The sequence below is a fragment of the Hippichthys cyanospilos genome, chromosome 5 (assembly GCF_059441005.1).
Source record: "Hippichthys cyanospilos isolate Australia breed blue-spotted pipefish chromosome 5, RoL_Hcya_1.0, whole genome shotgun sequence".
Taxonomy (NCBI): Eukaryota; Metazoa; Chordata; class Actinopteri; order Syngnathiformes; family Syngnathidae; genus Hippichthys; species Hippichthys cyanospilos.
The window spans coordinates 22,105,352-22,249,530 of record NC_142373.1 but is presented as its reverse complement, the minus strand read 5'-3'; the positions used below and the strand labels follow the sequence as shown (position 1 = coordinate 22,249,530).

General features: G+C 38.7%; 4 protein-coding genes across 6 annotated transcripts; 2 read left to right on the top strand and 2 right to left on the bottom strand.

Annotated features, from left to right (window-relative positions):
- Positions 1–28,072: 28,072 nt before the first annotated feature.
- Positions 28,073–68,398, bottom strand: tbc1d4 (TBC1 domain family, member 4). Of its 2 annotated transcripts, XM_088415730.1 has the most exons (23): positions 67,603–68,398; positions 60,317–60,445; positions 60,014–60,236; positions 59,060–59,304; positions 57,313–57,402; positions 55,828–55,932; positions 55,608–55,740; positions 55,430–55,521; positions 55,224–55,334; positions 54,263–54,379; positions 52,268–52,327; positions 47,872–48,089; positions 46,820–46,975; positions 45,119–45,267; positions 42,954–43,139; positions 39,874–40,035; positions 39,186–39,344; positions 39,008–39,108; positions 38,363–38,506; positions 36,260–36,419; positions 33,917–34,086; positions 33,156–33,332; positions 28,073–31,864 (listed from the first exon to the last, which is right to left on the bottom strand). In XM_088415730.1, the coding sequence occupies exons 1-23, from the start codon at positions 68,041–68,043 to the stop codon at positions 31,634–31,636; spliced, it is 3,759 nt and encodes a 1,252-aa protein (XP_088271856.1). In that variant the 5' UTR covers positions 68,044–68,398; the 3' UTR covers positions 28,073–31,633. The 2 variants fall into 2 exon arrangements, with proteins under 2 accessions (XP_088271856.1, XP_088271857.1); XM_088415731.1 differs by lacking the exon at positions 46,820–46,975.
- Positions 68,399–71,098: 2,700 nt separating this feature from the next.
- On the bottom strand, positions 71,099–74,264 carry commd6 (COMM domain containing 6). 2 transcript variants are annotated; one of them, XM_088415371.1, is made up of 8 exons: positions 73,995–74,264; positions 73,727–73,779; positions 73,558–73,623; positions 73,405–73,481; positions 73,239–73,326; positions 72,610–72,690; positions 72,372–72,524; positions 71,099–72,288 (listed from the first exon to the last, which is right to left on the bottom strand). In XM_088415371.1, exons 1-8 carry the CDS (start codon positions 74,020–74,022, stop codon positions 72,238–72,240), a joined length of 597 nt encoding a protein of 198 aa, XP_088271497.1. In that variant the 5' UTR covers positions 74,023–74,264; the 3' UTR covers positions 71,099–72,237. The 2 variants fall into 2 exon arrangements, with proteins under 2 accessions (XP_088271497.1, XP_088271496.1); XM_088415370.1 differs by having other exon boundaries at positions 73,727–73,785; positions 73,995–74,260.
- A 500-nt stretch (positions 74,265–74,764) lies between these two features.
- uchl3 (ubiquitin carboxyl-terminal esterase L3 (ubiquitin thiolesterase)) lies at positions 74,765–77,657 on the top strand. Its single transcript, XM_088415410.1, has 8 exons — positions 74,765–74,893; positions 75,267–75,395; positions 75,489–75,645; positions 75,842–75,927; positions 76,007–76,054; positions 76,150–76,225; positions 77,022–77,080; positions 77,165–77,657. The coding sequence occupies exons 1-8, from the start codon at positions 74,852–74,854 to the stop codon at positions 77,252–77,254; spliced, it is 687 nt and encodes a 228-aa protein (XP_088271536.1). The 5' UTR covers positions 74,765–74,851; the 3' UTR covers positions 77,255–77,657.
- A 2,272-nt stretch (positions 77,658–79,929) lies between these two features.
- Positions 79,930–143,809, top strand: lmo7a (LIM domain 7a). Its single transcript, XM_088415041.1, has 34 exons — positions 79,930–80,028; positions 80,191–80,403; positions 91,879–91,949; positions 95,053–95,122; positions 103,480–103,586; positions 114,577–114,607; positions 115,017–115,130; positions 116,621–116,828; positions 118,898–119,150; positions 120,214–120,468; positions 120,812–121,105; positions 122,493–122,612; positions 123,462–124,205; positions 126,659–126,688; positions 127,373–127,490; positions 128,328–128,470; positions 129,525–130,122; positions 130,191–130,445; positions 131,327–131,441; positions 131,750–131,911; positions 133,373–133,542; positions 133,613–133,670; positions 133,762–133,818; positions 135,424–135,449; positions 136,213–136,320; positions 136,429–136,515; positions 136,855–137,525; positions 138,161–138,201; positions 138,321–138,479; positions 139,907–140,084; positions 140,225–140,539; positions 141,199–141,307; positions 142,657–142,759; positions 143,205–143,809. Exons 2-34 carry the CDS (start codon positions 80,335–80,337, stop codon positions 143,228–143,230), a joined length of 5,865 nt encoding a protein of 1,954 aa, XP_088271167.1. The 5' UTR covers positions 79,930–80,028; positions 80,191–80,334; the 3' UTR covers positions 143,231–143,809.
- Positions 143,810–144,179: the final 370 nt, after the last annotated feature.

The window sequence follows — 144,179 nt, the reverse complement described above, 5'->3', positions numbered from 1 at the left end:
TCAAATATGGGTCGATGTAACACTGCATTACACTTGCTGTGTTGCCAAAAATCCCAGCGAGTTCTACAAATAACTTTAGCATACTGTAAGCTAATGATAGTTTCACCACAAAGCTAAATTTAGCCTGATGCAGGCCAGCAGCCTATACGAAGTACTTCAGGTGTAGGGTTGTCTTGTTTAACTAATTTTAAAATCAATTATCCTGTTGAATATTCCATCAAGTAACCGACATCCGCTGGACCTCCTCCAATATATATATATATATATATATATATATATATATATATATATATATATATATATATATATATATATATATATATATATGAATACGTATATGTAGTTTACATATTTGATTTGTATTTGTTCATAATTTACCAAGGTTGAACGTGAGTCGAAGTCAGCTGCCTATAAACTACAATGGGTCAACAACTTCCTGTTTCTCTTTTATTGCTGCTGCTTGCTTCTTCTTCTTGACAAGCAAACTGGGCACTTTTTGTGCAGAACACTCTAATTTGAACACTTAAAACAGAGCCACTTTACATCGTATGTAGTGCTATGTTATATTATTAAATATAGTCGTCAGGCTTTTTTGGAAAGTTCATAACTTTCTTCCTTACTTTTCTGAAGCGTCATGTACGAATATTCTTTTTAATCATAGCTTGCTAACAACTAATAGACATTCAGCCATTAAGTGGTGTATCAAGACAACAAATGGATCTGTGTGTCAAGCGGGGATTCGCATATGGATGTTTTGTTTTTTTTTTTAGGTGCGGCAACATTCAAAGTGCTGCTGTGGTATGCCAGATGCACATGGCAATAATTGAATCTTACCTTTTATCCTTTTTTTTTTTAATTGGAAAGGATCTCAAACTTGCTGAAGTTCCCCAAAACCCGTTTTTGTGAGCAACCTTTGAGCCATATTTTCCTCTAAAAAAGTTGCTCTACAACTTCTGGGCTGTGTTTGCTTCTGTAGATTTCAAGATAAAGAATGTCCAACCCATGAGGAAATACAGTCATGCTACCTCGAACATGCAGACAACTCATACACAACACTTTTAAACAATTTCCAGGGTTTGGCGGTTTGGCATTTCTTTCGGGCTAACTAGCAGAACTTCTCTGCGGCACTCTTTAGATCGATCGTTGTATGCCCACAAGCGCAGTACAAGTCAATTGAATTTTTATTAGCTGGACAGCTTATTGCAAGGGGAAGAATGAAGAAAAAAAAGCAAGGTGTAGGCAGAGGTAATACATTGATTTACCCTTCATAGTTGGTTGCACTACATTTACTCAGCAGAGTGCTCAAATGAGTGCCCTGCAGCTCTCTCCCAATTAGTTTCCACCAAGATGAGGTGTAAAGCCAGTCACTGGCCTCATTACCTCCCCGTCCTTCCCTACACTCTCTCCAACTGTTTTTTACTTCCACTTCATCCACTCTCCAAATCTCTTTTTCCATTTCACTCCTGCGAAAAAACCTTTTTGGGCGCACGGTTTCTCTCCATTTACACTTAGGAGTAAAAAAAAAAAAAAAAAGTAAGAGGGAGACAGAGAGAGAGCGGGCGGGAGTACATTCATCAAAGACAACATGTTCTGTCTCGTGGCTACGGACATTTGGCTGGCTTGAGGAAGTGCTGCAACTCATCATCACTGGTGCGGGGACCCAGACACACGCCCGAGGCTCACTATTAATGCAAGGCCATGCAAGGGTCCAACATCTCCTTTCCCACTGGATGGTATCTACTCGGCCCTGCTGATGAAAGCCAGGGTGACCAGATATCCAAATTTGGGACTAGTGACAAATCCAGGGTGCTTTAGGAAAATACCTCAAGTTCACCTACACCCCAAACGAGGGCAAGTAATGATAATGGATGGGCAGAGGACTTCTCCCCTCCCTAATAGATTGTGATTTTTTATTTTTTTTTGACAGGCATGACAAAACATGGCATGACAAAATTTTCACAAAATATGAAACTTGAAATGGTTGAGACAATTTTTTTTTTAAATGTATTTACAAACCCAATTCAAAATTGACGACCCTGTATTTACGACCCCAATTCAAAATTGAAATAAAAACAGAGTACAATCATTTGCAAATTACCGATGAGGTAATATATACCGTCAAGGATCAACACTTTGTGAGCAATTGCATGAAAAAATAGTCCAACCGTTTAACAACAATATTCCTCAATGTTTAAATGCAAGAAAGTTAGGGATTCCATCATTAACATTTGAATAATCTCATCAAAAGATTTTGAGAATGTAGAGAACTTTCTCACATTGAACATTGAATGCCCTTGACTTTCGATCCTTCAGTTGGAACTGCATTAAAAACTGACACTACTGTTAAATATATTACTGTGTGGGCGCAGGAAACTGTTGTCAGTTAATACAGTTTGTTGCTACATTTAGAAGAGTAAATTGAGACTCGACCAAGAATCATCAAGAAATGCCAGCAGCTTTTCTGGGCCAGAACTGCAATGGTCTGATGAGTCCAAATTTCAATATGTTTAGAGAAATTATGTCCATTGCGTACTCCAGGCCAAAGAGGAAAAGGACAATTAAGATCAAAATCACATCAAATCACAATCAAATCACATACATATACAGGCGTATATGTGATGATTATGGGTGTGTGTTAGTGCTGATGGTTTTATGATGCTGCTGACACATGTTGAATTTACCCCTCCGAGTCTATTACAAAGGTGGAAAAATGACTCAAACATACGTGACCATGGAAGCTGGCAAAAGCTGTTTCAAGTATATTTGGACTATAAGTAGCACATTTTTCATAGTTGGGCTAGGCCAGCAACGTAGTTTCAGGTGCAAATTGTATGTATCAAAATAGGGGTTCAGACCTAGATTCTAGTTTCTAAACGAATATGAAAAGCTAATGCACAGTTGAAGGCAAAAGATCCAACCAGAACTCGTTTGCTGCTCCAAGACTGAGTGCTGCTGTTCTTAGTTTTTGTAAAAAAAAAAAATTATCCCAAAAATGTCACATACTTGTTTTTTTTTTCTTCATAATACATTTTGCTACTGATAAAACGTATATTCCAGGGGGAATTATGAGTGCAAAAAATACAGTAATAATGTGACACATCTCTACTACACTAATAACCGTTGTTAGCCCATTTTTACCCAACCATGAAGCAATATGCTGTTCCTCCTTGTTTTTTTTTTCTCTCTCTCTGCCTTCATCACACAAACAACCATTATGGAAAGTGCAAAATTTCGGCTCTCTGTCACCATGACAACAACCTAACATAGTTAATAATTTGCATTCTGTTAAGAATTTGCAATCTGCATGTTCAGGTAGGGTAATGGTCTGCTTGATTATTCACACCTAACTATAAAAATATGAATTAACTTTTAAACCCTAAATGGTAAAACACTGACTGAAAATGAAAGTCAGCATTTCGCACACTTCCTGATATACTCAATGCTTTGTGAAACAAATCCTTTATTAGGACTTTATTGTCCTAAAACATCCAGCCAGTCTATTTGATCAAAATTCCAAACTATCCCTGTGAGGAAATGCAGTTAAGAAAGTGGATGGATGTGCTCTTAATATCAAGATCAGTAATTATTTTAGCATGAAAACATAAGATTTATCAAACACTGAAAAAGCTCCAACAATTAAGCAGGTACCGCTTCATGTTACTGCCCTTATTTGAAAGGTACTGAATTCACACCACCTTCGGTGCATTACATAGCTGGACAACAAACAAATACACATATTTGTTGTTCTGCTGACCAAGAGTGCTAATTATCTCGGTGGTGCTGAGAGCCCATCAAGCAGAGCCCATGTGTGCGTGTTCATTCATAAATTGAAGCTGCTGAATGACATTACTAAACCTGTGCTATTTAACTGCTCCCTGTCCAACACGGCATTAAGTAGTGAAAGTAGTTGTTAAGTAGTGAAATACATGTGGAACATACAGAAATGAATAACTTTCCTGCTGACCGAACTGAAATGTATTTGTCATTTGTGATCCTTTGTGTTACCCAAGATAATTGACCATAGTGAAGATTAGGTATTGTTGTATGTGTATGATTATAGGCAAGGTTGATTGTGAAAAAAATATTTCAGGTTTGTGCATACAGGGCGTGCGGTGCTGTATTTAAGTGCATCCGCATCCAGCTATGAACTATCAATTGTTTGAATGCTAGAACAGGGATGTTTGATGGATAATGACCTAACACTGATACAGTACTATTTAGTCTTACGTTACTATCAAGTCTAACTAGTCATGAGCCCTTAGGGCCAGCATGACTTTCTCTGCTGGTCTAACATGACCAAACATCATTTTCATCATTATAATAAAAGCCAATTTCATTTTTAATGTATTTTTCATATATATATATATATATATATATATATATATATATATATATATATATATATATATTTACATACACACATAGTAAAACAACTGCCCCCCAGTGTCAAAAAATCAACATTCATTGAAGCCTTTCATTCTTTCAACTTCCTCCTTTAATGAAACATCCCCCGTTGCATAAAACATGGTGTTTTTTTCTGCATTTGCGTTGCATTCAAATTCACTACAGAGATAACAAGCTTGGAGCAAAAGTCTAGCTTGGTTTATACTTGACACGGCGGCATGCGTTTTACAGCACTTTACACTCGCTGCGCCTTTTGCCTGCAGTTGGATGATATTCTTCCATACTATAGGTGGCAGTAAATGGAGTCTACAGCATACAAACCACACTATGACAGAGGTAGAGAATCCTAGTAGATTAAAACGATCTAAATTCTTCCAAGCGTTTTTAACAGACTCCTCATTTCTCCCCAAAGCAGTGCTCGCCAGGAGTTGTTTACGGTATTTAGGTCACGGTAGTCCTTTTCAGCCGAATCATAAAGGTGTTTGTGCCGGCAAATTTCTACGTGCAATAGCTCGTCCGCCAAGTTTTCCGCTCGTAAAGAAATTCCGGAAGGTACGTGTTACGGAAAATCTGGCCCGTGTGGAGGGGCGTGGTTGTGTCAAGCTTAAACCACTTAACACTTAAAACAGAATAAAAGTAATAACAATGAGTGAAGCAAAGTGAATGACATTACTCAAGAAATTGATGTAAGTAGGAATATGAATATTGTAGATTTGTCCATTTCTTTATTTCTTTTGTGGGCTAGTTGTTTGGTTTTGTTTTTAACTTCAGTCAGATTATAGATTGCACACCATGTTTTTTTATGTTCATGTCCAAGACATAGATTTGCTATAGTGAAAAGCCCCCTGTTGTGAATAATTTCTGGCTGCAATATGATTTTGTTGTAGAAGAGTTCTATTGCAGATATAGGAAAATTATCTTTAAAATGACATGGACTTTTATTATAATTATGATAATGATGTCCGGTTATGATCGACCACCAGAGACGGCCTTGCTGGCCCTGAGGGCCCACCACTGCCAAGTAGACGTGGCTAGAGCTCTAGGTCATGACACTTTCTGCAGCTTACCTGAAATATTCCAAGCTGAAAAACCTAAAAACATGCCCTGCTATGCCCCAAGCGAATTGTCACCTACCAAGTTTCTCCTGTCCATTTTCTGACAAATGAGGATCTCCGTAGGTGGTAGATGATCTGCCTTGGTTAGAAATACAAACACCTCCACCACCCCCACCCCACCCCCCTTGAGCCATTCCTCCTTCCTCCTTTGCATGAAGAGAATGTGGGTGAGGTGTCAGGCCAGCAAACAAAAGCTGCCCTGTCCACCCCAAGCCCAGATGTTCCTTATTGATCCCCCTGTGGGATCTGGCTGAATGTAACCGCTGCGCAAGCTTTCCTTTGCCGCCTGCAAGTCGAACATGTACTGACAACGCTGGTTGTTTTGTTTTGGACCCCGCCTCCCCCCTTCCACTTCTCCCCTTTCACGATCATCTCCTCGAAAGCCTCTTTTGGCTGTGTGTACTTGAACATGTAGCCAGCCTGGCCCCTGTGATGCTGCAAAGGGTTTTTCACCACACAGAGGCTTTCTACCTTTCCGGGAGACCCGTTGCCAAGGCGTGGGGAGGGAGGAAGGAGGAGGCGGAAATGGGTTTGTGTAAAGTGGAGGTCTGGCAGCAAGAAAATGGTAAAGACAAAGCAAATGAGAAGAAACAGGCCGGGAAAGGGAGATCTCATTTGAGGTGCCGGTGAAAAGGGGGGGCTGGTGGAGGGGTTGTTTCATAGGGAGAGTAAAAAGTGCAAGCGAGCCAGCGCAGGCCAAGCTCATCATTGCCCCCTTTTTCCCTGATAAAAAACAGATGACAGAGTGGCGCTTGAATTCCCACGGGCACTTATTTACAAGTACAGTTTTGCATATAATTCTCACTTGTGTAGTTGAAAATGTTGAACATTTTATTAAAATCTTAACAAAAGCAGAAATAATACAATGGAACTCTTTTATTTGTGGATAGGGACCTGGCTAGACCACAAACAACAAAAATATGTATATACCATTATATTGTGGAATATAAAGTATATCTAAGGCTCAATGAACTGTCTCAACAAACTGGTCTGTTTTTGAATATGTTCATATAGGCCTACTGTATAAGGGCACACTAGTTTATAAGGAAAGAAACAACTAGGTACCAGTACCAATAAGTTAAACAATCAATCCGACATCCATACATAAGGCGTACCCAATTATAAGGCACGCTGTCAATTTTTGAGAAAATTAAATGATTTTAAATGTGCCTTATAGTCCAAAAAATAAGATCATTCAAACCCATTATAACCGCATTGGATTTGTTTCAATCTCATTATTCTTGAATAAGCATTGATGTGCTGCACATATTACACAAACCTCAGAAAAGGCCGAGTCTCTAGCCGTGCGCAGGGCACCTATACAGTCGGCATACAACCTGTTAAACTGACTTTCGCACCAAATGTGTTTCAATCTGATGCATGTTATTAGAATGTGAGAGGAAGCCAAAATCCACACAAGCACAGGTGGGACGTGCAAACTTCATGCAGGAGAGCCGAGATTTTACCCCAAAATCTAATGCCTGTGTGGCAGACACAATCAGATGCTAGGTAGCATGCTGCCCAATTTGTTTATTTCTCAATCTATACAGCAAATGTCAGAAGCCACATCCAATAGGAAAGGGGTTGGCTGAGTGATTTCAGAGCCCGAATTGGAATTTGGACCGATCAGCAGGAAATACCTCCTTCACTCCCTGGTTGGCTGCTACGCAGGGCCTGCTAAATATGGGCAAGGTTGCATCATGGAGCTGTCATGTGGCGACCATCAAAAAAAAACGCGTGCAGAGTGAAAAGGTTTTCATCATGTTCAGGATTTAGGGCTGTTGGAACCTGTCCCAGCTGACTTTGCGTGAAGGTGGACAACACCCTGGATTGGTTGCAATCAACCTGCATTTATATAGTCCTTATTTAATGGGCCCTAGCGGTAATCTGTGACCTTTACTTCAAACTAACATGAATAATACAAATAAGACTGGCTCATTGACAGTGGCAAATGGTAGTTTTGCATACCTAGTAACAAGTAAAGTAACAAACATATAAACGGTGATGAAATTAACTTCCTTTGTTGGCGTATAATATATTGTGTGTCTTTCAAAGAGGTCATCCTAATCATACACATGCCTCCCGGAGTGTTTTTGCTTAAAGCCTACATTCCAAATACCAACAGGTGTCACGGCCGCGCACACTTGTATCTTCACATTTGCATGTAATATCTGACGCTTCGAATTCATATTGGTTAATCTGATTTGTCAGAGATGCTTCCTTTTCCAAACAGCGAGCTTCTGCGACATCAATGAGATGAGTCTTTATCTGCATGCTTGCAGCTTGGGCCCTCTCTATATATTTATATACATGGGCGCCGGATGGTGGGAGGCGTGTGGGCGAAGGTGCATGGCATCCGGCCTAATGCGCAGCCCGGGGAGGAATGCTTGAGCTTCGTATTCACCGGGAGGAAAAAAAGAAGGAAAAAAACCTCGCCACAGTTGCGGCTCTCACATTTGGGCTGTCAGCGAATGAGTCACAGGCTTTGCGAGATGTTCCTCGGGACATGCTCTTCTAATTAGGGTGTGAATAGAAACACAACCGTGTTCTGTCATCTGTAGACGTCGATCAGAGTTTTTACATGCATTGCACTGGTCACAAAAGATTCAAATCAAAGGTTCACAAAAAGATGGTCAATACAAATATGAAGATACATAGAAACCATATTTACGTGTCACTAGCATGTGGCAGATAGCCAGCCAGCAAATGCGAGTGGCCCGCTCAAAATGCCAAGTCGTCTACATCTTTACTCATCAATTGTTGCTGTCTGTCACAAAAGCCCCAAATAAAAGTCCTCCGTGAGAAAAAAAAATCTGCTCGATACCGCGTCAGGCTGAGATTCCCATCAAGTCAACGGGATCAAAAACAGAAAGCAGAAACCTGCTCCACAAATGTCAAACACAAGACAACTAACCAGTCGCAGCTAACAAAAGAAGCTTACTCAGCAGTCTTGACATTTACTCTGGTTTTCTTGTTCACAGAAGGTTGGCCGATACTGACTGTCGTGGCACTGATGCACTGGACTTGGAAACCATGGGTGACCTTGAATCTCCTGATGCTGCATGAAATGAGGTCCAGTGAGGTACACCGACAGCTCGCGTATTGATGGTTCGAACCGAAGAAAAATTTGTTTGAAGGTCAGAGTATACTTTTTACAATCTGACAGAGATTACCACTGCTGCAGTACATCTCACCGTTATTCTATTATTCACTAGGACAGGACCATTCCTCCACATGCCAAACGGCACCATAAACACAACTCTTCCCTCTGCTGGGGGGCATTCCACAAGTGTTATTTTTTAAAGCAACACCCCCCATACACACCCCCACGCACACATTCACATACACACACATACTGTATACAGTCCCCCTCCCCCTGGCTTCTAGAAAAGAAAGCCATATAGCAAGAATATTCTTGAGTCACTTGATCTGGAACGACTTTGTTTTTCCGGTGCTTATTACAAACAGTGGTAACAAAAATTGTCACGCTGTTTATGTGAAAATAGATTACATTAAATATCTGGTATGATAATGACAAATCTATTATATTATTTTTTTAGAAGTTGTGAGACAAATAGTGAGAAGAAATTTACTCATTTAAATCACTCGTTTTTCCTTAACCAAGCTAGAATATTGTCTGAACTGTTGTCCGCAGACAGGACACAAAAGACAAAACCACAATGAGCACTGGAAACCAGACATGGAACATTAGACTTGGAATATATATATATATATATATATATATATATATATATATATATATATATATATATATATATATATATATATATATATATATATATATATAAGTGTGTGTGTCTGTGTGGTGTGTGTAAGTCTAATGCTGGTTTACCGATGATAGTAACTGCTGGTGCTATTGTATTCTATCAATAACACCGAAGCTACAGTATGTTTGTCAATAGTGTTTTGCAGCTGTAGTGTCCCGTCTCACTGGGCCTCATTAAAAAGGCCAGCTTTCTCAAATCAGCTTTACGATGAAGGACTTTTTTTTTTTTAGAGAAACCTTAGGAGGTAATGCTTTTTCCCCTATAATATTAAGAAATAAAACATTTTTCTTTGTCCCTGATTTTCTTGCAGATTCACGACAGTTCAACTCACTGAAAGATAACAAGCCAGTGTTGCACTTGTTTGTTTCATCAGAGAGATTTCACTTACAATTTGAATTCTTGTGTAGGGTTTTGTATTTGATTACTAGTCTTTTTTAGGAGTGGACAACACCTTAAGTTTTATATGAGGTATGAAACAGGGTTGATGTAACTAGTTGGAACAGTGATAAAAGACCAAGGCTGGATCAGCACCAACGGCACACCTTCATAAATGTAGTAGAAGTTGTCATTGATTGTCAAGTCAATCAAATTGAAAGTCAATCAAATTTAAAGTCTGGCTGGTGTGCCCTGTTTGACTTCATAATCAGGGTCCCATCTGGTGAAATTTTACAGTCCAGCGATGGTATTAAATTGTAATGATGTGAGAAATTGATGATAGTTTGGGGAAATGTTTAGTTTTCGGGTTTTATTTTTTGTTATGTATAAGTAGTTTCACATTAGTCAGATTGAACTGTTGTTTGCCATCTTAAATATTAATTAACATAAGGGTTCTCTGTCCTGGTGAAATGTCATTTACTAGAGAAGTATTTGAAGAGCATATTAAGCTGAGAGGGTGTGAGAAATTTCGACAGCAAGCACTGGGGACTTGGGAAAAATTCACATTTTTTAGCCGCATAACACAGTCTTGGCATATTTCTCCTTACACTCAGTGCAAAAAAAAGGGGGTGCACAGCAATGTGTGTGCGTGTGTGCGTGCGTGCACGCCAACAAACTCTAAGGGTGTTCCTGAGTGAACTGGTCACATCAATTATTCATTGCGATCACCTTCCTTGCTCAGTGTCTCCATCGCAGCCCGCCTTCATTCATGCCGCAGCTGGACCTGCAGTCTAGGTGGAGAGGGTGAGGAGGAGGAGGAAGAGGGCGGCTATGGCGGTTGAGCCCTGTAGATATCCTGACTGGAGCCGGAGGAGCTTCTGCAACGGGAGGATTCATTAGCGTGGCCCCAAGAGCTCAGACATTGGGGAGGATAACAAGACCCCAGGGTGGTTAGTGTGAGCCCTTGCTGCTCAAAAAAAAAAAAAAAACACACATGCACAAATGTATTCCCTTTCATCCACACAAATTCACAAATATCACTGTGTCAGCAAAAAATGGCACACGTCTCTTTTACCAACTTCTTTGTTTACAGGTCAGACAGTGCAAAAATGTCAGCAAATTGACTTGTTGAGTATGATGAGAATGTGGATAGGGAAAGAAATATCTTTATGCGTGTTTGTTGTAAGTGTAACATTTTCAATTTAGACATAGACTATAGACATCTACAACCGTATGTGTGAAATTTCAAATCATTTGGATTGGGGTGACCTACTACACACATTTTGTACATTCGCTTTTTGTAAAAGGCGTTGAGGGAAAACGTTCAAACCAATCAGACTCATGGGATTAGATTCTCGTAGTTTATTCTGGTTTCAGCCACACGGCTCAGGGGCCCAATTTGGCCCGTCACATCATTTTATATGGCCCGCTAAAGCAAAGCACTGTCAACTTCCATGATCCTTGCCCAAGACTGTATCGAAAATTTCAACTTGTTAAGTGTAATAAAGATAAGGGTTTGCATTCATTTTTGTACACTTTTTACAGTAAGATGAACCAGCAACCATCCTTGATCTTTGATTATAAAACTAGTAATCCATCAATTTGTTATATGCACTACAGTTTATGTAATAACACTATCGGATGATTGAACAATTTTGCTTGGTTTCAAACATAAAATATATAAAGACAATAGTCTGTAATGAAATGGACTAATGTGAAGAAATATCAAGTCGATTTTACTGTAGGAGGGATGAGTCCAGATCCCACAGAACACTACAATGTTCTCATCTTACAACATTCAAGGGATTTTGTTGCGTTAACTTGAGTGGTATGAGAAATTCCCACTTAATTGGATTTATGTGGTAACTGTTCAACTCTCCACATCTGGGACTTAACAAGAATGCCACCATCTGTCAAAAAACAATGGTCCATATGACATGTGTATGTGTGAGAATTTTGACGATGAAACTCTTTTGTCGTGTTTTTCCTTGGACAAATTTAGTCCAGAAGACTTTTACTGAGTGTTACGACCAGTGCAAGGTAATAGCTTGAGATTTTATATATATATATATATATATATATATATACATATATATATATAACTTCGTCCCCAAATCACTTTTGAAATCCCGCAAAAAAAGCATTCTAAAGTAAACTACTGACAGATTTTAAAAAATCAGCCAATATGCTCACTACTCTTGGATGATTTGCGTTAAATCCTCTCCAGTACCATTTTTCATCTGTTGTCTGTCCAATAAGTCACACCTCTACGTATGCCGAGAAGCATTTGTAACCGCCATATTGAACTCGAACGACTCCTGCGGGGCAGTTGCCTGCCCTGACGTATGTGTCTTTTGGGGGCCTTGGATGTCGGAATGGCCCCTCTCTCCTCTCATACCGCGGTTTCCCAGAAAGACCCCCAAGTGGTGCCGCATGAATTCTGGCGGGCCAAGGCGGAGCAGTGAAGTTAAAGCTGCGGTCGGTGAAATAGTTGGCTGCTGAGAGAATGGGGTGGCCCTGAGTCAAGGTTGAGGCTGTCTGGGCTACAGAGTGGAAATCTTGGCAGAGGCTGGGAAGGGGCTGAAGGGAGAAAACATGCAGAAGAAGGGGAAAAATGGGAGGGGGGCCTGAAAGAAAGAAACTAACAAAAAAGTGTCTTGCTTCGAAGGTGTCAAGAATTCTGATGAGGGAATGCCATGGCTGCAGCTCCTCAACTTTACTGAAGTGTTTGACAAGTCGAGAGGAGTAAAACCGAAGCTCGAATGCCACAAAATAGGGATACAATTCCTCTATCCATGAAACACAGTAATCAAAGACTTTCCAAATTAAGAACAGGAAACGTTTGTGTCTTCAAAAAACGTTCATATGCACGAAGATATTTTTTGTGAAAATAATCCACCTGAAAATGGCTGAAACCTGTGTAATGTGCATGCCAGGCCACTAGCTGGCAATGTTGCGCAAATTGTTCATTCTCAGTTTTTGCCTGTCAAATGCTTTGCCCAAGGCCTGGGCAATAAATCTAATTTATCACAATCAGAGGGCGGACCCAGGAGCACACAGAGACAGGTAAGAATGGTGAACAACACTTTTAAAAGTGGGAAGCGGGAAAAAGACAAAATGTATCGTGACTCCAAGGCATGTGTCGAGTAATGGGGGTGAAGACCCGGAAATGATGACGTGAAATGTTGGACCACATGACTGATTCAGGACTGATTCAAGGGTCTAGGATAATCAATATAAGACAGCCACAAATGCAGTGGCAGTCGCCGATTTGCCTGTATCTCACATTTTTTCATTTCGGGCTGATGTTTAACCTGTGTGCAACTGCAATAGTTTTTCAAGTCTTGTCATTCATTGCTCCAAAAAGCTTCAGTTGGCCATCACTAGAATCTGGGCAGGCGGATATGGGCAGCGTGCATTCATGTAATGGGGGGCAGGCAGGGTCAGACTCTGGGCAGGCAGAAGAAGAATGTGTGTGAAAAAGCTTGGCATTAGGGCAAGACTATCTTGTGGGGACTGGAAGGAAGATGCAGGCTTATATGCTGGATAGGTAATTGGTTGCACCTGGTAGTGATTAGGCTGATTGACTGGTATGTGGTTAGACAGGATGGAGAATTAACTGGCTGGTCAGATAGGATGATGGTTGACAAGATGTGTGTGCAATCGTTAGTAACTACTTTGTGGCATCCAAGCAAGTTATGGACAAGCTATTAATAGCAATTTCTTTTAAACAAGCCATGAATATTGTTTACATAAAAGGGCTTTGATATCTGATTAGAATCTTATTGTTGATTTAGCATTTTACACATGATCGAGCCTTTGAATAAAGGTTTGTTGTGTTTGTTATTTCAATTAAAATAGTAATAGTCCAGAATTACTAAAAAAGCTAATTCTAGATTCTATGTTTTTGCCTTATTGTCCAGTCCTAGATTACCTTGGCCAGTTTTACAACAGTTTTCTTAGCAAATAGTGTTTTATGGACATAATTTGTATTTGTACATCTGTGTGAACGCCACTGAGTCCGTACATAGACATTGTGCCTCTCCTGCGCACAAAATAATTAGCCACTCACATTGATCAGAAGGGAAGCTGACTGTGTTGACTCCCACAACAGCCATTTCATAAAATGCAAAAATAGGGCCTTCCAAATATAAAATACAATTTTGTCTAAGGAACGTCCATCCATCCATTATCTTATTCTTTTGTTTTCACCAGGGTCACGGGCAAGCTAAAGCCTATCCTAGATGTTTTTGGACAGTAGGTATGGCACGCGCTGAATTGGTTGCTGGCCAAACACAGGGCACAACAAGATGCACGACTAATCACACTCACAAACACAAGCCTAAGAATATTTTAGAGTTTCCAATAAAACCACCATACATGAATTTGGAATATGGGAGGAAACTGGAGTATCCGAAGAAAACCTACACAGGTAGACAGGGAACATGGAAATGAACCCATGACCAAGGGTACAACTATTTTTTATTTTTTTTTGGTGAGTTATTCACATCTGTACCAGGACATAGTGTTCAGTATTTGGTGTCCTCAAAAGTCCATCAGTTAGTTATTGTTTGTGCTGTTATTGTTTGGGACCCGGTTTAATTCGTGCGAGGAAAATCATAGGTAAATTCAACATCACTGTGGAGTGACAACATAAATCATTCACACCGGCACAAGAATGAAATTCAGCCCGACAGCCAGTCCAAGCTGCTTCAGTAAACAAACAAATATCCTTAGAAATGGAAGACATGCTTAGTTTTATGAAAGGCTGGGGAAAAAACTATACCCGTGGATTCAACATTCTGCTGCATGTTAATGAATGAGACTGGTTCCACATCTGCGTAGCCGCCGAGCTGTGCTGCATGGCTGCGTCGTTGCACCACGGTCCACAAACTTTACGCAGGACTTGTAAGATCTGTTCTGCAGCTGGCGTGCCATGGTCAATTCCACAATTCAGAAAGCACCAAACAGGAAAAACAATGTGATCTACATACAAATTTACAAGGAAAAAAAACACTCTACATGGACACAATTGTCTTTTACTTTGCTGATTGAATGAACCCAAAAGCAAATGATTTGCCTTATTTGTGTGAGTTGTTATCAAGACAAAAAGACCAACCATTTTTATCCTGTTAATAGTTCTTGTAAAATGTACAAATGTACAGTATATTATTGTTTGAGTCACAATTCTATCAATTTACATAAAAGTTAAAATGAATAGTTAATGTACTCACCCATTGTAAATGAAGCATGCACCTAAGTGTTATCCACACAAAACCTTCATCTATGGGGCTTGTTTTGTTGATGGAAGTTAAAGATTTTTTTTTTTTTTTTTTTTTGAATGAGGAGCGTTGGCAGCACCCGGTTATGCGCAGTTTGACCCTCCGGGTCACTGTTGCGCAAGCGCAGTTTGACCCACCAGGGACGGTGTCCACGAGTGTCAATCTGCGCTTACAGCGCGCAACGAAACAGAGATTCATGCAGTGGCCGGGGGTGTGCGGCCTTTTTTACGGTGGCTCGGTCACACAGAGCCTGCGTTGTTCCTGCATTTTGTGTCGCCACCCAGCAAGTGGGCAATTAGTTATTGTTTCTCTGTTAGCTTGTTTGTTAGCCACAAGTTGCGCTATATTCATGTGCCTCTTTTCATGTGCTCTTTTCATACTCGTCAAATAAAGAATGATTGAAAATGTTAGACCAAAGGCACATGACCCTGAACTCAAATTCACCTTCATACTGTCAAATCAGTTTAAAAACCTTTTAAAAAACTGCTAAAAATCTGTTTAAACAAAGATGACCTGCGATACAGCATGAATTCACTGTTATCGATATTTCTGATTCTTGAATTCATCCACCAGATGCTATTGAAAGGTCACCTACAGTTGAACATATCCTACAAAGAAATATCCGTGCATCAATCAAGTTTTCAGCAAGATGTTTTTATAGTAGCAGTGTTTTTGATTGGCTGATCCTGTGGCTTTCTGGCCAGCGACACACTTGGAACTGTTCTCTGTATTATTTTATAATGGTCTGGCATCACTCTGCCTCCACGGGGTCCTTCTAGCCTAAGCCAGCCTCTGGTCGCTGCCTTTTTGGAGGCGAGATCTGAACCGCCGACCGAATTCTCAGCTCAAAACGCATCAAAGTTGATGGCCGCTAGTTTCCTGACAAACGATTTAATTCTTGTTCTTTGCTGCCTCATCCAGAGCATGCGCCGACCCACTGTCACGCACCACCATAGTCATAATATTGCCTTTTGCTTTAGATTCGTATTCATTTTGGACATGCTACAAAAGAAACACATTTCCCCCTCTGTGTTTTCCAGCCACACATAATGGCTGGAATGGGAGAGGAGTACATGGCCAAGCCGAGTTCCTTTAAATCCAAAGGGGTTTGGTGCAGTGTATGGATTAGTCCTCTAAAAGACAAACAGCAGCCAAGACATCTGTGTGACTATCACAGGCTTGATCCCCTCAAGGACACCACTGGCAATCAAGGTTCACATAGCATATACAGTCCCTAGGCCTCCGCTATGCAGGGCATTATCTGTGTCACTTACAATGCATTAAAAAAAGTCAACTGTTTCATCTCGCGAAAGGTATTCGCTGTAAAACAATGAAGTTGTGATGTTAAAAGAAAAATGTATTGAGGAAACTAATATGGCCAATTTTTGATAAATTATGATATGATAAAGTCAAAACTTAAAATAATTACTAATAATTTAAAAAGGAATATTCATGAAATGTTATGGAGTCCAAATTACAAAACACAGTTTAATATAAGAAGAACATCATTTTATTTCTTTACTATTAATTGAATATGAACAAAATGAAATAACACAAACATGTTAAAAATGAAACAATAAATAAAGAAAACGCTTGCACTCACCAAAACAAACAGTGGTCACAAGCGAGCTATTTCCCAATTTTTCTTCACCTTTTCATAATGGAGGTCTCTTTCTTTTCACACTGAGATGTCCAATGTATCCACTCGGGTGTCCCCATAAGTTTATAACAGCAGCGTAGCGCGTGTCCAGCCGTGCTTTTGTGTCTCATTGCTTTTTTTTTGGGGGGGGGCAAATATGGTCCCTGAGAGCCACACTCCAATCTGTTTTTGATGTTTCCCCTCAACCAACACACCTGATTTAAATATTGGGCATCTGAAAATCTTGCTGATCACCTGATCATTTGAATAGGGTGTGTCTGTTGAGGAAAAAATAAATAAAAAACTGTCTGAAATGTGGCTTTCAGGGACCATACTTGGCCACCCCTGCTCTAAAACAAAAAGCAAAAACATTGAAAAAAATGTTTTTTTTTTTAAATGAAAACCAACTAATATATTTTTAAGATTTAATGTGTTGTTTTTAGAAGTAAGGTAAACAGAGAATAAATTTGAAAGTTCTCAGAATAAATGTAACTTTTTTAATAATACAATAATTATTTTTCAAAATATTTTTTCATCAGGATAGAGTTGCATTTTTTAAAATAATAAAGCTATACCTTTTGAGAATAAAGTGGAAATGTGTTTCTTCTTAAAGTTGGTCACCCAGCAACAGTATCTGAAGGGGGTGGGTCTTAATGAAAGCTAAATTAGCATGTGAGCAACCTAACTCATCTGTGAGACTGACAAGCATTGCCAATCTTTGTGGAAAAACGCAAGACAGGATGTAACTTCTCATTATGCGTTCACTTAACAATGGCTTTCCCTCGTTCCGGGTGCTGCTCTAGCCAGAGGCTATGATGAGGCGGGTGAGGGGGATTCAGGGAGAGCCAGCCTGCATTATATTTCCCGCTCGCAACAATGCCGTAAAAGGGAAGCGGTATTTCATCACCATATGACCATGGTGATATTACATACACGGTGCTTGATAAATGAAAGCATCTTGTTTGATGAATGGGAAAGCCTTATTGTTCACTTCAGTGTTGTTCAAAAAGACATTATGTTATTATAAATAAATGTCAATATTGTTACTAGTATTAATCCCATACTATACCAATACCTATACAATAGAATACCTCATCAGGGACAATACTCACCCGCAACACAACCAGTTTGAACTGCTGCCATCAGGCAGACACTACAGGAGTCTGAGGGCCAGGGCTGTCAGGCCGGGAAACAGCTTCTACCCACAGGCCAACCGCATTCTGAACAGATCCCTCACGCACTGATCTGCCTCACTTTACCGCATGCACACATGCGCTTTACAAACACTGCACAGTGCTGGAAAGCTGATAAATACATAATTTGCACTACATTATATTTTGCACTATCATCCCCATATATATATATATATATATATATATATATATATATATATATATATATATATATATACAGTTTCTTCAACTCAATCTGCTCCATAATATGCTCAGACTTTGTCTATTCATTTATTAGACATTCATTATTAATGCCCTTATTGCTCTATTACGGTTTTTTGTTTTGTTTTGTTTTGTTTTATTGCCTACTTTATTACTTGCTCAATTATGGAATGTAGTCTGCTCGGGGAAGTGAACAGAATACGAATTTCACTGTGTAGAGTTACTACTGTAGAATTGTGCTCATAAGTTTACTTATTGGTACTTTGTTGAAAGTTTGTACAAGAAAGTAATGAAATTGTGCTTGTATAAATTTGATTGCAGTTCTAGCGTTGTCAAAATTGTAAATACTGTACTCCGAATAGACACAAGATACTTTGCAGTCGAAAAAAATAAAACATTCTTCAATATTTGAGGAAACTATTAGACACATTTTTTGATAAATTATGATCTTCATGATGTATATAAACGTGTGAAAATAACCACTTCCTGCATGTGCCTTCATTTGTCATCAAGAGGAATTCATTATTCACTGAGCAAATAAAGTTGCGTATTCACACCTTTTTGGTTCGTATACGCATGTATATGACCTCCTATGTCCATCCTACTGCACCTGGTGTACTCACTAACACACACATATTCCAGCCTAGACAGGCCAGGTTGCCAGAGCGACACAAACTCCCACCCATTAGCGGCAGGATTCCAGAATAACCATGGCAACCGCCCCCCACCCCTCCCCCGGGGAGACGAGCAGCCCAAGTGAAAGGCTCCATTCAATTTCCACATCCCAGTACAGCACACACAAAAGGACACGTATTGCACACACACTCTTCACACACTCACTGACAAGCACACACACACACACACAGAAATGGACACATCCAACCCACTTGCTCTAACAGCCTCGCTCACAGTCACTCCACTCCCACTCCCACATCCCTCCCGCCTGCCTCCAGTGGGCTGAGTGGGAGCTTGTTAGAGAGGCCGTACACTACATCCTCTCACCGGTGCAACATTAATTACAACTCACAGCTTGTCTATTTGATGCACAAACGTCACACTGCTCAACTCAGACTCACTGTACCTAAAGTATAATGTCCACTCAAGACTGTAGCTTCCATGTATTTATTTAATTTGTATGTTGTGGTGTTTTCCTCCCAAATCCTTCGTGTTCTTCTCAGCTGTGCTCACGCGCAGATTCCGTCGGTTCAGCCTGTTCCTGAAACCTGTTACTGTTTGATTTTTTCCCGGTTCGCGTTGAATGCCTTCAAAAGAATCACACGATGAGCTCTGACACTACCTGGGAAGGCAGAAAATTGCCAAATGAATTTCTTCCCGTAACTGTGTGTTGGTGTTGTTTAAAACGACCTCAAGGTGGAAAATTATGCCATTGAAAGGCATTGTGAAAGGGGCTTCCGTCGCGAATCAAGCTGAAAAATTGCCTGGTCAACACTGCCTTTTATTGTTGCCTCTGAAGAAAAATACCATGGACTCCATGTGGGGAAATGACATCTTTTATAGATAGCATGAAAGGGACTTCCATTAGGGTTATGATAATACCCCAGACGCTAAAATATTGCTGAGTCAACTTTGTCCCTCCATTCTTTGTTGTGAAATTTTTGCCGAACTGCATCTTTAGAAAAGATGGAAAAATGACAGCTTTTACACAATGTCTGTAAGACCTGAAAAATTGGCAATTTAACCACCTTCTTCAAACCAAGAACAACAAACAGAAACTCCTGTGCATGAGGTGACCAGAGTGTTGCTGAAGTGAACCAAAGGCGGGAGAGAAATTCAAGAAAAGTCTTGCTTTATAAAATACTTTGAATATTTCGGATCAACTTCCACAGTATGCAAAATTCTTGGCACTGAGTAGGATTTATATTGTTTTATTTATCGTTGCTTACATGTTCACCAGTCAGGGTGCTTCCAGTCACAGTTCAGGCAGTCAAATAAGTCCAGATTAGCTTTCCTTACACACATTAAAAAAAAATAGTCAGAAATAATAAACACGTTTAATAATTGACATTGCCAACTGAGGCAATTCGATCCAAGTTATGATAAATTCACTTGTAGCCGGGGATATAGCCGGGGATAATGTCATTAACGAAAGTAGCAAATAACCAAAACTAAAGTTGAAAAAAAAAATTGCGAACATAATGAAATGCTTTTGAAAAATGGAATCTCCTGGAAATATCTAACATTTAAAGAAATTGTTCTTCTGTTGTGTCTGTGTTATTTAATATCATACATGAGATTTGGAGGTTTTTTTTAAAGTATTTTGGTATTGATGCATGCCCGCTTAGAAGGAAGGATGGTCAAGCGACCGAATTTAGCTACAAAATACTTAGTGATTTTTGCTGTTCACATTCGGCAAATATACTGTATGTATTTTGTATGTAAATATATATAAAATATAAACATAAATCAAAAATCCACAAAAATCCAACATTCATACTAACACATATAAAAACTAAATTAAAACAAAGCATTAAAAAAAAACTAAGAAACCTGAACTAAATTAAAACCAACTGAATTTAAAATACCCAAATCAAAATAAAATATAAACAAACAAGGCCTGAAATAAGAGTTTTTGCATCGCTGTTGGTGACATAAATTATAGACTTAACGCCTCATGAAAACATGGTACTTCCAAAAAATAATCATGCCTCCACTGATGGTCCCAAAAAATTTTTGGACAGTTCATTTGTTTTTCAAGAGTGCCGAGTCTTAATATGTAATTAGTATGGAACAATCGCCATGGTTCAGGCTGGATGTGGTTCGGGGAGTTTTCTGTGAAGAAAAAAAATAAAGTGTGCGTTCTTATGAAGGCTGCATGTTCAACTGATATTGCAAATTCCCTGTTGGAGGAAGAGAAAGAGGAGGAAGCTTGTAAATCGATCATTTAAGTCACAGGTATGGGAGAATTTCCACAACTAAGGGTGAAACAATTTTAATATGTATAATCAAAATTGTTTTGTTTTTTTTTGCATTTGTACTTTTATGTTTATTGATGTGCATCATAACAACATAATGTAACACACCACCAAGAGGGTACATATGCCAACTTGACAAAATAAACACACCAAATAATACATGGACATCAATGCAATATTCTAATAAGGCTTTTATTTTGAAGTTTTTCCTCTGAGTGATGGTTGGCTTGCAATTGCTTTACTCGCCCTTGGAACTACTTTCTCCAAAATGATTGCTATTTCATTACATAGCGGCCAACATCAACACAACGCCATTAAAGAATCATGTTCAATGGCTTATTGAGGATGCTAAGAAACTGCTTGTCAGTTACACTCATTTAATGATTTGGCAAAGGTCTCCGCTTGCTGCTAAGGATAGGACGTCATGTATGGTGCATTCAAATGCAGTGGAACCTTTCAAACAGACAGAAAAAAGGCCACTTATGCAGTCAAATATGAATAATTAATAATGTACAGTATGTATGCTAATAATGTCATATTAGTAATGTTCAATAAGAAAAATATTGTTTCAGGTGCCTGGGATTAACATGCAAAAACAAAAACGCTCCACAAAATTACAAACTTGCTCCTCAAATTTAGTCGAGAGTTTACAAAACTGCTCTGCAGAAAAAAATGTTTTAACTGTATGCTCTTAACATACAGTTAGAGATCAGATCATCATCAGATCAAAGGACGTAGGAACATCTTTTAAGACACTCGGATGTTTGATGTCCTTGGTCAGTAAGGGGCAAAATGGGGACAAAAACAGCTCCATTGTCTTGACGTGCCGTACCCGGCCTCAGGCACAAGAACAGTGTGAGCTAACATTAGCATGCTTGTCATGTTTAGCCGCGTATCCTCAATTGTTGCAATGATGACGAGCCTTCTCAAGCAATGGTTTTAATCAGTGGTTTTAACCCAGACTGTCCAAGTACTTTTAGGAGAGTGGTCAGGTGGAAGGACAGTCAGAAATCAGGTCAGTGCATGTTCTACAGGGTGTGCAGCTCGGGGACCACGTGGAACAAGGGAGCGATGGCTGGCACTAATGACGGGCCGCCGTGGGCCACACGGATACAGCTGTCTCCCTCCCTACTTGGGCGCTGTCGCATCAGCACAATAACATTCAGTGTGTCCGTCTGCGCTCATTGGAACAGCTGGGTGGCTTGGAAAAGGGAAAAAAAAAGGCCAAAGGCTCTGGAAAAGGAATGCGTATCGCAGAGTTTTTTCTCTGAGTAAATCCAATGGCGAAAGTTCAGGGGGGTTGCGAACATAAAAGACAAATGAAAATGTTGGCGTCCAGGTTCTCAAAGGTTGACGTCACGTCGTGTGTGAGTCACGCGTATGCAGCCTCGCCCAACACATCACCCCCGCGGTCTTGTGAAAAGGAAGTACACGCCGCATGATGTCAGCGCTTCTCGTGAGGCCACGCCTTGCTCACGTGGTCATGTGACCAGGTCACCCAGGGTTTAACCTCGAACTAAAGTCTCTTTCACATGGAGGGCTTGCAAATACTTCCACAACAGCTGCTTCACACACAAGCATCATTCTGCCGCTGTTGTGGCTCAAGTGTTTCCTTCCTCCAAACAGAGATCCCTCAAAATTGCCACGTCAGATCAAGCATTTATCTGCTCATGTGGAAATTTCTTTCACCGCAATATGGCGGAAAAAGTAGGAAGTTTCATATCTCATATTTCTGTCCTGACTTTCCAGCATCCCCTTACACACAAGCATTGTCCTACCTCTAACAACTAACATCTTCAGCCTCAATCACCCAGACAGCACAAAATTGGCAAACGGGGAAGACCCAGTATTGATCAATTCTCACCTTTCAAACAGAACCCAAAAAGCAACTTAGTGTCTCCTGACCCAAAATGACGTTGTAATAAAATCAAGTTCAATCCCCTCCCTACATGGCACGTGTCGCCAGTGTTTAGCTGTTGCTCCAGCTCTGTTATAGCTGCATTTGACATCAATTAGCCGCTAGCTGGCAACGCTTCCATGCTCCATGCAGCCTGGCGATGATAGACAGAAATAACTCTGCGCACTTTGATGCTTAAAACTTGATACAGTTGCTGTTCTTACTGATCACCTTTTAACAAATGATGCTGCCTCAAATGTGCTTTTTTTGTCAAAAAAATGCTCCTCATAAATCAAAATTTATGGAGAGGGATTTGGAGGAGGAGGGTGGTAGTGCTGGCAAATGTAAAAAAAAAAAAGATTGACCATCAAATATTGATAAAAGTTGGTCATTCATAATTAATTGAAAACATGTTATTTGGTCTTGTCTGGTTATAATTATTTTTCATCAAGCATAAATATATATATTTTTTATTTATATTCAACACTCCATATTTTATTACATTTTCTGCATGTTTTATAGCTGAAATTTTTTAAAGCCCCAGTTTGTAATATTCAGACAGTTATTCATTTAAAAAAAAAAAAAAAATCAATGAGCTATAAATAAATGGTTTCTATCACATCAACATGTTTTATCAGATCATCTTTTGGATGTCGGGTTGCGTCTTTTGTGCAGCAAAGAGAGTTTCTAGTTTGTATGTAAATCGCAAATAAATAAAAAGAGTTGGAGATCATGGCCTGAAGAAGCCAACGGCACCACATCAGCTGTAAAAAGCAGAAATGCAATGCTGAGATCACTAAACTAGACCCTCTTAATGCTTCTGCTGCACCTAGAAATTCTGTCCATGAAGATAATGAACACAATCGGTGAACATGCTGTAAGGGCAGACGAGGCGGAGTCCAACCCTCACAGGAGACAAATTTGACTTACAGCCCGCAATGCGGACCAAAATCTGGCATCGGTAGTACAGAGCCGGAAGAGCCCGTACCAGGAGCACTCCCCACAGAACTCTTCGAGGGACACGGTGGAAGGCCTTCTCCAAGTCCACAAAACAAATTTAGACTGATTGGGCGAACTCCCACTGCTGCTCCTGCATTCGAGGTTGAACTTCCTGATGAAAACCAACCCCCCCATTTTGTGATGGTGACAGTTATACAGAACAACATCATGGGAAAGCAGCAGAAAAATGCAGTCTGTGCTACCGGAGTGATACTATCTTTTGTCGATTTCGATTATTCATTGAAGTGTCTGTGCTGTAAATGTGAAACATTACCGATAGAAAAATACCGGCTCTTACAGTGAAAAGCTACAGATAAAGCAACCTAGATCTTGTGTTTATGCTTTGATTGAATCGAGCGACATGTAGGAGGACGTCTGACTCATTCCTGGTCTGTCTGACCACCCCCTCCTTGGAGGCCGCCAGCATCTTCGGCGTCTCTCGCTCGTCTTCCTTTGCCTTTGCCTTTCTCGTGTCTGAGTCATAGCGGAGGTGATGTGAGGCCAGGTGATGAGGCGCAAAGGGCTCAGTGGCTCAGTCTGAAGCTCTGGTCACTCTGATCGCTTGAGCCTTCATATATGTCAAGGGATTTCCAATAGTGTCTTCTCATTTATGCTGACTGTGTCCCATCTTGTTACCCAAGTGTTTGCAATACACTCACTTATATGAGATGTACTGTATATACATGACAAAAATGGGAAAATTGTCTTCACAATATGTTCTACCCGACTCCACTACTTTAGATCCTGCATTCTGATAAATTTTGCATTTAAGGATTGTAAATTAAGAAGAAAAACCACCCGTTTTTCACCATCTCACTGGGCAGCCATTTTGCCACCTGCTTTTGACTCAAAATGTCTTCAGCATTACTCAGGACTCAGGTAAGGACTCATCGGAGCTCACCAGTTTTCTGACTTTGTTCATGTAATATTCATAAGATGATCTGTGATTGGCCATGACCCCAGCAACTGTGACATCACTTGCACCTAAGATGGACAAAACCCATTGGCATACAGGCTTTAAACAGAGTGGATAACAGCTTAGCCAGTTAATAGCCAGCCAGCTGAGTTTACACTCCCATTGACTCCAACATCTCGGAACGGAGTGTAAAAAAAATAAAAGGTATAACATGAACTTTTAAAGATACTATATGAATATATCACAGGCATGGTTTGGAAATTAACTCGCTAACTTAACTAACTTGCATGACGAATTCATTTTTTCAATGAGTGCAGCATGAATTCTCCTGTTCAGTCTATTTGATGGTTTATTATGTGATGTTCTATCACAAAATAAATATTGCATTTATTTGCCAGTACAATTGTGGGTTGTTAGTAAACATTACCTCTCAATAGCATAAACAGATATTTTGGGTGGGAGTGTACAATTTTGCAAGCTCATTATAGTGTAAATAAATATATTATGAATAAAAATACATTTCAAATGTTACCAATGAACCTCTGGACCCAGTTTCAAATACGGACGAGTGTTGATTATTCCGCTCCACAATGTCAGAGTTGAAGAGCTTCTTTCCCCAGATTGTCACAGCGCCATCCAGTGGTAACAGGATCGCCCCGACACCCCCCACTATCATAAGGGTCATACTACCGAACATATGTACGTGTGTGTTTATGAGGTCTCAAGGGAGCCATAGTCTCTCTTCGAACCGGACGGGGCCCACCTGGGTGTCCCACCCCTCCTAGCTGTTTTGCCTCCCATTCCCAGACTTGTCGTCTCTTCCCTGTGTAAATAAAGAATCTCCTTTTGTATCTATCACCCTGCTGCACATTTGACATACACTTATTGAAGCCGGGAAGCAAACGATGAGCCTGTTCAACTCATAACAGTGATTGTGGTCCACTAGAACAATGTTTTGGGAGTGCACAAGGAGCGGAGCAGATAAAATTCCCATATAAGGCACGAGGACACTTCAAGCTGCTCGGCTCTCTCGCAGCTGGCTTACATCATCAACTTTCCCCCCGTCTGTGGCTACCGACCTCCAAAGCCCCTTGTGACATACACACGACTGTAATACGTTATGCACTTGGTACCTGAACATCTACAGAGAGAAAGTAGAAGCTGATAGAGGGTGAGGGTCTGGCCCGTGAGCCGTGGTTGACACCAGCTTTTGTGCTAGTGTTTTTTTTTTTTTTTTTTTTTTTTATGAATGTGTTTTATTACCAAATGGCTGAAAAGCGCATCCATAAATGTGGCTCTCCTTTCCCACGTGAGGTGGTTGCTGTCAGGAAGTAAACAGTGAAGCCCACAGTCAAGTTGCAGAATTTGCAAATGTGTCTTTAGAAAAAATTAAAATTAAAAAAATTCAGGGACGTCGTAGCTATTTGGCGTCAAAGCTCTATATTGGAGTCAATCAAACATTAGTTTTGATATTTTGTCAAAAAAATTATGTTGCCAACTAATTATTTTGAATTATTTTGATAATTAACGTGTTGATTTTTTTTGTTAATGTTCATGTTAAACATGCTTTAATTTCAGTACCTTTGTTTAAAACGTACTAACTTATTTATGATTCCGTTACAAGTTTGATCTGTAACATGTAGGGACAATAAACAAAATAAATCGTTATTCAAAATAAAAGCTATTTTTTTAATGGTTCTTTTTGATTTAATACAATGATAAGCAGTCAATTTAATGAACGACTAAAAAAATACAGTAATGTTAATTCTCAAGAGGCTGAAATTCTGAAGATTTGGATCATTTTAGATTATCAAGACTAATCAATGAATTTTATCATCAATTAGTTGTCAATTCATTGATTCCTTGTTGCACCTCTAACTTGAAGAGTTTTGGATTGACAAAAAAAAATGATTCGACACCACTATTATAATCATTTATGAGGAAAGACTGTTAAAAAAACAACAACAAAAAAAACTTGTTTCAGTTTAGTCTCGTTTCCCTAAGTGAGCCTCCTAACATTGTAAGAATTTTAGATCAAACAGGAGTAGGATTGAAAGACTGAGAATGGAGGGGCACGAACGGGGTTGATAAGACGCTCGGCAGAGGAAGTGTCGTTCCCAGTCAATCCCCTTCGGACCCCCGCCGGCCCCCGCTCCTCCACCCCGGTGTCCCGCTCTTCCCCTGCTCCAGGATGTGCGCTCGTGTGGGAATACGAGAGGAATGTGGCCTCCTTTGTTTTTAGTGTGCGATAGGCTGCCGGTTGGCGGTCATCTGGATGTGTGACGAGTTCCAGGCTTGGCAGAGGATGACGGTCGGCCACGCTTTACCGGTCAGACCCTCCTTTAGGGGAGGGGTGTAATCTGACAGAGACCCTCATTGGCGGGGGAGCTCAAGCTCGTCAACATGCTTTAAATCCAGCCATGAGAGGAAGCTAAAGATGAATGCAGTCATTTCCACTTTATTCTCAAAAGATATAGCTTCCATCCATCCATTTTATATAGCCGCTTATCCTGACAAAGGTCGCAGGCTTCCTGGTGCCTATCCCAGCTGGCTTCGGCAAGAGGCCGGGGACACCCTCAACTGGTTGCCAGCCAATTACAGGGCACACAAAGGTGAACAACCATTGATGTACCCAAGCACATCTAAAGACAATTTAGTATGTCCATTTCACCTCTCATGCATGTTTTTGGAGAGTGGGAGGAAGCCGGAGTGCCCGGGGACAACCCATGTGGGCACGGGGAGAATATGCAAACTCTAAACAGGAAGGCCGGACCGAGGTGGATTTGAACTCGGGTTCCTGAACTATGAGGTGGACGTGCTAACAACTGTTCCACCAAGCGATAAGAGCTGTTAAATTTTTCCAATAAAAAGTTAAACTCTCATGAGAATAAAGTTACAAATTTGTGAATGTCAGATTTTCATAGAAAATTCTCATAAAATGAGAATACGTGTGCTTCTAGTCTCTTTTGGCAGCACCTCCCCCCTGAAAAAATTAAGATTTTTATTTTTAAATGTGCTGGTTTAAAAAATATATCCACATGCCCTTAATTTTTACAAGTACAGTATTTTCTATCAAATGCAAATAATGTTACGATTTATTTTATCAAATCGGGAATCATTCACAGAAAGAACCACAGTGAACATAGAGCTTGATGTTTTGCCTTTTAAGAAAAGTACACATCTAAGTCTTTAAATAGACTTGCAAGGTGAAGCAATCGTTCCACTCTTGCGCGCTCATACAGAGAGGCTTTTAGTGTGGCGCTACCATGGTAAAGTGCTGAATTATAGAAGAGTAAAGTGAGAATGTTACTATAGAGTAGAATAAGGGCATCGGGACCAAGCCAGGTGTGGTTTATTACATTTGTGAGTTTCTGCTTTGAAGTAGCCTTCATGTTGACGCAACCATTAAAATGGCAAGGGAAAAAAAACCACAAAGGTTAAAAATGTTAGATGGACAGCACCTTGTGTAAAGACAGCCGGCTGTCATTCCCATTTGATAGAATGGAGAGCCATTGCAAAGTATGTCTGAAATAACTTTTTCAAGGTCAATCCTCATAATGATCAGAAAACTGGGGTCAACACACTTGGAAAATGTAGGCCAAAAAAGCTTTGCATTTGGACCTCATTTGGTTATATTCCCCAGCAGTTCACCGAAATGTTTGCTTCAAAACCAAAATGTCTGACTTTCTGTTCCATTCTGAGCATGGGTCCTTGACACTTTTTTCGAATCAATTTAGTGTGGATGAGTATGAATTTATGTGAGTATGTGAATATGAGTATGGGGTTATTCATTTGAGTTTCCATGGAGGCGCCATTGAGTGAATTTGGGGAATCGAACCACATATCCAGGGTACATGCTTACAAAAATAGATAAGTTTTAAAGCACGTTAAAAGCCCTAAAAATGACATCTCAAGTTAGAATCCCACAGAACATACAAAGTCTTTTTTTTTTTTATTTTCCCAAAAAAACAAAAAACAAACAAAACACTTTGGTTTTCATTTACAATTTTTGTGAACACGTAGCACAAAGTGACGCTAAACGTGTTGCACCGCTGCTCAGTACACCGTCGCTGAGCAAAACAAAAACAAGGCAAAGTGCGATTGATTATATGCAAATACCAAAATGACACATTTGCAGCTTTTAAGATTCAGAATACAAACAAATCTGTACAGAGACGAGGATGCTGAGAGACGGAATCAAATGTGCTTTTTTTTTTTTTTTCATTCTGTCAGGGCCGGAACAGGTGAGTCAAATGTGGTGTCGCAATTGAAACAAAAGTGCCAGGCAAGAAGGAGCACCTTCTACTGCAACAACGCCACTTGTGTAAAAATGAAACTCAAAAAGCACATCAACACACCGCAACATGACGTCAATACACCTGCACCAAAATCAAAACATGTATATACAGGATGACCACGAGAAAAATATTTTTTGAGAGAGCTGGTAAAAACCTCACTCCAAATGTTCTGAATTCTCATTTTGTGCTTGGATCAGAAAGTAGAAGAATGATTGGATCGCCAAAGGGATTGGATTTAGGCTGTAGATGATGTCACATGGGGCATCTTTAGACAGCACAGCAAGCTTGCATGACTCAGTCAATATTTTTTTTTTTTGAGAAAACAGTCATTTTGTTGCTAAATTTGAGGTCCCAAAAAAGCAGCATAGTTAGATCCATGTTTTTTCAAGAAAAATGGAACATTTGTTCAACACTCTTGAGAGTCATTTTTGTTTCCTCAAGTTAATGTTTTTAGAAAAAAATTAAGGTACTAAAGTTGTATCTAAAGTTAAAAAGTCATGTTAGAAAGATATTTTGAGAAAAAGTTGTAAGGATAAAGCTCATGGCAAGCATGACAGCAAATTAAAATGTCTACTGAGTTCCCAGTTACTGTATGTTCACCTTTATTTTTTGAGAACACTGAATAATAGTGATTTTTTTTTATCCTTTTCTGTGTAAAAAAAAAAAAAAAAAAGCAATTTTTCATGAAAAGGTTGCCTTGACAATGATGGCGTTATGTGACGACCATCATTGTTATTGTTCCGTCGTATTTAAGTCTCATTGTTATTGTTCCGTCGTATTTAAGTCTCTTGAGAAAAATGTATTTTGAGAAAGACAATCCTACAAAAGTCATGTCAAGTAAATTTAAGAAAAATGTTAGTTTTAAATCAGTAATCAAGACAAAAATCTCCTTCAAAATAATTGTGATTAATATTGAGTTTGTGGAATATGTAAGCAGCAAAAACGGACTGTTTTTAAATCATCTTCAGTTTGCCAATTATCTTTTTACTACCACTTGTTGGTGACTGAAAATGGAATCTGTGCTGACGGGCTCAACTTGCAGACATTCACATGACCAAACTCAGAAAAAAGAGGAGCCGTGATTATCGTGGTTATAATCCCAGTCCTGAGCAACTGTCATTTTCAGGGGACAACAAAGTGGGAAAATGGCCACTCCCTGAGATTGATTTATTGAAGCAGCGATAGTGAATCAGTATAACCTAATTCCAACATGACAAGTTTGGTTCCCATACTGGAGGAAAAAAATCGTTAAAACCTTGTAATTTTTTACACAAAAAGTCAGACTTTTGTAAGCCACAGCCGGCATCATTTTGGACTTCTTTAGACAGCAAGATGAGTGAGAGTGACTCAAAGCATCTCTGCTTATCATAGCCGAGTATTGCAGTGGTGGTTGGGAGGGGGGGGTGAAATAATTTTGGTTATTAATACAAATATATGTTTGTGTTAATTTCATTTTAATTTATTCCAAACTCTTCAACAAAGCAATCAATTCAATCAGTTAAATATATATATTTTTTTTTAAATGTCATCATTTTGAAATGCTTTTTGTGTCTACAGTTGCGTGCTAATACTGCAACGAAGCCAGCAAAGCTAAAGCGGAATTGTATTTGATAATGCTGATTTTGACTAAATAATTGGCAAATTGACCGAGCAAGCAATTTTTGTTTTGGAAACTTCAGTATAGCTGAGAGGCAACAGATGTACTTGTTGTCAAATTGAATCTGTTTATGAATAAGAAGGACACTTATGTTTGTGTTAAATTATTATCATTTTTTGTTTCCGCAAACATTTGCAATGAGTGTCCTTGGTAAATTTAATTTTAAAAGGAGTCATTGAGTCCAAAACGTTTGAGACATGAAAAATCAACTCCACACAATTCAACAAGTTCTTAATTGTTATTACAATCAGCCCTTTCCAGGGTGGAGTGAGAAACGTTTAGGAGCAAAAAAAAAACAAAAAACAAAAAAAACAGCGGACCTTAAGCTTTAAGCACTCAGCTAAGTTTGATTGAATTCTGTCGCGGAGGCGACACTGCGGTCAATCACACAGGAAACCAACAAGGCAGACAACCTCGCATCCTGTCTGAGCTTTTGAAAGAAACACTTCCTCCTAAAGAGGTGAAGAAGACGCGCTGAAAAGTTCAAGTCACTTTTCTGGAAACGCAAAAGAAAAAAATCTCTTAGGACAAAAAATACATTCAAAAACATCTGCAGAAGCTTCAAGAGCAAAGCTATCTATAAGAAATGGGTGTTACTTCAACAAAATCCACTCTAGGATGTGCTTCCTGATTTTACGCAACAGTCAATGCTACATACAGGTTCATGATTGGACCTGAAGAGTTAAAATGGCGGGTTTAGATGTGGTTTAGTCTTCTTTTTTACCCTTTAGTTGCACCTTTTTGGAGACGTGAAAAAGGTCTAACTAGTGGAACCTCTAAAGACAAATGAAGACAATTAAAATGAAAATGAATTGTGACTTAAAGCACTTGCCTTGGATATTTCATAATTGTTTAGTTCCACCCGAGGTTATTTCTATTTCCAAAACATCCTGTTGGGACGAATCTCAGAGGTTCCACTGTACTGTCCCTTCGTCATCAAGGCTTCTTGGCGCCGGCTTTGGCGTCTGGTGCCGCCGCCGTCTTGATGTGGGTCATCTCCACGTCGCCGAGTGCATCAGGCGGGAGGCAAGAGCGCATGCGCTCGATGGTCTTCTGGTGGGCCGACCTCTCCTGCTCCAGCGTGCGGATCACGTGCTTCATTTTGCTCTCGCGGGATAGGAAGTTCTCCACGTTGGTTTCCAGGGTTTGGATTTTCTGACGAGCCGCCTGGTGGAAACATCATAGTAGGATAGTGTTTTTTAATATTTTCCTCCATTATTAGTAACCATTATGACTATTATCACTCATGTTTTTTAATCTCATTGGGCAAATGTCAGGTAACATGGGTCCAGACACAAATTCCAGGAGATTGAATCCACGAGACAGGATTTTTGCTAAATTTATAAGGTGTTGTAAAATAATGGCCAATGTAAATTCAGCAATTAACTTTTTTTTTTTATTTTTTTTTTTTTTTTTTTTTTAAACGGTCTATTGACGAAACGTCGATCCGTCTATGATGGACCGGCGGCCAGTCCGTCAGTTCTGACAAACTGCCCAACTCTGTATAAAACTTTTTGTCAGTTATTTCACCCTTTTTTTGTTAAGTATATACCTTCACATATGCTAATTCATAGTTTGATGCCCTCAGTGAGAATCTACGGTGCAAATGGTCAAGAAAATGAATGAATGAGAAGATGTGTCCAAACTTTTAGCCTGTACTGTATATTGTGAAATTAAATGTCCAAACACAAACAAAAAACAAGTACTGTATTCCTTACTTTATTATAATGAGCCTAATCTTACCAATTACTGTACTTATCTATCTATCTATCTATCTATCTATCTATCTATCTATCTATCTATCTATCTATCTATCTATCTCTTACTACATGTAATCCTCGTTCAGTTATGATTCAGAGTGTGTAATATTATGTATACATAATGAATTTCAAAACTGTATGTATCCAAGCTGTGTATTATATATCATTATATTATTACATATTACTGACAGTAATGTAGCATATTCAGACTGTAGAAACCATTTCTTACTTACCATTCATCTATATATTATATCAACCAGTATGTCTAAACTGACAGAAAGATGGATTTTGTAAGGTTTTGATGAAAAAATAAATAAAATAAAATAATGAAACATTCTGGAAACCTTTCATTTTGAGGAGAATCAAGCGTGGGGGTTATTGAATGTGTAACGGATGTGAAACCACGATAGCACTGTAAAGTGAATATCATGAAAATACAAAAGTCTTAAAGTTGAACCCAGAATCTCTCAAGCGCGGGATAGGCATGCAAACCACATAAACAGTATGCTGCTGTATTACTGCTTAGTATAATGGTGATTATAAAACAGCTCCATTTTCTTGGCAACCACTAATTTCACAGAACATGCAGCCAGTCTTCTTTGTTCCTTTTAAAGTTCTATAACACTGCCATCTACAGGAAAATTGCAACATTACATAATGCTAGTCACAGCTCTAAACTCAAGACTTGGGCTGTTTACCTGAAGTTTCTCCAGCAGCTCCATGTTCTGCTTCTTAAGCTGCGCGTTGGTCTTCTCCAATTTGTCCAGGCGCTCCGAATCATCGGGAGTGGCGCCGCCGTCAGCCACCTCGTCCTGCAGCACGTGGTACTCCACCTCGTACGCGTGCAGCTGCTTGGAGATGTCCATCTCCGTCACCTGTGAGTGAATACCTTTGTTTACGAAAGCAAATCAAAAAGCAAAAGAAGTATCTGTAACAGGACATTATTTTGTATATGACAGCGTTTTAAGTTGATCTTAACAGCGCATGACTTCTGTTTACATCCGTGACAGAAAATGATGGATGAGATATTAGTCATCATAAATCTTTGTTATGGATTATTTAAGAAATTATAAATATTTTCCTTTCCTGTTTGCTGAAATATGTATATTAAAAACTAGGTCAACTAAGAGCAAAACTTCTTTTCTGATTTTCTGCATCACTTTCACTTAAAAAAAAAAACTGGAGGGGGGGAAACAAATCAGAAAACAGCCCTATTTCATATTGTAGGATTTGTACTTTTTTAAAGTTTCACAGTGCTTAATTTCTTTTTACACATGGATGTGCTTTAAAAAAAAGTGACTTAAATTACCTGTACGTTTTTTATTTTTTATACACAATAATACTGTTTTCAGCTAACGATAAAAATTGGAATACATGTTAAAAACACTTCAACCTATTCTAAATTTTGCGAGAAAACTCAAATGAAACACACAAGAGACGACACCAAAGAATTTGTCACCTTGGCGATGGTCTCCTCCATCTGAGCCTGAGTGAGGTTGGGAAGAGTAGTCTTCAGGTAGTCCACAATGTTTTCGAAGCTATCACACTCCACTATCTCCCCCTGGTGGCTGCTCAACAGGCACAGGGCCACTTTGAAGATGACCTCTGACCCCTGAACAAATAGAAAGTCTGGGAAAAAAAAAATTATAAGCATTTTCAGAGGCACTATAACGCGCATAATTGAAAGCTGAGCATAATGGGGGTGAAAGTCTGTCGAAAATAGAATACATGATTTATTACTAAAGAAAAAAAAGGTACAACTGGTGTTTATCATTCATTACACATGACCATCCTTTTTGATAATTTAGTATAACAACAAGCCTATTGACATAAAACTTATTTTATTCACTCAAATGGCAAAAATACTACAAGAAAAACTATCATGACACATCTTCAAGGTCCCCTATCATGGAAATTTAGTTCCTTTTACCTTTCAACCATGCCGCAATATTAATTACTCACCCTTAACAACCTCAAAGTATTATTTTACTTTCTTGACAATTTGTTAAGCATTTTTGCTTATGCACTGGATGGCCAAGTGAAAAACAACGTTTCATTTATTAGTTACAAAGCTTTACTGTAAAATAAATGTCGAACGTGTGTGTTTGGGAGCACACGGCCGGACATCCAACTAGCGTTTGTCATCATCAACAATTCACGGAGGACTGCTTTGTGAACCTTCGACAATACAAGAGTGGATTAGGGTTACACCTGCAGCTGATGGAGAAGCCATAGCTGTATGCACAGTACTCATTAGCTTTGTTCTATAGAAATTAACCATCTTGTTTGAATTTATACTGCACATTCATGCTTTATATAGACTACTTTGATGGAATATTTTTCTTGTGTGACTAACTTCTTGAGTTTCTCAATGTGAAGTACTATTTACATCTACTCTTGGGTATCTTGATGTCAAACAGTTGCGCACATAAGATTACATCCTCCAAGGTCATGATAGCTTTTTTCTTTGTTATTGTTCCATGGCCGGCCAGCTTTAGAACAATTTCATGAAGGGGGCGCAGCAGCCACACAGAGAGAAGCACCGAGAGACGTTTCCCTTTCCAGTTAGAAATGACGCAAGCAAAAACTTTGTATTTTATAAGAAATTAAATCACCAATTTGCCTATTCAAAGATTTGTCGGTGAACCTGTCCACTGTTTTTCTGTTTAACTTCAAAACCATGTCAAATACACCAAAGGTAGGGCTTTGGTGCCATCTTGTGGTATTTTGTAGCCAAATAAATTGAGATCATGGAAGGGGCTTCGTTTAATGCAGCTGGTGTCTTGGTTTCGTTTAATGCAGCTGGTGTCTTGTCTAATAGGAAAAAAATAACAATTTCCCAAATATATGATGCACCCTTAATCTTGGGGTCAAATTCTGGTATTTTAAATTTTACCATGCATAAGTCACACCAACAATATGGCAACAATCTCAAGGCTATAGCAGATACATAACAGAATAAATCTCATCTTTTGTATACGCTTCGTATTTTCTTGTGTTCATATCCATAAGTTATATATTTGTTGCATGTTAAGTGTGTTTTAGATTTCCCACACTGTGAGCGGTAAGTGAATGTCTCACCAGTGCAACAAATGCGTTTGAAGTAACTGCTTTTCCTTTTCCTTGCGACGGGGTTCAAGTTATTTTTGCAATAAATACCTGAATCTGCGCATCATCCGTGTTCCACCAATTTTGTGATTGTGTGTGTGTATATGCCAAAAGACCACAATAAATAAATAAATAAGAGTCAAATTGAATACCTTTCCGTGTTCTCTAACCGGTGCACTCTTAATTGAATCACTTGGCAATATCATAACTTTTACATGATCCTCTCAGTTTTAGTAATATTCCTGTGTGTGTGAAAAAGGATGAACTTGGACGTTGGTTTCAGCCTGATTGCTTTCTTTGCAGAAAATAATGCTGTGACAACCTCAGCTAACATGAGCTGCTGTTATCTGAAACAAGCTCTTGCTGCTAACAGGCAAATGACATCCCACTCTAGCTCGTCCCATTACGTCAATTATTCTAAGTAAGAATAGGGCCATTATAAAAATGCACATACGTCAAAACCCGGCTTATATGGCTGACAAATCAATTTTCTTCAAATGGTGAAAAAAAAAAAAAAAAAAAATCACATTTTTAAGTTTATGGACGCACCCATACTTTGGCATTCATTTTGGGAGAAAAAGTGTGTCTTTTATTTGGGGATTTATGGTACTTTTCCCCCTGTACTATATTAAACATAGCATAGTGAAGCTATAGTTAAGATTAGGAAAAAAAACAAAAAAAATAACAAACATACCAAAAACGCGCGAGACGAAGCCAAGGGGGAACTGCGAGGCAAAAAGTGTGAGAAACCACGGCGCAGCGTAGAGGCTTGGGCAGATTTCGTACTCCTCCAAGTGATTGTACAGGTCGCGGTGGTAGTCGTGCAGCAGTCTGGAGAGCTGGTACATCTGGATCTAAAACACACACACACACGCATTACAAAACATGCTGCAACACAGAAAAATAAACGATATTTGGATTTGTAAAGGGCAGATTAAAGTGAACAATGCATGCTATTGTAGCAGCTGAACGATTCCAAGCAAGAGGGACTTGCTGAGGCACGCACCGTGCTCGCTCTCACTGCATTGCAATGGAAATAGTCAGGCTGACGGTAAAACATACAAGAAAGCTATGAAAATGCCCTTTAGCGTCCTGCACAGGTGGCTTGTGTCCTCACGGACGTCAAACAGGAAGTTGTGGTGGTGTTAAACATTAGCGTACCAGCTGATGTTTTCGCAGCCCCCACATGCAGTATATCAGCTGATGTTTAAACGAGCCAGCCAAGCAGCCAGTTTGAAGGTGCGGTTGCACTTATAAAGGTGAACAAATGTTTGCACCCTAATAGGATAGGGCAACACACACATGTAATGTATTGTACTACAGGGCGACTACTGCCAAAAAATAAGGCGCACTTCTTGTAAAAAGGAATTTTAAAACATTCATTCTTTGCAAACAAATCTCATTATGCGGAAAAACTACAATTTCATCATTATTTTCTCATGTTATTATGATTACTGAATCTTTGATGATTACAGATTACATTGTACAGTATGTTAATTTATTTTTCAACAACTCATCCACTGCAAGCTATTTTCGAGCAACACTTTCAAGACCAACAGGGTATCGTGTTCAATTTATTTTCTATTTTCTATTTTTTTTTTATTTGTTTCGTATAATGAATATGACATGACTCAACAATAAGGTGTCTTGTGTTTTAGCTACAAGGCCTTAGTGAGAATAACATAGAATCAATGATCTGTATATGTATCCTTAAAGAGGAAGCAAACCCAAATATTTTCTTTCCATTAATATGTTAAAAGCAGGAAGACTTTTCTAAACTAATCATTTTGTTTACTATTGGATTTGTGAAATATGAATTATGCAAGAGAATCTCCCTGTTTTCACATATCTCAGAGGATGGACATTTGCCACTTGCAACCAACTGAAAATGATGTCACAGTCGCTCAAGGCCCAGCCTGTGAAAGTCAAATGCTCAAACTTGGAAAACAAAAAGAGCAATGGAAAAGCCATGTTATCGGGAGCTTGCAGTGTTCGGACTCATGTGGGCACACAAAAAATATTGTAAAAAAAATAAAATAAAAGAGCAGACTTGCTGATTAAAATTTTGTTTGCAAAAATTACTGGAATAATAATAGCAGCAACAATAATAATAAAAGTAAACAAAATCTTGATATGTTTTTGTGAAAAATAATAAAGACTGCAGTAAATTATGTCTGACTCTATTACATAAAACCCAGTTCTAATTTTGTTCAATGCTGTGCACTGTTGTGCTTAGTTTAAGTGGCTGTGTAATAATAACATTATTAACATTTATGCCATGAGCAATCATTTCAATGATACAGTAGATATTTTTTCTGGTTTTGAGCTTTTTTGATGGAAATAATTAAAAAACAATAAGATACATTTTTTATGTATGTTTGCTGTTTATTATCTGCTTTATTACTTTCTCAAAAACATTTCTTGATTTATTATAAAACCATCAACCATGTTTTTGCCTTACTGTTTTTATTTAAGTGAATTAGTTAATGTATTCTGAATTACATGTTTATTGATCGATTGGAACACGTTAATATGTTTTTCCTTGCTCTATCTGATGGTTTATGTCTTAAAAAAAGTGATGTAAACTTAGATTGAAATATCTGAGCGATCTCCCAAAAAATTCGCTTTTAATATCAGTAATAAAATGAGAGTGAAACACCTCTGCATCATGTGAAATGACTCAAACGCACATCCGTTTCCTTGAACTTATTACATGTAGGTTTCCATGGTTACAGATAAGCTTGCAAAGCAACCTGTGGCGACCCGGTAATAAACGAGAAATTTGTGCTGCGCTGACCTGCAAGGACACCATGTCGGGCTTGTACTGGCGTCTGATGCCAAGGTCGTACATGAGGAACTTGAGCATGTCGAAGGCCTGCTCCTCGCTCATGTGCAGCAGCAGCACCCCGGCAACGAAGCTGACGCCCTGACAGTAGCCTACCTACACACACAGAAATCATCAAAAACATTCATTACTTATTAAAATATGTTATATTGGTGATGAATTAATTCAGAAAACCAGTTTAATCTGTTCAATGATCTCACTTGTAAGTAAAATACTCTTCTAAAATAAATATATTCGCCCCATTAAAGCGTTTTGTGTGTGTGTGTGTTTTTAAGCAAGAAAATAAAGTCCTCTTTCATGATGTACTTTATAAAACCAGAGAAACAGCATGTAAAAAAACAATGAAATTCAATAGTTCGTACATAATAATTTAATGCTGCAATCCATTTCACTGTGCTGCTCCTTCGGGTGTGCCTGTCTTGTCCTTTATGTAGCCGTGCAAATACCCCCCCCCCCCCCCCCCCCCCACACACAATAAAAAATGCTTGTTCTTTAACAGATCTACTCTGTGACTCAATTAAGATCCAAATACAAGTGATTTTTCATAAGGGATAAAGAATATATGCCTGTTCTATTATCTATCGACATATACAGTACCTCAGTGTCCAGCAGTGAGTAGGCTTTGAGCAGGTTGTAAAGGGAAAGTTGTCCTGCACCCAGCTGGGCTGAGAAGTACTCAAGGTTGGGGAAGGTCCGACCTGAGGCAAAAAACACGATCCTGCATCAGACTCGCACGTTTCATCTGCCGTGTATGACGTTACTGGCCATTGCGGACCTAAATCTACCAGAATGGCGTGCTGTTGTGCGGTGAGCTGCTTCAACAGATCCCTGTAGGGCGTGTCGGCGGCTGGCTGACGCTGAGGATGTGTGCGACACAAGCGGTGCTGGTGGGAGAGCAGCAGCCACACCTCCCCGCGACGACTTTTGGGAACACCTGTGCACAATGACATTTAATGCATAAACTGCAGCAAGATTGGTGATCCCAACAGGAGATATGGCAATAAAAATGTCATGCCCATCTGGTGTCTTATGTACGTTATTTTGCTAAAAATATCAAAAATGAGCAGTACCTAAGCAAAATCTTAAAAATGGATGTGAGTTAAGTAGAAGGGGAGTAATGGCAATACTAGAATAGTTCCATTTTTTTTCTCCCCAAAGGTTAAACATTGAGTATTTCCTTCTAGATTTTTTAAGCGGTTTTGTTCTGACAATTATTTGAAAATAAATATTAGAAAGGACATGTGTGGACCCAAGATGTTGGTACATGGTTTAATAAACTACAAAGTGTTCAAGAATAAAAAGAAATAATTGTATAATAGGCAAATATCTGTCCCCTTAATGTTTGGACATGAGCATTTCCTCTCTTAAAAGAAATCTAAAACTGGCTCATTACTACAATGTGAATAGTGCTCCTGTAAAAAAATAATTCAGCAGAGATTTTGTCACATCTTTTGATGCCCCACCTTGGCAGAGCGCACGATACAGATCCTCCTGGTCCTGCCGCACCGTGGTTCTGCCTGGTGCCGTCAATTTTTTCTCCCACAAGGTCTGCACCTCCGGGGATTCGAGGCCCACTTCCTGATAACTCAGCTTCATCTTGCGGATGTGCAGCTCGTCCCGACTCGCTGGGCATAAAGAATTACCATGCGTTCAGTCATATTTGTTTGACCTGTCGCTTAGCATTGATGATGCATGTCCCCGTACTCCAGCACACCAGATAATGAAAGCACACAGACCCAACCCAAATGCCCAACAGCCGCAAACAGTGGAACCTCTAAAGTCTGAATTGAACCCACATTTCTGGAAAATGTGCAAAACTGAAATGAAAAAGTATTCAAATATCACATTTGAACCCTATTATGTAGTAACAATCACACAATGTTTTTTCATAAAACTACAATTTTTCATGATATTGGAAATACTGTATATTTCAATAATATTAATTACCAATACTAAGGCTTGACCGACATGGATTCTTGGCAAAAAAAAAAAAAAAAAAGATTCTTGCTTGTACAGCTGTTCTAATTTAAAAATTAAAATCGATAAAATAGTACTTGTCTCATCCCAGGGGTAAAAAATATTGTTTAAAAAAAAAACTCATTTCATAAGGATATTAATTTTTATCATATGTTTGCACTACTAGTAGTTGAAGGGTGTCATATAACACATTAAAAATTAATTTATGTTGTGCTAATTCATCATTTTTTTTCATTTTCTTTTTTTTTTTTTTAATTAACCACTGATGAGGTTGTGGCATCACACAACTTCCTTGCATTGCTCATCTAAACATTGCTTGTAAAATTAAAGGTTTCTTTTGTTTTGAGAAACAGGTCCGCAGAGTGACCCTATCAACAAATTTAATTATATATTTTTAAGGATACAAGGTAATGGCATGGATTTTTGTGACATAAGTTATGACACCAGTTCTACTTGTGTACAACTGCTGCAAATGGTTAGAGTAGCTAAATGTTAAAAGTTCAAATTGGTGGTTTGGCCAATTTGTTTTTAATGGCCGAAATAATCTCAGAACCAATTAATCTGTCGAGGCCCTAACAGATAAATGAATTTGACCATATTCTTCTAAAATGAAAACAATTTCTTAATAATGTGTGCTTTTAACATTCCAACCTTATCCTCATTAAACATTTTTTCATACTCTCACAACTTTGCACTCGTAAAATTCTAGCCATTAGCCACAATAGTCCAGCATAATATCAAAACAATTTCTTCTACTTTGTTCATTGCAAAGAATGTCAAAAAAGAATTTATGTCTAAAGTTTCTTCTGCTGAAAGTATGGTTTTTGATCAGAAGTTTTACACTGAAATGGATTATTTCTATAGTTATTATTTCTTACAAGGAAATTTGAAATCCCAACATTTTTTTCATCCCTGAACCATAGAGTTTCCACTGTATAAACAAGGATGTCATCCCTGACAGATTTAAACATGAATCACCACTGGAAGCACCTTTGGACAAGAAAGGCAACCATAAAGTTAAATAGCCACACAAACACCTTCAGCTGTATGCTTGTAGCCTTGAGATGACCGGTAAAAACACCAGCGTACAGGATGACAAAAAGTTATGCGAAAAAAAACAAAAAGGCATTTGCAGTACAGTAATTTACAGTAGTTTATATTCGTCCCTTGATGCTGCTTACCTTCTATTGAAACATTATTCACAGCATTGGTGTCAAGAAAAAAACAAAGAAAGATGTGTAAATTCTTTTGAACGTTTGTAAGGCTGAGTCAAACGTGTGAACATGTCACACATATGCAAAAACACACTATAAATACATACATACATACATACACGCTAGTGTTATCACAAATTGTGCTATTTACACACTATCGATTGGTTGAGGAAGAAAGTTCCAGTTTTTCGCCTGTTAACCTGTCTCTGAAATGTAACTTGACTGCTCGCGGAGGCACTCAAGCGTTGCTGGCTAGTGGCTTATTTATGCTCTAGGTCAGTGGTGTCAAACACATTTTTATTTTGGGCCGCATTGTAGTGATAGTTTCTGTCAGAGGGCCGGAATGACTGTGAATTCAAATACATTTTAAGTGTGTTGATCACACATTTACCAAGATTTGATATCAGAAGCCGGCATAAACAGTTCAAAAGAGATTTGGAGAATAAGAAAAAGTTTGTTTTTCTTCCTCCAAATTTTTAAAAATTAAAGACAACTTGCAATTTTGGTATTTTAGTCAGAAACCTGAAGTCACATCAGCATTTCGAGGGCCACAAAAAGTGAGGTGGCGGGCCGGATCTGGCCCCCGGGCCTTGACTTTGACACGTGTGCTCTAGGTGCTGCATGAAATGCAGACAACAGATGCCGTACAATAAAATAACAGCATAATTTAGTCATTTGTTGAGCCCTGAATTGGCGAGTTAACGTGATTTCAGGACAGCGATTTGTGTGGTATAAAGTCAAGTCACCGTTATTGCGACATGCCTCCGGGACTTCAAAATAAAAGTGCTTCCTGGCGTTCATGTCCATGCATTATTTGGTATGGTGAAGTTTATTTTGAAGTGTTGACTGGCTTTTCTTTTTTGGCGTCGTGTTTAACTGTCATGCAACGCACAACACAACAGTCACCAGTTACCCTGTATTTTCCACTGCACAGGAAAAAGAAAAAGAATATCTCATGCTATTCAAGGATGAGAACAACAATGGCGTTGTAATCTCGCAAAATCTCGTTGTACATACACAATCTCATCCCATCCCTGATTCCCAAGTGCCCTCCCTTCCAACAACTGTTGAGAATGAACAAATTAAACCTGGAACACACCTGCCACAATACAGTAGAGTACTTATGAATAACTGCAAATGAAGCGATGTGCAAGTAGGTCCTCATTGTCTTTATATTGCAAAAATCTGGCCTTTGAACATGGTCAAAAGGACTTTTTATATCTAATGTATGTTCAACAATGAGCCCAGTGTGAAGAAGGACTGTCACATGACTTGTACATATGATCATCAGTGTTCTCAAGATCAAATGATACTGAAAAGAAGACAAGGGACATTGGTTCATAAATACTAACCCTCTAGCCTTTGATTCTCTTTCTCCATACGCAGTAGCAGGATCTGCTGGCGGATGGCGGTTTTCCATAGCGTCCGGTAGTCCGCCGCCGTCCTCTTGGGCCGACCCCCCGCTCCACTCAGAGGGTCCACACTTGAGTGCAGGCTGCGAGGGGAGAGCGGCAACAGCTCCCTGGCATCTGACTGGTCTAAAAATTGCAAAGAAAAAACAAACCGCAACTTTAATATTGGAATATCAGGTCCTTGTAAAGTTTTAACTGTAGATTTAGAAAAATCTGATTTTTTTTTCCACATACTGTGATTTTTTTCATGGGAAATCGAGACTTTGTAATAGCATAGCTTCATTGGGACGCTCAACCTTTTGTCATTACTAAAATTTGAAAATATAAAATGATATCAGCACAAAGTTTTGACTTTAATTGCATATTGTCCCCTTAAGACACAAGAGACTTCATTTGTGAATTTTCCCTTCATACACAACAAAAGACAACTTTCTTATGAAGAACCACCTGCCTTTCACAAGGGTTACAAGAAAGCTGGAGCCAACCCCATAGTTCTGGGGCAGCAGATGAGGCACTCCACAAACTGGTTGCCAGTCACTTGCAGGGCACGCAGAGACGCAAACACCACAAAATCAAACCCAAAACCTCCGCATGTGAGGCGGATGTGCTAACCATATATCTTTGTTAAAACCTAATGTGTATTTAATTGTAATAAAATGTTGGCTTCACTTTAGCAACATTTGAATATAGAAACCAATATTATAATCAAAATGCTGTTGCAAAAAATAATAACAATTATATTTCAGTTTTGTTTTATTCAAATTATAATCGCAAAAAAAAATCCACAATCTTTCAACTTCATTCTCATTAACTTTCAAATTTATTCTAAAAGTAAAAAAAAAAAAAAAAATAAATAAATAAATAAAAAAAAAATCACAATCTCTCACAACATTACAAATATTTTTTGTCATATTATAATACAGTGAACTCCTGGGTTACAACGACCCTGCCTTACGTTTTCTTTGAAGTGGAATAAAAAGTTTTTCGTCCCCTAATTACGGCATTTTTCCCGCTTTACGGCATCAACAACAATGACAAAATTCAAACTTGGCGGTCAGTGTGCTTGCGTATGATTCTGCAAGTCGCACCACTCGCACACGTCACTACATGCACCACTGCATACGTCACTAAATGCTGGTCTGCTACTGGTCGCCGTCACTAAGACGCTGGTCTGCTCTTGGTCGGTGTCACAGCGTCCCGAAGACGGTGGTCAGCTATTAATCAGTGTCATGGTCTCACTAAGATGCTGGTCTGCCATTGATCGGCGTCACGGTGTCACTAAGATGTCGATATGCTAAAGACTAGCTATCGTGTAAGTGCTTAAAATATCATATTTATAGTGCATTTTAGAGCTTAATTCAAACTTTAACTTTAATGTTTTATTTATTGTTATTTAATTATATACATGTATATTTTATATATAAGGAGAACTTTCTATACTATTTTGTTACTAGTTTATAATATGTATATAAAATTTTGATGTTGTGACCTGTTTTTTTTTTTTTTATTTTTAACATAGGTTTCTATTGCATACTGCACAACGATTTTGCCTTACGATCCCAACACCGGAATAGCTTGATTTCATATGACGGGGGTACACTGTAGTGGTATATAATTGTACAACCTCATAGAGAAATTATAGCCTCTCCACTTATTGATTTATTTTTTTTGGCAATAACACCACTTAGAAATGCTGAGTTCACAATAGCATGAGATTTTACTCATCATCATGGAAGATTATTCTGGATCATGTTTGCAGAAGAAAATGAAGTACCGTATTTTCCGCACTATAAGGCGCATCGGATTATAAGGCGCACCCTCAATTAACGACATATTTTAAAAATTTTTCCATATATAAGGCAAAACACACAAAAGAAACAGGTGAAGCTTACTTTATCACTTCATTCCTCATCTACGAATCCCAATCTCAATATTGATCCATACATAAGGCGCACCTGATTATAAGGCGCACCATCAGCTTTAAAAAATAAATAAATAAAATAAGGCTTTTAGGTGCGCCTTATAGTGCGGAAAATACGGTAATCAAGTGAATTTCACATCTTTTCTCGCAGTTTTATCGTGTGTGTAAGAGTGATCGGGAAGACCTGAGTGGTGCATGGAGTTCTTTCCCATGGGCGAAGCAACCCTCATGAAGATCTTCTGTCTCCACGATATCCTACGCGGACTCGGCTGCGGTCCGCTCACTGAGTCACTGCTGCAGCCTGACAGTGTCCTTTTCCTGCCTTCGCCATTACTGCCAAACGTATTACATACACACGCAAACACAATTAGTGTCATGTTACAAGGGCAGCCGTGAATGGACATGCATACAAAAAGTGAAACCTTATATAAACTGCAAAAGTTAATATGATAAAGCTGAAGGATGGCCTTAGAAAGAACATATAGCTACCATTACTTATGTTAATGAAGCAAACAGCCAAGGCTAAAAAAAACCCTCTCTCAATCAGTAAAAGGGTTTGTAGAAAGAAAGCATTCATTAAATCAATGAATCCTTTCAAGTTATTATATGCGTTAATAATACAGGATAAGCATGTATCCATGTATTATTTTGTCTGTAGAAAGTCACTGTATTTAGAGCAAAATAAATAAGACTAATGTTGCACAAATACGGTTGCAAAAGTTTCAGATTTTCCACAAAATTAAGTCTGATCATTATAATTTGATTATGAGTATAATTACAAATACACAAAAAAAACAGTCTCATTTCTGCGTGGAAAAAGCCTAAATATATGAGACTTAAGCAGCACAAAATTAGGCCAAAATAAAATTGCATTTTTTGTGCAATATATGGATAGTTGTAGTACAATAATATTACCAATTTTAGAGAATAAAGTACATTACATTATTATATTCGAGTTGAGGGTCTGGATGAGTTGCCCAGTGGTTTGTTCTAAAAATAGCTTAGCTTAGTAATGTGACATTGTGATTTCCTAGGAATGCTGTAGAAGTGATCATTTGACAAACACCTGTAGATACGCAATTTTATACATTTTTGGATATTGCACATCTAGTATTAAAATAACCTTAAAAAATCAGATACATGTTTACGATACAGTATTATGTAAAAAAATATTTTTCCTTGTAAAATATTTTATAAATATATTGAAAACAACTGATAAAATGGTATACATATGTAACATATTACTATTATTGTCTTGTAAAATAACAGGTGGTGATGTACACTTTTATTTCTAAAACTGCATTTCCAAATACATTTCGACTTTATTCTTGTAAAATGTTGACTTGATTTTATGAGTCTTGATTCAACATTAACAAACCATTTGTCAGAGCTATTTGAAATGTGATATAAGGGGAGGGTAAAAATCATGATCTATTCACTAAAATAAGGATGATCTTCAGTGTGCAAGTGACATTTCAGAAGGGTGTGCTCTAACGCATCAAATTAATAATGTAACCATTAACCTTTACTTTCTGCCAAAGCGGGCAAGTGCGCTTCATTTGAGTGCAGTCACACTCAATGGCGCGCCTGTTCCTCAGCTTGAATTGTAAATGCCATACAATTACTAAAAGCTCCAAATCGGGTTACGCGTTTAGTTTGGCCATGCAAGGGAAGAGCTCCGAGTCCACATGCGCGCATGACAGCGACCCCTTCTACTTCGCAATAAAACAGGAAGTGGGTGTGAGGGTTCTCACTGCTGATAGGCAGGAAAAGAAGGACAAAAATAAAAGCTGGGTGTTAAAAGGTTTGGACAGCCAACACATAAAGATTTACTGTCATCCCAGCATAAAAAAATAAAAAATAAAAAAAAAGATCATCCCGTCACCTCTTGATGCTCCCACTGTCCGTCAGCGAGCTCAGGGAGCCCAGTGAGCCCTGGTAAATGCTCTTCAGGAAAGTGGGAGCGGAGAAGGAGGAGGAGGAGGGGGGACTGAAGGACTGGCTCTCCGATAAACTGCGCGTTCTCGACACGGCCACGGGACTGCGCGAGCCACATGGAAAACAAACACGTTATGCACTTTCGGAAGGGAAGGGGAGGGTTTGGTTGATCCGGCTGAGCGTGTCATGCCATTGTTTTGAGTGAGGGGAATCAAAAGTGTTGTAAAAACAGGGACGTGTGTGTTTAATGTTTAGTTAAAAAAGGCTTGATCAAAGGTCAATTATTACCACTGTCCCATGTACACAAAACTGGGCAAAATATTATTCCTTTAGTTAGCTTTAGCATATGATTATGTTTTTATGAAACTATGCACAAGGTACATAAAACCACTGCTTCGGGCAGTAGACGGGGGGGACACCCTGAACTGATTGCCAACTAATCAGAGACGAACAACCATTCATACACCCAATCACACCAAAGGACAATTTAGTATGTCCAATTCACCTGCCATGCATGTTTTTGGAGTGTGGGAGGAAGCCGGAGTGCTTGGAGAGAACCCACGTGGGCTCGGGGAGAACATGCAAACTCCATACAGGAAGGCCAGAGCCAGCTGGATTTGAACTTTAACTCTACTTTAATTTAAATAAACACACACACACAATATACACATCTTTTTTTTTGTGTGTGGATGTTTAAGACCAAAGCTGGCTGTGTATAGCCGGGGTACACAGTAGGTAAGGCGGGGCAAGCGAAGGCAGCTCTACTCACGTATACTATAGCGCGTTTCATACACAAGCTAACTCAATGTGCCTCACAAAGTACATTTGAAGACATCAGACATTTCTATACTTTAATCCATCTTTTGTCTGTGTGACTAAATAGTGTAACAATTCAAAAAGACTTGGCTAATATTTCATAGGATTTCCTGCTAAATTACAATGAAGTCATGTTTATGCGTTTACACCTGTGGTTAACAATCAGCGTTGATGTTAAGCTACCTGCTTTGCAGCGCTTCCAAGGTGGCCGACTGTTGCCTGCGCAGGGGTGCCTGCTTGGCCAGGCTGCCTGTTTGGCCCTCGAAAGAGATACGCTTCTTCACGGGTGGGTGGCTGAAGGTGTGAGCGCGCCGGCGAAACTGCTGACGTTCTTCCGGGTCATCGTCTGCGAAAGGGGGTGGAGAAGCCGGTGGAGAGACACCGGTGTGTTCTTCATCCTGCTGGAGAAGAAAAGATCCCACAGAATTTAATGCTTGTTTGAGCGTTTGAGTGTCATGTTTTGTCTTAAATAATATATTGTGTCTAGTGCTGTCAATAAATTAAAAAAAGAGAGAAACCATCAACCAGAGTTTTTTTGGTTTTAATTTAGATACATAGTGTTATTGTGGCTTATCAAAAGATTGATATACAACAACAAAAAAGTGGCTTCAGTCATTCATTTTCATTCATTTACCAATAAATTTGAAACTAGTCTCAAGTGCTGGCTGCAAACTTCAGTTTTCACCATGAGAAGGAATGGTGCTTTTTTCTTTTGTTAATGGCCAAATAGTAAAAAAATAAGTAAAGTAAAACATTGTCCATCCTGTAGCATGCTTGCACAAATGTGGGGTGTTCTCAAACTTGCAAAGAGCTTTGTACTAGCTCACTAAATTAGCATCTTTGTTGTTGTTATTAGATGTGGCTGCACTCACATCTGGGTGCTTTGCATTTATGAGGTAGACTGAACTTGAGCTGCTTTTGCAGGACGCAAGCTTCTTCTTATCAAGAATGCATACCACTCTAGTTTTATCAAAGGTGCACTTTTAAAATTAAATTTAACATTCATCGGACAAGCAACTGTAACATGCTCTTCCATTTTCACGCCTTCCTTATGCTGAACCTTATGCAATACCCAAGTTATGCTGGACAGCCAATCAGTGACCACTTCATAAGGTCATTGACCTTGTTTTTACAAAAGATGACTGATGCATAAAAATAGATCAAATCAGGATATAGAAAGCATAGTTAGAGATTAAAAATTAAAGTGATTAAGAAAATAATGCTTCAACTATGACTGAAACTAATTGAGTTTCACCGCTAATTTTTTCATTTGTGCTATTTTTTTTTACAAACAAACGTTGCAAAGTTGAGCCTACTACATCCAGTGGCTAACCATAATAGTAGCAACTACTGTAACACACGCAGTCTGTCAGATGAATACAGGTGTGGAGTATTGTATTTTGTTAAATAAGGGCCTCCCTTCTAATAGACATCATGTCCCTTTAGTCACATGGTACATCATCAAACAACTCCAAAATAGTTTAATTATTTGAACACGTGCTCCCCAAACAGCAACACCTACTACTTGGATTAGTGTAAAGTCCCTCTCCAGCCAGAAAGAAAGGCAATCTTCGTACTGTTAACTTTTTTTTTTTATCATTTTCAAATCACTGCTCTGGCCGCATTAATCGCTGGTGGATCATCTTCTTAAGAAAATGCCTCCCCTAAATGGACATGTCTCTAGGTCCACAAACCAAATGATGTTACATAATAAAAGAGTAAGCACCAAACTTAATTGCTAACCCAAGGAGCGGCACGTACTAACGAATATGGGCTTTTTCTGTGATCAATCAAGTCACGGTGTAGCTTGACTCTCATTAAATGGCAAGTGCTGCATTTACTCAAGTCGTGTTCATCTCAAAGGTTTGCCACAATAGAGGCTGGAAGTGTCATTCAAGAAAAATAACTTCTTTCAATAAAAAGAAGATGTTTGTGTCATTCTTTATCTCAATTTGTAGTTGCTACTGCTGACACACGTAACAAAATGTTGATCCTTGAACTCTGTAGCTAACCAATGCAGCAGCACCTACCAAGAAATGTAAATGTATCTCCCATCTGAATTACCGTGAAGTCTTCGCAGTTATGATCTTATACAGGTAACACAACATTTGGTCTCTGCACAACGTTGTGTGTGTCCATGTTTGTGTTCCCAGAAAGGTACACAACTTCTTTTCACTGTACTGTATAGTCTTTCTCAGTTCTTGGCAAAACTTCAATACCTGATAGAGAACTTTCCTCATCTGCAGTTCACAAAAGAAACAACTCCCGTTCGTATTTGCGTAAAACAGAGTAAGCCACAAACATCTGAAACAAACTTTGCAAATTTTCCATCGTCAAATTCGGCACTCACCTCGTCACCAAATCAACACGTCCACGCTCAGTTGTGTCCACTCATGGACTTTACTTCCACGGTTCAGCTAGTGCAACTCCCTCTTCCATTGTATTCTAATGAGTAGTGTCATGTGACTTTATTGGTACAACCCTTACCTCATGGTGCTGACACATTGGACTGAAGTACCATCTCACAACTTCCTTTAGCCATGTACAAGTTGTACCAAATATTAAGTGTCAGCTAAAGGAGTATTTGATTGTGACTGGCAGGTCAGTAGACACGAGGTCAAGCATGCGCACGCTGTCCTCTAACGAAGATGGTGAGGGTGAAAAAATAAAAAATAAGAGGAAGTCAACATAAGCTCGAGTCAGCAGAAGTGGAAATCCTGACTTGGGAGTTCCTGATTGGCATCCTCATGCCATCACAAGGTACTGCTGTTCAAATGATCAAATCAAACCATTTCCAAAAAAACAGATGGTAGTACTTAAGCAGATGATTAATTATGTCACAAGGGCTGGGCAGTCATATCGATATATTGCAATATGAAGTGACACAATTAAGCAAAGTTGTTCACAATAAGAGGGCAAAATCATCTATCTGGAAACATTTCGGCCTTAGAAAGACAAAAACTGACAATGTGGATAGTTACAGTGTGTTTTCATTGCAAACATACAGACACGTTCAAGCGGTGAAGGACCAATTTGACAACGTACATGCAACGTCACCATCCAGCCACAACAAGCATGTCCGAAGGACGGTAGGGTCCGACAAGACAGACCATAATATGGAAATTAAAGGAAGTGTTAATGACAATCCACCATCCGCAATTTATTGAAAGATTACGATAGCAAGTTAACAAAAACCCAGGAGCTGACCATCAAGGTAAACAAAATTCCCCCCATTCCATAAGTTCTATATTTACTATCATATTTCATTCTGTACTTGTGGTTTTTGAAAAACAATGTTTAATGTCTGCTCATATATATATATATATATATATATATATATATATATATATATATATATATATATATATATATATATATATATGAGCAGACATTAAACATTGTTTTTCAAAATAATATTATATATATATATATATATATATATATATATATATATATATATATATATATATATATATATATATATATATATATCAAATGTTTTTTTTTGTTTTGCATGTTTGTTTTTTTTTACTACAATTGCAATAGATATCGCAATATCTAGTATCCAGTACTAATTTCAGATTACATGCCTTCTTGTCAGAAAGTTATATAGCGATTGAATGTTATTCTTGAGTACACAAATTTAGGTAGAAACATTTCTGTTCTACAGGTAAAACTTCTCCCTGAAACTGAAAGTGTGTTCAAGCACTTCATGTTGGTGAATGGTGGCTTATTTATTTATTTATTTTTTACAGAAAATGTCTTTTTTTATCTAGTTCAAAAGTTAGTATTTAAGTTATTCCAAAAAGCTCAATTTGTCTTACATGAATAGCCACCCATCCATTCTTTATAACGCTTGACCTGACGAGAGTAGCATACGAACAGGAGCCTATCGTATTTGATTTTGGGCGAGTGGCGCAGTTTATCCTAGACTGGTCGCCAGCAAAACACAGGGCATGTATGGACAAACAAGCATTCACAGCAAACTGTTTTACAACAAAGACTAAGAGCAAATATTTTTATCCGATTACATGTTTAACCAATGGAATGATCAAGAGAATAATAGACTTTTAAATCATTTAATAGCTACAGCTCTAAAAGTAACATTTAAATGGATTATATATTCTTTCTTTCAACTGGCTGAGCAAATGTCATCCAAGTTAGTTGGATTTTGTCAAGACTTGTAAAAAGTCCAAGGATATGTTATTATGCAGCCAAGATTATAAACCAAGAAGCATGGTTAACATGTGAAGTTAACTACGCAAAGCCAACACCACACTTAGGTGTGTTTTATATTTCAAGCTTTATGTCTCTAAAGCAGTCAAGGGGACTGCATCATACTTTCATTCAACATTCTGCATAACCGTGACACCAGAGCACAAACATCTGCCTGGCTTCCCCTTTAGCACGTGAGCGAGGAGTTGTACGATGCCCCAACGTGACCACCGACAAGCATTTGAGTTGTTTATCACAAGTTTTTTACAGCTCATGGGTTAAAATACGATGGGGGAAGAAATGTGTGATGGTTCCTAGAATCTTTCCTACGGGAATTTTGTGTGTCCCTCTAAAGGAGACTTACTTTATCAAAGCTGCTCATGCTTCCCATGCTTCCCAAACGACCTCGCATCCGACTGGCACCCTGGAGATGATAAAAAAATGTGAATCAATGATCAATATCAATAAAATCCAAAGATGTTTTCTGTATCAAATTGTGTCTGATTTCGGAATGAGAAGTGAATGACAACAAAACAACAACAACATTATTCTTTGTTGCATCAATCATTGATGCATTTCGAAAGAATTAAAAAAAATAGAATATTAACAATAATAAAAATAATAATTATAATACAGTATAACATTTCAAGTAGCTGTGCTCACAAAAACACAGCAAACAACGCGAAAATGAATATATGCTTTGGCTGACATGAAACACATTTCTAGTAATGGTGGTCCAAAACAAAATTGTACCCTGTCTGACATGTCATTACAAAGTATGTTACAGGGGGAAATAATTTAAATGTATTATTTTATTTATTTTTAATCATCGTCGGATGGAATCCTTGCATCTTGAAGACAATTATTTTTCAGGACATAAAAAACTGTTGAAGGTTGTTGAACAATTAAAATTTAATCATCAAAAACTCCATAATATCTAGTGATAAGCACTGGTAATTTGAAAAAGGAGCATTCCCAGATATACACTGACTAAAAGTACAGGTTTATGAAGAATATGAAACTGATCAAAAGTCGGACAAAGGAAGGTTTAGTTCAATACTAATGATATAGAGTATTTTAGGGCTGGGAAAAAGGTGACCAGGTAGGGTAAGTTGACTTTAAAAATAGTTTGACTAAAAATATTCACCTGAAAGCTCTGCCAGAACCATGTTTGAGCCACAATTTTATATACGTACATTTCTTGCAGACTCAGCCCCCCCAAAAAAAGAAATTTTCAGAAGCTTCAAATAAAATGAAATAAAAAGTGACAAAAATAAAGTAATATCAACTTTCTGCAAAGTGGGACTGCACTTCAGTGTGGCATACTTTTATGTATATAAAGACCGTCTTGACAAAATGGCTTGTTTTCATGTACTGGTGTACCACCTATTGGATAAACAGCCAATATTGTGTGTTTATAAACAGATACTGATTTAGTAGTTTGTGACTTTCAGTAAAGACAATATTAGCTCATGGAGCGTCTTAAAATAAAGGAAAGGAAAGTTGTGAACTTCCCAAAAAGCACAAGGGCTTTATTATGAGAGAATATGATCTGTCTTTAAAAACAATCTAGCATAGTGGCTCAGGTTTTACTCTATGTGTTTAAATGTTAAGGTGTAGTCAAGCACTAAATATGCCCAGACTGCTCATTAAGAACAACAACATAAGCATTGACTGTATGTGACTTTAACAAAACTAATACCTGTGTAACGTATATATGATATGGATGTGCTACATTTTTGTCTTTGTTGACCTTAAATGGTCATCACTAGCGCGCTAATGCTAATCGTGATTGCTTACCAGTTAGAATAATCTAATTTTGAAAGGAGATAATAAACAATGAGTAATTGTATCCACTCACAATAATGGGTAGGTAGATCTATTCACAATAACAAAGAATGAGTATTTGCATCTACTTAAATAAATGTAAATGTTTTCTTAATTTTTGGTAGAAGGGGTTTTAATTACTAGTTAATTGATAGGTTAATCGATTTTAAAAAGATTCGATAGCTACAGCCCTGCAATATTTAACTAAAAAAAGAATGTGTTCTTTAAATAAACCCGCACCCTTTAATCATAGGTTGGATAATTAAGAATGATTGGACGTCAACAACCACAATGTGAGATATGAGATGTCTAATATGAAATTGGAATATGAATATGAATGGAATATGAAATTTCCCCTCCCTATATTTCATTTCATAAGCAGAGCATAGCTATTCTACCTAGTGAGAAACCTGGGAATTTCACAGTACATCAGGCCTGGATGTGGCAACTGAGGTACTACTCTACATACGGATATGGGTCAGTCGAAATCCCCGGGAGGACAATGACGCAACAGGCAGGCAAGAGGACCTACCCGGGCCAGGATGTTTTCCAGGGAGCTAGTGAGGGATGAGCGAGCTCGGTTCTTCAAGATGTCCAGTTTGAAGCGGCTGCCCGAGGCCGTGCCATCACCTGCGGAGCTGCTTGTGTTCTGTCAAGGAAAAGGAAGGACATAATAAATGCAAAAAGAAGATAAGCAGTTTTAATATTTAAAACTTTTAGAAAACAATCCATTGGAGACCTTCTTTGTTATCTTTTGGTTTTTCAAAAATGTGTGTAATCGTTTGACTTTTTGCCCCTTACATTTGGACTGCATATATTTCGATACTGTATTTGATAATGTAAACAATATTTTGGATTTCATTGTTTTATTATTACTAAGTTTGTTCAAAAAACAAATTGAAAAACATTGGTTCCAATACGTTCATATTTTTTAGTTAAATACTTTGTATTTTTTCCACCATATTTCTTTTTTTTATGTACATGTAATCTTGGCATTTTAAGCATTATTGCTTTAGCTCCAATTTGAAAGCACAATCGTGCTTAATATTTTGTCGTTGCAGCTGCCAATATTAGATACTGGATATTTCTATTTTGTGATAAAAGTGATTGCAATGCTAATCGGGATCATTTTAGTCATGACTACTGAGAAATTATGAGATTTCATAGCATTTCTTCTGCATTCAACCACCTGGTGTTTCTGTTACTTGAAGATTTAAAGGGAGTATGTGTCATTTATCGGATGTGCCTGTGGTAGCTTTAGGGGCAATACGGTCGATGCAGCAATAAACACTCCTCCTCCTGCTGTACGTAGCTGTGGAGGAGCGCCACCCCCCATGTAATACAGTTTAATACTATATTCACGATTATATTCAAAACATACTGTTGGTCATTAAGAACACATTCATTTCCAAGTTTTTCACATTTATAATAATTAAATGTATTCATTTTTAATGAAAGTCACTTTTAAAAAATGAAATAAAGAATACAGCTACCTGAGGGGCCTCTCCAATGTGGAGATGGGTCTTCTGCTTGCTTTCACACAGTTGCCTGAGATGAAGAATCGCCAGCTCATTCTCCTCTTGGTCTGAACTGGGCTTCATTCTCTGCAGATCCAAACCATTGACAGCTGAGATTCAGCCATTAAAGTAACTCACCCAGCCAAACCAATTAACGTACAAGGAGAAGACGTCAGCCTGACCTGAACTCGTTCGAATATCTCCACTTGCTCATTGTCAGGCAACTGGGAGAGATATTTTTGGATGGCTAGCTTTGCTCTGGGTGGGTAGAGGCCTGGAAAAATTGAAAAAAAAATAAAAATAAAAAAAGCTATATAAAACCACACACACACACAGAGTACATGTAGCTTCTTAAATTACCTTCGATGCGTTCGCAGAGCTTGTGCAAGTCATGCATTGGACAAGCCTCACATAATTTGACCAGTGTCTTATTGCTCTGTAATGAGGCAGCTGTGCTGAAGGCCTGCTTCAGGGTCAGCATAACCTCATCCACCTTTGCAAGTTTCAATTTGGGAAAAATTAAAATAATCAGTGTTTTTTTTTTTTTTTTTTGCTTCATCATATCCTGCAAAATACTCACCAAAGACTCACTGGCGCACTGGAAAACAAAGCACACGTACTGGCTGGGACCGGATTCTGAATGATCTCGACATATGAATCCAAAATGGTCCGTTTTTTTGATAGCCTGTGAATAAGTAAAGGATTGATGAGATCTTTGGATGTGCAACCTATCAAACAAAATGTAGAAAAGACTGTCATTGTATTGAATACTATTCGTTGTCCTTGGGTTGGGTTTCACAACAAAGCCAAAAATCAATTTGCAACATAGAACATCGACTCGTGACTTCTCTTTACTCCTATTATGAAGGCCCTCCAGATCCACAATCAATATCATACACACTCCACTGTTGTACTGTAGTGGAACAGAGGTCTTATTGTTCTTATGGCTTTATTTTTGCTGAACAAAACATGAAAACAAAAGAGCAACATTTCAGATCTTAAACAGGCGTATTCACATGTAATTTTTGAACAACGTAGGAGACAAGTATTTGCAACAAAATCCTAAATTTTATTTTTGCAAAAGTGCTAGAGAAGATTAAAGTGCATTAAATCTAATTTTAAATCCTCCTTTTGATAACTCATGTAATGAAATAAAAGTATTTCATTTGATGCATGCACAGAGGTCTTGTGTCATCATGGTAACACCACAGAAAAATCTGTGGCTATGCCACTGGGCATTGCACTTTTTATTTCTTTTACAGTTTGCGGTTGCTTTTAAAGTACTCTATAAATACAATTGAGCTGAAGTGAGTAACCCCTTCGGAGTAAGCATCATGCTGAAAGTTACGACGGTTTGCATGTCAAAACCATCAAATACGCTGAATGTTGATAATGTCATTTCTGATGCTCACTTCTGGAAAACTACTGGGCAAAGCTTTACTAATCAAAATCTAGTGATGTCTCATGCCTTTTGTAGCACTGTGCAGTTCAGTGATACGGTATCACTACTGCTTGCGTAGTTGACTCAATCGATATTTAGATGGAATGGTTGTTTGTTTTGTTTATTTGTTTGTTTGTTTTTTAACCTTGGTGGCATGCATGGAGGATAAGGAGGAGGTCATTGTCTTAAAAATGGCTTACTAGTGACGGGGCACTGCAATTTGCTAAGATCAATTAAAAAAGTCGTACTAAACATAGTATATATATTTCTTAACTTACCAAATATTCAATATATTGTTTGAAAATAACATAGATTGTGTTGAACGGTTAAAATAAATAAATAAATAGAACAGCTGTAATTTTAATACAGTGATACCGTGACACCGTGATACTTTTGCTCATGGTTATCATACCGTCAGAAACTAATACTGTTTCATGCCTAGTCTCAAGAGGATATGCTTAAATGCAACGGAATATTTGTTATAAGTTATCAGTAAAACCTTCAAAACCACTGGTGCATTAAAAGTAAAACAAAAGAGCTCTCAAATTAAATCTTTGTGTCCAATACTTCAACAAGGATGCCATGTATATTTTTGTTTACTTTTCACGCAGAGGGCAAACCAACCTGACAGCAAGATGAAATGTCTTTGAAATTTTTTTCTAGCACCACTGTTTTGCTGTCTGGACTTATGAGGTTAACTTCAAAACGCCCAACCTGTTGGGGGGAAAAATAAAAAAAAACATGTTCAATCAAGCTGAGTCACGCCTTTAAAAACAACCAAAACAGCATTAGTGAGGTCCTAAAATACTAGCAGACTGCAGCGGCACATGCCAAAAATCAATGTCAGTGTGTTGCAGTGTCACATATTGAGCGGCTGGCTATAATTAGCCTCGTGTGGAATTGTAGCGTGAGGGACAGCAGTTGGCTCACATTGCTTTTAGTATAGAAAAAAAAAAAAGAAAATGAAAAAAACATTAGGAGCCAGTAACAGCCTATTTTCACAGCAGCACTGAGGAGTTGCAACACAACTAGGCAGTGCATTACTACTGCCTGCCAAGTGAACATAAAAGTGATTTGAGGGAGGCTTTTTAGCACACTGGGTATATTTAGTGAAGACCAGCAAGACAGCACCCCTACTGATTAAATCTAAAGGGTGCTATATGTTCTCAACAAAATGTCACTGTACAATCAAAAGAATCAATTCTTGGAGAAAAAAAAACAAAAACAAAAAAACAACTTTGGTGTTAATTGAACGACAACATCAACGTGTTATATTGTGGGTCAAACTGACCCATTTGAACATTAAAGTAAATGTTTTCTGTGTAGTACAAGACTTGGCTTATGTAAACAGCATATCAATTAAAGTGGTAGTGTTGTTACAATTTATGTTTACATTTTTGCAACTTTAATAAAAATGTTAAATTGTCAAAATGACTCAAAAATATTATTCCTGTTTCTGCCGGATTAAAAAAAAAAAAAGTAGTAGGATTACACACAAAAAGGTTTTTGAAACTTTTGGATAGTTATGGGTGACCCTGGGTGAAATTGATCATTGGATGTTATTACTATCTGAGAGAAACAAACGTACCACACAATAAAATTAAACATTGCCTTTGTTACTTTGTGGGTTGGTTTCCAATCCAAAAACTGAATTTTTGACACTTTTGTATAAATTAACTACCTCCAGGTCATGCTGATCCAGAGACAGTATTGCTGTTCTTGAGAAAGGAAATTCAATCACTGGTTAAAGCAAATATCGGATTTGGACTGTACAATATTCGTACATATTTGGGTGACCAAGTACGCCCCCGGGTCAGAAAAACTCATCGACATTATTGCAGTTCCTTGCAAAAAAACAAACAAACCAGAAGGGTTAAAGGGGAAGTCAAGAAAACCATGTGCTTTCTAATATGTTTTATGTTGCTCCACTAGTCTAAACATCTGATTAATATTGCATTTTTCAAATATGAATTAAGCTGCAAAATCCATCTCATGGTCATTATACTGATCGCTGGAGACTGCAAATGACTTCAAGTGGCTTAGGTAACAACCAATCAAGGCTCATTTTCTCAACTCACATGATTGAGAGACAATGAAAATTACATCTTTCATTTTTTTTTTAAACCTTTTAACAGGTCTAAGAATAAGTGTAATGCTATTTGGTTTTTGCAATGTGTATTTTCGGCACGTGTGTTTACAATGCTGTGTGGTGTGTTGAAAAAGGACCCTTTCAAATGCAACTCATCTTGCAAACCTTTAGCGTGCATACTAATCAACAGTGCTGTGTTGCACCAATGTGTGCTGTGACTAAATGCAGCTGGACTCTCCCATATGTATAGTCAAGCTTTAAAGCAAGATATCACAAGCCTACCTGGAAAAGCATGGTTCTGTTTTTGTCCGAATCGGACGGCTGAACGTGGTTGGGAGCGCTAGCGTGTCTGCGTCGTGCATGGTCCAACCCGCCACCTTCTCCGGCTTTCCTCTGTTGGCTTCCCGCCAGGCTGTTGCAGCGTGTGCGGAACTCTTGTGGCTCCTGAAATCCCGAATCTTCCAGGATGCATTCTGGAAATGCTCCTCTCAGGCTGTTCTGACTGCTGCTGACGGACATGCCGGACACTGCAATACATTCAGTCAAGAACAAAAATTTCACACAAAGTGCCACCTAAAAAAAATACTTAGCCCATCGAGTGCCACCATAATTACCTACATTAATACACAGTAGTGTCAAAAAACTAGTAAGAAAGATCAATTAATTAGGTATAGTTCATGAACCTATGCCACACCTTACATTTTTTTTTTTTTTTTTTTTTACATAATAGTAGGTACTAAAAAAGCTAAAATTGTCAATCAAGCAATCTACCCGGCTTTCTCAATCACTCTGCCTTGGTCAAAAATGTCAAATGAAGGGCTGGGGGAAACAAAGTCGACCAAGTTGGGTTTGTAAAATAGGTCGAACAAATGTAAACAAATGTAAAAGATGTCACTCAAATACAATCCAAGTTGTTGAGCTAGTAGATAAACCCTGTTGCAATGGTGTAAACTGTGTTGCAATGGTATCTGCCTTAATGTTTCTGAATTTCAAGTCTGTTCAGCCCGTAACTTTTACGGCTTTTCTCCGGACATGTTGGTTTCCTCCTACATTCCGGAATATGCATGATAGGTTCATTGCCAACTCTAACTTATCCTTCGATGTGAATGAGTGTACATGGTAGTTTGGCTACATGTGCTTAGTATCTGTGTGTATGTGCGCGTGTGGGTGTGCACACACACATGTGTGTGTGTCTGTAGTATGTTTAACTTTAATTTGACTGTCTGTATGTCTTACCGGTTATGTCATCCCCTTCAGGACTTTCAGCATCCTCATTCTTCTCATTCAAAACCGAGGAAAGTGGATCTCCTCCCACCCCGATAGTGAATTCTACAGGGACCTTGTCCGTGGACCCCCGTTGGCCATTAAGAAGTCGTTTGCGCTTGACCTCATGCTGGTGAAACTTATCGATGCAGTCATCGATGAGTGTGGATGGAGCTTTTTTGTGACCCACCGTCACCTAAAGTTAGATGCAAGTTAGCGGTCATGCAAAAGATGACAGTTGGCACAATGGAGTTTCATTTTGCATCCGGTTCCCACCTTGCCACAATACAGCACTTCAAACTTCTGAGAGTTGTAGAAGGCCTCGTCAGTTTCCTGTTTTGGTTTGGCGTCTTCCTTTAGGGCCGATTTGGACATTTGGCGAATACTGCTGATGACCTCTGGCACCTTTCGGAACAAAACAATGAAAGATGTTTACAGGCCCATTACAAATGACGTAAGGAGGAGAAAAAAAAAAACAATCATATGACAATCCTATACATATGAGTTAGAAGAGTAATAGAAGTATTTCGGTAATCACACCATCTAAACAGCACTTTTCAGAGGTACCATCACAATGGGATGTGATTGAATGGTTACTTATTAACATTACGTTATCACGATCATCACATGGGTAACGTTGATGCAGGTCTTTCTGTCTATCACAGCTCTCTGCGAGTTACACAGACGATTTCGAGTCTCCAATCTATTCTGATGCAACATTACTAATAAAGCACTTCAAGAACAACACAGTGAACTAAAGTGCTAAACATCGCATAACAATGAGAGAAATTAAACACAAGAGCAAGAAACAAAACAAGTGAATACAAGATTAAAATACTGTACCAGGGTTTTGAGAGAACCATTAAAAAGCAAATGAAAAATTACAATAAAAACAATTTAAAAAAATATATATATCAAAATCTCAGACCTCGATTAAATCAAGAAATGTAGTGTGTTTAGAGCCGGCGCAATGACAAAAATCTGAATGATGTTCTATTCTTTTTATACCAGTTAAAAATCATGCAACAACATTCTAGCTGCAGTCAGGCACGCAACATTTGGCTAAGGCCAAAAAAGTGCATCAAAGTTTAAACCATTTGCAAATGTAAAACAATTATTTGATCAAGCTTAGTAGAATTGACTCAAGAGGAAGAAGATAATGCAGAACTAATAAAGGCCCTAGAATTAAGCCTTGTGGCACTCCAGACATGAGAAGGGCAAAAAGAGAATTCAGTGGCCTAAACATCTAGTTCACAGTAAATGCTATACATAAGGTACAAAACCACTCCAAAGCATACCTTGAATATCCACAAAGTTATCCAGACCTAATGGGAAGATCTGATGGTACAGTGTAAAACGCAGTTGTTAGAGGAGCAGAAGAAATATGGTCCAGAGTCTCTGACTGAAATTACATCATAACTCTCACGATTGCCATCTCAAAACTGTGTTACGTTTCAAAAAATGACAGTCATCTAAAAACAATTTCACTAGCCAATGGACAAATTTCTCTCGACTTAAGTAAATTCTTTCTGTAACTTCCACAACGATGTTTTTTTTTTCTTATAGCTATGTAACTTCTAGAAATACAAAACATCTTGATAACTTGAAATGTATAACTTCAATAATATTTTCTTGTCATCAATTCCTCTTTAGATAGAGGTTCGGCCTCGTCATGTGGCATTTCAGAAAGAGCAAAAAAAAAACTGTAGGTGGGGTTTTCCTGCTAACAGCTGTGGATTAGTTCAACACAGAAAAAGAATGATTAAGTAAACTTGTGAAATATGAAGCATAACTATGTTGAGGATTACAGTGGGCCGCTCAGTTTTTGCCTTTGACGTGACAGTGGTTGTCCTACTCTTCTTTTAGAGATTTCTCTGACACAGTGGTTACGTGTGATCCAGTCATTTGCTGAAAAAATAACTGTATGGATGCAAACGATTATAAAATCTCTTTCGATAATTGTTGGCTGATAAATTAAGGTGAAACGGACTTCATGTTACCACACTTAAAAATCCAGTGTTAGAAAAAGGCAGCAGATAAGAGGCAATGCAGCCTTGAAAACAACAGAGACACCAAAGCAATAAACTGGAAGACAGGCAAGCAGCCAGGGAACGCCCACACTTTCCCGAGACAGAAGTCACAACAGGCAGCAACAAATCAAAGCCTTTCGGGGACGCTGAGACAGTTCAAATTCTGTTGGGTTTGGGTGCAATTGGTGCCATTAAAGAGAAAAATACACAATGATGACTTGTGTGCATGAACAGTTCAAAACAGAGATTTTTTTTTTCCCCCCCGCAAGCAAACTCTTCTAAATACCCTGTGGAAAATGATATTTAAGTTCTATGTTCTGCAGACCAAACAATACAGATGGCCTGCGATGGTTTTTATGGTGTTTCCATCCGGACTTCCAAGGTCAGTCAGTCACTCCTGTAGACAATGAGCTGTAAACAGTTCCCAGAAAATGCACTCAAATTAACTGATACGACTGACCCATTGACTACCATTGTAATGAGTTCATTGGAGCTAGCTTTATAAGTCACTGTTGTTGGTAATTATTGATGTGTAAACTGAATAAGTACATCTCTGACTGAGTTTTTGAATGTTTACGATAATGATGAATGATTAAGTTGATGATGAATTTATAATGATTAAGTGATGTAACTGTCCAATGGATGAAATGTTTGCTGACCAATTGTGGTGCCGCAGGTCATATTCATTCATGTGAAAAAACAGATTGGGTTGATTTTTTTTTTTTTTTTTTTTTGGTATTACAATGGGCAGGTTTCCATGTGCCCATCTCCTCACTAGGGCTGCAGGCATGTTGGAGCCTATCCCAGCTGTACGCCCTGAACCGACTCCAAAACACACCTAAGACTGATGTGGTCAGTCCAATATACCTACCATGCATGTTCTTTTGGGAAAGTTGAAGGTAACTAGTGTGATGTAAACCCTCGTGGGCACAGGAAGAACATGCAAACGTCACACAGGAAGGCCAGAGCCATAGTCGAGCCCACGACCTTTGCCATGACAACCAGTCCTCCAGCGTGCCAATCGAGCAGACTTAGGTTTTCCAAAATAAACATTCTTTTTTGTCTAGATTTGTTCCTTTTTTGACCTGCAAAATGATACCATCCATTAAACAAAACCATCACACAATCCAAACCATGAGGTTTTTTTTTTGATGCACCACTACAACTAGACCTGTACGATTTCACCTAAAAATAAATATTTTAACCCTTTTTATATATTAATAAAAGATTATTCCCCCATTTTTAAATACGTAAAAATGACCAAAAATTCAAAACAAGTTTTGCTTTTATATTAGCTAGCAATGCTAGCTAGCATTAGCTTAGAATTAAAGTGCAAAACATCTGCCTTGCACAAAATACTTCTGTAAATAAATGTAGTAGAACATTGTATGAGAGTGATAAATGGCAAGCTTAAAGCTTTTTTCGACTGTTAAAGATAAACATAACAACATTAATCAATAACTAAGACTAATAACGAACACATTGCCGACCAATTCCAATCTCTGACGGACACTGCAGAAACATAAAATTTGCTACATTCCATTATATTCGCAACACGTGTGATAGAGTCTTAAGATCTGTGGACCTGGAAGGTTACGATACAGGACCACACCTGGTCGAATCTAACCATCTGCACATCTAACCAATGACAGGTGAGCACCATGATGAGATTACGTAAATTTAAACTGCAAAATTACCCTCCTTTTAATCAATGATGAAAAAAAAATATTTCTTGCAAATGGACTGTTGAATTGCAACCATGGAACTGCTTCCTTCGGGATGGATGGATGGATGGATGGATGGATGGATGGATGGATGGATGGATGGATGGATGGATGGATGGATGGATGGATGGATGGATGGTAAATGTTAAAAAACATGTATGGAAACTCATGGGGCAAACTTACGTATCAGTCTTTTCCAATGTAAAAACTTGTGTATTAGTGTAGCTTTATGACTTTGAAAAGCAACCACTGTGATTGATACACTGTGTAACAAGCACTGCAAATAGCAATGCAATCATCATTGCAGTGATATTATTACTATTATTATTATTATTATTCACATTTTATTGCACAAGCATGTCATCGATACACAACAGGCAATTATGCATGTTTGCCAATCAAAGGCACTCAAAAGTACTCTGAATGATTGTGTGCAATTTCCCTCCGCTGCAACAGTCTAGATTAAATTGGCCCCTAATTCAAATGGTTGCACAGGTTGATGTTTTATCAGCGCCATTAAGCCAAAGCACTTGTAATCACAGCAAGGCGCAACACATTGTCGTGGACATTAGGTCTAATTGGATTTCTTCGGGGGTATCGTAGTAACAAGAGAAGGTTGAAAACAGTCTGCTTGAATACAGGTAAAAGCTTTTTTAAATTCTAAAATACTATACACAGGTCATAAACGTTTATGAACGTTTGCTAAATAGTATGACTTAAAGCATAGTATGGCTGGAGGAGGAACGACTGGTTCCATCAAGGTAACTTGACAGCAGTCATGTGTTTGTATGACACTTATAGAAGCTTTCCATTACGTTTCATCCGCCCGACTGTAAAAGTGGCCATGAGTTTGAGTCCCATTTCCAAACAAAACAAGGCATTATGTCACTTTTAAGCAATACATGATTGCAGACGTGATTATTGCTATAATAAAGTCATAATTTACAAGAAAATTCGGACCATCTCTGTATGCGTGTACATCTGCACAAAAATGTGCACTAATGCAAGCATAATGGAAATGTTATGAGACAAACTTTTAAAAAGTAACTTTTAGAACATTATCACACATTGAGATATTTATCATAACACTGCAAGGCCCACTAACATGACAGGTATTCTGAAGGAGTATAATTAGATCCTGTTTAAATTTGGGATTGTCAGCTTTGAAGTAATAGCACCCTACTTATTCTTTACATGTTTATGTTGTATTTGAACTAACCCTTCGCAGACACCAGTTGGTCAGCTTCCACAGTGAATGGTTCTAACTTCCAAGTGACACATGAGGTGCTGATGCGCGGACCGCTCAATGTAAACTGGATCAGATAGCATGTGGCCTGGCAAAACAACAATACAAGTGTGCTCATGTTAAATTTGTCTCAGCATGGCTGTAAACTTGCTATGCCCGACTCCAAATATGGGTAAAAGGTTAGGGGGAACTGTGAATGGCTTCTTAGATTGGCTGCTCCATTCATTCACAATGATTATATATTCTTTTCAAAAGACATTTGTTAATATGTAACTTGAGCAACTTTTACTGGAATTCTGTGAGTCCCACATGGACTACTATTGCAACAACAAACCCATGCAAGAGGTTGTCTTTCAAGTCGAACAAGCAGCCAACCCTGTCTAGCAAGGCACAAGCATATCTTGTGATTACTTTGTGTTGAGACTCCCCTACAGTTAAACATGATGCTTTTCTCTTCCACCACCAGTGTTGCGACATTCAACGAGCTTCATGCACATTAAACTTTCACAGGCAGGAGAAGTCTTCTGCCTGATGTGCTCTCATATCACATTGCAGGCTTGAATCATACGTCATCTCTAAAATACCCAGACAAACCACAATATGAAGCACAGTATCATAAAAGTAAAGTCATCATTTGAACCCTGCAAATTTGCACTAGTGGAATGGGAAGTGCATTCCAAAGTGGTTCACCCAGCCAGAATGCCGAACAGGTTTCTCTTGCGTAATACCTCTCTGAGGTACAGTACGTTCAGCAATGCTAAGAAATGATAGGTGGGACTCCTCGAAAGCACCCAGGTCCTAAATCTCCCATGGTTGCATTGCGCTCAGCCATCCTTGGCTCACACTTAAAAGAATTCCACGTGGTAGTGTTCAGGCAGATTTGAGGGCAGCAAAAAAAAAAAAAAACCTGATGATTTGACGTGTTCTTTTTGGTTGGAGGAGTGAACTGGTAAAGCTTTTCAGGTTCCAAGAAGAAACCTGACTCTGATGGATCATGTTACAACTTGAAAAAAAAAAAAAAGAAAAAAACTTGTGAAATGCAGTGCAATCAGATTCGGATCAAAATAACCCCGAACAGTTCAATCCAGAATGATGAATGATGCACAAAATGACTTGTTGCTAACCAAAACAGCTTGACCTTCAGATGTATGTAAAACATTTGAAAAGGAATGCTGTTGCTTGTGCAGTATGAAAGATGACCTGTAGACAAAGTCAATCTAAAAATGTTCTTTATAATGGAAATATTCTATGCGCCCGCACTTATCCAAACATTGTATTCTGATTAATATTGTGATTGTTAAATATGAAGTATTAATATGATATTATTATTAATATGCAGCAATAGTCAAAGGAGTTTATCCATGTCGTGGGCACGGCCATTTTGACACGTGAGTGGTTATCTGGGGCTCAATGACCAAATCACAGCTCAACTGCTTTCTGCATTTAATTGTGTGACATTTACTAGCTGCGTTGCGACTGTTACTTGATTGTTACCTGGTACCTTTTGACATACATTTTGCCCAGTGAAATAACTTAAACCACTGAATTAATTTAAACCACTTGAGCAATAAAGCCGCTATAAATTGTGATATCATTTTCATTTTTTGACATGCTGCTTTGCATGTTTATTTATTGAAACATTTTATCACTGTAAACCCACAGAAATTCGATGAAACATTTTGGTTAAATTTAAACTTGGGTTTCAGTCCACATTAACATCTGTGCTTTTGGATTGTATTGGATTTACATCAATAATTGTTCTATTGCTGAGAGAATGTGAATACTGATGTTTGCCAGCCCCAGATATTTTAGCATGTTTTAGTAATCATGCCAGCATTTAATATGACTGGATGCACTAAAACTAAGTTAGTCTCACAAGTCCAGAATGATATTTAAAATCAAAAGATACCTTATGGCTGCATTGGTAAGTCCCTGACAAAACATAAACAAAGATCCTTGATGATGTCTGACAAGCAAGCCAGTGAATGTGGCTTTTAATCACATACAGTAGATTATTGGTCTTGTCTAAAATGTGTTTTGGCATTAAGTATTTAGGGCACCAGATGACAAAGCTAGCACACTGGATATTGAGGCAAAGTTAATCCTGCTCTGTGCCTTATTTCCTTATTGTGGTGAAACAAAAACAGACACAATAGATTCCAAATATGAAAGAGCCATTCTATTTCTAAGAGCCATCTATTTTTACCGGGTTGTACCGTTTGGTTACGCGTGTTTTCGACGTTGATATTGTGAAAGTGTCAGTTTGGATTGACTTCTCTGTTTGAAAAGACTTTGACATTCCCAATTTAGAGTATGCAATAAATTTAACACGCATGATTCTGCACTGTGGGAGGACCCCCGAGTACTCGGAAAACGATGCAAACTCCACACAGCTCCGAGCAAAGCTTGAGATGCCGAGCTTCTGATGTGAAACATGCAAACGTTTATCAGCCGTGCAGCCCACTTGCAGTGTTGATAATGGTGTTCATTTTGGGTCGGGTGCTGTGTGTGTGTGTCATGGGGGAAAGTGAAGTGTCAGAAGCGCATAAGACTGGTTGGTACCTGGTTGGGGTCGTTGGCTTTGAACACGTGACAGGACATCTCCGCTTCGGGATTGTCGGGGTGGGCCCGCAGCAGGTAGGCAAAGTAGGTGAGGTCATTGCTGTTGTGCATGAAACGGGAGATGTGCTGCGCCTTGTGCTCGAAGATAAACACCGAATAGTTGTTGTTGGAGGATGAGGAAGAAGAAGAGGAGGAGGATGGCACGCAGCGCAGGAAGGGGCTGTGGAGCACCAGCTGCACCTCCCGCGGCTGCATGGCGGGGCCGCAGTCGCCCCGTTCGCTCCTCCGCCGGATCTCGGCCACCAGCCACGGCAGCATGGGCAGCGTGGTGCGGTGGTCCAGTACCGACCAACCGATATAGGTCAACGGGAACCGCTTGTCCGGCATGTGGCTGGCGTCCTTTTCGCCCGCGGGGGTCTCCATGATCGACAGTTGTGACATTTAAAACTTTTTGTCCCCAAAAATAAAAACGTTGCCACTGCCCAACGGCACAAACGTGGCTAATTGTCATGGAATAAAAATGATCACACAAGGACGCATTGATAGCTTCCTGTCTCCCTCGTCTCGTTTTTGTCCGGACCAAGCTTGCAAGCTAGAAAACGTGGCTCAGGAGTGCGCCAATGTAAACACAAGACTGTGCTTACTTTCTCCAGGGGCGCGGCGGACTCATCACAATCCGGCTGCACACGAACCCATCCGTCAGCGGCCACATGTCGATTCTTCTTTAAAAGACAGCCAAATCGTTGTTTCAAAGGGCCGTCTTTCCTCTTGTCTCGCTTTCCTTCCACGCAGCGTCTTGCAGGAGGAAGGCGGAGCGGCCCATGCGCCTCCACGACCCACCCATTCACAGCACATGTGCAAGCTTTAGGGGTGGGGCCTCCGTGTGGAGAAACGTGACAGCGCAGAAACATAACAGTACCTTTCCAGGGAGTGTGTCTCCTTCCGTGTCGGGGTGTCCCACTGGGCGCCTCTCTAGAGACCCCGGATTTTAATTTTGTGAATCAATCACATTTTCCATTGCAGCAGAGGTCATTCCAAAACTGGATGACTAATAGGGCAAACATTTTCGAAAAACAAACATGTAATTTATATTTCATTAGTTTTCAGGGGGGGTACTATACCATCAAGTAATTTCATTTATCAAGCTTGGCTTTCAGAGGCACATTTATTAATTATATTATCGCATGTATGTTGCTGTTTCACCCAGTCATGTTACTGAAAAAGAAAACACACCGGTATTTCAAAATTTGTGAAATGAACCCTTCTCAATTAAATAACCAAGGTTACGTTTTAATACTGACTTCATAGTAGTATTACTGTAATCATTACAAAAGCAGTATTGCAAGGAACAATTTTGTAAACTCATATTAGGTTTTTACTAAAGCATGCATGCTCACTGTTTTCGCTGATATGCTAAACTGGTCAAAAGAGGACAACATTTATATTAATTTTTAGTTTAAAACAAGTTAGAGGGTAGGACTGGTTTTTGAGTGGCACATTCCATTATGGCACAGCATATTGTAAAAATATGGAAAATTCAGATCTTGCTCATCTGGTAGGTAAAGAGCTCATTTGAGGGGCGATTTGGCTCAGTGGTAGTGTGGTCATCTCGCAACTCAAAGGTTGTGGGTTTGATCCCGAGCCATTTTGACCATGTCAAAATATTCATGAACAAGATAAAACACCCCCCTTTTTCCTGATGCTGCCTCACCAGTAAATGAATAGTAAAGTAAGTAAAGGACTTTGAGAGCCTTGTAAATGGGAAAAAGTGTCATATTGGTTAAGACCAATTACAATATAACTGTGGCAGCGTTTTTATTTTCGCAACCTCAATATTCCAGCTCAGGTTATATTTGATATGTACATTGATTGTCAAAAGGCAGGAAGCGGGGAACTGAGCCTGGTTGGCATTTTAAATTACAGGCACTTTTTCTACAGCTAACATGAGGACCACATGTTTCTTTATAAAGTCAATGGATTATTTTGTATTTTATTTTAATTCCAGAAGGGCCCTCTTCAAGCAACTTACATGTTAACTGCATGGGGGGACCTTAGACCCCCACTCCACACCCACTACGTGCTAAGAATCCAAGGCTCTCTAAAAATAGCAGCTGCAACCTTATCAGCGAAGACATGAGAGCACTGGAGCTTACCAAACTGGCTGCTTGCTTTATCCTTCGCAAATATTGCCATAACAAAAGAGCAGGCGTTTTATATGCTTGTACCTTTTAGGTTTGACACAAAGACAGTCAAAACTGTAGACTTCTTATCAGAAAGGATAGCCTTAATGATAGTTTGACCCTAAAAATAAACCACCACAAATTATGATCTCTACGGAGGCCCTGAATTATAAATCACACAAATAAAAACTAAACAAACTAAGGTAATCCAAAACAAAAACACCTTATAAGAGTACGAGAACACAAGAAAAAAGTACTTATATTTTTTATTATATATATATATATATATATATATATATATATATATATATATATATATATATATATATATATATATATATATATATATATATATATATATATATATATACTTAAAAAGGAACACACAAGAAAAAAAATCTATTTTTTTTCCGTTTTAGTTTTTTTTTTTCTATGTTTACAATTTCTTGCTGACAATCAGTAGTTGAGACGCTCTAACACTTAGCTGTGTTATTGATGAACAGATAATTTCGGGCCAAAATGTTCTGCTCATCAACAACTACGTGAAACAAAGTGGCTGCTTCTCAACTACTGGCTTGTCTGCAAGAATTTGTAAACGTTGGAAAAACAAACTAAAACAGAAAAAAATAAATATACCAGCAGTACTTGAACCAATCATGGTGAAGTTCCAGATGCAAGCACACGAGTTGATGCTTAAACCGCAACACCAATTTAGATCATTAACATTATCATGAACAATGATACAACTTAATAAGAAGCAATGGCAGCAACAAAAACGTTTGACTCGCTTGAAGCAATCATTTGCTCCCCCCCCCCCCCCCCCAACCACTTTCATAGGGAAAAATTAGTATGCTCGTTTTTTCTTGCGTGCTTTTTTTCTTGTGTACTTCCACCCCCGAGTGCCACCGTAGATCTGAAATCATTTTACAATGTTAACTTTGAAAGCAAATGGCTTACATTTCTTTGATTTCTAGAAAATGCGCGACTCGGTGAAAGTATGGTGCTAAATTTATTATCGTCACAACCATCGCGGAGTAGGAACCTGTGTAACGTGTCTTCGCAATAAAGTTCCCAACTATAATGTATATGATACGTACATTTATGGTAAACTTAAGATTCTTAAAATTATTACTCCTTAACATGTTGGATGCATTGTGACTCCGTATCATTGCTGCCTCTCACAGGCCAATTTTTTTTTTTTTTTTGGTACAACACAGATCTGCTTTCCATTGTACATTATATCTGACAAATGCAAAAAGTCCTCAAATTACAAGCAATTCCACCCATAAAATGTACCACAGCCATACAAGGACAGAAACGGTGTTATTTTTTAATTTTCTGATCTGCAGACCTTCTTTTAGAGCAGTAGTGAATTACACAAAAAATGACAATAAACTGAAGCATTTTACTTTAAATTGGCATCAAACTATAATAGTCACTCTCCAAATGTAAGTTCAGCACCTTTCCGCACTACTGCTTTCGAGGAAGGGATGCAAAATTCCTCAGATTCCTTTTCAAGGTAAAAGTACAACTTGACTTTACATAGCAGAATGTCCACTCTCCGTCTAGCAAACTCGTGTGATGAACTAAGAAAAGGGAGTCCTTTTCAACATTTTCTGCCTGGTTCAATGTCAATTGGTATGTAAATGTGGGCGAAAGAACACCCTACGTATTTCTGTAGTACTATCAGAGGAATGTGGGAGACTGGCACACTGATGCCGATACTTAGACATAAAACAAAAATTGACAGTAAAAGGTATTAAGAGATGTATTTACATAAGAAATAAAGGGATTTTATATCGTAACCAATCCAGTGAGAAATGTCTTTTCAGTTGTTTGACCTACTAATAATATGTGTTCTCACACAAGGACTGTACTATTTAATCGGCAGGGCTAAAATTCCAATAAAAACACGTTTTCTTTCATTTCAACAAGTATCCTATCTCTATTATCTCACACAAGGACTGTACTATTTAATCGGCAGGGCTAAAATTCCAATAAAAACATGTTTTCTTTCATTTCAACAAGTATCCTATCTCTATTACCCACCCAAACAGGCCACGCCTCTGTTATTTTGGCTGTTTTTAAAAACAGGGGAAAAAAAGGGATAATACATCAAGTGCTGATATCCTTTGACGATGAATGCCATGTTCTGTGCAGAGATATCAAATGACGGCCAATTTGTTATTTCGTAAATACATGCATGGAAATAGGTCATTTTATATAAACTATATGGTACCCAAAGCACTTTAGAAATCCTCATGTTTTCAATGTTCAAACATTTATTCAATCTGACTAATAATAAAGCGAAAAACAAAACTCTTGAATCTTGAAATGTGCATATGTGTTTAAGGAATGCAAGAAATGTGATGTCACTGCAAATAGTGAATGAAGCAGTAAAACATTGTTGAATAATGTGAAAATGGAATTCAACAGTAAAAGCTGGCATGTTCAGTCATATAGTCTCCATGACAGCTGCCAGCTCCTTCATTTGTTTGTGAAAGTTCTGTGAAGAAACAAAACGTGAAGTCATTTTAGCAATAGCATAGCGACATAAAGAATACAGTATTTATTAATCTCAGTGGAAACCTGAAATTGCGGGACAGTCATCTCAAAAGCCTTTTGGCTGATCTGGCCAGACGGCTCAGCAATCTTCAACAAAATGGTCACAAAGGGCGAATTGAGAGAGCGGCAGGTGTCGGAGCTCACCGCCATACCCAGCTTCCACTGTATGTCCACAAGCTTCAAACAGCAATAATGTAAGCATGCAAATTCACAAGTTGGACCTGGTAAAAAGAGCCAGACCACTATATTGTGATGAGATTACCCGGCCGACGCTGAGCAAATCCTGGGCTGTCTGCTGGACTTGCACCGATGCCCCATGTTCACTCCACAAGCTGTGGAGCACCTGAATCAAGGAACAGACAAACAGCTTTATTTCAGAATGAATTATGTAGCATTTGTATCCCCCCAAAATTAGTATTACCATTGTTTTCTGATAAGAGAAGGAAGGCATTTTTCAATTAGTGGAAGCCAATAATTTGGAAATACGCTATTTTTAAGATAGTACTATGCCACTTCTAAATACATCTCATCTAGGTGTGTATGACTGGATTTTTATTTTTTGCTTTGCTTGATCAAGTCTGTCTGATTTATTTTTTTATGCCACAGTGTGATTTATTTATAAAGTGAAATTCATAACCATAGCATGTAAAGTAGTCCATCAATAACACTTGCTGTCCTGACTTTGTAATTAATACAATACTGGCAATGCATTTTTGTTTAAATTTGTCTTGAATTGTATGTTAATCATGGGGTGAGTTGCAGTCAATCTGCAAGCTGATTTCTTATTGCACACATTTTTACGGTCTTTGTGTCCACTTCTGCTAACTAAATTTGATATGTTTTGAGTACATATCTAGCAGTCATCTCAACATTTGATGAAAGGCAACAAACCTGGAGAGAAGCTTTGGACCACTTCTTACTGCCTTCTTCTAGGCTTGACACAAGGTCGTCTGCAGACAATTTGCTTTTCCCAGCAGACCTGTAAATTATAAAATATTATCTTTCTGCTTCTTCACATACACTGTTTATATATCTGTGCCACTACAGGCAATAATACCTGAACGTTAACAAGAGGAATCTGACGATGCCCTGTAGATCTTCATGGTCAAGTGTGACTCCGGCTCTCTGAAATATCTGGACATAGCATAATATAGCACTGTGTGTCACAAATAGACGCCATGCACAGGTTACACTTGGTGTATTTGCTCACATTAGAAATTTCTGCGACGTCAATTCCCTTTGTCAGCCCTTGCAGATAACGCAGGATGTGTTGGCACTGGAATTACAAATAATTTAAGATTTTAAGTACATGTTCTGCTTCAGGTTCGTTAAACTCAGTTATTAACAGCCAGACTTATTTTTTTGTGCCGTCTACTTACATGCTCTGCCAACAAATTTGGAGTGAGTCTGCAGATGTTCTCCACAAATGTGTCTGTACCTTACAAGCATTGACAAAGTGAACATCGGCGTTTACAATAGACTCACATAGTATAGTTACAGCGTTATCCTAGAGTTGTGCTAAGCTAACGCTATTGAAGAAAATGTCACAACCACTCGTATGTAACACAAAGCGATTGCGACTCTCACACTTAGGTTGAATGGCAACTACGATTTCCACACAAATTAAATAATATTTAGTTGACACACCAGCGGAGTGTTCTACCGATGGCATCATCGGAGTCCAGGCTCAGCTTTGCTCATAAATGTTTTTGAAGTGTCGGTGATTATGATGTGACCAAATGCAGAGGCGCAAACCACTTCCGGGTCGTGACGAGGTTCATTTACTGTGGTCACAAACTCGAGGTTTTTATAAAACAAAAAACAACGTAATTCGAAACGTTATATTAGGGAGCGTTGTCAATTCTGAGTGTGCAAAATCATGACGGCATTCTAAAATGCAACATACTTCCAAACCCCAATGTTTACGCAACAATTTTATATCGCGTTACAGACTATCCCTTAATACTTTTTAGACAATGGCGCCCCTGTTTGACGTCTGTACGTAAATGCAACACATTATGAATATTACATGGCTATATGTGTAATAATTTCAAGGCGTTTTTCTACATTCTTTTGATTAAAAAACTGTTTAAATGTTTATTTTTAGTAATATGATTATTACATGTCAATTAATAGCTGCATGGCACGTTATTCAGATGCAAAAGACAATGTGTATCGAAAGTCCGCCTCCATTTCTGGAACGCTTAATTCTGTGGGTGGCAATGAGTGTTTTCAATGTTAGAAAAAGCAAATGAATTTGGTGATGGATAGAAATTATACAACTATTCAACGTTTAAATATTGTACTTAATCAAAGTACTGTATTTTACAAGAGTAGATTTGTAAATATTTATGTAGTTTCATGTACAACAACACGAACTCCCCCCTCAAACACTGTTAAAAGGCAATGACGTTTCCCGACGCGGAAGCGGAGCCCGGCTGTCAAACTCGCTTGGGAAAATCCAGTTTCTGCTTCTTTTTTTGCAAAGAAACTGACATTTAAAGATGAGCACCCCAACCTGGTTGCCCCTGGAGGCTAATCCTGAAGTACGTATTGTTGTTGGTTCTTTCCTTAGATTTTAGACTCATTTGCCTGTCAAGAAAACACAAAACATGTGCAGACTGGCTACTTAGTGCTAGCAATCAGAACAAAAGCTAACAGCCTTATAGTTGTTGTCAGAATATTTACGATTTTTTAGATAATGTTTCTGTTTTTTATTTTGTCGTTTCAGGTAATGACGAAGGTGAGTGTGGCCCTGAATACACTAATTTGTTGACAAACAAGTTGAAAATTGACCCAAATTGTGCATTAAAGCCATACACAGCGAAGTTGCTTTCAATGACTACAATTTTTTTTTCGAATATTTGGCACCCCATGAATGACATCATACGAAGTCAAAGTTAATCGTTGTCTGCCTAGTTTGTCACCTCCCTGGGCATGAAGCAAAGCTGGCAGTTTGTAGACGTGTATGGATTGGATCCAGATATGCTGAGCATGGTGCCAAGACCAGTGTGTGCTGTGTTGCTTCTCTTCCCTATCACAGAAAGGGTACATCCACTTACAGATTTAGACTTGCACAGTGGAGCTGGTGAATTAATCTATTGATAAAACAAGGTAGTTATAATATTTTTTTTCAAATAGTATGAAACATTCAAGCAAGAAGAGGAGGAGAGACTGAAGAGTCAGCAGCAGGAAGTGTCCCCCGACGTCTATTTCATGAAGCAAACGATTGGCAATGCATGCGGGACAATAGGACTAATTCATGCCGTGGCCAACAACATGGAACGCTTGGAATTTGGTAAATTGTCATTGCACTACCTAAACCATAGCAGTTCAACATGAAGACATGAACCTTCTTTAGATAGAAAATGTGAACAGAACCCAAATTACACATCTAATTTCTGCACGCTGTGAACGCCTAGCTGTGAGTCACACATTCCTATTACTCCTCTACCATGTTGACCATACTATATATGTACGTATATGTTTTTAAGAGTCTCACTCATTCCTGAAGAAGTTTGTTGATCGCACCAGTAAATTGAGTCCAAAAGAGAAAGCTGTCTTCCTGGAGAAAGATGAGGTACTCCAGAAAGGAACATTAAGATATGAAACATTAGCATTACAATCTACTAACAAGTACTCCTTCTGTTTATCATCAGAGTATATGTGTCACACATGAATCAAGTGCACAGGAGGGACAGACTGAGGTGTGTTGCTTGTTTTGGTCATGACTTGCATTTGGATGGAAAGCATGCTGTGTTGTTAATATTATTTCTATTTATTTATTATTTTACTTTTGCAGGCACCAAGCTTAGACGAAAAAGTCAACCTTCACTTTATAGCTTTCGTGAACGTGGGAGGGCAGCTGTATGAATTAGGTAAGTTAAATTCGGCATTGAATGCCCCTTAACTTATTAAAAAAACAAATATGTGGCATTTATAAAACACAAAATTGGACTTGAGTGCATTGGCTATCCAAGGCTTTATCTATCTATCTATCTATCTATCTATCTATCTATCTATCTATCTATCTATCTATCTATCTATCTATCTATCTATCTATCTATCTATCTATCTATCTATCTATCTATCTATCTATCTATCTATCTATCTATCTATCTATCTATCTATCTATCTATCTATCTATCTATCTATCTATCTATCTATCTATCTATCTATCTATCTATCTATCTATCTATCTATTTTTATTTTTTTATTTTTTTATTGTATTTTTTGCCATCCGTATTCCAAACAAAGAAGCACCCTCAATAAGTTTTTTGGTTAAGGGCAGAAGAAAAATATATTTTCTAGATACAGTATATTCTATATGAATAGAACTTTTTTTTTTTTTTTTTTTTACATTTTATATAACTTATTTACGCTTAAATAGTCTTGACATGACACTCGCTAAGCTTGTTTTTTTTGAACGACTGAGTCATTGCAGTTACTATCATTAAAGTTCAGTGTAAAAGTCCAACTTTTACAGTTTTTTTTAAAGTTCAGTGTAAAAGTCCAACTTTTACAGTTTTTTTTTTTTTTTTAAGTATAGATAATACGACAGTTTCTTTTTTCATAATTTCCAATGGTAACAATTACTAATGAATCAAATGGTTTTCCCCACACTACTGGCTTGAGTTTTCATCTAATTTCCCTTAATTTTTTTCCCTCACCCAGATGGTCGCAAACTCTTCCCAATTCTTCATGGAAAAACAACGGAAGATACTCTCCTTGAGGTGAGATGGTGCCAAATAAAGGAAAAAATATGGTGGTGTTGTCAAAGCCAAAAGATTTCAAAGCCAAACTTCTCTTCAATCCAGGATGCTTTAGAGGTTTGTAAGACCTTCATGGCCCGTGACCCAGAGGAGGTCCGTTTCAACATCATCGCCCTCTCCAAAGATTCTTACTGAGGTGATCCCATGAGTGGAGGGAACATTTTTACTGCCAAAACATTCTCAAGTGCTGGCTTTATCTGCAACTTCAACATAGCTCAGCTACTGATTCGCGGAAAGCTAATGAACTTTTTTCAATTAAAACATAAAAACACTTCTTCATTTTGCCGTAGAGGGATGAGATTCTTCTCTGGTGACACTTCAAGCGCTTGCTTGTTGTCGCAGTAAAATGTTTACAAAATTGAGCACAGTTTTCACCGTGTTGGAGCCGGTTTTGGTCACCAAAGGTGATATTTTGAAGCGCTGGCGAATCAAACTTGTGTCCTTCAGGGTGCTAAGTCAAGACACAGTGTTTTTGTGAATGGAGCCCACTGTTTTTTGTTATCATCTAACACACTTCTCAATTAAAAGCTAAAATCTACGTCATGTCTTTGTCTTATATTTTTTGTATTGATGAAATTTTTTGATGTTTTTTTTCAACAAGCCTGTAAACAAATTAGCTTAAATGCTGAAGAACTTTTCAACTGATTACAGTAGGAACATAGTAAATTCTCCTTAGGTGTGATTGGTCACATGAATGGTTGTTAGTCCAGATGTGCCCTGCAATTGACAGAAAACCAGTTCAGAGTGCCCCCTGCCTAATGCCCATAGTACGCTTGGATAGGCATCAGCAAGCCTGCGAACCTTGTGAGGATAAGCGACTCTAGAAAATGGATGAATGGATGATTATAGTGGACTCCATTACTCCTTGTCCAGCCATTTTGTATTTTTTTTTTCAACCAATACTTAATTTTAAAAATTAAAATACAATTTGATACTTTTGAGGTGTTTCCACTCCATATCCCCCTTATTTTTTGTTGAAAACGTGTGTGAAACATTGCAACACCCATGCACACCCATGCATGCAGCAAAAACCCAAAGAGATTTCATTACATTTTAATTTGCTGCAGTAGCATTTTGGGCAGCCTGCAAGAGTAGTCATCTCCCAATTTAGAGGCTGTGGATTCAATCCCTGTCCGTTGTCACCATGTCAAAAATTATCCTTTGGCAAGATGCTGAACCCCCACTTGCTTTTGATGGTGTGCCATCAGTTGGCAAATGAGTATTCAGCATGACGTGCTTTTGAGAAATGAAGGTAGATAAGCGCTCTATGAGTGAAAGCCCAATTACCTTTTACCATTTTACCTCCAAACTGTTGAATTACACTTGTTGATTAGCGTAACCACAATAACATGAATCCTACAAGAACAACTTACCCAGATAATTTTAGGGCATTCCTCAGAAACTAAAGCTAGTAGTTATGTAAAATAATGCTAATTTGTGCAACACTGCAGTTCTTTTTACCTTTTGGCTTTGTGACATGAGCTTTGGTTGTTGAATCTAAATGATTCTCTGTGTGTGGTTGGTTGTCTTATTTCTCGAATAGTGGGAAAATATTTATTGAGAAGCACTGTCTTATGCTAAGTAGCTCGAAGGTGTGTTTGTGTTTGGGTTGGGGGGGCAGAACACCTTGCTTTTAGACAACACGTTAAAAAAAAAAAGGTTGTTCAATTGCACACTAAATGGGTTGGAATGTTTGAATGACAACCTGCCAAAATAACGACAAAAATAAAATGAATGAAATGAATAAGTCAATGGAAAAACCTTTAGAGTTTGTGCATGCATTTTAAACAAACCAATTTTAATGAGTCAGTACAGTTATAAAAACTGTCATGCCCATCGTGACTTCCTCTTACTGTGGTTGCTGACAGGTATACCCAGTCAATTTCTGCACTTACGGTATGGACCAAAAGTTCAGACACACCTTGTTTGATGTGTTGTCTTTTTTTGTACGGCTATTTACATTGCAGATTCTAGCTGAAGGTGTCAGAAATATGAATGGTGTTTTATGTGGGTAGGTACTGAACAAAAAGGGTGAAATAATTAAAAACATGTTTTATATACTCTAGGTTATTCAAAACAGCCGCCATTTGCACTGATTATGATTGATTTGCTAATTCTTGTCATTCTGTTTAAGTTTCAAGAGGTAATCATCTGAAATGGGTTTTTACTTCACACATGTACCTTTTCAGAGTTAATACGTGAAATTTCGTGCCTTCTTATGGGGTTGCAAAGGCTAAAATTCATATTGAGAAGAACTAACAGCTAACTAAAGAAAGAAAAAAAAAACGTAGGCTTCATTACTTTACGAAATTAAATGGGAAGGTGCGTCCAAACATTTGGCTTGTCCTCTACATGTCAACAAGGAATTTTTTATTTTAGTTTTCAGTTTTTGAATCTTGTTTTTTTTTTCCTTTTTGTGTCAAATTTGACTTGTATTTATTCAGATTCATATATGTGTTGTGTTTTTAAGCTTAGGCACATTAGAGACCAAACGATTAATATGTAAACATGTATGTAAACAAGTTTTCAAAATACGTTTCTCCTCTGTTAGTCATAACTATTAAAATTACTTGTGTTAGTTTGAAACATATTAATCATGCGCAACTGACGTATGCTGTATTTTATTATTAAGCAAATCCAAAGAACCATTTTTTCCCAGTGTTTTTTCGACGCGCGTTTGCGTTACACGTCAATCTCCACAGAGTGTCGCTGCAGGGTCAAATAGTGTGTGATTCTTTTGGGGAAAAAAAAGTTATAATCTTTTCAAGGGAGGCTCGAATTTTCTCTTTAAAAAATATGCAGACGTATTAGGTGATTCACACGGCTCCCTCCTCTTAGCCACTCCGAGAGAATCATGGGATATGATCTGCGACTATAAAGTGACTACTGCGAGGGGGAACAATTAAAAGGTAATGATAAACAGATTACTTCGTGCACAGTCGACAGGTGTGTCTGGCTCGAGCCGTACGATCATGTGATGCGATGCAAAAGAATGCGTGACTGTTCCACCTTACTCACGCATAACAATAGAATGCGATTACTGTAACTGTTTCGTTTTGTTTTGTTCACAGCGAGGTTAGCAAATAACACCTGGTTGGTCCACTCGGTGTGTTTCCATCGTCGAGAAGAGAAGAGAAGGCAGTACAATGATGTCCACGTCTATGAACGTGTGAACCACTGATTTAATTCAAAGCGTAACTAGACGTTTTGGTGTGATGGAGTGGCGAGAACAGTCCACGGTGAGCTGCCAGGACGCGTACGTGGAGGCTCAGAGGTGGATTGAAGTAAGTGCACCCGTTTTCACCTTGTTTTCTATCAAAGAAGTCAATTACATGCGGTCAGAGATGTTGTCTTTGTCAAGAAATGGAAGATTTTATATTTGGCTGACAAGTTGCAAGTGGAACAATAAACGAGGAGTGCAAGGAGAGCTGTTACTGTAAATGTCACATGCTGATGACTCATTGAAATTCACATTTTATTTAGGCATGTAGTATATAGGGAATCGCTGCAACAGATATGCTTAGTTTTTGATTTTTGATGTAACTATAACTCAGCTTTGTACGTTTAAGTCCATTAACATTTTTTCATCGATATCAAGATACTAAATGAATTGTTTTTATTTGTTACCACCCAAAAATAACTCATACCTTCATATACACTTTTTAACTTATTTATAGTTAGGTAACATTTTTTTTCAAAACATTTTTAATGTTTAAAAAAATAACTTGTGGATGGATTACTACAACTAATTTGTTGCAATATGTTGGTAATCTTGCTGATAAATAGCTTTTGAAACTTCATTTTAGGAAACTTGTTCATGGTTTTTAAAAGCAATTTTGTATTCTGTTCAATGTGACATGTTTTTCACTTTTTTTTTTTTTTGCAATCTCACATGTCCCATGCCAACCATCTTAATAACTTGACACATAACAAATGTGTCAGCTATGGACTGTTCACACGTTAACATGTTGAGTATGTTGTACTTAACACACCGTACTGTATAGGCCACAAAGTATTCTCCTGTGATGGTGTCAGTTTAGTTCTTCTCCTAGTGGTATAACAACTTGTAATGTCGTACAACTGTTTGAAGTGCTGATCTTGGTGGAGAATTATGTTTTGAAATGGCTCCAAAAAACTTCTCCAACTATATCAATCTGCAACTGTCTTTCTTAGATCTTTATTAAGTCATTCACTGCCAACGACGACGATATATATGTCAAAGATCCAGTTTTCCTCGGCTGGCAGTGAATGACTTTTTTCTACTAGCTACTATGTCTCGGAATATATATTCAAGAGAAACATGTATTACTTATATTAAAAACTCACCTGACTGAATTTACCATTTCGTGGAAGAACATTTACCTCATTCACCCTGCCAATGACGGTGACAGACGTCAAAAATCCATTTTTCCTCAACTGGCAGTGAATGAGTTAAGGTCCTTGGACTTTACCTATTCTTCTGAGTATGCATATTTTACATCGTTACAAAAAATCATGTACATATGTCAAAACTATGTGAGAGACAAGACTTGAATGAAAGTGACCTCATCACTACCTGTATACATGGTGTACATGATGGTAGATGGTACAGCATGGCATGCTGTGTGTTCGCGTCACTATTATAGTATTTAGAGGTTGAAAAGATGTTTCCTCATCACACATGTTCTCCTCTCAGCAGGGTGACGCTCTGGTTGTGCACAGCTTGTAACTAAACAAATATTGTTCCCATTTCACGAGGTGGGGTGGATGTGAATGCTTTCAGTGTGACATCAGTGGTGCACACACTGGCCCATTGTAGCTGGGGGGGCACCAAGATCTCATAAGGAAACCCACCAGCTTATGCAGGTAGATGGCAGTGGCCTATGGACAATGGTTGTAGTTTTAACGTGTTAGGTCTGGTAGGTAAAGAGTTTTTATGTTTATTGGTTGCTGAATGATTAACAAGCTGCTCAGCTTCACAGTTTGAAACAGAAGCTTGAATGTTGTTATTAATAATGGTGGCAACAAGGTTAAAATGTTGATTTTAAATGCTCTGCAGCATGTCACATGGACAGATTTCTGCATGAGAGGCCCCCAGCATAGTACCATTACATTTAAAAAAAAAACAAAAAAACAGTAGCAGGGGCACCAAGAATGTTGAAAAATACATTCACGCCATAGTTTTGCCATAATTAGCATTTCGTTTGAGTTTTTTGTTTTAATAATTTGAACAAAGAAGATAACCGTCAAAACAATCGCCTTTTTCAATGACCAATAAAAAACCACTAAAAACAGTGGAAAAATGCATGCCAGGCCTTATGTTGGACCACATCGGTGACTCATCGGTGTTGCTCCTCTTAGCTGCAACTTTTTTTCTGCATTCTTTGCCTGCACTCTAGTTATTTTAGTTTCATTTTTCATCTGCGGTCTTACAAAAAGTGAACTACGTCCAAAATCCTGCCATGTTTCATAGCACTAGAAGATATGTCTGGCGGCTTTGCGTTCCATGTCTAAGATGCACACTTTCCGTCTTCCTATTGTAATTCATTGATTCTTTGGATTTGCATGATTTTACAGTCGACATTGTTTGGAAGACATGTGTCATTTAAATCTGTGAAAATAGACCGTGGGACCGCTCTGGGAATAAAAATTGACAGAACTGTGCCCAAAAAGCTTTTAAAGAGCAACGATTTTTTTTCACACGCATACTTTTTTTTCACATTTTGAGTATCTTTCATCAGGGTTGTCAAATGTGTGGCCCACGGGCCAGATCTGTCTTGCAAAGAGGTTTAATCTAGACCGCAAGATGATTTTGTGAAGCTTTAAAAAAAAAAAAAAAAAAAAAGGAATAGGACCAAATCCATTAGTCTGCTGTCCATAATCAATAGACGAAAATTCATACTGTTACAAGCAATGCCCAGAATAGCACTGCAACCTGCGAGCGGAAGTGACCAGTTGCCATGCGTGTGTTAAATTGCTAGCTGATTGCTTCAGTGACAGAAAGTGAAATACTGCACTAGCGTTCACCTGCTACTGTTTACCCTTTTGGATACATTCAGTCCAACATTATGTTGATTCTATATGGGAAAAACTTTTATTTTATAAAGTTGTATTAAATATTTACATAATTAGCACTTTGACTACCCATAAATATGTCCATGACCAGTTGGAACTGCTCTCACAGTTCATGTCTGAAGAATTACTGTATGTTGTCTATTTATGATAAAAATATTTAAAGATGTTTGGGGGGGCGGGACACTAAACATTCCTCTACAATGGATAATACTGTACTTGCAAGTATGTGTCTGTTGTTGGCAATCCTTTTTTGAACCCAGAAAATGTGCTGCTCCTCACTGAGAATCTTGCATAGCAAGAAAGTTGGATGTAGCATCGCTTGAGATGGTTATCAAAGGCGTCACTCTGTCTGCATAAGTTTCTCACAATACTTTTTGCCGCTTGATAACATTTCGGCTGTCTATGTGTCTGCCATATTGTATGATTTTGTGGTGATTGTTTTGATATCTAAGGCGCAATGTGCCATCAAATGGCCGAACAATCATTTCATAAAACTAAGCAGCCCTATCATCGCCCTCTGTAAGTGTTCCAGTTTTTTTTTTTTTGTACATGGCCTCTGAAGCATGTACTGTAAGTGTAAAAGCACTTAAGTCGGTTGGAGAATGCACTCAAAGCTAGACTGGAAGGATCATTAGGTGCAATTTTTTGGTTGCCCCACCCATGACACGTACTGTATGTGCGTGCCTTCCCTTATATGCATATAGCAGTATATGCCCTTTTGTTAAAGTACTTTGTAAGTAGAAACACAACTGCGCTGTACTGTGCACAATTGACATTTTCTGCCATTTAATTTGTGGAAAAAAAAAAAACCTGCATCCAAATGGGTTTCAGTTTTGTTGGCAAGCTTAAAGGTCTCGAGGAAACTATTTGTGGAGACAACATGCAAACAACCAAACTTGCTGGAAGGGGGCGGGGATGTGACAGCTGGTATTTCTCTCTGATCACTTCGATTCAATGGACTGAACGACCTTTTGATAGTATTGTGAGACGGAAAGATTTCTCAGAATGATGTCAAGAAAATGTAATATTTTTCCTTATGATCACCACAGGAACACTTTAAAGCGCTTGATTTTCATCACAGTAGTTTCACACAGTAGTTTCACTTTGAATTGTCTATGTTAACAGTCTTGATGAAACCAAACACTTCATCCCCATTTCCACTAAACAGGACTTTTCCCATAACAAGTAGGCACAACCTGGCGCTATTTATAAATAGTCATTCATTGGTTGACGAGAACTGTCATTGTGGTTGTAACAAAGACATGCGAACATTAACTTCTTCCATCACCGTGTCCAAGTCTAGGTGCTGCAGTTTTCACTCAATCATCTGTTTTTGGGCAAGTCTTCAGTCTTCCATTTTTTGTTGCTTGTTATTTTGATCCAGTCAAAGAGTCCAATGCCAAACATAATACATCCACATGCCAGTTAACTACTCCTCGGTATTGAATTACAAAATATGTTTTAAATAGAAAATGCTCTTCAATCCTATTTGCCATATAACAAATGCAAAATTTGCTTTCTTCTGGTCACCATTTTTTGTCATCACAGGCATTTTTTCTCCAAACTTATTTGCCAGAGTGCAATGTGAGACTGTTTCTTAAATAAGTTTTAGGTAAGCCCCAAGTTGGCTGAAGGCAAAACCAGTTAAGGTATAATCAGGATACTTTTGATGTGCGCGCCGCCCTCCCACCCCTCCAGTGTTTGTGTTGGGATACCAGAACGGTTGACTTTGACTCACTAGCATCCACTGGAGCAAAGCAGCCAATCAAAGAACATAATTATCTGAGGCTCTCTTTTAAGATTTGAGATTTGAGTTGCTTGGGACATTCCTTGCAACCAATAAAGTTAATATTATGTGGGGCGTGGGGGTGGGGGCACGCTATCTACTGATTTTATTTACCCCATCAAGACAAATAACTAGAATAAAAATATAAAACACAAATAAATTGTATTAGATTTAATTATTTCACTAAAATACTGCATGTGTATGTATGTGTATATATATTAGTGCTGGGCAAAAATATTGATATATTGCTGTACGAAGTGACGAAATACAAGTACAGTGATCCCTCGTTTTTCTCTGTTAATGGGGACTGGAATCCCCCCGCAAAAAGTAAAACCTGCAAAGTAGCGCCTCTACTTTTTTTTTTTTTTAATGGGAAAAGTCTTCATGCAATACATATTATTCAAGAAAAATATTACTGCAGTACACATATTTACTTAAATCTTAGATCATTAAACCTTATACAGTTTACTCTTTCCTTTAAAGTCTCACACAGCTGCAGTCAAGATTGACAGCGGCCCAGATGTTAAATTAAAGTTTAATCTACATGATCAAACATGACAACGTATGAGGTTTAATCATTTAAGATTTGAGTAAATATGTCTACTGCAGTAGTTCCACATCCGAAGAAGGCCCGTGGCAAGTGCATTTATAGTTACCTCGTCTGTCTGGCATGCAAAAAAAACAGTCACAGTTGTCTCCGCAATACAGTAAGCTTTTTTTTTTTTTTTTTCCTAAAAAATCAGGGAAAGACAAAGGGCTCGAAAATCGAAGTAGCAAGGGATCACTGTACTGTATATGTGTATGTGTGTATGTGTGTATGTATGTATGTATATATATATATATATATATATATATATATATATATATATATATATATATATATAAAATATAATAATATATTATTATATATTATATATAATATATATTATATATATATATATATATATATATATATATATATATAATATATATATAATATATATATAATTTGTCTATTTGAATAATTTCTTTCCTTTTTTTTCAGTCAGTATTAATATATATGACATAAGATTTTTTTTTTTTTTTTTTTTTTTTACAGACATTTTATATCAATACGTACCGCAAAACGCTTTTGCTGTATCACAATATATCGCAATACACTTTCAACACCCAGTACGGCTTTTGTAGGGATAGGGAGTTATGATGGGGCAGGCGGTTTCTATCTGCTGTAAATGAGGCCCAAAAGTGTGGGGGGGGAAAAAAAGTATGCCAATTAAGTGGATTGGATTTTCTTTCTGACAGCAGCACTTTGTCACCACAGAATTACACTTATCAATGAATGAAGCAGACCCATGGATGTGGTGCATGCGTTGGAAATTGCAAACTGAAAAATTTGGGGTACTTTATCATACAGTGAGCAGTTCTGAATGTTTCAGTTACCTCATTTGGCCACATAAGAGGAAAAAGGCGGTCCTAATAGTGTGGTCAGTGGGTGTAATTACATACAGTATGTTTTTAAGCGTCTCAGACCAGAAAATTCCACAAACCTAATGGAAAACATCTCAAACTGTGGATGAAAATATGTTTTTTGGCCACCCTTTAATAAGGTTCACCAAAATAAGCTCTCCTTGCCTCTTTGTGATTTGTGGCCCCCAACGAATCGCCCTCGCGTGACCCACGCTGCCTTCTTGTTTGTCCTACGGGCTGGTCATTAGTCGCCTCAATGTGGCGGGCACAACTTGTGGTCCAGAGCAATTAGGCCCATGAGGACTTCACACAAGGATTGTCTCGCTGCTTTTACCGAACACATTGATGCAGTCTTGAATCAACATGTACGCAGAGCCCCGGAATATTGAACTGTATTTGGATAATGCCCTAGTTGGACCCCGATGAACCATGACTCTGTCCTTTTGTAGAACAAAGGATTTTAGGAACATTCGGTGGATGGGAGGTGTGTGGTGTGCAAATACTGATGCGCCTCAGTGGCCTGCATGAATAAACATTAGCTGTGGTCACGGACTCAATTCCTGCGATTATTTGCGCTCAGCCCAGATAACGTTATTGGCTCGTTGACGGAACGCAAGGAGCAGCGTGTTGCATGTACTGACATCTAGTGGATTGAAAAATGTTGTCTTTGAAAAGTCTTCATTGTCTTTGATATGGACACAAGATGGAACCTAACTAGAGTTGCTTTCATGGTGCTTTTCCACTGTACGGTAGCGGCCCGCTTGGATGTGAGGACGGTCGGTTTCTGGGAAGCGCAGGAAACTGGGAATACCGTGCCATATTGAATGCATCACGTATAGCCAGACTCACAAACAACAATGGTGAGCAGACTCTGTTGTAATTTCTCCTCGGTTAGGAAACATTTTATCTAAAAGGAGACTGGGGGCAACTAGAAACGAGCCGTTGGAAGTACAGTGAAGACTGTGGAGTCTGTTAGCACGGTAAGACGTCAAATATTGCAATGTCTTGCTTTCTCCTATGCTGTTGTAGTATTTTCTTTCTAATATTACACCTTCTTTCTTGTCATATTAAAACTTACTATATTTTATTACATTATTCATTTATTGCATCATTGTTATGACTTTATATTCAAGAAATCAAAACTTTTACAAAATGTCAGAACTTCATTCTCTGAAAATCAAAAAGTTTTGTTAGAAATCTTGGTTTTAATTAAATTATTGTTTCCGTCTTATAAGGAGTTGTCACAAAACAGTAACTTTTCTCGTATTAAGATTTTAAAAACATTTTTGTCGCATTATCACCACTTTATTCTTGTAAACTGAAGTTTTTCTCTGAATATACTAACCTTTTTGTGGTAGTTGAGGTTAAAAAAAACATTTTTTCTGACATTTCTCATGATTAACTTTATCGTAAAAAAATAACATTTCATAATAAATACTATTGTCAAATGAAAAGATAATACAGATTGAGGTTAACAAGAATACATGCAGGCACTGAAACTAAGTGATGGGGTTATCTACTGTAGTTTCCAAAGGTTAGACACAATAACTGGGTTTCCATTTGTTCTTTTTTTTTTTGCCTGACAATTCCAAATCTACAGCTGTGCATTTTGTTTATGTTAACCATCAATACTCCAATAAGAGCTGTGATGGAGAACCATTGTGTCGTTACAAATTGTTACTTTAAGACATCCTGCAAACCTCATCTTTAAGATGTAACGGGCATAGTGGGAAGAAAGCCATCACGAGACTCATTCAGCACATTCTTGAGGGGAGTGCAAGCTTTGGAGGTTTGCAGCAAGGATTTTCAAAATCTGCTGCTGCTGCTCTTACTGCCCCTAAATCTCCCCCGTTGAATCAAAGCAGTTGCTGCAGTTGAAGGTTTTATTTCACGCTTTTGACAGGAAAACGCTACAGTTAGTGTTAAATGTCTGGAACAATGTCAAAGTGCAAAGTTAAGTGCTTGGATGAGTCCCCCCAACCACCTCTTGTTTCAGTTCATTTAACCCTTTGCTTCAGAAATCAATGTAGTTCACAAGAGAGGCGAAAATACGGTGCTCGATAGTTGTTCTGGGGTAAAAATTGTATTAACAAACATGAAAATGTTTGGTAAAATAAAAAAAAAGGATGAATTTAGTATAGTGTGTTTTTCTTAATAAACTAGTTTTTTATCTTTTAATTTATCAGTATAACTTCTTTGATCCCCCCCACACACACACGCACACACACACACACACACACGCACACACACTTCCTCCCATACTACCAGCTACCAGTTTATGCTGTCACTTGTTTTCCCGTAATAGTATTTTTGAAAGTATTTTGTAACTTGAAACCTTTGTACTACTGCAATTATTCTTGTAAAATGATCTTTTAAAATGTATTTTTTTTCATTTGTTATTTGTAAATTATTTTATAAATCATTTTAATTATTTCTGTTATTGTTTGGTTATTTATTTATTAATTTTCATTTTTAATTGTTTTATATTAAAATTATTTTTTAAATTATTTCATTATTTTTATTGTTTTTTTAAGGTACATTTTTCGCTATTACTGTACTACCTTTTTTGTAATTACATTTGTTTCTTATTACTCCTATTTTACAATGTTGTCTATTTGCATATTATGTTTTTTTTTCGGTAATACTTGTACTTAAGTGCATTCAGATTTTTTTATATTTTATACCATCTCTTTTAAATATTTTTTACCTGAATGTATGATGCAAATATGATGATACGATATAAATAAATATTTCAGGAGAGAAGATGACTATTATTAATGTAGTATTTCATCTATATTGTTTAAAGTAAACAGTCCAAGTTTTTTTTTTTTGCATACTATGCTTGCTTTATGATTGTTAAATTCCAGTATTTGTGGATTATTACCATGTGCATTAACCATTTTGAAATTTAAGTTAAAAACAAATTCTGCCTTTGCTGACATGGAGCAATAGGGGGCAGGATTTGAAATGGTCACTCACACAGCACCCGAGCACGCAAACACATGCACACACAAACCCAACCAAGTTGACTGTGCTAAAAAAAAAAAAAAAAAAAATCAAGGTTTTTTTTTTTTTTTTTTTTTTTTTAAGGTTTTCAACATTAGCTTTTCTCTTCTTTGTCCATCATACCCTAAATTGCACGGCTTGAAATTATGCTTCTTCCAGTTCAGGTTACAGAGGGTGTATTTGGAGGTGTAGCAACACATTTTTTTTCACTTTGTTTGAAAATCATCACAATGTGGGGAAATCAGATCCCCAGGTAATTAGCTGGCGCTACAAACAAGAAAGACGGTGGACAGGGTGATCATTAAGTTCTTTGTATTCCAGGAGAGGGAAAGCGACACAAAAGCCTTAACAGGAGGAATCATCAAAACCAACCAATGTGGTTAGCGCAACCTGTTCAACTTGTTGAGATTTTGCCACCTGCAATGCTTCTGTGCATTATGTCAATAAGTGTGCTGTATTGTTGACCTCGATCGAAAAAAAACAAAAAACAAAAGTACAGTTTTTATACTGTATGTGCATGGGACTTCCTGGCACTATATAATAAAATTGGAATAGCTTTAAAAAAAAAAAAAAAGAAACAGGCCGGTTATAGCACTTATTATATACCGTCAGGACCAAAAAAAGCAGCCTTCTAAAAATATAATGATTGCAACTGCATTGTCCTTCGTTTACAATCTTGGTTGGATTTGCCTTGACAGTCAAGAGAGGCACTGAAAGATCAAGTGAAAACTTGATCCAGATGCTGTGCTCATTTTACCTCGGGAAAGTGTTGGGTGCACTCACATTCCCAAAAAAAAACTATGGGTCCCAACAGAAATGTTTGTGGTCCCAAAAATTGCACATTAAAAAAAGACAAAATTAAATTAGTAAGTAAATGCAGTTGCAAATTGCAAGACAGAATATAACATTTTATATAAAACATTTACTAAGTTTTGATTTGTAAGGAATATGTCCAAAAAATAATATGTGGACAACTGCCACTCTTTGAACCTAGCTACAAATTATATAGTGTTTATATTATAAAAGAAGATTTAAAAAAATGACAAAGTAGAGCAAGACAAATTGTCCTTTTCCAAAGAAATAGCAGCAGTAAAATGTGAAAAACTATTCCCTAAAAGAAAAATATTAACATTTATGACAAACGAGAGATGGGAATAAACTTTTTCAAGTGAGCAACTAAATTGTATGTGAAAAGGGTGAAGCATGTTCCATTTTTTTTCATTTTTGAGCATATGCTACAACTACAATGTACATTAATTAATAGTACAATATGTATTCTGTTATCTCATGTCGATGAGAGTCTATTTCCCCCTCTGGCACGCAGATGCCCACACAAATAGCCTTGCTTTGTCTGTCAATCTCACAATGTCGCCTGCTTGGTTTAGAAAACCGAAAACCTCGCAGAGAACCGACTCTATTATTTGTTTGGACGGAGATAAAAGTTCAATCGGTATGCCTTCTTCGCGCACACTTTAGCTGCTCGCATCCTACCTTGAATTTACCGTGGTACTGAAACAGACAAACCGGGAAATGAATGTGAGAATATGATTGGTTAAGACATCCAAAGAGTATGAGTCACATAAAGAGCACAAATCAGGAAGCGAAGTTGATTGGCTAAGGCAGCCAAAGAGTATGAGTTGTATCGAAAGGATGCTACCGCTGTAGGCTGCAATTGCCTTGTGTGAAACAATTGTTCACCAACACTCAACACCAACACGTTGCGTCCGGACACACGTTGATTTGAAAGTATGTTTCACACAGCAAAAATTATACGTCGCGGATGCAGGCAAACGAGAGCACTGATGAATATTTTGACCCCACGCTGTGTTTCCTTTTTTACTTTTGGTAGAAAGGGGAGTTTGCGCCATTGTGGGAGGCAACACTTGTTTGCCATCCAATAGAAGTGGCTCCTCTATTTTGTTGCTTTAAAGTCAGTGCGGAGAGGTGCGTGGTCTACATGGCACATTTGCATCAGTTCGGCGAGTGCAAAGTACAAATGCAACATCTCCATTTGCAGATGATGTCAAATTGGCCGCTGTGGAGTGGGTACTTGCAAACTTTACAAGTTGAGGTCTTTGGTTCCAAGTCATTGTCAGGTGGCAGCAAGTGGCAAAATAGCCAACGACCTGAGATGGACAAAACAAAAAGGTGTTTTTTTTTTTTTTTTTTTTTTTAAATCACTGTATTATTCAAAATGCCGTGTTCAGATCAATCTTGGACTTGACCTCCCCTTTTAGGAGGATTAAGTGCACCTCCAGGAGCACCTGAAGCTGCTCCTTTCTGCCTCCATGTAGCAACGCCGGAGGAAATACCTCGGACTTCCTCTCCTACTGTTCTCCACATCCTACCTTTCTTCTCCACCCCCCCCCCCCCCACCCCCCTTTCATGGTCGCATACCAGCACCTCCTCTACTCAGCCTGCACTTGTACACTCCTAACCTGTTTCTCTTCATTTTTTTTTTTCCCAGGCAGTCACCAACAAAACATTTAAGGGCAAAGACTTCCGATCAGCTCTGGAGAATGGAGTTCTTCTGTGCGAGTAAGTACGCAGCTTTTCGTTTCTTCTCTCTTGGTTTTCTGGTGTGACTGATGTTTCCCAGATGGACCCCCCTCCCCACCATCGATTCCCTTCATGTTGCTGGATTCCCATCCAGCAAGCCTCTGCTTCAAGGCTGCAAAACAGAGGATGCACTGTGGCCTTATTCCATGTTGCTGATCTTGTGTGCCACACGTTCACAATAGCCCGCAGCTGAAGGGAGTCATAGGACAGACACTTTTAGTTTTCATATTGTAAGATCATACTATTCATGCAGATTGCACAGACATTTTGCTTGTGGCCCGTGCACATTAGTTGGTCAATTCAATAGGTACACATGTGAGTAGATACTCTTTTTTTATGCTGTAAACTCAGACCACTAACACAAAAAAGTTACTCTAATCTGAATAGTTATTTTATTGCAAGGGAATTTAGCATGTCCTAACATTTTGTAATATTAAGAGAGAACATTTTAAAACTTGTGTTTAAAATTTGTGTTTTATATATTTTGTTTAATCTGAAAAACACATTTTGCACGAGAAAAAATCTGGAAAATGTCACAAAACTATTTTTGTTTAATAATATTTCTCAAAATTAAAAACTTGTGGTGCTGTACCAAATTGTAATATTAATATAATAATGTGACTGTCTAATGAAATCCACATCCCATCTTTTTTTTATCGAATATATATTGAATGATAAGAGAAACAATCCATCAGTGATTTACATTAATATTAGAAAACATCTTTTACAGAATGTTATATGTTTGAGAATTTATTGCATTATTACATAAATAATGTAATGACATTTTAGAAAACAAAACAAAGCAATTTTTTCAAGAAAAAGTAGACTGAAATAGAAAGAAAAATGCAAAAGAAAATTATGTGACGCCCAGTATTTTCCTCCATTCTCACTAAATAATTAATGTATTTAAATATGGAAATTTTGCTATACATCAATTATACTTGTGAAGGTCTAAAATATTTGCAAATTTGGAGGGAATTTTCTCAGTTTTGTTAAAATGTCATGTCATGGTAAATTAGGGTTGTTTAGGTGCATGTTTAGGGAAAAAAGGAATATCATCAAGTGTGCATTTTTAAGATACTGCCACAGAAGGTTACCAGTGACAGCAAAGATAAAAAGCTTTGTGCTAACTATAAAACCAGAGGGCATCATTTAATCTTTGCATATGATAATTTGCTAATGACAATCAACTCTAAAAATAGGGTTAACCCCCAAATCAGGGTCATTTGTTTTTCCAGTCTGTAATTTCTATAAAACAGTTCAAAAGGTCAAATTGAACCCAAATATTGGTTCGGTTCCTTTTGACCCATAACTGCGTTGTTTTCGACTCAACTTTTTTTTTTTTTGTACTATTAAGTGATGCCGATTTAAATAAAATTTGAGCAAGGTTCTACTTTCTTTCATTCTGACTGAAATAACTTATCTTATCTTATTTAGGTCTTATTTAGAGACACGAATGGGACAAAAAAAATCTGAAACAGCTGATGGAATTATGTAGTTTGTACACCTGCCATCGACAACCACAACTATACAACATATTGCAGTCTACTATCAATTTTGGTTCAAAGTATAAGCCATCAAAGACACTCATGTTATGTTTTGTCAGCATAGGGAAAAGGGAGGATGAAGAATCACTTTCACACTCGCAACAACAACGTCATGCTCTGCTTCCATTGTGTGCTGCTAGTTATCGAAGGAAGAAGGCTCGCGAGCACAATTGTTTCCTTCACGGCTTCCAGTTTGTTATCTGATACATTGGCAGCGACTTTCTATTGTATGACAAACCTTTCGCATTCCTTTTGCATTCTTTAACATTCACAATGCTGCCACAAAGTTAGACTAATGTTCTCGGGATCCATTTAATCTGGATGAAGATTGATTTATTTTGTCTGTACCAGAAGCTGTGTGTTGCCTGTGGCAACATCTAGTGGTGAAAATTGCAAAATTCAACCTCAGATTACAACTACTGTGCCATGTGCTCATTTACCAACTAAAGGATCCCCAACAGATACAATGTTTCCATTGAAACAAAGGGTGATACAATGAAGTTAGCCACTGCCAGCTCAGTAAAAATGGATCTTTCAATTTGTTGCCTTCAATGGCAACAAATGATTAACTCTGAAAGTTAGGGCACATTTCACGCAAAATACTTAAGGTGGGGGATGCATTTATTTATTTAATTATTTATTTATTTATTTGTTTTTGAAAAGGAAGCACATTATGGCAGATGCTTGATGTTTCTGACACTAGTCATGTCTGGAGGCTTATCGAAGTTAATGGGGATGAAATGGGATGAGACACAATCCCACAAGACAAAATGTCTCACCAAACTGAGTCCGCATGGACGAATGTCATGTAAAATAATGCCACCTTAAATTTTCCAGTGCCTATCTGGCTGTTTCCCTCCTTCCCTTTACCACATTCCATTCAGTCAGCCCAATCACCACCAGGTGCAACCAATTACCTACCCAGTATTTAAGCCAAGTGCCTGCCAGATCATACAGTAATGTAGTGTCTACTATGTGTGAATTACATAAGTATTAGTCAATAAAATCACGTTTATTAACAACCCTAACACAGTGACTCTATTTTTCTGAATTTGGTGATCATTTGGGTTCATACTATAAGCTCAGCCCCAATTGGTCGTTACGTGGACTTTATGCAAATCTGATGTCATTTTTAGTCAACAGCAAGCAACAAATTGACGGTCCCCTTCGATGCATAAAAACTGATTTTCCAGCCTAATTTATGTTCCGCAAAAACAAGATGAATCAGAAAAGAATACTGCGTTTAGACTAGTGGGGAAGCTTTGAACATATTATTGTAAAGAAAACGTTGGGGTTGACTTTCCCTTTGAAAAGCTACCAATGAATTATTCTGTGAGTCTTTATTCCACTCGTGCTGTGTAGAGGGTCCAGCTTGTTTACGCTGTGTTGCAGCACTGCCACTGACTAAACCGTATCCAGGTGGCCGCCATTAAAGACTGTCGTAAACACAGCAGGGCTTTGCAAAGCTTTTTGTTCATTCACTGTAACTTTGAGCAGACTAACACATGTCTTATGTTTTGCTCTCTTTCCTCAAGAGTGATCAACAAGATCAGGCCTGGCATCATCAAGAGGATCAACAGGCTGCCAACACCAATCGCTGGTCTGGTAAGCCTCTTTAGCTTTCTGTCTTGTCAGAATATGATGGAGGATAGGCCACAGTTAATTAGAGCATGCTAAATGTAAAAAGCAACGTTTTGCTATCTTTATACTCGCCGGTTGTTATGAATGAATGGCAGTGACAAGTACTAGAGGGATGAAGTCAGCCCAATGAGTTTTCTTGCCTTCAGTGGTATAAGTAGTATCAAAGCTGTAATAGAAACACTTTTCACATTACCATTTTTCCAGGTTTTTTTCCCTTGATGGTGTTCTCTATAAAGACACCGATACGGAATGAGGAGGTGAGGTTGGTTCGTCACTTTTTCACCAATGGGCTTAGCGTCATCACTTTTACCGAAGCCCCTTTCATGGTGATCGTACAAGCTGGCACTTTTTTTCTTTTTTTTTCTTTTGACTATTCTACATAAACAGCATTGAAACAGAATAGGTGATAAACTTGCCCTTTGAATTCATCACGTTTGCATTCAGTCGTGAAGGGAAGCCCCTTTCCACTGCCTGTAAAAGATGAAAAATCATTCATTTAGAATAAAAGGACAAACAGTTAACCAAGAAATTTTCCACCTCCAGAGGTTGTATCAGAGCAGTAAGTAAAGCCAATTTCACTCTTCCTGTGACATTTAATGCAGAATAAAAAAAAGAAACAAGATGTTACGATGCCGTAAGTGACTACATCACAAAAATTGAATGGTGGACATACTTAGTTATTAAAGGAATATTTTTCACATTTTGTTTTAACCCATATTGCTGTTTTGCATAACTGAGTCAATCTCTCTATGAGTGGATGTAGTCGACCTGGCCATTTGTCTGCTTTGCTGGTCATACAAAAAAAATACTTTTACTATTGTACCTACTTTTAAAGTGAAAATGCCCTAGTAAATAAGAGGCAGGTAAAATTTTTCTGTTTAAAGCTCAAAATAGAAATTGGTCTTAGACCTCTTGCTGCTAAAAGTCCATGCGTAACAATAATGTTTTTCAACCATCCATCCATTTTTAAACGCAGGGCACAGAGGGATGAACAACCTTTCATGCACCCAATCACATCTAGGGACAGTTCAGAGTGTCCGATACACTTACCACGCATGTTTTTGGAATGTGAAAGGAAGCCGGAGTACCAGGACAGAACTTGAGCAGGCACGGGGAGAACATTTAAACTCCACACAGGTCAGCGCAAGCTGGAATTGAACGTGGGACTTTGAACTGTGAGGCAGATGTGCTAACCACTGCTTCACCGTGCCTCCCACAATATTGTTTTGTCACAAAATTAAGTAAGAGAAATGCTATTATATAGATTCAAAAGGAATACACGACATACAAAACTACAAATAAGCATTTAACATGAGATAACATTGTAAAATGTAATACAGTGAATGTAATACTGCCCATATACAGTAATAATAAAAATTCCGATAATAATAATAATAACTATAATATTTATTATCATAGCAATACAAAAAATAGAACAAAATAAAAATGCTTATTTGCATGAATATTCATTAAATTAACAACTTTCTACAACAATGCAATCATCTAAAATAAAAATATACGGCTATAAATACAAAAAATATCTTGGTATCATAACACATAACATTTTATAATACATTTGTATGATTAAAAGAAATAGTATAACTACATATAATATACTACCGCTATAGGAATTTGTCAAACTAAATGTTCTTTCTGTGATTGTCCTATAGGCCTCTTGAAAGTTTTGTTGTAATCATTCATCCATCCATTTTCGATAGCCACGTATCCTCACAAGGGTCACAGGCTTGCTTGTGCCTATCCCAGCATGTTTTTGGAGTGTGAGAGGAGGTGTTCCCGGAGAGAAAGGACGTGGGCTCGGGGAGAACATGCAAACTCCACACAGGAAGGCCGGAGCAATTTGAACTCTGGTCTTTAACCGTCACGTGGACGTGCATTGGTTATGACGTGCAATGGGTTATCTGTAAACCTGCAAAAATACATAAACACATAGTGGGTGGTAAAACTATAACATATAGCTTTTTTTGACCTAGGGTTGGGTCAGCTGGATGCTATTCTAGACTGATATGCTAAAGGTTCAAGTTTAAGATTTAGAGACGTAACTATCTGAATACAAGCAAATAAAAGTATATTGACCCTGCTCTGCTGCAAATAGTGAAAATGTGCCCTTCCAAAACAGTTTCCCACTGCTAAAAGATGCCACAAGATGGCAATATTGCACCTTTTCGATATTAGACAAGGCAATGACGACACGACAGGTCTCCAGTCACTTCAACACCAACATACTACAAGATGCTGCCAAAACAATATTTTTATACCTAGCCATAAAACAGTGAATAGAAAAGATTCTCCAGATCACCTCAGCATTTCCTCATTTAAGCAGTGTGGAGTTCAAATAAGGCTAAGTTTTAAAAAGCTATTGTTGGGCTGTTTGTCAATATTTTTTCTTAAGTTTTCCTTAAGAGTAAACCTTTCCCCCTCTGACAATGTATCAGTGTAAGCTGCTTTTAGAGAGTAGTTTCGTTGGTGTTTCGGGGAGTGACAAGTTTCAGGGGAATAGAGGCTTGAGAAGTGCCTTAAACCCACTCGTTACAAAGCTCTCTCTTGTGGGAGTAATTGAGTCCAGCTGCTTAGTGGAATTAAAGACACCCCCCCCCCCCCACTCCCCCCCCCCCCCCCCCCCCCACTTGAGCCCAGTCAATCAACATGCTTGCCAGTGGAAGAAACACACTCGATACAAACAGTAAATTAGACCGCAAGTCGTGCAAAATTACTGGCAACTTCAGTAAATTCTGTTGAATTTCAACTCCTTTCAAACCTTTTCTGTGGCTTTGTTTGTGATTCCACCACACAGTGAAGGCAAATACTATCGAACCGTAAGTTCAAGCTGCAAATCTCATGATATTTGAACTCAGTGTGTATCTGAAGGACAGATCTACACAAATGATCCTTTGATTATTTTTTTGGGTCAAACTTCTAGGTGTAATCCACATTAAAAACAACTTTTATACTCAAGTTTTACAAATTAATAAGCACTGACCATTAACGCATCATCAAAGGCTAAGTAATTGTAACTCATTATTTAAGCTTATGACAGAAGATTGTTCAAGTGTAACTGCACCATCATGATTATTTTGACATGAACAAGCATTCCCGCACCTTTCTCACACAGGCTACGCCAGCTAAGGCAAAGTATCCTCCTGGATCCGCTGCGGTATTTTCCGAGGCTTGGATCACAAAACTTTTGAAACCAACCCACTCATAAATTGTGCAGCGAACACACGGGAAAACTCCCGCCTGGACGGCAGCTATCGCTTACCACTAACCGCATGGAGAAAAGACCATCAGCCTTCCAAGCAAACATGAGTCACTTACTCACACTCTGCTGAAAGAATAGCAGAGACTTTTACTATTAAACATATTTATAGTCACCCATATCCCTTATAAGGATTATTGATGGGTGTAGAGTTTGTTTTTAAGTATAATGAATAAGGGCAAGGTACACAAGTGGGGACAAATCAATTCAGTGTTGAAATCTGCATTGCTTGTTATGACCAGCAGAGGGAGACTTGAAAAACAATCCCAAAGTGTTTTACAGTCTGCAAGTTTGTTTGTATAGCTCTCAATCACAAAATAATCTCAAAGGGCTTCATAAACCCGGATTTGACAAATATTAGCGACAGCTCGACCCCTCCCAAGAACTGTTAGTAGTTGTTCATACATATGTTCATAAAATGAATGTTCATAAATAGTTATTCTTTTGTTTTTTTAATGGTAGCTGATTAATTTGCAATAATGAAATGAATAATGATGAAAATGCAAAAAAAAAAAAACAATGCTGTTGGAAAGATCCAAATTGTTTCAAAAATGAAGATGATATAAGAAAAGAATAAAGAAAGAAAAGATGTAGTAGGAATTGCACAGTGTTGCTAAAAAAAAATAAATGTATTCGACCCAATAATTTCCAAAATACAAAAGCAAAATTGTTTGTCTCAAAAAGTAAAAAGATGCTGCATAATACTTTCTAAAATTAAGAATATGCAAAAACAGTTTTTTTTGTAATGTTGTTCATGTTTTAGAAAAAACACATACTTGACATTCTTCACATTTTAAAATTGTTTTTCCTTTTTATACAATAAAAATTTAAAAAAAATATGGGGTGCTTTATAAGCTATATCTTGAATAATAAAAATAATTAAAAAGAAAACAGGGGAAAAACAGCATTGTTGCAAGATAAAAGGCTAAAATTAGAAAGGTGCCTTCATGCATGTTTTGTAAATGTTGACATCCAGATGAAATACAGGGTACAATGTTGGAGGAGCAAAAACCACTAGAAAGGAAAGAGTAAAAAAACAAAAACCAAAAAAAAAAACCAACTTTGCAGAATATTTAGTAACATTGGCTGCAGAGACAAATTCTTTTGGTTTTCTTTTGGGAAATCTTCCCAAGTCAGCGCAGGCCTCTTTCTGTTGTTGTTGCTGTTGAAGAGTCAGCGAGCTGCGGCTTGGGCTGCGCGGCTGTTATGAAGGGGGTCTGTGTTTGGATTTAGGTTGGTGAAGGGATGGACCAGCTCCGCTTGAAAAAGTTTGATTCCCCTCCATCCCGTCCAAAGTATCCACAAGAAAGAAAACTGAACCCTCACTTGGTCCTGATGCTGCGTCATCACTGTGGAAATGAACTGTTTACTTTCCTTTGCAGCCGTGGCAACATTATTAACTGTGGTGCAAAGGAAACACAAGACATTTTATTTTCATATTAATAAAGCCGAACACAGCCCACTCACTGGTTCAATTTGTTTGCAATTTTTCTCAATGGAAATAATCTAAACAGAAGCATGATGCGTTCAGGCCTCTTTGTCTTAACAAAGACGTTTAACCATTATTGAAGCCATTACTTGTGTCAATGACAAACATCTGACCAAAGCTTGAGGGAATTTTTGAACGATGTCAACAATCCGGGCTGCTATTAAAATAGCATTTCAGGCTAGAGTTTACTTAAGGCTAATTGCAGTGCGCGTTCGTCTTGGGCCCAAAACTGCTGCTGCAGAAAAGAGAAAGTTGACCACAATGTGACCAATTGTCATGGATCAGACACAGTCTGACTGCATATTCTGCAGGCCCCTGAAAAAAAGGTCAATTTAAGTTTAGTTTAAGTTTTTTTTAGTTTGTTCTAAGAGGTTTAGGAGGCTGTCAAATCAACACGGCGGATTTGCCTGGATAAAAAGTAGATGTGTGGCAGTAGCATCCCTAAAACAATGTCAATTTCTCAAAGCATGCCTGCAATTTAATTCTATTTCTCGATTGTGTCCTTATCAAAGTGACATTTACTACATTTAAATAGCTACAGTATCTGGCCGTTTTATCATTGCTTTTGCAATTGGAGGGAGGTTTTTGCGGTTTTGAGGTTTCCAAAATTCTCAAAAGATATCTTAAAAAGTATTTTAAAAGTATAATTCCATACAGAACATTCTCTATTGTGTTTGTCCACATTAAGGAATACAGATCTAACCACAAACAATCTAATACTCCGACGTACTTACTCTACAAATATGACTCACACATATTGGTGTAGTTACAATTATTAGATAATAAGTTTGTTGTGAAAATCTTCTTCGTGTGTCTCTGGGTCTGCAATATGCTGCCCCCTGGTGGTAAAGAGGCACACATTTCAAGTAATGCAACGTGGCAGCTGGAACAGATTTATGACATTTTCTTTTTGATTGGTGAAGATGATTTCAAATATAAGAATTTAAGTTATAAAGGTCGTTGAAGTAGTGGTATTGCAGAATTCCATTGATTGTTTATTATTTGCATATTGAAAACGTTTTTCAGAGGTATTCATTCACTAGCTGTTTCACTCTCTTGCAAGGTGTTTTATGCCTAAACAAGTCAACATAAGCTGTGGGAAGTTATTTTTCTGTTATATATGACATACAGCAGATGTTCAGAACAGAGGCACAGAGATTTTTCCATCCCTCTAGCATTAAAATAACAATACGGCATACACTAATACAACATAGCATAAATATTAAAAAGCCTAGGAAATAATCATTAACATAAAATACCAAATAAATGTAGAAATGTAATTTTAAATTACATACCGATTTGTTTTCATTGCTATTGTTTTAATCTTTGATTGCATGGTGATCCTAATCCGACTAAGTGTCATTGGGACTGCTCACTAAATAGTATGGTAAATGCTGTGGTAAATCTCAGTCTTTTTGAACTGCCTTAACGATCCTGGAATCAAAGGTGCGACCAAGTTGTGCTTTGCGCCGTTTGCGCAATCATGTCAGTCACTCGGCCGGGCAACATTCTGAAGATGAGCTGAAGAAGGCGAGGTGGAAAAACATCTTAATTAGTCTGTGTACGTCAACCGGTAGTCAACCTCGCACAGCCCACAATTGCATTTAATATGGCTGTGATTTTTTTTTTAACATCATCATTTTTACACTCACACAGGGCTAGAAACCTCCCTTCCAATCTGGGTCATGTCACCAATGTAACATGGTAATCCAACACTAACCAGTCCTCACCACTTTTGGCTCAAATCCACACTTGGAAGTCAATTGCGCAAACCATCGAACTAAAAGCTCAAGAAGGGAACTCAGTGGCCACTACTCTCTTTGAAAGCTCACAGGTGTGAGGTTTTACTAACCTTCACTTGTGCAGCGCAAGCTGGCACTCATTACACCTGGAAGACTCTAATATTGTCCAGAGCTCAGGTCTGCAGGCTGCCCTTAATTGATTATTTTTCAGAGGAGAAAATTTGGAGGTGCATACTGTAAATTCACTAAAGAAATATTTGCCATCAATTACTGTATATTACTGCTAAATTTCACTGGTGGAACATGTGAGTAGATGGAAAATGCAACTTGCATAGTTCGGGGCAGTCTAAAGCCCTGCCATTGTTGTAAATGTTAGTGTGAATGATTGCTTGCAGGTTGTACCCTACCTCTCGTCCAAAATTCGCAAGGAGGCTCTAGCTCACCCAAGCCTCCTATGAGGAAATGTGCTATAGAAAATGAATGGATGAAAACAAAAATCCCCATATTTATGACAAACTGTTGTAAGATATTTATCCCAATGACATTTGTTTGATCATAAATGTGCTTCTTGGACTAGTGCCAAGCTGAAATGGTGTATACCGTACCGCCCTTGGGTTAAAGGCAAAAGCCGCTGTTGCAGATTCTGTATTTTATTTGTTTCCTTTAATTTTACATATTAATGATTGGCTAGTACAAGTATTACAAAGGCTGAATGGTTGGGGAATTGGCCTGTGGGCAGCCACAGTGGCTTATGGAGCCAGTATGTTTAGGCCTATTTAAATATAGAATCTACCCAGCAATTACACCAGACCATGATGATGTCATCCCACGTCCTCACTTGGAACTCACTTTGGCGTTGTGGGAATTGCATGGTGCTATACTGTACGCTCGCATGTAAAATGATTAGCAAGCCTCTCCTCATGTTAATATTTCATAAGTGTCCATCCCTTTGCATGTCATGTTAACCATCTGCAAAATTGGGCACCACCTCAGATGCTACAGGTGTTGCTGTCCTGAAGCAGGAGTTAAGAACATTTAGTACAACTAAAAATAATATTTAAAGCAAGGGTGTCCTTCTATAACCAGTGGCTCATTTGCAGCCCACCATCTATTCTTAAGCGGCCTGGAGCATTTACGAAAAAAATACACTGTCCGCAAGGCAAGTTTAAAAAAACACAACCTATGAAGGCATTACATTAGGGATTCTTTTAAAAATGTTGATGGGATTGATTGTAGCTGGTTTAATACATACGTGTAAAATAATTTTAAAGTGGCGCTTGCGTCCGTTCTCACAAAAAAAATAAAACATCCAGCAAGTAATAGTAACAATAATTGTCCAAAAAGTTGATCGAAATAGTCACTGTGGGATTAGGTGAGTTTCTATAACCTCAGGTCTCCGAGCAACCATCTCCAAAATAGGCCGCTGCCCCTCAGATTCCACAGAAAGGGTGTGAGGAGAAGAAGACCAAACATAAAGCCTGTGGCATCACACTTCCTCATTTTAGCATTTCTAGCCACACCCGAGCCCTGCCCACAGGTTTCGTTGCTGCTGTCAGTCAACTCTTGTCACATGTCACCACCCCTCCCTCCCCTCCACTGTATGTTTGTTATGCACACACACACACATACACACTTGCTCCTCCCTGCTGCCTGCCCGCCTGCCTGTGTGATATGAACTTTGGAAGCAATGAGTCGCTAGCTGAGTCGCTAGTGCTGCCAGAAAATTCTTGAGTGATTACTTTTTTTGTGTGTGTATGTGTGGTGCTGCTAGTGGTGTACAGCACTCATCTGTGCTCTCTTGTTCTCATCCATCCAGGACAACATTAACGTCTTCCTCAAGGCCTGCCTCAAGCTTGGACTCAAGGAGGCGCAGCTCTTTCACCCCGGGGACCTCCAGGACTTGTCGTCAAGAGTCACAGTCAAGTAAGTAGCTTTTTTCAGCTTTTTTGCTATAGAGTATGAATGAGACTTTTTATGTAGTTCCTCACAGTTGCGTTCTCGCAGCACATGTGCATGTTATTCATTACAACTGGCGTCATTGCCCTTTGGCTGTTGGCAGAACAGTCTTAAAAGTACCAATTTCCGCAAAACATCATCACGGCAAGAAGCCATGGACTTTTGCACAGATTCATAAAATGCATTTGTGCCTTGTTTTATTTTCGTTTTTTTGCTGTGCAAATATGCCAAAATTGAGGCAAAAATCGGTGTTGTGCTTTGTTAACAAGATTACAAAAAACAAAACAAAAAACATAACCAATTAATGATGAACCTTTAATGATTATCGAGGAATGGGACAAAAAGCTTGGGAAAATCTTTTGTTTCAAAACTGTATAAGGATGCAGCTCTAGATTGTTTTCTCCGCTGTTTTTAAAATAGCTTTTTTTCACTGCATTTCATATTAAACATTTGATGAAATGTTTTTCTAATTATTCAGTCACTTTTTTAATTTGCAAATTGAAAACAGAACAATTTCATATGAATGTCATTGAGGGTTTGGGAATTGGCTCAGTAAGAAGCCATACATTTAATATTATTATTATTATTATTTTTTACCTTTTTGTTTTCAATTTTATTAATAATCAAGATATACAGTAAGCAGGAGGTGGGTCTAAATTTGACCGAGAACATTGCATTTTGGCCATGATCTTGATGAAGTGCACTCTCACAATGTTTCCTCCATTTTTTCTAACCATGTTTCAACTCTCCTCAATTGTAATAATTTGGTGCCTGACTCAAAAAATACTGTAGAATGTTCCTTGGAGATATATTTACATAATTGTTCTGTACGTGTGAACGTTTGATTTTTTTTATTTTTATTTTTATGAATATTGCATAGAATGTACGCATCCTGAATAACTCCAATAATATCATGATGTAGCTGTGCCAGGATGAATTTTTCAGGCAACAAGTTCTTTTTTTCAACATTTTCCTTGATATCCTGATGATTTTTTTACCTTGATCTGCACTATTCTCTATGCTATAGTATGGGTTCAATAACTCAATAAAATTTATATTTTTCCCCCATGCCTAATGTCACTGAACAATATCAAAACAAATCTCAATATCAAGTTCCAAATGAAAGGTGCATCAATCCTAATGTCAAAAACAGGCGTATACTGCAGGTGTGTCATCTACTGCGTGTATATACACAATTTGATTGCTAATCCAAATTGAGCTTATTTGGTCTTGGCGGAGTGCCGTTCTAGTTTGGCATGTATTTTCATGTTGAAACTATGTGTTTGGTTTTGGTTGGAGGTAACATTCAGTCGAGAGGAATAAAAGTGAGGCTCTTGTTTGGGTTGTAGGTACAGTACATTATTATAGTCAAGTCATGACATTTCAACACCGTTTGTTGTCGTTTCGGTAGTTTGGCCAGCAGAGCGGCATGTCGAACAACCTGTTCACTTTTTGCACCCAGGTGAGCCTGCAATAAGGAGGGAGTCGACTAGGTGAGGCATGCTTTTGAGGGGTGTACAGGACAGGTGCTGCGCAAGCAGTAGGATTTTGGCATTATTGACAGCATGTTGGATAAAACTGTACAGGCTTCTACCTGGTCCATGGTGGTATGGTTGGGGGCGGAGAGACGAATAATGGGCTAAAACCCGCTAATTTGCTTGTATAGCAGCACCTGTTGGTGTCAGCATGTTTTTTCTTCAGCAGTACTGTTGTGTGCAGCTTTTTTAAGCTTTGTGTGGGTGTAAAACTTGTTCTTAAAAATATCTGTGACCTTGTGCCCTTGTGCGTAACGGTGCTCATTCTGTCAGCATCTGTCACTGAACTCTTTGCTACAGGCACTTTCCTATAATCAGTTGGTTTTCCCATGATAAACTCTGGGCTGATTTAACCATGCCTGGTTGATGCAGAAAGTGATGTTGAAAGCACATAAGACACAAAGATCAACTACAGTATATATACGCTGAACAAACAAATCTGCCATGTTATCGTGACACACCCGACGAGGCAACAATGATGCCCTATGATACAATATGATATCAGTGAGTCAAGCATTTTCTTTATGGCGCTTTGGAATGAGTCATAAAACTGACGTTTATCTTTTTGACCACTTCCGCCTTAGCCATTTCATTTCATGTCTTAATTTTTTTGGGCAATATATCACAATACTTCACTGTACATCAAAGGTGCTGTATACAGTGTGCTGGGGTAAGGGGCTTTACTCAGAAGACAATAAAGCTATATTAAGCTCCATATTGTTGGGAGACTTTTCTTACAATATTCTCACTATAAACATAGTGTACTATAGTGTTTCATAATATTTGCACAAATGCTTGTCTACCTGTATTGAACTCATTATCTATAATATGTGATGGTATATACAATTGAATTTTAATGAAACAATAATTGCTCTTGTTATTTTATTCAAAAGACTAAATAGTAGATACACTGCATTTACATCAAAGGACCTCCTCAAATGTGTATGTGCGCTGGAATTGCACTTGTTATGACTTCTCTTTGCCACTATGTAAGAAAAGGGGTGATGAGGTGGAACCTCTGTCCTATTATTAGACTGTCCGGAGGGTCGGTTTGACAAACAAGATTGTCAAGATTGATCGGAATGGTATCGTAACTCTGTAGAGGACCTTTAAATAGCATCCTCGTATCCCCCCACTGCATTCTGCAGTGCATACTGTATGAGTGGGATCTTACGTCTGTGTGTCTTTTGAGTGAACATTTTAATCTGAAAAGAGGTATGAAAAGCATCCGTCTGAATTTGTTGGACAAAGAACTCAAAAGTGTGGGCATAAAATTGTGCTGGCTATGTTTCCCATGGCAGGAATTTATGAGTTGCGAGAGTGTAACTATTAAAACAGTAGGCGGTAACACTTGGGAGTAGATAATGTCAAGTAACTTCATTTCACTTGATCAGAGCGCAGCAAAAGAAAGTGGTCTCCAGCAGCTCTCTTTGCTGTATGTCCTTACTCCTCCACCCCTGTGAAGCCATTGTGACCTACAGTATGCTATTCTCATCCTGAATTTCAGTTTTACAACCGCAAAGTCCCTCTGACGTACTTATGTTGAACACAAGGCCCACGGGCCTTGTGTTCGATACATGTTAGATACATAATTTAAGATATAGTTCTAGAGATTTCACTTTTAAATCTATTTGAATCATTTTTTTAATTGATTATACCCTCAAACAATTATGTAATCCCTCAAATATTTATTTTTATAATCTACTAAGGTTGAACGTGAGTTGATGTGATTGGATGCAATGACTCATTCATTATTCGTTATCTTTTATTCATATGAATTATTAGAGACTAAAAAAATTGTCAATGATAAGCTGTTGGCAATCGTGATTAGCATTTGTGCGCTAGTGAATACATTTAAGGTCATCAAACACTATCTACCATTTTTTTTACACACACATAATGTTATGTATGTCAAACATGTAATAGTTTCCTTTACTTTCCTAGGCTTCAACAATATTCTGTGAGTAAACTTAAGAGTGGAACTGCCTATTTAGACACTATCAGGTCAATAATTTACTCCTTTTCGGTTTTCTTCTCGATGCACTTACTAGGCACCATTTCTGCTACGCTGTTGCCAACTGGTTAAAATTTCAACACCTAAAACCAAGTCACTATAGATTGTAGTGATAGGTCATTCATATTCTCGGATAATATGTTCCTTTATTTTGGGAAGCTTAATGTGCTAATACAGTATTTTCTCTAATGGGCCCCTTACTAGTAAATTGCTAACTGTTTTTAAGCACACAAATTACATCAGCCAATTGGCCTCTAAGTATTGCACCTTTCAAGCAATGGAAGGTCATATGTCAAGAGGGTCTTTGCATACATGTTTTTTCCCCCAAAGTAATGTTGTGGTATTCCTTTTCCACTTTGCAATAATTGAACATTAATTTTGTTACTCCTCTTTTAATTGGAAATCATCCCAAACTTGTGATATCCCCTGTTTTGGGAGGAATCTGTCTGCCTTGCCGCCATTGCAACATTGCAAATGTCTGCAATAAAGGTCTGTGTAAATGACCTTTGTTGACTTACCCAATGGTAACTTTTGGTGGTGACTTTTTCTCCCCACCCCTACATTGGACTCTAAGCCAATTTCAGGAGCAAAAACGTAATATTTTGTTGCGGTCGACTGACAATGACATCACATGTGGTCAAGGCTCAGGTAATGACCAATCATCACTCACTTTTTTTCTGGCTTTGGTCATGTGAGGTTTGCAAGTACAAACTCACATTCATTACTGTACGGGAAGTGGTTCTGTATAACAACTGTTGCAAAGCTCTATACAGTGGTGCCTTAAAATACAAGCCTCCGTTTTTTTTTTTTTTTGCTTTAATTTGGTTTGAACAGACTTCAAATACAAGCCTGACAATGAACTCAGATCAGCACACTTTACATCAAGACCCTGTTGTCCACTTGGCATGACTGTCATAATTTTGGTAAATGTAATATTTTATTCCCAAATCTATGCTACTAATCAGTCCACACGTGAGTGTTATTTTCAGAAATAATTGTTCAAACTGCTTGCTCTCTTTGATGATGGAATGTCATTGATTGAACAAACATGTCGTTGTTGGGGTTTCCTCAAATGTGATGAGTGTGGGGGCATGCGCATTCCACCTGATGTCAGAAACATGTCATGTTTTTCCTTCGATAGTGTTTAATACTCTTCTGAAAATACTTTGATTCAACTTTGAGACATCTTCTCATCTTCAGTTGAATAAATAACCTCCACCGTCAACTATTTCCACAGGAACAAATACAGTGCTATAAAACATATCAAAGCCACAATAGGAAGTTAAAAGCAAGAAGTGTCTAAACCCTCATTGAAAATATCTCAAGAATTTCAATGCTGCCCGACTGGTTTGCCATCGAAACGGGATGTGTTGCCACAGTATGCCAAACAAGCTTACTAGCTTGTATATAGGCTACTTTGAAATATTACAAAATTTCAGACCTTGGTAACAATGTTAACAAATGTTCTGATCAACCTATAATGTGCACTTATGCCTTGCTGCGGCAACCATAAAAGTATTATCAGACTTGTGTGTGCTGACCTTTGAGCTTTGCGATGATTGTATTGCCTCAAGCTTGTGCAAGCTCCCCTCTGATGGAACAGCTATCAGTGATGTACAATACACACAATTTCATAAGTGTCATAAAAACAACAGCGAGCATTGTGGCAGAGATGCCAATGATAGGAAGAGCATTTTATTTTATACCTTAAAAGATCACATTTGACCAGGCCTGATTCATCATGCTAGAGGCTGTGATTCACCCCCATCTTAATGCTGAATCTTTCCTTATTTCTTCTTCTTCTGTCTGGCTGACAGGAAAACTAAAGTCTTCCTGATGAATCATGGAAATTATTTCACCATGGAACTACAGCCTGGAGAAGAGGCTTCAGAAGAGTGTAGTTTCTTCTAGCTAGTAGCTAGTTTTGGGTCATACTGTGTATGAAAACAATAATATAGAGTGCAACCAAACGGCTTTTGAAGGGCAATTTGTAGGGGTGTTATTATATGCGAGAGCAAATTTTATTCCAGATATTGTCCTTGTTAGTTGAGTAGATGTGTCCTGAGTCCTGGCGGATTTTGCTATTCCGAATTGTTTTGTTCTACTTTTACACAGATCCTTTCTAATCCAGTCAACAAGCCCATGTTTGTGAATCACATAGTTGTCATAGCGATTTGTTGGAGGGGGCAAAAGGGCTATCAACTGTTAAAGTCCTTGCTTTTTACGTTCAGATTCACATTTGCATCATACCGGAACTATTCACCTACTTCCATGTCTAAGAATCATGGGATATTTCGTCAAAACCATCATAATCTGCGTCTGTAGTGTCACAATTTACAATGTGGAACAAAGTGTACCAATTGATTTTTAGTTTGATGAACAAGGTTTTAGTATATTGGTACATCACTGGAACTGAGCAAAAAAAAAAAGATGCAGTGACTTGTTTACCACTGTTGAAATGTCAAACATCATAGCATCTAGCTTTAGCGAAATTAATAAATCAACCACTGGTCACCAGATTTGTTTTAAATAGTTCCTGGTGATAATGTATGTATTTACTTATTTTATAGCCACTTTTTAAGTGTCCTGCTTTTTAATTTTGAAAATCTGGTTACCTGTTTAAGTCTTCATGGGGACTGCCATAGTGCAAATGATTGACCAGCAGTATTTACGCATTGCACTGAAGGTTATGAATGAGCAGATACATCAAATCTAATCTGTTTTTTCCGTTTGTTTTGTTTCATTGTTGACTGCAGATTTAAACTGGGAATGTTCCAGAACGATTGCTTTTTATCACAGCCAGCAGTACAGAACACTCTCTAATGCTCCTACGTGAATGCAAATGGACAAGAGCGAGCTGCGTGTGTGCATGCGTGTGTGTCTGTGTTAAGTGTGCCAGACTGCTTTCCTACATGGCATAACCTGGAAGTGTGGCAGCGGCATTGGCGATGATGAACAAACACACCATAACACTAAACCGTGGTATAATTTGTGGTTAAACACCAGACCTCATTTGCGTCACCCCTTCTTTTAACACTTGATGACACGATATGACGCCTGGCACGGATGCCTCCTCTGTTCAAGTGTTGCTTTGTATTGTTTGTGCGCATGCGGTTGTGAGAGCCCATGCTTGTGTGAAAGAACGAATGAAAGAACACTTATTGGTGGTGTTTCAAGTCAAGTCAACTTATGTTTATAAAGTACATTTAAAAAGACCGTAGTCAACCAAAGTCATTAAAAAAAATGTTGACTGTAGCAGTGCAAGTTTTCAGGAATTGTGCATTTATTTTCTTTTTGCATGCTTGACTTTAAGAGTAGGTCAAATAGCTTGTGCAAGCTTTTAGCTTAATAGCCAGCAGCTATCAGTTTAAAGAACCGTGTTGTCATGATAGTCCACTATTCACCAACAAGCTCATTATATGTAATTTTTTGCTCAGAAAAATGAAACAGATTCCTTTTAAATTATATAAATCACTTTTGGTGATATCTGTAAATAAGTAACTGTCGCTATGGACCTTGGTTTTCATTTACAAACTTTAGAGATATTGTAGGCTTTTTATTGAACCATAACAAAAAAGTGTCACAAATATTGTCGTTAACATATCTACAGTACAGTATGTATCATAGCTCTTAATATTGCAATGGTCAATGTAGTGAGTATGGCATACATTATCATTAGGACCAGTATTGTACAAATGCTATCATTTTGCTGATATGTGAGCCCTGTCCTTGCGTCATGTGTGTGTTTGAACGAGCAGTTTGCATAAGTGAAGGGATGAGCGTGTGTGGTGCTGCAGGGCTTCCCGTGGGAGCTGTCATTAAGAAGGCTTTGCAAACATTTGCTTTCACTTGTAAAACATTTTTTCCCATAATGACTTAGAATAGAATAGAATAGAATAGAATAGAATAGAATAGAATAGGTATCAACTGAACCATATTGCTGGGTCACACAAGCTATCAGCTGATTCTAAAACAGCAATACCCTCAGGCTATGGACCCACTGAAATAGTCTCTTTATTTTTAGTCTTGCCCATTGGAAAGTTACTGTACTACCACCAAGCTTGTTAGAAGAAGCAGTATACAGAATTTCAGAATTAAGTATTTTATGGTTGCATGTATTTGTAAAATTAGCATACTAAAAATAATTTTGGGTTTAGGCAGATAGTCACATAACAGAAATCCCAACAAGCTTATGATTTTCTATGATGTATAAAAGTTAAAAATGTATTATCATTACTTGTAGTTATACTTTCATGTCAAAATTCTGCTTTAGACCAGTGGTTCTCAATTGTTGTCATCTTAGGACCCACGTTTTCTTCTCGTCAAAAACAAAACAATAAATAAAAACTAACTTTGTATTAAGGATGGCTTAATACTGATACCAATTATCTGTACCGGGCTGTTAACATGACCTTATATTAAGACGTCAGCACTCACACGATGGCAGTCAATACTAATATCGTAAGCTTTTTGGAGCATTTTTACACTCACAAACTATAAATTACAAATTAGAAGAATAGAAAATTGCCATTAATTTAATCATATTTTAAGGGTAATGTTATTTTGAAATATGTAGATCTCTCTTTAAAATGATCTATCAGTGTTTTTCAAGAGGGAATTTGTGTATAACACTTCTCGCGTTATCGGTATTTGGTATCAGTATCAATGACTACTGAAGCCTGGAGTACACATACTGCTATCTGTTTGGGGAAAAAAATGTATCAAACAACCCCTTGAAAATATGCATGTCATATTTCAAATGTATGCATGAACACTAATAAAGTTACAACTACATTAAATACTGGGTTAGGTTAATGATGCATTCAAACACACAACAATTGAGTACAAAAAAATTTCTGTATAACTTCTTTTTCACTTGTGAAGCCCTTTGAGATGGCGTTGATTCAGGGCAATACAAATAAATTTGACTTGATTAAATCACCTCATACAGTACCTACCACTACAATAGTATATGTCCATGTGTGAACCCCACATAGCTGTGCCGGGAAGTGATTTGGAAAAAAAAAAAAAGAAGGATAAACTTTATGATGCGTTCAATGAATTGATTTCTACAATTATCTAGAAAGTTTGATACATGCTTTTGTCGTAGTTTTTAATTCATACAATGGTCTCTACCACCATTTGCAGTGGTGCTGGCTGAAACAGAGGAAGAAGTTAATTTTTGGATTCTCATTTATTTTTTGTAACACATTACCTGAAGTACGGAAGTAGCGAGTAGGATGTGGTAAAATGACAACATGGAACAAACAAAGCAGATAAAAGTGATGCCGTAAACATGCAATGTAAATTACTGCATTTTAAGAGCACAATAAGACTACAGTAATATTTAAAGTTGTCCAGATGTGTCGAAAATGCTGTTAAATGATTCAGGATCACACCCTTTGTTTTATTTTTGGACTGGGCTTAATTAACATGGAGCAAAAATTATTTGAAGAAATTCACTTATTGTAGCCTGGCCCTATTCCTATCTCATCTTCACTCAACTTACATAACATCTCAAAGACGTCAACCATTAAGAGCAAGTGCAGTTCCATCAACCCACTTTTATGCTTGTTAATTCATCATAGAGACAAAGCCTGCTAACACGTTTTCCGGATTGGCTCAAGTGATGCACGGCATAGAGTGGATTAACAATTAATGACGTGGAGAAAAATCATCTGAATGTCATGAATATTCCATTTGAAATTTTATGATGCATCTACATTCTTTCAAAGTATATTTCAAAGTATAATATCAGTAAAAATGAGCCTGTATCTTCTAGTACCTGCCTGACAAAAAAAATATTGGACTATCGCACATTATCACTTACCACTTGAATTTACACAGTTGAGCCCAAGGTTATTGCCAGGAATTTGCGTAACACAGGCAAGGAATGTGTGTCGTTCCAACTGCAGCATTCATTATCAAACTAATTCAAGTCATTTTTACTGTTTAATCAACCGACTGTCCTTGTTTACGCCCCTCCCACGCCCTAGCAGGTGTATCGGCGAGGTTGTATGGAAGGAAGGCGTGAAAGAAAGGAGGGCATGTGTGACTATTGCGTTCCTGCGTGACTGCACAAATGTATGAGTTTACATTCAAAGTGTCTCACCACTGATGTACTGTGTGGGCCATTATCACTGTTTATGGGCCTTTCTGAAAAGAGGCGGCACACAGGCGACACAATGTTCTCACAGAAAGTACTTGTTTTCACTCAGATTGACACTATCATCTTTGTTAGGTGGCGTGGATGATATTCAACCCTGTTTTTGTTTGTTTGTTTTTCTAGTTGCTCCGTAATAAAGTAGCCTGAGCAAAGAAAAATATGACATTGGCACAAAGGTATAGTTTGACAACTACAGATGAAATGTAAAATATACAAACATAAATCTCATTCTACCTTGTAATCACTTCGTACACGAATATTGCAGGTGGTAACTCATAGCTAGCTTGAAGCTAGCATAGCAGTCTCCATCTTTGCTCAGTGCTGCTCTGGCTTAGACTCCTATCAAGTCAATGGGAATAAGATCAAAGACAGGAAGCAGAAACCTGTTTCTCTAGTGACAAACATGTTATCAACCAGTTTTGTATAGCTAGAAGCTAAACTAACAGTCTGCATCTCCACGCTGTGCTTCTTTCTGACGAATAGTGCGGGGACAGGAAGTGAAAACCTGTTTCACAAGCATGACAAGCATATGTTAGCTAGCCAGTCGGCGGCTATCACAAGAAGCTAAATGTCCACTCTTCCTTTCTGTCAAACAGCACAAAGGCAAGCTGTACAAGCCAGTTTCACAAGTAATAAACATCTGAAAGCTAGTCGATTAGCAGCTAGCTAGCTAGTAGCAAATGTGGTAAGCTAATGTAACAGGTTCCTTCTTGATCAATACTGTGCATTGTCAGCACAGACAGCTGCACTCAAATGTAGCACAACAGTCACAGAAGAATACGTTTATCTTTTGTTCACAAAAATAATGCTAATTTGTTAGCCTGTTAGTTGCAACCGAGCAGGGAATCTGACATTTAGTTTAGGCTTAAATTTATATTTGTTTTGTCCAAGTTATTTGATTAATTTTGTAGGTCCTTTAAAATAAATAAGCAGGGCCCCCAAAAAATAAATCAACGCTTCTCAATGAAATGCAGATTTTTGGTATTTTTAAGTATGTGTGTGTGTGGGTGTGCACCTGAATGTGTGATGTCTTTGCAGCATTGTGTGTTGACCTGTGAAGAGCAGCCAGTGTGATATAGCCTGTGCTCTCATTTTCTAGCTGTTTCAGTGTTCCTCTTTTATTGTCTCTCACTACCACCCACCCACACACACGCACACACACACACACACACACACACACACACACGCTCGTATACATGCACACACAGTGACCGATCTTTTCTCCCTTTTTCATTCTTGCAGGGACGAAGAGTCCGAAAGGAGACTTAGAAATGTAAGTTGTGATATGATACTGACAACCCCGTCTAGGGTCATCTAAAAATGTTTTTTCTTTCATTTATATCAGGGGTTTGTTTTTAGACATGCTAAAAACAATATACTAAGTCATTATTTAAAAGCCCACATAGCAAGTATTTTAAAAATGCAATTAGTATTTGTGAAATATCTTAATACATGACACTGGTCATTACAAGAAGATTCCTGGGCTGCAAATGGCCCCTGTGCTAGACTTTGGCCACCCCTGTTGTGTATATTTATTATATCAACTTTTCAAAAAATCATCTAGCCAGCCAGTGAACTGTTCATTAGTAAATCAGTAATTTATCTTTTTTTTTCTTTTTTGCAAAACCTCAGCTATTTCATGTATGTTTTTTTTTGTTTGTTTGTTTGTTTATTTGCTACAGGTGTTGATCACACTTTACTGGCTTGGTCGAAGAGCTCAGGGCGAGCATTCTTATGATGGACCTTACCTAAATTTCAAGGCATTTGAGGGATTACTTGGCACAGCACTTCACAAGGTAACACTCCACGTCAGTATATTAAAACAAGCGCTTATGACTGTATGAGTATTATGGCAATCCCCTTTTACAGCCACTGCACATTGCATTCCTTGCTCCCTTGGAATGTGCAGGATAACATGGTACACATGCCGCATGGGGAAGTCCAAGCTAAAGGTGTACCTGTGTCAAGTCATATATGACCCCATGGCTTCACGAGGATATTTAAGTCTTGTTTACCGCCTGACTTGCACTCCTCAACATGTGACTTAACTGGTTTGGGCACATTTTGTGCATGCGACAGTAATACTGTAATGATCCTCTAATGGGGATTGGCTGCATTGACATTCTAATTGTGCAATGCCTGTTTGACTGTAAATTGACCTATTTAACAGTGTTTAAGAGTGGCAGTCATTTTAAATTTCTTTTGAGTGGTCACCAATGTTTTTAAACTACTACTATGAGCTACTTCTTGAGTAGTGATTAAGTAAAGGGCTTCAGGTTTGATAACGATCTCTAAAATAAAAAAATAAATAAAGTTTTCAAATTACTTTTAACTATGTTATCATTGTAATTATAACTGATTATTATTAGAATGATATAACCTATGTGAAGACACGGGTACTAATACCTCACAATAATCGGGAAGCGTTGTTATTTATATTTTTTATGATCACTTCTATAACATCCCTAGTAAATTACAATGCCATGTCGCTATTGGGCTATTTTTAGAACAGGCCTGTGATCCTTGCAGGTTACCTAGTGACTGGTACCGGTGTGTATTAACTTGGTGACTCCTAGTGGTGTAGCTAGTGAGTTTTTGTGTTAGTCAACCAACTAGACGCCATGTTTATATATTCATTAGTTCATTCGGCAAGTTATTTTGCTGCTTTATTTGCCAGATATTTTGTTCACTTGCTCACTAGTCAGATTATTATTCAGCAGTTTATTCATTCATTAGGTTGCACTAAAGCTATCAGTCGCTTAGTTGTTTCTGTTCATCATTGCATAGCATTTTTGATAGTTACTCAGATAATTAGCAAGTTAGGTAGATAGTCAGTCAGATGGGCAAATTATTTTGTAATGATGAAGGATGAGCCATCTTGTTTGTTTGCAAGATAGTTTATTATTGCCCAATCATTTTTTGTTTTGTTTTTTGAGTCAATTTCACATTTTCAAAGCAAACAGTCTGCCAGTTTGGGTGGAATGTGGGTGAATTAGTTCGGTACCATACCACTGATGGGGGTACCCCAATGGTACAATGGCCGAAAATTGTACAAATACAGTTATTTGTTCCTTCCCATAAAATATACTGAACAAATTGAAGTGAACCTAACTGTACTTGATGCTAACTTTTTGTTTAACTGCAAAAGCAAGAAACCCATGACCAGGCGGGGCCATGCTCCACATGGGAGTGCTCTCTTACGCACCCACACATACTGGAAATAAATATTATAACTGCTTGTAATAATGTTTTTCTTTCCTTCTCAATCTGCATCTGTTTTTGAAAGGCTCTACAAGAATTATCTGGTCAGAAAAGTGACAGCATCCAAGATAGTGACTTGGGTGATAACTGGTATTCAGAGAAAGAGGAGCATCATCAATTGAAAGGAAAAGGAGGAGGACACAGGAGAGACGACTCCTTGGACAGTTTGGACTCTTTGGGATCCCAAACGCTTAGCATTTCATCAGACCCCACACTCAAAGGCAGCAGCGAGGGTAGGACATGTTCTTTGACTCCCTTTCTCTCTTATTCCAAGTCTAACTTAAATATTTAACATCATCTTTCTGGATTGTCAAATATTTGTGGTGTGGCGAGCTGCAAAAAGTTAACTGTTAAAACAAACAGCTGCTGCCCTCTAGTGGTTTGTTTCAGCAAGGCAATGTTTTGTTAGAAGTTCACTGGCCATCATAGACATGCTTGCATTAAAAAGGAGAGTACTGTAGTCACATTATGCTTTATCCACCCCACTAAATTCGGAGCAGTGAGACATTCCACAGTGCTCCACACTGACTTGTAAATGAACTGGCTTCCAAAAAAGGGGAGGGGAAAAATGGCTTTGCACCCTTGCCAGAACACACAGTTTCCCCCCTTCTATTCTCACCTCCCGTCTTGTTTTCTCCAGGCAATGCCTGTAACTGTATTTGCCTCTTTGTGTCTACCAAACACAAATGTTATACTATACTATATACTTTTTACGGGCCATTTTAGCTGTTAATCTTCCAGAAATCCGGCCATATAGGAAGACATATGTTTTACATCGCCAGAAGAATGTTCTATGTTGAACCTAAACTAACAACCAGCGCTTTATTGGGACGAATGTACTGATCTTTCTATATTGTCATAGTAAGGGGGGTATTTTTACTGTACTTTTACTCATACTCTCTGTTTGGAATAAAAACTATAATACAAATACATTAATTAAAGAGAAGTCCTGGGTAATGATAATAATGGGTTGATTCTGAGAGGTAGAAATTAAACATTTGCCACATATGCTTGTTTATGGTACGGCTACTCACTCAAACTACTTAACGTAATTGAAAGACAAGACTGCGGACAGGGGACGGGTGATTACCGATTGATATTTGGCCAATACATGACCTTATTTTAAAGTATCAACACTCATAATGGCTGATGATAAAAGGATCGATGGCTCTTGGAGCAGTTTTACATTCACAAACTAGAAAAGACTAGTTAGAAGAATAGAAATAACTATTTCATGGGTTAGGGGGTACTGTACACTCATCATTAAAATAATAATAATTTTCCAAATATAAGATGCACCTGTGCATATAAATCAAATTTTAGGGTCAAATTCTGGTGTTTTGTATGTTACCTTGTATAGGATGCACAGACTGTTTGGTAACATTCAAGTGATCGATCAAGTGAGGTTGTCTCCGTGCAGCAGAAGGAACATTTGAAGGATTTTCACAGAGTACTTTTGAAACGCTACCTCCTCGTTATGCTGTTTGGTCGGCTACGTGCTCCACTCTAGGTCAACATGCGAGGGCTGTTGGTCAGTGCAAACCTTGTGGCAGCCAACTGACTGTGTCTAGCTTGTTCTGTTATCATAATTTCCATAATTAAGAATACGTCGGATATTTATTTACATCATAATTTGGCTTATGTGGCTGATGGATGCAATATCCCTCAAATGTTGTCGAAAAGAAAAATCTGATCTTAAGTCACCGTCGATAGGATGCACCCATACTTTTGGCCTTAATTTTGGGGGAAAAAAGCGCATTCTATATTTGGGCATTGTCTTTATTGTCTTTTTACACCTCTCCAACTTGTTTAAAAGAAAAGGACATGCAGTAAATAAAATCTAAAGACCTCTAAAATGTTGGTGGTGCTTAGACTTTAGAGGGGCTTCAGCATCCCACAAATTAGGATAGGTACACCTATGGCACACAGCTAGGTACTACAGTACTTCTAGTCTGGTCAGCCAAGGTACCATATCTGTGACTACTGCTGCTGTCTCCGTGATAACGTAGATTTAGGAGTTATTATAACATTTGTGAATACACATTTAGGAAGGGAAACTATAAACACGACCATTAACTTTAGCTTACCATTTTAGTGCCTTAGAGAGGGGCTGCATTTGTTGCAGTTTCCATTGTGCTGTCATCCTGCTGCCCCGAGTCTTCTTTTGTCCTACTGAATGAAATGTGTATCTTTACCAAGAAGAAAAGACATAAGAACTGTGTTGTCCTCTATCAGACTACTGTTTCCACTTTCCAGTAGAACAAGTTCAAACATTCATTGTTTTTCCTCCTCCGCCCTCCAGGTTGTTGCAGCGACGCCGAGGCCGACGCGGCGTTCAAGATGGCCGACCACAAGGAGTCTCTTTCTTACCGCCGCTCTGTCACCCTCACGCCGAAGGTCACCACACAGTTCAACCAGTTCCTGCCTACTAAAGACAAGGCCTCGGGATATGTCCCCGCTCCCCTGAGGAAGAAACGGGCTGAGCGAAATGATGACAGCCGACGCAGCTGGGCCAACCCTGATTACGCGGAGGAAGATGACGCTCCAATTACCAGGTACTGTACTCACCCTGAACCAGTTACTAAAGTTTTGGCTGTGTTTGGAATCACTCCCTATTTACAGTATTTAGGGGTGTCAAACTTTTTGCGGGCCACAGATAGTTTTGGTTTCCCTGAGGACCGTAATGACTGAAACAACATTTAATGATGATAAAATGTAATTAACTACATATAGAAGAAATTTATAAATAAAACCGTTTTGAAATGAGAAGTGAAGGAAATTTTGCAATTATGTTTTAATAACACAGTGAGCTTACCTGGTTGTGTCTCTGTGATTGCAAGCGAAAACTTTGACTTGGTTTTGCCATTTCAAAGGCAACAGCAATTTTCATATATTGTCATGTATTTTTACAGATAACATAGAAGGTGTACACGGCCCTATTGGCACCTCTGCGTGAAATATGTTTTCTAACTTCTAATTTGTTTTTATTCCCTAAAATAATATGGGACCAAAATTTTAAAAGAGGAAAATCCAATCATTATTCAAGCGCAAAATACATTAAGAAATCATTCCTTTACATCCAATCATATGTGCCGCAATTATTAGCACTGTCCAAACCCCTTTTGCTAACCGTAACCCAGCACCTCATCTTCTCCTATTTCAACGGAATTGAGTTCTGAGGACTGAGTTGACTATCGGAGGAGCCTAAATTCTACGATTCTCAGTTTTGCTATTCAATGTGTCTTTTACGACACAGAATACAAATTTTGACTCGCAAACTGTTAATCATTGAATATTTTTAATTTAAGTTGGACCAGTTGGCGTTGATCCGGTATTTTGTCATTTTGTGACAGTATTAATGTTGACACTAAAGTGGGGTTTGAAAATAGTATTTTCCTCTCTTTGGCCGAGTCCAGTGTATTGTCAACCATGTAAAACTTCCTGATTATGGAGTATGGAATGAATGAATGAATCCAAACACAGTCGTGTCCACGTCTTTGCATTTTGCCTAGTTTTCCTCGGATGCCGCTGATGTTTGTGTGTGGTCCGATGGTCCATGTTGGTACCGGTGTTGTGTTTCCCTCCCGTTTCCTGGTATGGCACCCTCCGTGACGCCAGGTCGCCCCCAGACAAAAGTCCGACATCCCCCAATGCTCAGCAACAGTGGGCCTTTCAGTACAAAAGCGGCAGCGACTCCGACTCAGACCGCCCGGACCCCGATGTCGTTATGGATGACCTGGCCAGTCGACGCTTTCACAGTCCCTCGCCGGCGCCCCCAGCCAACTTCTCCGTACCCATCAGCCTGCCGGTTTTGGGTGGGGCGCCCGGGGGGCGATGGCCGAGGGTGCTTGTGAGCCCCAGTGTTGCTCGCAGGTCAGAGAAGCAGTGGTGTGACTGTTGTGGCGAAAGCACAAACATGGATGCTTCTTTTTTGCATTCAGTTCATCTGTTGTAACATCGGGCAATATTTTGGACGTACTCATGCTCACAGCGCCGTTTGCTGATTTGTTGTTGTTGTTTCCTGTTTTGAGCTGTGATGGGTTTCAGCTGCACGACTTGATTTGCCTTGCTTGTGCATTTTGGACTGAATTTTGGTTTCAAGCTTGCGTTGAGCTGATGAGGATCATGCCGCCCCCATCTTTTATCATTTGGTGTGCCGTGATTGCCTAACAAATCAAATCATTTGACTGGCGTGATTTCGCCATCTCTCCCGAAGCAGCGGCAACGGTGAGGAACAAAGGGCTGAGCGCCGCCTCCCAGTGTCCACTGACAGCATTTTCAGTGATCTATACACCAACTCTGAAGACGAGGATGACGAGGTGGGCTACGCTGACCCCGTGCAAGACGACCTTTACGCCCGCAAGGTGGGAGCCAGACCCTTGGTGGCAGGCGACGCCTCGTACCACAAGTTCTTGCCCAAGTTGTGGACGCCAGAGAAGGACGTTCAAGTCCACAAGATCAAGCTGGGCACTCAGAGGAAATCGTGGTACAGAAAGATGCAAGGGTTCAGGTGTGTGAGGAGCATAGGAATGCACATCGACTTAGGGCCTGATTTACCAAAATCTCAAACAGATTTGTCAATTTGCGGTTTCAATCAATAGGTCTTGTTATCCGATTGCAACGGGAGTGTCTTAATTCCGTTGGGTGCCCGGCGACTTGGCTGCACTCTAAACACGCCTTTTCTGCACATTTTGTTTTTGTCTGCAAAAGAGCTATTCAAAGCTTGTACAGTACATAACTTGATAAAATGCCACATTTAAGTAGTTAGTAACAAATACAAACATTTAAGCTACCCAACTAGGATTCTGCCATCTCAATTTCATGATTTTGCTCATTTTCAAATCATCAATTCTTAAAATGAGAAATTAATTTTACATTTATATATCAAAGATTTTTTTGTAATGTGGTATGTAATTTCTATTGGTGTTGCTCACATCTATCGCGATACATATTGATTTTGAAATATCGCCCAGCCCTAACATTCGCAAAGTATTAGTAAACAGGCCCTAGTCAGAGGAAACATGAGACTCTTCATAAGGTATACATCCAACATTTAACGGGATCTAATACACAAGCTGCATCAAAGTATCTGCTTTGACGAATGTATTTTTTGTATGCACAATTGTAAATTAAATAGTCATCCGCAGAGCCCGTTTGAACTTTGTTGGTGACCCAAACAACATCTTTTGAAACATGCACGCAGTCTCGGATGAAATGCCATGTGGAGACTAAGCATATAGTAATTGTATTCTCTGCGGGATATTGAACATGATCTTTGGTATGTGGAGATAGTGTGTTTGACAGTGACTATTCGGTCACATGTGACCGCTCCACAATGTTGTGTGTCCATGACTGAGTTCTGCTCAGTCAGCCTTGGTTCTTGCTGTTTCGCTTCACGTTTACAGGAGAATTTTTCTTTATTATTTATTTTGCTGTAAAGTCCCAATATGATACTTAATCTACTGTTAAATATGTGATGTGAAGACATTCCATAAGTGTTATGCCTCAACCCAACCCTAGTTAAATAAATGAAAAGAATATAATAATGTGTAATTCAGAATTATATAATATAACTAGAATTGCAATGCAATACACCTTGTTAAATGAATATATCAATTGCAGTACAAATTCAAAGGCAGAATGTGTGATGCAGCGTTTGTATCAAATCCCATTAGGTTATGCATGTGTACCTAATGAAATTTCCAGTTTCCTCCTGCTTGCCAAACTCTCCACCTTTTCTTCAAGCATGTCATTTTCCTGAACATTTATGCATGATTCTTTGCATTTCCATTTCATTTTCCTCCCTCACTAATGTTTCTTTCTTTCTCCCTGTCGCTGTCCCGCATCTTCTTTGTCCCTCCCCCTTCCCTGTCTTTCCTCCCACTCCTCGACCTCAGCCATGAGAAGTCGGGTTCCTCGTCGGACGATTCCGAGCCTGACGTCGCTCCTCCGCTCCTTTCCGGCCCCTCCTCCCCTCACCCCGCCATGGCTCATAACGCCCCCGTTGGGGGAAAAAGGTTCATACAGTTGCAACACATCCAGATGTTCCAGACAATATTGGTCTTATCTTTTATACAACAAAAAAATCCTCATCACACAACATTTTACAATACACAATGTAGACAAAAGTTTTTGGACGTGTCGTTCCGCACTACAGGAGGTCAAATTTCGAGAAAAAGTACATCTGTAACTGTTTTCCCATTCTTGGCCAGACTTTTGACACGTTAAATCTGAGAGAAGGCCCAATGGCTCATTGCATCGTTCTTGTTCATTCTTTATGCTGAATGTCCAAACATACTTTATGTTCTGCAAAAAAAAAAAAAAAAAAAAACACCTTATGAACCGTTCAAACAAACTTGGTAGTGTAATACTTACGCTAAATGAATAATTAAGATTAAGAGGTCCAGCCATTGGGTGACCAAGTATGCCCACTAACAATTATATTCTCAAGAATCCATCCAGCTTTATTACAATTGCCCACAGTATGAGTTTGTTGCATTAATTTAGTTTTTACCTAGATCTGGTTAACTACAGTTCATTCTCAGTATTTCTTTCGGCGTAGCTGAATTAAAAATGAGACTTCTTGATATGATCAAAATAATCTTTTAATTTTTTTTTCACATTTTTGGTTTAACAATTGTATTTTTCCACCTCATCAACGATTAACCCGGGCCAGTGGTTCTATTGAAGAATAATTTGCATTATGCAACTTCGTCCAACTACTTTTGTCCATACAGTATATTGCATCACCACTATGTCCCTCCTTTTCCTTATCTTTAGTCCAGTTCACTTGCATGCACTCATTAGCTTTCTGTCCTTTTCTCTTGTGCCCGCCCCTCCTTCTGCTGTCCTACGCATGCTCACAGCCCCCCACACTTACCCAAGACCACCCTATTAAAGACCCCACCTGTGGTGTTCGCCCCAGTGGATCCCACCTCCGGTCCCAGACTGGTCAAATGTCAACGGTGGCCCCTATTAGGGCGCCAAGACCCCCGGGAGCCTCCAGATCCTATTGATTATGATAGCATCATCCCTGACTTGGAGAATGATGACATGTTTGCAAGGCGGACCCTCGCCTTCCAGTCCAACAGCGAGCTGGCCATAGTGAAGACCCCGCTGTCTGCAAAGCGCTGCCTTTGTACATCCGAGGAACAGATCAATATCGTGACGCAGCTTCATCAGGAGGAAGAGGAGGAATTTCCTGACATTGAGCAGGACGATGTAGTCCAACGTAGGGAGAAGATCCTGCAACAAGAACGCCCTCTCTCAGGCGCTCCTGACAACTTTTCCCCAATGGCCATCCCTGAGCCCTGGGACCTCCCCCCAGAACTCAAGACCAGGCTCCTGTGCCCACCGTGCCCCCTCAGCCAAAAATCATCGGCAAACAAATCCAATCTTGTCGGAATGGAGCCGCGTCCCGAAACGGACGACATGCTGGTCCGAAAGCTTACCGCGCAGCAGAACCCGGTTCCAGCCAATCAGGCGAGCCCCTCTGTGCCAACTTCATGTAGTAAGGGGGACCTGCAGAGGTGGCAGTCCATCAGGGAAGCTAGTCAGCTGAGATACAAGAAGAGGCTCATGGTCGAGTTGCTAACCACTCTTAAGTTGGAGTGATACGTTAAATATTTACTTGCTCAACTTGCTAGGGTTTTGTTTTTGAAAGCTCCGTTTGGGTCTGCTGCTAAACCGCTGGGAGATTTTTCGTGTTTACTATTTACTATAGAGATGTTTATTTTATTTTTTCAAATGATTTTCATGCTGTTTCCTATTGATTGGGTAATTGATGTATAAACAATATGCAAAGGAACTGTTGCACGTTAGGTTATTTTTGAAGTGAGTTTTATCAACAAATTTTATGAACACAATTTTTCCTCATTTAGTGGCCTTTGGACTAAGACTGTTACCACTGCCTTTTGTCTTTTATCTTCTCAAAATAATGAGAAACAGCAACATTACCACAGAGTGAGTGGGGAAATTTTGAAAGACAAAAAGTGAGGGAAAGGAATACCTTCACCAAACAAATGCCATAATGTGAGGACAATGGAGAACAATTTGCTGGCTTAGATTCTCATGCTGTATAAAAATAAAATGGGCCAACTGTTTTCAAAATTATTGTAAAGTTTTTCAACTTTTTTCCCCACATTTTACCCTGATTTTTACTGATTAGCTGTAGTATGACTGTCATAAGAGGAGCTGACTCCTTGACACCAACATGACAACTTGTTTGTGCATTCACAATTGAGGCTGTCTGCAGCTCCTAATTGCTCAGTACTGTCAATGTCTGTAAACAGAAAGCTTGCATAGTAGGAATCGAGAAGATTAGTTCTGCCTTTTCTCTTAACCTTGTAACGATTAAGATTAGGGTTTGGTGTTTGTTTATTTTTTCAAAACTTGTAACTATTCCATCTTAGTGATTTATTACATATGTTCAATCCATCGGTCGAGGTAAACTGGTCGATCGCAAAAGTTGTATTGGTAGATGGCACCGCATGTGCGACATGCACAAAACACACACACGCACAGGCTCACAAAACAAGGTTAAAATACACTGGTAATTTGGCCAAAGATGTTGTAAATATTAGGATTAAGGATATGATTTTCCTTGTTCTGTACCTGTGCATTTATGACATGAGGGGCTATCTGCCTGGGCCGTTCTCACTCCTGATGTGCTTGAGCTAAGATGTTAATGTTGTCCTCCTTATGTTCAATTATTACAGCAGAAAAAGAACTTAGTTACAGCAGATGGGACGTGCAATGTTGATTAAGCCATCGTAAAGATATCTTGCTTTGTTTTAATCTTGTGTCATAATCTCTAGATGACATTTTGGAGATGCTGTCCCGTCAAGGACAAAGCTAAGATAATACTGTATTGCCAAAGCCAAAAAGCGTGCATTGTACTTACTTGTGGTGCTGAGCTGTGGGGACCATAAAAAAAAAAAAGAAGGCAGCTGGATGGAGGTGGGCTGCAGGAAAAGCAGATAGTGTGGCATAAAACTTTGGCACCGCTGCATTACATAGTAAGTTTTGTAGTCTTTATTTGGTCCCTGTCTTATCACAGCAAAATCGAAAAGTAAAATTTATACTTGGAAGGGATTTCAAGTAAATCATGAGTAGCTAAAAATCTTCACGTGACAGAGAAAATCAGGCCAGCCTTGGATTTTGATGCTCAAAAATTACTGATAGTTAGAAACAGCTGTCAGATCCAACTCAACTAGAATTTTGTTCTCCAGTGTAATATATCAATGCTGTCCAATTCTATTTTTAGTTTATTCAACAAATCATTAGCTATATTCATTACAATATGATAAAGTACATGCCTGGTACTCACTGCAATAAAGTGAATGCACACACCTTGCCTTTATGTAAAAATTCTTCAAATGTGCAAAAAAAAAAAAAAAAAGCCTCTCCCAAATTGATGGCGCAATTTGCAATCAAGCAGAGAAAAGCTCCTAGCCCCTGTGTGTGGATATAGGATATAAAATTGTGTTTGTAAAAAATAAAACCCACCCTTAATAGATGCCTGTATCTCTCTGGAGTTGAGTCAATGTACTAGTAACTAGACCGATGTGTGAACTTGAAATGGATGGTTTTCTCATTATATCATTTGTGGGATTGAAAAGAAATTTGCTGTATTTTATTAATAAAACACTAAAAACGCTATCTACTGTATATTTCTATCTCACGATCCATGCAGTTTCTGTGCGAGTCTTGAAACCCACTGAGCACACTAAGGTCTTGCCACTGGTCACCGAAGCCTTTGGAAATTCCTCATAGTGCTGATGGAGTTTGCAACTTGCTTGATCTCTGTGGCAACCACTGCATCAATCTCCACATACACACCACATACATGCCTCACCACGTGGGTGTACAGTACTTGACTGTTATCTGTTATAAGGTTCCAGAGGGAGTCTTGTAAAAGCAAAATGATGATGTCATCCACGTGCACACATTCACGCACCCTAGCTTAAAACTTTCGGGATGCTCACAAGTGGACAGTCTGGTCCCGCGTGGCGATATATGACACTCATGTCTGTCGCTCCTCCTTCCTTCTTTGGTTTCCTAGACAACAGCAGTCACCAGACAGTTACGACGGGTGAGTTGACACGGGCTGCCAGGAATGTGGCACATTTCGCTCGTTTCACGCTTTTGTGGCTGCTGCTGCTAAATGCTTAACACTTGTCAGTGTGGCGGCCATGGTGGGTGCTGCTGAGCTCTCCCAAAAGGTCCCCCAAGAGCTATTGTCAAGAGATTTATGCCTTATAACAATAGGTAACAAGAAAGCACTTTAATTCTTCTCACATAAATACAAAATGTTTATTTTATTTATTCCCCCCTCCCCAGGTGAGTTTGTGTGTGTTCAGCTTCTGTTTTGCATTGTGGGCTGGGGCTATTCACTAACCAACTGAGCTTATTGCGCCCCAGAGTGGTCTTCTAGTGTACGTGTGCAATCTAACGTGTGGCTGCAGGACAAACGTGTTAACCTTTTGGATGGGTGATACATTGTTTTGTTCTGTTTTTTTAATTATGGGCTGCCAATTGTCAACAGGTTATATTGCCATAGAAGTATATTACATTCAATATCAAAAATTGAATTATTAGGTTATCAAAATTCTATATGTCTACGCAAGAACTCTATTGTATCGCATTGACAGAAATATTATTGTTAAAACATTTCTAAAGAACATATAGTGGGAGTGTAATAAACATAACTGTACTGCAACATTTCTTATTTTGGCTTTTAAAATACATTTCTTTCCCCAATTCTTTTTTTCCCCAGGAGCAAATCAACAAGCGACATCACTGAAGAACCGCCGTTGGTCAGACGGCTGTCTCGATATGAAGCTCTTGAACAATACCGCGAGCAGATCAAGCAAAGTGACGATAAGTGGCAGGATGTGAGTGGAACACCCAAATAGAATGAGACAGGAGTTTGAATATGTATGAGCAAAACTCCAATCAGATTATAAATGCTGTAGCCACATACTTTTTTACATCTTCACCATTTTTTTTAAATGTCAACCCTTCGTAAAATAGTCTGCATATTAGAGGCCTTTTGGAGAAATCCTTGTGGGTAATCGACTCATTTAATCCCAAAAACAAACAGTATCTATTCATTTTAAATATATACAAATATGTATACATAATATATATTCATATTTGCAAATATTTGGCCATAGGAGGGTCAAAAAATGGCTGGTACTAATGGAATTAAGAACTAAATTAATAATTTACTTTTGATAAATAATTATTAAATTACTTTGTTTTTAATTCAAGTAATTGTTTACACTAGTACTTAATCGATTTTTGATCAATAAAGTGCCAAAGTAAATTAAGTGATTAAGCGATCAAATAATAAATTAATTTTGGACTCTTGTTTAGCCCAGCATGTGGAAAAAAAAGACATCCAGGAGCCATATTTACCAGACTCGCAGTGATTCCTTTATATAATATTTTGATACTAATTGAAATCATTATAAATTGATCAAATAAAATCCACAAACGGTATTGTGCCAAGGCTGAGGCAGCATCGCACAATGTACTGTCTATACAGTCAGATTGGTGCCTAGAGAAATAATGAAGCCTTTACGCAGCATATGGGTCATACGGCCCCCAATCCACAGGGGTGGCGAGCCAGGCGGGTGGAGCTAAATCATACAAATAGAACATTGTTCACTCGCGTGAACGTCAACGGCTGTTAAGGTGGATCGTTTGAACTCGCCTTCTTTTTGCAGGACCTAAGCAAATGGAAGAACCGGCGTAAGAGCGTCAACTCTGATATTGTTAAAAAGAAGGAAGAGAGGGAGAAGGTCGAGCAGCTCACATTTTCCGGCAGCACCAGAAGGTCCAAGACGTACAAGGAGATGGAGGATGAGAGGTATGAAAGCAATGCATAGTCTGACCTCCATTTTAAACTTTAAAAATAGTTGTGTTAAAAAAAAAGGTTAAAAAAGGGACCAACTCAACATTTTGAGTTACATCACTACCTAAGACAACAGCCAATATTGATGTCTATCTATATTACACACACACAAATGTGTGTGCGTGTGTGTGTGTGTGTAATATATACAGTATACACTAAATTTAAACCAAAACAAAAGGTTAATCATCTGACATGCATCCAATCTCGGATGGATGCATGGCTTGTTGGTGCATATCAAGGCGGGGAACACCCTGAACTGATTGCCAGCTAATTGCAGAGCACACTGAGGCAAACAAGCATTCACACACAACCACCCGGTAGGGCAATTTGGAATGTCCAATACATCAATCATGCATGTTTTTGAAATGTTGGCGGAGAGAGAACAGGAAGGCCAGGGCGAGCTGGAATTGAACTTGGGACTCTGAACTGTGAGGCAGATGTGCTAATCACTCTTCCACCGAGCCACCCTAGTCATTTCACATACCTTTTAAATTAAATGAATAAATCAGTAAGAAATCAATAAATTGAAGGTCTCTTTTCCACTACCACATTTTCCGCACTATAAGGCGCACCTAAAAGCCTTACATTTTTTTAAAAGCTGATCATGTGCTTTATTATCCGGTGCATTTTATATATCGATCAATCATGCGATGACTACATAAATTGATGACTTCTCTGATCAGTTGACATTCCCTTGAGCGCAGCGCCATCTAGTGGATACATAACAGAATGCAGATGCAGCCCCAACCACCACTGTAGTTTTGATTGCATGCGTCTTATAATCTGGTGCACCTTATTTACGATTTTTTTATTTTTATTTTTTTTAATGTGCCGTTCATTGAAGGTGCGCCTTATAATCTGGTGCGCCTTATAGTGCAGAAAATATGGTAATTTATTTATTTTTACCTTTTTTAAAGTGTAAGTACATAAATAAATTACTGTGCTGGTAGATAGTGTTAAAATTGAAATTGGCACATTCCTTACTGCTCCTTATCCTGTGGGTCAACAGGGAAAAGAGGCGAAGCAGCAGCATTGGCAGCCGCATCGGGTCGCTCAGCTTTGACAACGACAACGACGTATTTGAAAAACCAAAACCCCGTACCCGAGACGGCATGACCAGGAGCTACACCATTGACACTTACTATCAGTCCTCCGGCGCATCAGAGCCTGCTCAGAAAGAGGACAAGCCCACAGATGTCCCGCTCAGGTCCACGAAACAGGAGGCTGGTGCAGTTGACGCTCCTGGCAGGACCACCACTCGCAGTTCGTTCCACAGACCCAAACCTTCCGAAACCACGTCCTCCTTCAGGAGTTCACTCTTTGAAAACACGGCCAAAACAGAAGAGATCTCGCTACCTCCGAAAGCTACCCAAAAGGCTCCAGAGCCAAGGAGCCCGGTCAAGGTCCAGCCCCCATCTTCTAGTTCCATATACAAACCATCGCTGCCTAGCAAGACAGAATCCAACACTGCGGCAGTTTCTCGGATATCCGCCTCTTTGCCTAGGAGCTACCAGAGATCGGATAGCGCGCGACTATCGTCTGTCGTCACACCGAGACCTTTTGGGAGCCAGCCGTCCCGTGTAGGCTCGCTTACCCGGAGCATCACAGTAAGTGTGAGATCCTTCCTGCAATTTCCTGTCAAAATGTTGTCACAGATTGTGTCTTTGCCCTCCAGTCGGACGACTCCAAGAGTCGCCTAAACGGCAACACTGCCGTTTCCAAGATCCAATCCGTGCCGAGCCGCTATCGACAGTTCATGACCGATGACGAGATCCAGTCGCAGTTGAGCCCCCCTCACAGCAGCGAGGATGATGATGATGATGATGATGCCCAAGAGGAGACAGCAAATAAGACTGTCAGCTCCACGTCAAGCAACTCATCCCACCTCATTCAGGTCAAGAGTGAAGTTCCGGCCAAGGAACTCAGCAAGGTATCGCCGCTCTTTCCCCTTTTTAGATTTTTTTAGTCCTGCTTTGAAATTTGGAAATGGCTACTAGACCATTTATCATAACTACACAAACAGTTTTTAATTTAACATTTCATTGAGTCCTGAGATTAAATGCTATGTGGTTTCCTCCAGGGCTCTGTTCCCATCATAATTAGTATGCATTAAGTGACAATGTGTTGAATTTAGCGCCATCTAACGGTGAACTACGACAAGGTAACAATTTTGACAAATATTGGTGTCTCAGAGTCCAAACTTTGCAAGCCTACTACCGCTGCACTACGTTTGCAAAGTTCTTCTCCTTCAGGCATCCGTAGCACAAAATAACTGTGAAACATGTCAGTTTCCTGTTAGACAAGAGACATGAGCTATGTAATATGATTATTGATAGCTAGACCTACGGTTACATTAAAAAAAAATTATGCTGATGTGATCAAACATATTTTTTGTAGCTATCTAGCTATTGCTAACTCTTACACACTGCTCCTTTAACTACAGTTAATAACATCAATCATTAAATGAATCCACAACTATTTTAATAAATGAGTAAACGTAGAGCCCTTGTTTAACGTAACTTCATCCAATCACCTAGTTATTTTTTTAAGCCCCGTAGTACTTGTTGTCTGAATGACAGAAGATTCATAGGTTTTGATAAAAATAAGGCATTGCAAACAAACAGCCATCCCTCTCATGTGATTAATCGATAAATAATACTAAATAAAAATCATTGTAATACAATTTAACACAAAACAATTTTATTTGATCACTTGAATAATTAATAGAATCTTCTATTTTGAATCAATAGTGACATTACAGCATTAACAAATGTGAAATCACGTATTTTGAATCTGGTTTGGGCGTTCCAGGAAAGTTCTTGCGAGATGCGGATCAGCCTCAACCAGAAGCCCAACAGCAGTCGAGACTTTGGCTTTGATGTTTCGTGGGACTCTAGCGGGGCTCACGTCAAGTCCATCCAACCAGGTATTGGCAGAACCTTTGAAGGCCCCCAGCCCTTTGCACAAAAGTAGTGGGGATATCCCGATTTAGAATTTGAGGATCATGTGCAGTGGAAAAGGTTACTTTTGGCGGATGTCTATCAGCATGTTTACTAGTCCAACTGCCGTTAAGACCTATCTATGTAGGGCAGCATCTTTCTGGGACAGCTCTCTCGGGCTTGAGCCTCCCTTTTATTCTAAGACTGCCTCATCTCAACAATGCACTTTAATTTAGCTTCATACATGAGTTTTAAGTTCAAATTTCAGCCTTTTTTTTTGTCGGCTCCCACACAGGGAGCCCCGCTGAAATGTTCCAGTTGCAGACTGGGGACGAAGTACTGACAGTAAACGGCCACCGGGTGGCGAACATGGGCTTCCTGGACTGGAAGGACAGCATGGACCGAGCTCTGCAAGATGGCAGTTTGGTGATGGACATCAGGCGTTATGGCAAGAGCAGTGAGTCATCCACACAGTGTGTGTGTGTGCCTGTGTGCCTACCAGATTTAGACCTTTAATCGATGCATAAACCGTGAGGACAAAACTATTGGGACACTACAAGAAAATGGAAGAATTTACTGACTACACTTGCAGCTCTAACAGCTGCCACTCTTTGTTTAAAAAAAATGTATTAGAGGTTTGAACCATAAACAAAATGTTTTAGATTCATAGTCCCATTTCCAAGCATAGCTGTAATTACCACTTTGCATATCAAAAAGGCCGGTTTGCCTACCTTACCGGGGCCAATCGTACGTGTGCGCGAATGAGTGCGTGTCAGTTAATGAGAAACATTAAGGTGACCGCATTCCCGCACTGACATTGTTGCTTGCGCTCCTTATGTTGCTAAATGATTGTGACACTCTAAATTGGCCCATAAAGTGTTTGTTGAATCATGCGTGAATGATCCCATGACAGCCCTGTGGGAGGAGGCACCTCACGCCTCCACTCATGTGACTATGACTGTTACTGTGTTGACCATTCAATGGTTTTCATTTCTACTTTTGTTTCCTCTCTGGAGATTTTCTTGCATTCTTCCACTTGGTAATATCCTTATTTTTGTGCTCCTTTTTCAGGCTTACCAGCATTCACACCTCATTATTTTCCTTGTGGTGGTAGCAACTCAAATGGTGTTTTTTCCCACTGCAGGCTAACTAGTAGGCTATGTCACATGAGGTGTTTGAATAGCTGAAAGTGAAACGAGTGTGGCCCTAGAGGGCCGACCTCAACTATTGTTGAACTGATAAAGTAAAATTAACTCACCACATAATGGTGTGTATACTTTTTAAATATTGAAATTATCATTCACTATAACAATAATGAGAAAACTGATTAAATGGCCTTTGATGCGTTTGATAAACAACGAGCCTCTCAATAAAGTATCATAACCTGCAAAAACACACCTAACCTAACCAGTATCAACGCTGTAAAAACAAAAAACAGTTGTTGAAAGTTGATTTACATTGCTTTTTTTTCTTTTGTCAGTGTTAAAACAGATAGTTTGAGTTATGCAATACTTATGCATTATAGATAATAATCTTAATTATTTATTATCACTTACCATTATTTAAAATCACCGCGTTAGTCAGTGGGCTACTTCCTGGTTCACGAGATTGACAAAAGATAAGAGGAACAAAGCATTTTTAACACTGGCATGTAAGGAATGCTTTCACCTTGTTCAAACAAAAAGAAAGCAAAATATATGCTATTTGTCTCCTGAATGACCTGTTTCAAACTCTTTGTGGGTAAATAAGAGCTGTTGTAGTTTTCATGGCTGAGGAAGGTGGTTTCTCTGTCCTTTCTATGACCCTCATCCTTTGAGAATTCCTCGGCTTTTGGCTTCCTAGTTGCCACTGAAACACATTCCCAACTGAACAAAAAGGCACAAAAGACATGTTGCTACTGTACATTGTCTGCATGCAGACTGGGACAGAGATCCGCCTTCCCCGCCATTCAAAGGCCATAAGACCATCAATCTGACCAGTATGGATCATCCCACACTTATAGGTTTCCCTGATGCAAGTGCCGGCAACACACTGGACTTCACTTCACTCACTGAGGCATCCACCAAATCCGCTACCCACTCGGTGGTGGTAAGTGTACCGCCGAATCCTCCTGGCTGTTTGTCCACCAGATGATTACTAAAGGAGTATTTTTGTGCAGGATGTGGCTTCCAATGGCGTTGATGGTGGTTACCCCAAAGTGTCAATGACGATTAAAGGTAAGACCGTGGCCATAATGAAATAACGGCGGTATGTGTTTCATCTTCTTTTTCCTCTGATTAAACCTTATTTCTCCCATCTCCTGTATAGAATCAGAGCCCATTTCTATGATAAACTTAAAACGGAGGTCAGAGTTTTTTGAGAAAGGTAACAAAAACATATTTTAAAAGAAGTCTGGGGCTTTTTATGACTTTATCTCACGCAAAAAGAGAATTCTCAGTCTTGCTTTGCACGCTTTATGGTCAAATTTAATCTGAGTTCAAATGGAGTCTAACTGGGGTGTACTTTGGGCCCTCCTTTTTTCCTTGTCCTTGTCTGGTTTCAGTGGGCTTTCTTTCCTTCTTCAGGCTTCTCAAAGTCAAGGGTCAATGCACTGGTCTTCCTCTGTGGTAAGCAGAGCCTTGACCACAGCACCATTCCATTAAAACCATACTGTTCATGCCTTGGAAGGACACAAGTCCCTCATGTGAGCCTAACCTTCAAAAAGGATTTTACCTTCAATGCTGCGAACATTTATTGAAAACTTTCTTTCCTTTTAAATGGTTTAAAACAGGTAGACTTTTATTACATTGAAGGTTATTTTGTTTCTAAAAATAGATTTATGCAATTTGTATTCAGTGTAAAAAGGTATTATTCTTAAGGTTTTGATTAAAAAAAAAAGGATGATAATGATAATTTGTCAAAAATGACATCCGATAAATCATTCAGTCCCAAAGACATATTTTTACAGTCTAAGCATTCAGTCCTAGGTGATTTGTGTTCAGGCTGGGGAGACCTTTAACTGGTTGCCAGCCAATCGCAAGGCACACACAGATGCACAACCATTTATGCACCCAATCATACCTCAGGACAATTTAGAGGGTCCAATACACCTGCCATGCATTTTTTTTTGGGGGGGGGTGCACAGAGAGAACCCATTCAGGCTCGGGGAGAACATGCAAACTCCACACAGGAAAGCCGGCGCAAGGTGGGCTTGAACTCAGGACTCTAAACTGTGAGGTGGACATGCTAAAAATAAACAAAAAAAATATGTCTTTGTGATTGAATGAGGTAAACTAAATAATTGATGGAAAATAATGGGAGAACATTCAAATCTTTTAAATAAATGGTTGTATTTTCAACTTGTATTTTAAACCGAGAAAAAAGTAGATAAACTTTGTTCATTGCAACATTTTCCGTCTAGAATATAATGTAAGCTTTCATTTTTTAAGCAACACTTTACAATTTGGCTGCCATACATGAACAGTATGTCAGACCCGAAAGCAATCCTTTTTAGTCATGTGTTTTATTCCATCTGTTTTTATTTACCATATATATAAAATGCACGCCTCTTTAAACTTTGCTATGCACATAAAAAGCACATTCCAGCCACGCTCTCAGCATGTTCTCAGCACCTTTACTTTCTGTTCTGTAGCTGATGGTGTGCTTCTGCAACTTGATCACGCACCTCTCACTTTTCCCCATTGCTACCAATGGACCTCTGATGTCCATCAACATTTGATTTTTATTGACTGTTGAGTAAAGAGAATCAATAAGTCTGATGGGAATGAACTTGACATTTGTTTGTTTCTATGGCTTGTTGTTCTCGTTGTCACTTTTTATGATCACTTGGTGCTTGGCTGAGCAATAAAAAAAGTAAATAAACCTGTCAGCAGCCTGTTAATGTGGTAGATGGCCTACAGGGTGTCTTGAATTAATCTTCCATGCTGCATGACAAAAATATTGACTGGATGGTGCTGTCTTTTTTTCAAGGAGCAGCAGACTCTGTCATGCCAGATGTAAGTTACGCTCAGTATAATAACATTATTAACATGGCATTTCATTCATTTTTATTCCAAAGAGTGTTTTGGCCTGGAAAAAAAAACAGAATGAGGTTATTGTATTGTTTGCTTTAAATCCTTTGTTGTTGAACAGTGGGTCCTTTATACATGCATTGAAATTTCATATTAAAATTGAAATTTGTTTGAAAGACATTTGACACATATGAACATTTTGTCCCGGTTAGACTGTGTGTTATCGTATATGCCCCCCTTTCTTAGCTGTGCAAGAAGTATCAAAATTTTCGTAACAGTTTGTTCAATACAGACCTTGAATTAGACCTCTCACATGTGCATACCTAATTTGGTAAAAAAAAATAATATTATAATTAGTGGTTGAGATATTAAAAAAAGAGAGATTAATTAATTGAGGAAAATAAAAGTGCCACGCGCCCTTCTACTTTCACAACACCTTTCTGCTCCTGAACCCCAACCAACAACAGGAGCCCATCAGGTTATGCCAAACAAATATAAACAAATATAGCTTATTGTCTACTTTGGGGTTGGAAAACAGAGAGCAATCACGCCCTGAACAACTCTAGCACAAGAAGCCCGATGCATAAAATCAGATCTAGTCATCATTCATCAAGTGAAGATTAAAAATGAGATTATGTCATTACAAAAAGCGCTTAAACTACGACTGTTATTAATTGATCGTAATTAATTTGTTATTTCCTTAATTATAATGTTGATCTTTAAAGAGCTTTATCCTCCACATCCTCAGATTCCCGTTCCTCCAATCACGGCGTCTTCGACTCGCTGGTCTTGGGATCCAGATGAAGAGCGCAGAAGACAAGAGAAGTGGCAGAAGGAGCAGGAGCGCCAATTACAGGTCACTCTAGAAACAGAAGACAAATAAATGAATAATAAAGGTGTAATGGTTAAATAAGGTGTCAAAGAAGTAGAAATGTTTTAGTTGTGTTATCATTTTGTCATGCAGGAGAAATATAAGCGTGATCAAGAAAAACTCCAAGAGGAATGGACAAAGGCCCAGCAGGAGATCTCCAGCAGTGTTGCACAACTTGAGGTACCGCTTCATATACAGCTAGACGAAATTATAAGTAAACTTATACAAGTAATCGTTATTGTTTTGCCATTCAATCTTATGATTCTTTTAGAGGCTATTTTGATAGGAAAAAAAATGGATATTAAGTGAAAGGGTTTTTGTTCAAGCAAAACCCGGCGGTCAGTGAACAAGAAAATGTTATAATAAAACTGGTTGAATACTTCACAATTACAACACGAGCACATCATCTACTCGTAATTTTCTTATCACAGGAAATAAAGGGGTTCTTTATTGTGGTTACACTTCCATTTCTCGGGGAGATAACGCCAGAATGTTTTCAATGATCTGTGTCTCCTGCAGCCCGCAGGCCCATCCCTTGCCTACCGGGAGCTGGAGCAGGAGCGAGAGAGGGTGGCGCAAGAGAGGAGGAGGAGGGAGGAAGAGGAGGAAAAGGAGCGTGTGAAACTGGAGATGGAGAAGAAGTGGAGAGAAGAGGAGCTGGAGCGCCAAAGGCAGGAGATGAGGAGGCGGGAGGAAGAGGAGGAACATGAGCGCATGAAGCTGGAGATGGAGAGGAAGTGGAGAGAAGAGGAGTTTGAGCGCCAAAGGCAGGAGATGAGGAGGCGGGAGGAGGAACTGGAGCGAGAGAGACAGGAAGTAGAGAGAAAGCGGAGGGAGCAGGAGCAGGAACTGGAGCGCCAAAGGGAGGAGATGAGGAGGAGGGAAGAGGAGCTGGAGCGCCAGAGGCAGCAGGAGGAAGAGAGGAAACGGAGGGAGGAGGAGCTGGAACGCCTAAAGCTAGAGGAAGAGAGGAGGAAGAGGGAACAGGAGGAGGAGGAGCGCCAAAGGCAGTTGGAAGAGGATAGGAGGAGGAGCAGGGAGAAGGAGGAGGAGGAGAGGAGGCAGAGGGAAGAGGAGGAGCTGCTGTGGCAGAGGAGGAGAGAGGCAGAGAAGGAAGAGCTGAGGAAGAGGCTGGCGGCTGCAGAGGAGCAACAGCGACGAGAGAGGGAGCGCGCCATCGAGGAGCAACGGTCATTATTTTTGCTATTACGATAAAGCAGTAATAATAATACAACGGATAATAATAGCTGTGGACACCGCTGCTAAATTCCTTTTTTTTTTTTTTTTAACGTTATGCTCACAAAAACATTACTTCAAAATGTTACACAAAAGAGATAAAGGTCAAAAACTTGTTGAACAAAATGGAGTTAAAAGTGTTAGTAAAAGGTGACTAATACAGGAAATGATATACATAAAGCAAATGATATACATATACCCAAAAAATCAACTACAGTTTTTTTAAAAAAGACAAATAAAAGTTTTCATGTCACTGAAATTCAAATGTATAAAATAAAAGCGTGGAATTGACATTTTGAAAAATTCTGAAACAAATCAAACGTAACAAACGCATCGCGTTGTAAATTACATTTACAAGTAAAATGTTGCAAATGCCCAAAAGTGAAATGAAGTTTAAAAAAAAACAAAAAATAATATTTGTATGTTTGCAAGCGAGTAAGCTACAAACAAATCTTTCTAAAGGTCTTTATAATAAATACAGAAAAAAATGAGGGAAATCACAGACTGACTGAAAAGCACACTGACTTTAAATGTATCCAACATTGTTGTCCAAAATTTTAATTTTGTGATTGTTTTTATTTTTTAACAGGGCTAAATCATTTGAAAATGAAGAACGACTTCCAAGCAGAGGTCAGTGATTTAGTATTGAAATCCACTTATCAATTCCATCTGACACTGGGAACTTTTTAACGGCGTCCGCGCAACCACTTGAGGCACATGGAAGCATCACTTGTGCGTCACCGCTGTAGGTGCGTACATGCATGGTGGCGCCATGGCCAGCTGGCTGCTGGAGGAGCAGGCCAAGAGCACACGTGACAAAGTGGCCCGTGGTCAAAAGGCCGCGAGCGAACTGGAAAAGGAGAGGAGGAACATCCTCAATGCCATGAGATACAGGGAGCCCGAGAGAGGTCGTCTCACGCCCCCGCAGTCATTGGCTCTCAATCAAAACTTTCTAATCAGCATGCTAATCAATCTGCATCGGAATTGATGGACTTGATCAAATCTGACTGATGAATCGCTATCAACTATGCATAGCTATGTTTAAATATTTTACAATGGTCTGAAACCACATAAGAGACACGTGAACCCTCAACTTCAATTTGGTTTGGGTTCAAGACATGTTCAGTTGGAACGGGGTGAGAGACAAATCCCTTCAGGCAGGATGCGTCACGAGATTGAGTCCAAAAGAACAAGATGAGATGAGATTTTTGCAAAATTTGTAACAAAAAAAATGCATGATACATTTTCCGGTTTTCATTTTTCAGCAAATGACAAAGTAGCATCTAGCATGCCAGTGTAAGCATAAAAGGAGACAAAACTGTATTATCTTGAAGAATTGACAGTATTGAATCCTTGAGTGCTGTTAGCTAGCGGCTAATTTATGCTAGATGTGCCAAACACTAATAACAGGTGTCATATAATATACCGGCAATGTAATTTAGTGTTTTTTAGCGCTTGGAATTGACGATTGAACTTAATTTCAGAACAACTTAGGGTTGTTTATATCGGGAGTCGCAACTCACTCCGCGAGCACCAGCCGGTGACTCAAATTAGCTGCTGTGGCGACACTCTTTCCATGAACTACTTCGCAATAAAGTGAATGCAGTGTGATCTTGCCAATGACAAAAAAAAAAAGACAAAAATACTCAGCTCATACAATTCACCTTGGGAACAATTCTTAAATTGCCACATCTTACCATTACACTACCCACAAAAAACCCTATTTACTCCCAATGACCCTATCAATGAAATAGATTCACGTTATCCTCATTGGAAATTGAAAACATAATTTGACATTTTCCCTAAATGAAGTTCGATTCATTATATTAATCGATATAATCGACATATAATCGATTATATTAAGTACTGAAGTAACCAATTACTTTAGCTATTTAAGTACTTAAGTAAGCTCAGCTAATCAATTACTTCAGCTGATAAACTAGCCGAATCAATTATTTTCGGCACTAAAGCATTTAATTGACGTAATCAATGACTTTGGGTACAAAAATCATTGATAACTTTAGTACTTTACTACCTAAGTAATTGGTTACTTAATTCATTTAGTTTTAGCCATTTTAGACCCTTCATGAGCAAATACTCAACACTATAAAAAAAGAATGTATCATTATCTTTAAATTTCTTTCGTATCATTATCTTTAAATGTCATTCTATAAATTTTGAAATCAGCCTTGACATGCAATTCCTCCAGAAATTTAAAATGTCTCTTTATATCTTCGTGTCTGTGATTCTGGAATGATGACCGGGTAGGTTGAGCAGCCCCGTTTAGGGGTTCATCTTCATTGATCATGTGTTGTCTACTTGTGTGTGACCGCAGTGATGGGCAGTGATGTGGTTGACGCAAAAGGTCCGCAGCCGCTATCGCAGGCGGAGCTTCAACGCCAGCAACTCCTCAGCGACATGAAGAAGAAAACTAACTTGCTGACGGACAGCAGTTGGATCCGGCAGCGCTCTGCCACCACACCTGGCCGCGAAGACCCGCCCTCAACGCGCCGGTATGTAAGCCAGGGAAACTGGTGCTGGTGCTGGTGCTGGTACTGGTGCTGGTGGTTGTTTACTCACACCCAAGTGCGCAGCTTGCGGGTTTCGGTGCTGGGGCTAACCGGCAAAGTTGGGCGCGGGCTTGGCTTTGCAGGGGCAGGGGCGGCTCCTTTGACCACCTGGATAACCCCCCCAACTCCTGGCGTTCCTCCTGGACACCCAAGAGTGACTCCTGCATTCCGAATTACTCCCGGCCTCACTCCGCCCTCTCCGCAAGCGCTCCCTTTTATGGCGGCGGGCCGCCGAGGGAGCGGTCCGGCTCGAGCACCCTGCCTCCCTCCTTCCGGGGCCCGGCAGCGGGAACGACCCCCGCGTCTCGGCAGTCGTTGTCCTCCTCTCCGTCCTCTCTGTCTCCCACCACCTCTCCAGAACCAGGTTCTGATGGAGGTGGTCGGCAGCAGCGCAGCAGGTAAACTGGGCTTCGCTGGTGTCTTGGGTCTCAACAGGGATGGTGACGCAGCTCTAATAGGGCTGCTGGCTAAAGCTTTGGTGTTTTGTTCACAATTATTTTTGGTTTACTTGAATTTGTTTACAAAACATGGTATTTTTTTCATGATATGTTGTATCTGTTTTTCACATACATCAACAAACTAACTGATTTTTACTAGCAAAATACTCTTTTGCAGAGGTGGGCATTTTACGCCAATTTTTCTGTTTATTAGACAATGTTTACACTTCAATGCGCCCAAGCATATGGCAGTTAACATTCTTAGAAATTTGGAATTTGTGTTGGTGTTGATGAATGCAATGACAAATAACAGATGAAATCTAGTGTTCCTTCAGTATTAATTTGTTGTTTTTACGATGTTTTCATCATTTGGTAATCAAAACCTCTGCTTTTTTTGTCAATTATAGCCCCTTGTTTTTTTTTTTTGGCAGGCAATTGACAGCCTTCAAATGTTTTGTTTTTTTTAAAGATAAAAGTATCACAGAGTGAAGATTGTCCATTCGTGCATTTAAAAGGCACATGCCCTCAAGTTTGTTAAGTTGAAATATGTGCCACACAGCCGTGCTTTGTTGTCAGTGTGTGTGCTTCCGTGTGTCCAAGCTGTACCTTGTGTGATACAGGTCAGTGTGCGGTAAGAAAGTGTGTACGTTGTGTGACACGGCGCTGGGAAAAGGAGCCGCCATGATCATCGAGTCCCTCGGGCTCTGTTACCATTTGACATGTTTCAAGGTGAGCGCTTCATAACGTCTGACTATTTCACACTTCTGAAAAATCCAAGTTAAAGTCAATGTTAACCTTAGTCTGGATTGCCCTTTCCACTTTATCAATGCCGATGCGCAGCATTAATGCCACTTGTCATTTGTGTTGTTGTTCTGCTGTCTTAGGTTGTTACTCTTCCTGTTTTTCAGAGATGGGGAAACCTAGGTCCAGAGTGTAAAAAACCCTGGCACATTTTGGCTTTAGCCTCAGGCGCTGCTACTCAACGTGCAGTCAAATGAGGTTGTTAAACTACCAGTTAAATGGAAGCATGTATGGCAAAAGCCAAACTGTGGCAGGGTTTTGAACTTTATGACCTGATTTTCCCAGATCTGTTGCTTTTACTTTTGCTAAAATAATGTTGTTCTAATGTGCCATGTGATGGCTGTTAGCCCAAACCGAGTGGCAGCCTCACAGTCTCTAACCTGCTCCGCTACAAAAATGGCTTTGTTCTTGTAAGCAACTGTAATATTCCTGTGAGTGAACAAGGATGAACTCAGACGCTGGTTCAGTCTGTGCGCTTATTTTACTAACAATTTTCCAGTAGTTGCAGCTAACAAGCTACTTTTGTTAGCCGAGGTTGTTCACCCTTGCTGCCTCAGCCAACAGACTTTCTTGGCTTATGTATTTGAATTTATGTGCCTCATGGATACAATCATCCTCAAATGTTGTGTGATACTTTTGGCCTTCAATTTTGGAAGAAAAAAATAAATAAAAAGTATGTCCTATATTTATCGAATTACTTCAGTTAAATTGTTAGTTGGGTAAGATCTGGTTAGCTAACTGAGCAGTTCATTTGAGAGCTAATCAATTAGTCACTTATTCAGCCAACCGGTTGAGTGTTTAGTGATCACTTGATCGGATAATTAGTCGGGTGTCAGCAACATTAATTAGGTGTTAAGTTAATTGATTATTAAATTAGTCAGACAGTCAGTCAGTCGCTTTGTCAATTAACTAATTAATTGACCTGGGCGCTAGTTAGCACTTAGCAGGTTATTCGCTTAACTGGTTGGCCAGGTAAAGTTGTTAGCTAACTGATCAGTAAATTTGAAAGCTAATAGGTAAGTCATTTGGTCAGTTTATAAATTCCTAAATTAGGTTTTTACGTAGCCGTATGGCTGGTTAGTTGGTCAATCATTCAGATGGTGAGCTAATTAGTCTGTTGTCAGCTACGTTAGCTGGTGAGCTAATCGGATATTAAATTAATCGGACAGTCAGTTACAGTTAGTTAGTTAGTTATTAGGATTATGACAAATCTAAATAACCTATTTCTTTGTGAACTGTAACAATGTTAGAAAAATAAACTTTGTGTTCGTTTACAGTGCATCGATTGCAAATCGGCCCTGGGAGGATCAGAAGCTGGGGCTGAAGTCCGAATCCGAAACAAACAGCTCTACTGTAACTCTTGCTTCATGCGATTCAAAAGTAAGGCAAGGTCCTACCTCTCATCATCTCATTTTCTTTTAGTTTTGTAGTTTTAGTTATGCTCCTATAGATAAGTCAGCTCAATTATCTTGCCTAATCCACTGTCCATTTATCAATTTTATAGTTAATACAGAATGGAATTATTTAATGAGGTAGTTAGCATGCTGGTTCGTTAGTGAGCGAGTTAATGTGATCTTAGTCCGCCAGTTTGTTGTTTAGTCGGGGTATCTATAAGGCTGCCAGTCAGTCCGTCAGCTCGTTAGGTATAGTCTGTCACTAAATTGGATTATACAAAGGACACAATCGTTACTGAGTTGTTACAAGGATCAGAATGAGCTTTCATTCAGCTCTATGAAATCTGATAAGCATTCTGTCTATGGATAGTTTTGTAATGTGTCTCTTGCAGCTAGTCAGCCCACCTCCATGTGACTTGATGTTCTTCCAGAAGATCGACAAGAAGACCACGAGTGACAACTCCCGATGTCCTGGCCTACCCCTAGCTCCAAATGGCTAACTTCGTTTTTATCATTCCTGAGATTTGAATCATTTGTGCTGTTTGTTTTTTTTTTTCTTTTAAGTGGGTAAGACTGGTGTTTGTTTTATGCGCAAGATTTGAAGTATTACATCGTATAAAGGGTTCTTCTTCTGCACACAAACATTTGGTTACTAGAGCAGAGGTGGGGAAACCTAAGGCCTATGGTTTCATGTGCAGCCAAGGTGAACGGTAATCTTAATCATATTAAATATCATATTGTTCATAAATCTAATATGAGCCTAGGAGGAAAAATTCTCACTCCTCCCGTTCTCGTATCTTACTACCACAGCTTCCCCTTGTCATTATTTTTTTTATGAAAAATAGCGCTTCCCCCTTGTGGTGTTCATTGTTCATCCACCTACTTATGTGCCTTTATGTCTGCAACAGGGACAAGTAATTAAGATTACTATTATCATTATCCAGATGTATTTAATGAGATGGAATATTACACACATTGTGAAGAATATATATGTGATGATGGCACAGAGATTTGTAAATAAAGACTTTAACGCTGATCTTGGATCGTGTAATTGTGGTGTATGATCCAGGTGTCTGGGTGGAATTTCAATGAGGCAATTTGTCACGCCCATTTGATTCAGCAAGTGGCATTCCATGACACTTTTGATAAGCCATCTACGCGAATCGTAATAATCCCGCCACCGGAGCTGTTACATGAGATCCAATTTGCTATGAGCGTTTATTGAATATTCATACCCTTGCCTCTCTTGCTTCCGCCACAGAAAGCTAGGAAATTGTCCTTGTCGTTCTGTAATTGAGAATATACTGGAAAGGAAATTATTCTGTGGGGGGGGGTGACTCCTTTTGGTCTCACTGTGGAGACTTCTCAAATTTCTTCATCCTCCACTTTGGATTTTTCTTGGCGCC

Excerpts from the sequence above, each read along its gene's own strand:
- tbc1d4 (XM_088415730.1), bottom strand. The coding sequence starts at position 68,043 with ATGTCACAACTGTCGATCATGGAGACCCCCGCGGGCGAAAAGGACGCC. Across the intron at positions 33,333-33,916 it reads TGGAGGAGACCATCGCCAAG|GTGACGGAGATGGACATCTC; the intron begins GTGACAAATTCT and ends ATTCACTCACAG. Across the intron at positions 31,865-33,155 it reads AGCTGCTGGAGAAACTTCAG|GCGGCTCGTCAGAAAATCCA; the intron begins GTAAACAGCCCA and ends TGTTTCCACCAG.
- commd6 (XM_088415370.1), bottom strand. The coding sequence starts at position 74,022 with ATGATGCCATCGGTAGAACACTCCGCTG. Across the intron at positions 73,786-73,994 it reads ATCGGTAGAACACTCCGCTG|GTACAGACACATTTGTGGAG; the intron begins GTGTGTCAACTA and ends AATGCTTGTAAG. Across the intron at positions 72,691-73,238 it reads GGTCCAAAGCTTCTCTCCAG|GTGCTCCACAGCTTGTGGAG; the intron begins GTTTGTTGCCTT and ends TCCTTGATTCAG.
- uchl3 (XM_088415410.1), top strand. The coding sequence starts at position 74,852 with ATGAGCACCCCAACCTGGTTGCCCCTGGAGGCTAATCCTGAA. Across the intron at positions 75,396-75,488 it reads TCTTCCCTATCACAGAAAGG|TATGAAACATTCAAGCAAGA; the intron begins GTACATCCACTT and ends TTTTTCAAATAG. Across the intron at positions 76,055-76,149 it reads CACAGGAGGGACAGACTGAG|GCACCAAGCTTAGACGAAAA; the intron begins GTGTGTTGCTTG and ends TTACTTTTGCAG.
- lmo7a (XM_088415041.1), top strand. The coding sequence starts at position 80,335 with ATGGAGTGGCGAGAACAGTCCACGGTGAGCTGCCAGGACGCGTACGTG. Across the intron at positions 135,450-136,212 it reads CAGACTCTGTCATGCCAGAT|ATTCCCGTTCCTCCAATCAC; the intron begins GTAAGTTACGCT and ends CCACATCCTCAG. Across the intron at positions 138,480-139,906 it reads ATACAGGGAGCCCGAGAGAG|TGATGGGCAGTGATGTGGTT; the intron begins GTCGTCTCACGC and ends GTGTGACCGCAG.